Below are 144,179 nucleotides of genomic sequence, written 5' to 3'. Positions count from 1 at the left end.
ATGCAGAAACAGAGATCACATTAGCTATTCCACAGATTCATACCACTGTGGCACTTCATGACCTGAAAAATAGAAGTCCTAGAAAACATAGAACATTTAAATTTGGAAAAGACCATTGAGTCTTACCATTAAATCCTATTTATTTGTGTCTCCAACGCTCAGCTTTGTCTGTATGAACAGGTGGTACAATTGCTGTTGTAATTTTTGGTATAATGCAAAGGTTATGGAGAAAGTTTTATAAGTAACCTAGCTGCAAGAAATTGTTCAATAAATGCTTTCAATTTAAATTTTTTTTTTTTTTTTTAGATTACTGTAGAAAATTTGTATGTTGTTTTGAGAATTACCCTAAATAGGCAGCTCCTCTTCTTTGTCACCATTCCCAGTCTAATTCATTACCTTTGGGTGGGGCTCATGATTAATTGTTGGGTCTCTGCAGTTTTTCTGTTCTACTGGAAAGATCTTTCCCTGCTGGACTTGTGCCTGAGATCACTGGTCTGAAAGAATAGATTAATTAATCAATTTTAATTGTATTTTTAAAGTAAAGACACATGTTTTCTTTTTTCCTTTTTGTCCTTGACTTCTATTATAGAATAAATGACTTGGAAGGAAAAGGTTAATAGAAAGCCTGTTGTACATTGGTTAGTTGTCTTTATCAAGGCACTTTATCTGGAAAATCCCTTTCTTTGTGTTACACAGTATGAAAACTCAAGCTTAATGAAAGTGGAAAGCCTCTGTCAAGGAATGTTGTCGTTTAGCCAGGAAGATCTTTTTCTTCTTGACCAAGCTGCAACTCCTCATTAGGCTAGTCAAGATATCAATGTCCAGACTGTGCAAGATGGGTCAGTTCTGAACAGAAAGGTTGAGTAGTTGTCCCTTTTTCCTGTTAAGGATAAGTATAAACCCCAGCCCTGGTTTATAGTTAAAAACCTGTGTGTGCAAAACACCTTGAAAAACATTTTCTATCAATCTGCTCGTTAGTTCAGAACTTCTCTCCTTTGTCACCACCAAACTCTGGGCACTTACCCAGTGAAATTTGGCTCTTGTCAGAGTGTTTATAAGGTCAGAACCTCTCTACCTCAGTGGGCATGGAGCAAGATGCTGGAGAGCAGGACACACAGCCCAGGGCACTTCCAGAAGCAGCACCAGGAGTTGTCTGGATCACGAGGGAGGAACACTCTCCTGCTGTGCTGTGGGAACCTGGGCAACAGCTCCCAGTCTTACTCTCTGAAGTGGAATGGAGCTACTGAAACCAGGTCAAAATAGGATTTGGCACAGCTTAGGCAGCCTAGAGGGAATTTGACCTTCACTCAAATGAGGGGAGGTGGGAAATTTCTTGAGTCAGTCATGTGAGCAGGTGGGGCTGAAAGGCACCCCAGCCCTGTAATGCTGGGGGTATGTTTGGTGCTCATTACCTCATTCTCACCTGGCCTTTATGAAGATGTTTACAGATCCTCTGCAGCAGGAGATTAGGAACATAGAACAGTTTTAGGGGTTTTCCTGGGTTTTAGGAACATAGAACAGTTAGCTCAACTACCATTGTTACCTAGTACTCTGCAAATTACTGCTATTGGAAACATCTCTGTGACACTGTAAATCTTTGGTATCTGTTTAAGAGGACAGCAAAACATGGTAAAGAAAAATGTTTGAATGACTTCTTGTTCAAACATTTCTTTACAACTCATAGATGTCTTAAATACTTCAAATTGTTTCTGAGTCTTGAAATGAACTAATATTATTCATTCAGCAGTTTTGAAAACAGATAATTAGAGCTTTTGCTGTGGCCAAATATTGCTAGGTCCAGCTTCAGGGAGGTGGGGGAAAAGGGAATTAGGCACACATCAGGTATGTTGGTTTGCTGACCCTCAGAAATGGCAGTGTTTAAAAGGGAAGGCATAACTTTGAACTCTATGGTTTTAAGAAGTAATCAGGAATTGTATAGCATGGCTTCATCTACAACAAAACTATTCTGCACTTTCAGTCTTTCCAATTGTGGCCTGTGGTTCTGCTGCCCAGGCAGAACAAGGTGTCACCTGAAGTCATTTAGGGGCAACAAAACATTTTACATTCAGTATTTAACTAGGAATGATGAATACTTCTAAGTGGCTGAGTAAATCCTGTAACTTTAGTGCTGATCCATTCCATCACCCTGGCTCTCGTTTGCATTTCTTCTGGGTGTGAAAACCATCTCTAGCAGAGGCTGCCTCTCTATGGGGTGCATGGATAAGTCATTGTTTTTCTGGATGTTGTTCAGGCCTCTTCCCTTCACTGTCTGCACTCTGCAGCGCCTCAGAAGAGTCACCAGGATTGCCTTCATCATGACCATGGCAATGAACTTCCCCACGCAGCTCCGGGGGCCGAAGCCAAACGGTTGGAAATAGCGGGAAGGGACCTGCGGAGAGCAGCGCCAGGAGTCAACTCAGAGGCAGATTCTGCTCCATAAGAGCAGTGAAAATAATGATGGACATTGGGAGGAGGTGTTATTGCCTGCTGGGGGCAAATCACTGTGGCAATCCCATCCTGTTTGTGATTTGCTGTGTGCAAATCACAAACAGGATGGGACTGCTGGGAACGTGCCTTGAGCTGTTTTGTTTTCCAGCATCACTCTCTTACATGATTATGACAATGGGAAGATGCCAGCAGCTCACATCCCAGGCAGCAGACCAAGAACTTAATGTTACAACTTACTTGAAAAGTTTTTTGACCAATCACACAAAACAAAAGCATATTGTCGGTAGTTCTTTCCAACCACTATGAGCACACGTACCTTCAGTTAAAACAATGCTTGCTTATTTCAAATACAATACCTCCTTGTAAGCCTTAAAACACAATGCACAAAGCTCCATTATTAAGCTTAGAACTTCCTAATATCTCACTAGATATACTTTTCTGCAGCTTATGGAGTTATTCAGTGTTAATACACACACCATTGTTCTATTTATCCTTACTTTTCTACTTCTTACATAATTTTTTACTGACCAATCTTATGGCAACTGCTTAGCTCTAATCACAGTTCTGCTGTCTCTGAGGCCTGCCTTTTGCAGCTTTCCCAAAACCCTCTGATTTTAAGGATTCCCACAGATACATTCTGAAAAACTTGTGGAATTAAACTTTTCAGAGCAATTCCTCATTTCACCCTGGAAATCCCACCCGAGTCAGGCTCAGCTACAGGCAGGGATTGTACAGTTAAACAATTGAATTCTGTTCATGTGTTTGTCTGTTTGTCCTGGGAACTACAGGGATTTCACTGCAAGCTGTGAAATGGAGAGAGACCTCTGCTCTTCAAATCCATTAAAGTTCATTAAAAAGTTCTTCAGAAAATGTTCATTATAAAGCTTATAAATATCTGAAATACAGGCTGATGCCTTGTCTAAAGATAATCACTGAGCCATACGCCTGCTCCATTTGTAATTATAAAGCAAATGTTTCTGAGAACTAATTTGTCAGAAAATTAAATGTTAAAATTTTTGATATTTAATAGAGAGATAACACATAATTTTTTTCTGTCCTGTCAGCTAAAATTTGAATTTCAGGATTCCCAGGACTCCTGAAGAATCAACAGCTAGTTTTTGCTACTTTTATTGCCATGAGTAGATCAGTTAAAAAGAAAGTCTGGTTATAAAGAAATTATTTTTCTTCATCTGTGTAAATTCTTTTTTAAAAAGTCAGGTATTAACCATGTTCTGATTTCCTATTTAACAGGAATAGAGTAGAAACCGTTTATTTATATCAAATCACCTGGAAAAAAGTGTACTGTTTTTTCTTATTTTCAGACTGACAGAAGTGTTCTCTTTTTTTTTTTTTTTTAAATAAACTGAGCTGTGCTTTTGGAAAAATTATAGATAAATGCAAGTGTTTATAACACAGAGCAAGTACAGCAGCTGGCAGTACAGCACAATGGCAAATGCACAGCCTGTGAAAATGGGAAAATGTTTAGATCCTAACAATGGCATCTTATCATAAATAATGCTGTGGATTGCTGTTCACTTAGAGAACTGGAGGGAAATTGTGCCTGCCAGAATAATTATGTGGCAAGCAGAATGCCTCAAGTCAGATAGAAAATGTGTGGTTAAATATTTGGTCAAGGGGAAATATTTTTAGTAGCAAAATGTCCTTGTAAATTAAGCAAGATATCAATTTTTGATAGAAATACTTGGAATGTGAATAATGGGTGGGAAAATGGAGTCTGTTCACAGGGAATTGTAATTTTGATAAACTTCATCACTGACTCTCTTCTTGAATTTTCTACAAGGACTTTTTTTGAGCTGTTGTTTTTAATGCTGTGTGCAGGATTTGCTCAGGGTAATCCAACAGCAGCTGAGAACTATTAACAAGGTGGATTAATGCTCATTTTTGGTGTGTGGCATATTTGATACTCAGCGTTTTTGATAAGAAACAGGTAATCCTTAAAGTTTTTTCTGGCTTGAACACTCATATCTCTCTTTTGTTTTTCCTTAGCTGTTGCTTCAGGTATTTCTACTGGTGAGTCCATTTTTGGTGCATCCAAGTAGTCTGGTTCTCTCTTTAAAGCTGAAGTTGCTGCTGTCAGTGTTCATGTGTGCAGCTGCTAACATGTCAGTGCAGTTTTAATCTCTCCAGGTTTATTTGCTGAGCAAATAGAGTTTCACAAAACTGATTGTTTCACCAGTAATCAGCGGAGCAGACGTATGAGTAAATAATCTGGAGGATGATTTGAATAGTGGGGGATTACAAGAAGAAAAAATATTCCCATATTGCTTTTGATTATAGTTCTCCTGGTAGGTAGAACATAACTTCATTTGGAATTCAGTGCTGAGCAGGAACCTAATTACTCAACATCTGCAGTATTAAGTTAGTTAAAACTTAACATTTTCATTATGGTCTGTGAAATATTGTTAATTTAAAAAGAAAAAAAGAATAACATGGGGCACTGGATCCCAGTCTCTGAGAAGTTCCTACACTGCTTCACCTCTCCAGAGAATCCCCAGCCCTGTGTGAGCTGCTGGCATGGCTCTAGACCCCTAAAGCCTCTTTGTCTTGTCCACTGTCAGGGGATATAATGGCAGCCATGTGTGTCTGACAAATTTAATCAGATTTTTTAATCAAAACTATTATGTCTGGGAAAACTGTTTTCTATCTTATAATTATCTTTTATTTAAAAGGCAGCTTGACAGGAAAATTTCTGCCCAGCTCTAATAATAATAACAGTGATCAGCAGGTTGTATGGCCAACGAGGCACTTAGACAAAGGGAGAACAGTCTGATGGTCACCAAGCTCTTGAGCAAAGTAAGAGGAAGAGACACTAGCAATAAATAATATCCAAATTTCTGCAAGAAACAAGATGGAAAACTTACATTTTTCTCAAAATTTTCGAGCGAGAACTCGTTTGGCTTGGGGAAGAACTCGAGTTTGTGCATGCGGCCGATGTTGAGGATGATGTTTGTGCCCTTCTTCACGGGGTAGCCGTCAATGACATCGTCCTGGAGAGCTCTCCTCATGATCAGGTCCACCACGGGCTGGTATCTCATGCTCTCATAAATAAAATTCTCCACTGTCTTTAAGTTTGGCATGTCATCACTTTGGATGTCTCTGTCTCCTTGTGGAATCAAGCAGATGGTGAAGAGGTTATTTGCTTAGGAATTTACATTGCAGAAATATCAGAACATTTTGGGAAGGTTCTCGGGTTCTGAGGTTGTAGGAAGGATCCAACAGCTCCTGAGGAGTTTTGTGTGGCCTTACTTAATGAGGAAATCTGGTATATTGATCATTAGCATGAATCCTAGTTTATTAGTTAACAATCTTCTCATCTTCTTATCACTCTTTGTTCTTGTCAGCAACGAAACTCTGGGGTCTTTCCCCGGCTTTTGCACAAGAGAGCAACAAGGCACAACAAATAAATCTTCCAGGAGCTGACAGCAAACAGAAGCTGGGGTTAGTCTGGAGCTGATTCTGTGGGGACCCTGAATTTTCACCGTGTGGTTGGTGTGGCTGAGTGTCCATCCCTGCCCTGACAATTCCAGGTGGGATGGGCAGGGCTGGGATGTGCTGCCCTTGGGAGCTTCACTGCTGCTTTCCAGCCCCCAGGGGCTGCAGGCTGGCTGCTGCTGGGGCAGGCTTGCAGCCAAAAAATACTTCAGGGCTGGACACTTCCACAAGGAAAAGCCAACAATTTTGCCTTAGAGGGGGAGGCTTCAGAAAGAAGCAGGGAAAATGAGAGAGTGAGTGAGCACTCTCATGAGGACAGAGCAATAAGGATTATTAAAATACCTTAGAAAAAGAGTAAAGGACTTGTGATACATTTTCTGGTGCTTAACAGACCAGAAGTAAGATTTAAATAAGAATGGATGAAATTAGTTTCTATATTGGTTCAGTGTCAGGCTATGAATGAAGGCTAGAGAAGGGGAAGAATACAAATTTGGAATATCTTGATTGTGTTTTGAATAGTTAGTAATTAGTACTTAGAGGAGGCCAATTTGAGATCAAAATGGATGACAGCAGAATATAATTTTAATTTTGTCTAGTCTTTTCCTTCTAGAGTTATAATGAAACTTAGAGAAGTTCTGTATTTTAGCACAGAAAAATGCTGGTGATTAGAATGATTTGAAACAAGTGCCTCCTTTTGCTATTTCAGGTAACAGGAAAATAATTTCAATGAAACTTGAGGTGAATGCTGATTTCCCACTGTGGTTGCTGAGGTGAGAATTTACCACATTATTTCTAATAGATTATTAATTCTGTTGATTCCTATTTTATTTTATTTCACAAGTTTCTCACATTTTTTCATTTGCTCTTTAATATGATCTTTTTCCATACAACAGTAGTTCATATGTTTTACAGCAAACACTTCTGTTAGAGGAAAATGCTTAAAATTTTCGGGTTTAGATAAATGAAATTAGATCACTGCTGAAGCAAAATTATATTCCCACATGAGTGACTTTGCAGCTCCTGCTTACCCACAACAGTTTCAATTTCTCTCATCATCTCCTCTTCCACTGTGGGGTGCTCTGCAATCAGGATTAGCATAAAGAAGAGAGTCACAGACAGAGTGTCAGGAGCAGCAATCATCATCTCCAGCACACACTGGTTCACATTCTCAGCAGTCAGATCCCCTCTGTTCTGAAAAAAACCCCAAAAAAATAGGAAATTTTTGAGAAAATATCGATTGCTGACCTCTGATGCCGGCAAAGGTCTTACAGACTGCACAATTTCTGGACAGTCTCTTATGCTAAATAGCTAAATAGCATTTCTTTTTTGTCTTTCAGAGAATGACAGAAAGCTCATGCTCTGATGGATGTGTGGTGTCTTGCAGAACAGCAGAAATGTGTGTTCTTAGCTCAGGTTCTGCTTAGTTCATTGCATTTCTCAGAGTTTGTGAGCTGTCAGAGATTATACAAGGCAGGAGTTACACAGCATTGGAAACCTTTGCAAACAAAAGGCAATACATTAAATAATACCCAGGGCTTAGGGAAACACTGGAGAACACTCAGGGATAGATGCAAAAGTTTTAGGGATGCTGTTTAAGCCATGAAATAAATATGACAAGCACCTGATCCTGAAATCCAGGTATTGCTGTTTGAGTCACTCAGGGACTCCCCAGCACCCCTTTATGATGATGTGAGAGGCATGAGAAGATGAAATTGCAAATTGTGTTCAGGAGAATGTCAGAAAAACCAAAACTAGCCACCTTTAGAGTAAATTCCCAATACCTGTGCAAAAATCAACTGGGATGCAAAATCCATGTGGTCATCCAACTTTTCCACAGTGGAAAGCTTTTGTCGTTTCTGTTCTATCAAAGTTTCCATTGCTCCTTTAAGATCCTGGCTGAAAACAGATGAAATCCAACATATTGATAAATTTCTGCACTAGGGTGTGACTAGAAATACAGAACTATATCAAGAAAAGCATCTAAGGATGGCAGAAATTAAGTATTCCAAAGAATAGTTACATGGTTCTCTGCAAAAGTAATAATACTTAGGCAAGGTGTATTTTCTTATGATTCTTAAATAATTGCTTGTCAGACTGGAATGAAATCTTAATCTCTTTTTATAGAATAGACTGAAAAGGAGGAAGAGGTGTCTATATACACTATTAAAGAATAAAGATGTATTGCTGAAGATTTTATTTATTTCCTTGTAATTATACTGTATTTTACCAATAAGTAAAATGAGTTTAGAGAACATAAGGGATGATTTTCAGAAAAACGTAGACAAGTGTTAGAAAACTTGTATCCTGGAGTAGAGTTTATTTAAACTTTTCATATTTAAATAGTAACACTCTGTCAACAGTTTGTGTTCCAGTGGTGGAAAAAGTAAAGTTCAAAAGCTGTCATAAATTTTGGGGGAATTTTCAATTAATTATAGATATGAAGGCAATTGTTTAAAAAAAGTATTCTGGAAAGGTTTTGAATGGAATCTACAGCCTTTTCAAATGTGAGTTTGTTACTGTTGAGATAGATAATTGTGTTTCCAGGGTAAATGTATTTAGAACTTCAATCCCCATAAAGATCTCACTGTTTATAAATATTTTATGTATTAGGAATAGGTAGTGGTCCTTTTTGCAAAGTTTATCAGAGGAATGTTAGAGGTCTTCATATCCTCTGGTGGTTCTTTGCATTGTCTTAAATCCAGACAACTTTATATTTTTTTTCTTTGCAATAAGAATTTGTTCACAGTTCTTTTTTTATGGGACTGCTTTTGAAATATCAATATTTGCTTGCAGGGGCTTTCTGGTAATAACTGAGCCATAATAATTTATTACCAGCATCACAGGATAAAGCAGTGATCAGTGCCATAATAAAACTAGCCAGCAAATATTAGAGAAGGTGAATCTTGTGTCCAGTGCTCAAGAGCTGTCAATTACCTTGGGTGAACCTGATCTTCTCCTTAAAGCCCTGCTGCTATGTAGCACTATCAAAGCCATTTCTCACATGTCCTTCCTAAGGAGCAATTCCTCTCACTGGATGTAAAACAAATCCACAATGAAAAAAGTGACTGCTAGTTCTTTTTAAAGCCAGATCTCTTTTGGCAGGAGACAGAAAACAAGATCACAGAACTGGAAGAGGCATTTTGTGTTTTTGCAAAGAGGAAAATGGCAGAATGTATTTGTTCCTTATTTAGGGTAAAAATCCCTCAACCTTCAAATGGATTATCACACTAAGCACCAGGTTTTAACTCATAGATGAGTGGTTGACTCAAGAATGTATGTTGAGAAATCTAATAACCAGGTGCTGCTCAAGGGTTAACCCCTTGGGGGCTGTGCCCTGAATGCAGATGGGTTTCCTTGTTTGGATGAGCTGCAACTGCTCTGATTGTCCTCAACCAAACAGCAAATCATCACTTCACCCATGCAATGGCTTTTCCTTGTCTGAAATGAAGTTCAGTTTTACTTCTGAGCCTTCATGAGCTGATATTTTGGTGAATAAATTGGGACTGGATAGACAAAGCTTTCAACTGCTCCCAGAATTCAGCTGCTTGTACCACCAAGTGACAAACCTGCTTCTGTCTTAGCTCTGGGGACAGGGGACCTCTGCAGCCACCTCTGCAAGGGTCACAATTCAGTTTCTTAAAGGCAGAGGAAAACATCATGGGAAACGCTCCTTCATAAAAAGAAAGAATGGTTGATACTCACACTGCATCTTTGTACTTCTTGCACAGCCAAGAAATCTTAAAAAATATGTCAGGCTTTAATAAAAGTGCTTGCCAGGCATCAAAGTAGTTTTGAATCTTGAGCACAATGGCATTTTCTGAAAAGAAATGTTAAAAAAAGGTCAGTAGTTGTAAATGGTTAATAATGTAAATGCAGTACAACAATTAGTCAAGTAAGATAAATCCTTCAGAAAATTAATAATTAGGTTGGGTTCCCTACTCCCCTAAGTTCATGGGAATTTGATAAGCAACTGGTGGGTGAAATTTGTAGCACACTGTAAAAAAGGTCTGGATCTTTGCAGAAACTCTTGGTAACTTGCTGCAAGGACACAGAGGTGTGTCAGCCAGACCAAGGAGTCTCCCACAGGAGAGCAGAAGCAGAGGTATTGCAGAACACTGAAATGGGCAATTTAGACAGCCTGATAATATTATTTCTGTTATAGGCTGAAGAAACTGTGAAAACATAATTTTTTTAAATGGTCCAATTCATTAAGTTGGGTGATTAGCTAATGTATACTTTTGGTCGCATAGAACTCTTTTGTAACTAACATGATACTAAATCAATTAATTAATTATATGGTGATACAAGGGTCTGTTCTTGCTCTGTTATATTCAGACAAAACTGCTGGGTGGTATCCATGACCTTTCCTTGGATATGCATTTCAGACCCCTCCCAAGGCCCAAAGCTGAGGCTGCCAGTACCATCCAGAGGGACCCCGAGGAAGAGCTTGTTGGAGGTGTCGAGCATGATCCTCCTCATGAGGTTGAGCACGTTGATGTTGCCCAGCTCCCTGGATTCCCCCTGCAGCTGCTCCAGGTGCTCGACGGTTGACTCCACGCAGATGGCGATCATCCGCACCAGCCCGGGGCCAGACAGAGCTGGGACAGTTGTGAGAACCACAAAAGGTTGGTTAGGTTTGGTGCCTTCTTCCTAATGCCTCAAGTGCTGATAGCAGCGTTGGTGAAATGGCAAATTGTGTCAGTGGCTGGTGTGAAACCATCCTGGAACTTCAGTGGTTTATGGTTCTTTGAAAGGAAAATCCAGGGATGGATTGTAGCAGCCTGAAAGCTGCTAGTCAGTCCAGGGTGAGAAAGCAAAATGGATCTTTGCTAGTCTAGTCCAGGGTGAGGAAGCAAAAAGGATCTTTGCATCATATCCCCAGGTGTTTTATTCAGCCATGTGGTGAGATGTTCAGGTCCCCACCCCTGCACACAGAGGGTCTCCCTTACTCTCCCCAGGAGTCTGGGGGCTGACCCTGGTCTCAGGGCAGCACAAAGGTGAGGGACAATCAGGGAATAGGGATGGAGTGGCTCAGGGAATAGGAGCAGACATAGGAGCAGGAGCCAATGGGGTCTAACAGATTTTTGAGGGAAGCTTCTTGTGTCTCCCTAGAGCAGGGAATGCCTGCCCAGGGTCTCCACGGTGGATTTCAGACAGACACAGCAGCATTTCAGGGAGGGTTGGCAGTGTGTGTCACAGTGGTGCAGGGTGTCAGTGCACCCTGGGGTACCTTTGGTGAAGAAGGGCCGAATTTCTTTCCAGTGTGCTGGGTTGTTGTTGAAGATGATCCCGTTCTCGTACATGCCAATGCACTGCAGTCCGAGCTTGCTCCCAAACCGAGACACATAATGCCAGTGCTTCATTACATGAAACACACTGGAGGATCTGGGGAAGGGAGGAGGAAGAAGCCCCCAATAAAAGAACTGTTTCACAGACTAAATACAGCATTTGTGTTCTGACATTTTACAGTTGCTCCCAAGTGCTGACTCGCATTCTTAATTTAGCAGCAAGTACAATGCTTAGCACGAAATGTTGTTCCTTTTACATAATTAAAAATCTTTTACATAATTAAAAATCTGATCAATGCTTTCAGAATTTATATGAAAGCAATAATTTCTTCTGTTCAGGTTTAAACTGTTTTTCAATTAAAATGCAAATGGTTAATGAAGGATTCTAAACTGAATAGTGTGTATGCATAGAAATGTGTAGATATATATGATACACTTAGGCAGTGCCCAGTGTCAGATATGTCAGAGGATAAGGTAAAATATTTGATGTGTAGTAAATTACAGCTTTACTTTTGTATAGTCAATGCTATGTATTTTTTGGTAGCTCTTTGGTCATTCTCAGACACACATTGAAAGCATAAAAACACATGCATCGCTTGAATATGCATCATCATAATACAATGGTATGTGTGGGATAAATAACAAATACTCTTAAAGAGACACCTAAGAGAAATCCATGATCTACATAATTATATTTTCAGTCAGCAAGATGAATTTGGTGGTGCTGGCAGACAGCATTCTTGCTTTAAGATATGATTTCCTTTAGAGGGAGCCAGCATTTCAGAAATGTGGATGTGATGAAACATTGATCAAAGAGAATCCAGCCAAAAGAAGAAAATCAGAACAAAGATTTGAAATGAAACAATATGCTTCTTTCTTTGCAGTGTAGTATAGTCTGTGGGCCAAACCCAGACTACTAACATGGGTTTAGTTTATTTTTTCAGTCAGGTAATGTAAATGTGGCTTTTGCTATTGACTGCAAATATCCTTGCTTTCATAGTTTTGCATGGCCTGGAAGTAAAGTTAACATTAAAGTTTTTTCCCATGTCAGGGTATACCATCTGTATTTCCCTGAACATGAAAAGGTGGTATTGAATTCTGACAGCTGTGCCCACAAAGGAGAAGGTGCAGCAGGCTCATTTTCCTCCCTCCCATCCCGCGTGTGTCTATGCAGGAGACACATCATGATGTTTCCAGGAAGGGTTTTGTCAAGTTACCTGGCCTAAGCAGGTTTTCCTTATGAAGCTATTTAGTGAAGTGCTCCAAAAAACATCAGCTCTTGTAGGACTGCAAGTCCTTCTCTCTGTGCATCAGCACCTCAGTATTAGATTTGATGCTAAAAGTTCAGGTGACATTGGTGAAAAAAGATGACAGTGATTTTCTTTTGTGGAAGCCAGGTTATGTTTAGTTTTGCAGTGAATTTAGGATCCACTGAAAATTTTTTTTCCATGTTCTTGCTTTAAAAAAGGTAAATACTCATTTTCTAGGTATAGCCAATGATTTAAAGCAAGAAATGTCTGAAAAGAAACAATATATTGACAGTAAGTCTGGCATTGTTTAGCAGCACTACTGGTTTGTTTCTGATGAATTGGTAGCACAGAGAGGGAAAGACAGCTATAAGACTTGGTGGTATTTTTAAAGCATTCAGTGCATCATCAGAATATTTAACTGCTGTAGTTGATATTTGTAACACCTTTGTGGGATAGGAATGCAAGCAGTTTTCTTGTCGTGATTACCTCTTTCTACTGAGGTTTAAATAGAGATGAAGCTGACTTGCACCACGTGGCAAATTCTGTGATTATTCTCTATGCTGCGCTGTCTTCCAAAGGCTTTTACTTAATGAAAGTATGAATTGATTGACACTGTTACTTAAAAGGTTCTGATTCTTTATCAATTACATGTGGTAAACCTTTTACTACTTTTTTTTTCTTTTCTTTTTCATGGCATGACTTATAATCCAATTTAAGAAGAAAGTAATGGAGCTAATAAAATGATAGGCTGAAGTTTAGCATTATGTTTAATACTGTGCATAATTGAAACATATGAATAATCCCATTAATTGGAGTGGAATTACCCCTAATACTATAATGCTGTATTTGCTTAGTTAAATCACTGAATTGGAGCCATAACCTTCAACCTTTACTTCCACTTTAAGGAGAAATTTAAAACCACATAAAAATGAAAATTTCATTTAATCCCACATTGCAGTAAGCCAGATCCCTAAACTGAATGTTATCTTAATAATAAATGGATAGTAAAATAGATGGTAAATTATTTCTAGGGTTGAGCCACAGTACTTTCCTTTTTGTGGATACTTTTCCTATCCACAAAAACATATTAGGAGAATTCACCAAAACTTCAATAGCAGAGTCTTTAAACAGACACAAGAGTAGAAAAAGGTCTGTAAACAGCAGAAAGAAATAGCCTTTTGTTAGGACAATTTTTGAAAATAACAATTTCAATTCTGCTTTAGAATAAAGTAGCAAAGAGGTTGTAAAGATATTCAGCATTTCAAGTTATTAAATATAGAAAATAAGGATTTACTTGCTAATGATAAATGTTTCTTCACCGCCGATCCAAACTCTCACAAATTCTCCGTATGTCTTATTGTAGTAGTTGCAGGCATTGCCCACTCCCATCCAGAGAAATCTGCCATGGGAGATGAGGGGACCAATTCCCATGCAGTATCCTGGCCCTAGGAAACAGGGGACAGAGGGTTGGTCTCAGCAGTGCTCACGGACTGGAAAACACCTCTGAGCAGCTCCCTTTGGGAAGGAGGTTTCAACAGGACAGCCCCAGCCTGTGCTGGGCAGCTCACACAGGGCAAACAGTCCTGCTCTGAAAGTGCCTCAGAAACTGCAGCTGTGCTGGTGAAGCATCAGGGTCTGAGGAAGCCTGTAGTGCTTCCAGTGGTACCTACAACAGAGGGCATTCAGGCCTGCTTCGTACAACTGCTGCTTGCTCTTGGAGGAGCAGTGGCTCCATCCTGAGAAGAAGAAATTCTCTTTTAGGGGAGGGTCTTTTCCCAGAATTTCTTCCAGGAGTCACTGTACTGGTCTAGGGTTACTCCTGTCCAACACCTGTGAGAGGCCATGCACTGTCTCCTCCATGCAGCAGGGTTCTGCATCTGGTGGAAAATAAGCTGAGCCATTAATGTCTAATCAATGTCTAAATTCCCTCCCCAAAATGTTCCAGGAGGGAAGGGGATTTGATGCTGTTCTGGTCTGGAGGGTTTTCAGTGCTAAAGGTAGAGAAAGACTGATAACCTACTAAAATCTGAACAGCTTCTTAGATAACTGCTTAGAGGTAATTTAGAGAGACTTATGCTTTAAAACATGCAAAAAGTAGTTTGTGATGCACGTGAAAATGAGAACATCCTGAATTGTAAATTAGTACTATGGCTTTCTAGCATACACAAAATAAAGCTGAAGAATAAATGTCAGATGGCCAAGCCACGATTGTTATGGAAGTTCTGAGCTTAGAATAAGCCTGATTTCCTTTATCAGGTATCTTTAACACTCTGTATTACTTAAACTGATTCATAATATATTTTGTTGTCATACCACGGTTATTCAGAATTACTTTGTCACTTAAATTTGAGAAACAAACAAAAGTTACTCTGAAAACTTTACTGTGGCACAACAGCTAAAGCTAATTTACCTGGTATTGAGGAAGTCTCTTCATGATTCCATATGAGAAAGAGAAAGCACACGAGGATGAGGATGGGCACGGTGGCCACGGGCATGGTGTCGGGTACCAGGCTGGTGATGTTGTACTGCAGCGGGTTCAGGGTCTCCAGGACCATCTTGTCAAAGATTCTGCTTTGCTTCAGAAAGAGAGAGAGAAGGGGGAGAGAGGCAGAGGCTGTCAAAGCTCAGATGTGTTCAGCTTTGCTTGGTCCCTCTCACCCCCTTTGTAGTCCCCACCAATGAGCAGATCAGCTCTGGACCTGCCTTTATAACAGGGGACTGCCTGCAGTGCTGGCTGGGACCAGCCTCTTCACAAGTCAAGAGAGACATGAAGCAGACACATTTTTTTGCTTGGGAATAACAAAGGTTTTCTGACCTTGATGTTGAGGCATAGTTTTGGATATTTTGGCTGACAGACCTTTTATCTCTGATATCGACTTTGCTGGCCAACACTGAGGTTTACTCCTTGCAAATCTCTAACCAAAACACAAGAAATTAAACTTTCAGCACTTGTGGAAGCATTGGATGAGTTCACTTGCCAGTTTTTGTCTCTCTTATTGAGCTGTTCCCTTCCTGCATGCCAGTAGTGCCAGAGTTCCTGAATTTCCAGAATAACTATGGCAGTTTTCAGTGATACAGATAAAATACCCCAGGACCACAGCTTTTTGTCTGAGACATGTATTTTAGCTTTTTTTTACTGCCAACTTTTGAGTTTAGCATAATGTAAATAATGTAATGCATTTCTTGATGGTTTTTCTGTCAAATACCTTGAGAAATATAATATATGGCATAACAAACAGAGCCATAGGTTCTGCTGCCGTATTTTTACCAGCATTCAGCATAGGAAAGAAAAACCCAAGGACAGCCAACAGGTCTTTTATGCATAAAGAAATAAAAGGATTAATTAGAAGGTTTTTTGCATGTTTTTGAATTGAAAAGTATTATATAAGAAGTTGTACGTGGGAAGGAATATGTGTGAGAAGAATGTGAATGAGAACTCATTTAACCACAGGAAGGTGGTGCTTGAACCTGCACAATATTTTATTAATAAAACATCTTAATTCTGCTCTGGCAATAACTAAGAAGAGATTGGTTTTTGTTTCTTCCTGCAACAATATTTCAAAGTTGAAGGATATATTACTTAGCAGGAAGCTTTTATTTACAGTTTGCATTCAGCAAAGTGCTTTCTTTTGTTTGTCTGTGCTTTGGCTGAACAAAGGAGAGCTGGCTTTGTAGTGACCATCAGTGCTGGAATTAAGTTAAACTAAGCCAAGATGGGACAGATGCTTTCTGGACAGTGAGAATCCTGGTGTGCAGGGTCCAAGGAGGAAATGTATGGAGTGTAGGAAGGGAATATGGGGGAAGGGAGGAAGCAGTGGTTTAAAACCTTGCAGGTGCATGCAATGCTCCTTTGGGGTGTTTTTTGTCCAGGCTTCTGGGGTTTTTATGATCCAAAATGATCCATGTGCCAGGTGACCTTTCAGAAACACCCCTGCTGTTGCAATGGAGAGCAGCCCAGCCCTTCTGAGAGTGTCCAGGGACAGGTCCCGACCTGGACACCTCCAGCTGTTCCATTGTCTTGTGTGTAGTGAGAAACAGCTTTGTATTCACAAGCATATTTATCATCTCATGCTATTTATTAGTTGGAATTTCCTTGAGTGCTATTCCTCTAAACATGCCTGTGTACATTTAAATATTTTATCAGCTTCTATCCCTTTCACTAATACGAGTTTATAGCATTATAGAGGGGAAAAAAACGCACTTGGGGTGTATAGTTCCATTTTTTGTTGCTTTCTCTCTGGATCTGCATAACCTTCATGTTTGTACTCCATTGCCACAGATAGGCTCTGATGTTCATTGTGTTTTTCTGGGTTTTTTTCATTTCTAAGACGTGCTGGTGTGTGCACAGTAATTTCAGTGCCTCACATCCCCTGTGAAAACAAGTATGGAGCTGGTTGTGCATTTGGGTGCTGTGAAATAAACCAATTTCATGCCTCCCAAAGTGGATGGATGAATATTATATCTGCAGGGTGAGCCCTGGTGGAGTTGAAGGCCCTGATATGTTTGCACAGTGTACTTTGCAAGTATGAGTCTCCCCCTTCTATCTTCTAAAAATGAAGCCTGAGTTTTGATCTTGTTCAGCTCTTAAATACTCACAGCTAAAGCTTATCATTGTTTTGACAGTGGAATGCAGGCAGGTTTCTGTTTTTTCAAAATATACAGATAGCAATGGACTGGGCTGTAGATTCTTGATTGCCCCAGCTTCACAATTTTAGAGTTTTTAGTAAAAGAATTTTTTTCTTTTTCTATGTCCAACACCTTGCTGTTGCATTTATAATTTCAACATCCTGGATTGTGCTGTCATGTAGGTAAAAGTACAAAAGGGAAAGTATTTGGTTTGAATATTTTATACACTCTTGACCTGATCTAAACCAGTCTTTAGCCAAAGTGGCTTCTCAAGACCTTAAACAGTGGATATTTCCTGTACTGAGGAGTTCTTTCTTCATTTCAATGAGTATTAATGAAGCAGACCTTCAGGGCTTGAATTTTTAACCTCTTTGCTTTTCATTGCAAAAGCCAGCTGGGCCATGAAAAATTCACCTTAAAAATACTTCCACTTATCCCACTTTTTATGCATTGCATCTTGTAAGAACTGCCCATGAGTGAAGTCTCTCCTCATAGCAACTCAAACCCATTTGGACAGTAAGAAGTCCCTGAGCAGACTGGAAAAGTCAGAAATGGAACTGAGTTAGAGGGCCCACTGTGCATGGTGGAAGGTTTCTCTAGTCTTGCCCATCTTCCTGCTGGAAGTAATTTTTCCTTTCCTTGCAGCTGGTTGAGGTGTCTCAGAGCAGAGGGGTTTGTGGGTTCAGATTGTTATTTATGGGGCAAAACTTTTAAAATCCCACTGTCCAGTGGGGGGAAAGAGACTCATTCCAGGAAAGGGCTTTTGGGACAGAATGAGTGGATGTGCTCAGGCTGTCTGTCCTGGCAGCAATTACAGATCTCAACACCTGGGAGAGCAGCTGCCAGCAGAGGGCCTTTGAGATTACTGATTTCTGAGTCTGGGCTGCAAAGCACTAGGAGAAGGTTCTAGCTTCTGTCAAACATTTTCTTGCTAAAGGTGATGTGAGGAATGATGAGTAAAGAGAAAAGCTCATCCATCTGTATGACAGCTGTATTGACACCTCTTATTCTGGTCAGAGCTTTGTGCTTAATGACTCTGTCAGTCAAAGAGCAAATTCATAAAATCGTATCAGAGAATTGGAGCTGGAAATCTCTCTTATTTTTGAGAAGGAGCTCATAAAAATGCCTGAGAACTCTTGAAGAGCCGTTCTTGTGTCCTGGAGTTGCTTCCTTTGGAGTGGTTTCTCTGTCAGGAGAGAAAAAAATCTGCTTCTTGTTATAAATTCCCAGGTATTAGTAACCTGTATTAACAGCATCTGAAGGAACTTATCTAGGTTTAAACAGTTTGGAAAAATATACAGACTTATATCACACAAACCCCATTTTGTTTTACAGCTCTGCTCCCATTGTACCACAATTTTTGCCAATGTTGATGTAGACTGAAGGAGCACAGTACCTCTGAAAAATAAAAGAGTAGGTTTTAATTGAAGTGGATATTTATCACCAGGAGTGCAGCACATGTCACATCCTTGATAGAGGGGTTGTCTTGTTTCCTTGAAAGGCTGTGGGGTTTGAAGCTGAGAACACATCAGGAGACTTTCCTAAACTTCAGAGTGCTCACCATTCCTTGTGAGAAGTAAATTACCCTGTAAGCATCAGGCTGCACATTTATTTAGTGTCACCCTGCATTCTGTGGTCTCTCCTAGTTCTTTAATTCTCTCAGAATGCAATGTGGATGGCACTGAGAGTTTTCCATCACAACTTATTGGTTATCTTATACTGCACTCCTCTTGTGACATTTTTGTCTTTGATCTGCTGTACTTTTTTCTTAATTACTTTTCATTGGTTTTATTACATAATTATTTTTATCCCTAAATAGATGCTCCCTGTGTTTTAGTCACCTGATGCTTTGCCTCTGTCAGACATCCCTCACTGCAGTGGGTTTGCAGTCCCAGTGTGCAGAGCTGACACTTTAAAGTTAGGTGTTTTCATTTCCCTGCTTCTGCAGGACTCTGCCTCCTTTAGCACTTCTTTCTACTTTTAACTCAATCCTCTGCATCTCAAAAGAAAGATTAATACAGTAAAATGTGAAAAGGAGAGAATAAACCCCTTTTTCAGTCATTTCTAGGGTTTGAGTCAGTGGGCTGGAATTTGTGTAGCTGTAGAGGTCTATCCCATCTAATTACCATGGAAATGTATTCTAGCAGTGCTGAATGAATATTACAGCCTGGTAGATTAATCCTGTGCCCCTTGATTACTATGAAATCCAATCTGAATAGCACTTACAACTTCATCTGTTGTTTAGGTTAGAGGAGGAGGAAGAAGAGAGAAGGAAGAGATGACAGCTCTCAGCAAAGCTTGCAGGTGGGAATTTAGTAATGATCATCCTGGCAGTCTAAAGGGGCTCTTGACAAGTAAATGAGGAGGTGGGAGCCTAAAGTTGTGTCAGAGGGCAAGGGAAAGAGAAATGCAGAACACAGCCATGATTTTGTGGTGTTGAGAAACCATCTGTGCTATGAGATAAGATTGTTACATTTGATGCCTCTGCTATTATTTTGAGTTTTATCTTTTTAATTTTGGTGCATGTTCTAGTGACAGGGTTACCTTGTTTCACAGCTGAATAGGATCTATCCCTAGAGCCTGCTTCTCTGAGATTTTAATTTCTGTCATCTGCCTTTGATAGCACTGGTAAAATGCTGCTGCATTGTTACAGTGCTGTTACACAACTTTATCTGCTCCAGTGCCCACAAAACTCAATTTCTTGTCACCCTTTCTACTCCAAGTCTACAGTGAGTTCCAATGTGCAGGGAAGTTTGGGATTGCAGACTCAAAATTACTGCTGTAAATGTTGACATTCCAACTGCCTGCAGTCAGTTGGGTCAATCAGTTTTCTTAGCTCCACCAGTCACTGGCATGTGACTGGAAATTAACTGGTCACCAAACCCTTTGCCAGGGAAACAAATACATTACAAATATCTCCTATAAATGTAGGGCTCCATTTGAGTAGTGCTTTTAGTTTGGATTACTGTTGTAAGAGCAGTGCCTCTTTTTTGTGCCTTTTTATGGTGGCTGAGGTGTGATTTATTATGAGCCACCACAATGTCCATGAGAAGTGTCACCCACATGAGGAGGTACCAGGGCTTCATCTGAAGGAAACCATCTCCTGAGCAGGGCTTGCAGGGCACCAGAACCAGCTGGGGGTGTGCAGAGCTCTGCAGGAGTGGCAGGGCTGTCATTGACTCCTGCCAGCCTCAGAGCTTCATTGCAGCACCACAAGCTCCAATTAGCTCAAACTAATCAGAAAATGAGTTGTGGGTGGCAACTGAAATCTCCCTGAAGTGCTTTTGATCAGACTCCTCGTGGTGGCTGTGCAGAGCAGACCTGTTTGAGGAGGGTTTTCTGCAGATAGCTGCTCTTGGTCTCTCTTAGCACAGAGTCTGTGTTTAGTTTCTAATTTCTCAAATGAAAACCAGCTCTCTCTACCACAGTCATGTTTCTGCTGCTGTACTTTCACTGCTGGCAAGTACCTTGATCAATTTAAGCAAAAAGTTAGTTGGCACAGAAGGGACTCTCTAAGAAATATTAATGAAATTTTTGACTTTTTCCTCTGGCTATAAGTATCAGGTATTCTATCAAAGTATGTAAATTAATCTTGAAGGAAAGTTTATCTGTGTGTTTGGAAAAAAAAAAGTCTGAGAAAGAATGCATGACAATTCTCAAACCAAAAGAATGCATGACGATTCTCAAACCATTCTTTTTACAATTGACTTTATTAATCAGATATCATTATGAACTGAGAGAGAGCAGCTAGCACAGACAGCACTTTTCCACAGCAAGCACCAATTGAGATATACCAAGCTTTGGTTGAATAAAAAAATTCTCAGGGTCAGTTCAAGACTTGTTCTAGCTGATTTTTGTCCTCACTGGTTTTTATCTCACTTTTTTAACCTCACTTACAATCCATTTTCCTGTGCTGTGACAGTGATGCTTAGAAATGTCAGTTTGTTCAAAATTCACAACTTCCCAACTGATTCTACATTGCTGAGCAGCAGCAGCTGGCAGTGTCTGTCCCATGCTGTGTGTGCAACCATAACTTTGTCATGGTACACACGAAAAAATTCCACTTGAGAGTCCAAAGTGTTAAATCAGACACCACAGAAATGCTGAAAAGGTTTGGTTTTTTTAATCTATGGGGTCCACATCCATAAAAAAACTGAAATAATTTAATATTTTTTGATGTAATGTAAACAGCTTGAAAGGTTGCATGAAGTGAATACACTTTCTTAGGATAACTATTCTGTAAGAACAAGGACACCGTGCTGTTTTTTAAAAAAGAAACTTCACAGAACACTTGACAAATATATAGCATATTGCTGTTGTTTTACTACCAAGAATTTGGCCAAAGACCTGCATATTTTCTACTAAAAAACCCCTCTGTTTAGATAGTGACAGCATATAATTTACACAAAGATAATTACAGTAGCAGATCAAAGCAGCTCCAGAAGGCATACTTCCCACTCAAAACAAAAATAAATCCCATTTCTTTAATGTCCTATCCATACAGCTTGAAGAAAAATGCTAGAAAAGGAATTGAAAATGTACCTGTGTCTTCTTGTCACTTGTGGATTTTTGCTGGTGGAGAGTGCTATCCTGGCTCCTGGTGTGCTCCTCTTACAGGTCTGGATAGGTTGTCTGGTGATCACTCCCTGTAGCATCTTTTATGCAGGTGCTTCTTGTTGCTAAGAGATCAGTTGCTTGGAGATGGAAGTTTGTTTATTGTAATAGATTAGGGGCTTTTGCTTTGAAAAGAAAATTTGGTAATTTTACCTCTACAGCTCGGTGTATCTGCTGCAAAACAGCCAGGGACAGAGGTACACGTGCCCAGGGCTGATTAGAATTGTGACTGGAGAGTAAAACAGACAATTAAACAAAGTTTGTAGTTTATGTTTCATGGCTCTGAACAAGGAAACAGATTTGTCATGTAACTGGGGACTGGAGATACAACCAGCAGAAATAATGTGAACTCTTTGCCACGTGTATCTGAAGGTATTTTCAATTGCCAACAGCAAAGAAGTCCAAATGTTTTATTCTGAAATAAGAATGTATGGAGTTGTCAATGGCATTCTGTAGGACACAATCTTTCCCTGCCATTGCAGAGGACTGACTGCTGCCCTGCATGCTTTGGTAGGTGCTGTTTGCCCTCTGTTCCAGCTGGTTTGATAGCTCCCAGAAGGATTCTGCAAACTAAGGCTGCTTTCTCTGCTTTGTGGTTCTTCTCATTTTTGCTGCAGTTTAGGGCAGCTCAAACTGCCAGTGGTTTTGAAGAACTGCATTATGTGATTACAGAAAACATTAAAGGAATGCCCAAAGATCTACAGGAATGGGTAGATGCTAATAGAGGAGACTGACACAGAGGTGTGAATAAGGTGCTTGATCTACAGGAATGGGTGCTGCTGATGCTAATAGAGGAGACTGACACAGAGGTGAGAATAAGGTGCTTGTGCCTGTTACTGCTTCGAAGCAAGAGAAGTCCAAATTGTCTCCATGGGAAATCCTTAGCTGCCTCTTCTGGGATAAGTTTACTCCATGACTCCAAACAGACTGTTTTGGGAAATAGGTCAAAATCATCTTTTTTTTCTTAGTACTCTCCAGTTGGGAAAATTCAATGACTCAGTTCTGTTTCCAGCAGGGCTGTGTGCAGCAAGACACTGGGCATCCCTGTCTTCCACTGTCAGGCCACCAATGTAAAAGATTCTCATAAAATGTTTTCATTCTTCTTCTTTTGAAGAAAGAAAATTACTTTTGAATTCACTCAAAGCTTTAGCATTAGCATTTCTTTAATAAGAAAACTCATCTAATGGGGAAAGGAATCTTACACTTAAAGAACTGTGATCTCACTTGGAGCAGGAAGTGTTTAAGGGTTTTGGGCAATAGTTCAGTGATGGAATTTTTTTAACTCAGGGAAGGATGAAAAAGAGACCTAGAATTTTTTGAATGCAGAATCTCTTTTGAGAAGCCTTTCTTAAAGTGAATAAATAAATAATGCAGAGAGTTTGGGGAGAATAAGGGCTGAATTAATGTACAAATTATTGTGGCATTACTGCAACCCTGTGGAAGAGACTCAGATTAGACAACCAGAAGCAAACATCATTTCAATTGGACAGCTGAACTCTTCTTTCTCCATGTGCACACACCCCTCCATGTCTATTTATGATGCAGAGACTTGTTTAGAGTGCAAGCAAAAGTGGGCAGAACTTCACTTCTCCTGTGCTCAGTGTTCAGAGCTGGACACAGCAATGGTCACAACCTGTGGCATACTGTCTGATGTTCTGAAAGTCTTAAAATGACTTTGTTTTATTTCAAAAAGACACAATAGCTGGTTGTAACTTTTGGGCCTTCCTGAAACTTTAGAGGAGAGTCATGCATTAGCTGTTTTTTTTTCTCTTTTCTTTTACAAGCCAGCTTGTATGTTCTTTCTGCTTGTAGACTAGGGATATTGACATTTTGGAGGGGCTGAGTTTTGGGGCTGGCTCTGGCCCAAGGTGTGATGCATTTCTTAGAGATGGTTACTGTGGGCAAGCTAATGTAAGTGATCACTTCTGAGGCAGGTGGATAATTGTTTCAGAGACACCAAAGTAAGAAAGCCCTGTACAAGAAAGCTGCCACAGAAAGTTTCCAGCTCTTCCCCATGACTTGGAACTGGCATTTAGTGTGGTTGTGGTTTCAGCTGCTGGGAAGAACAGCAGCTTGTGCTGAACTTCCTCTGCTGGTGTTCTGGTTGTGTTTGCCCTTTGTGTTCCCCATGTGTGTTTTCAGAAGCCAGACTTGGTCCCTGTTGTCCCTGCAAACACATCATTGGTTTTGAGCTCTGGAGGAAGGAGGCCAAGGGAAGTTCTGACACCCCCAATGCTGTGGGAGCAGCCAGCCCTCACTGGTGGTTTGTTTTATTGGTGATGGGTCAGGTCTCAGCATTAGAGAGTGACTTGGCTGTTGGGGAAAGAGCTCTCAGAGGCATTGCTTTCACTAGGGAAAAGCTGAAATTAAAACAAATATTAGCTTTATTTGGAAGCACCTAAATCCTTAGATAATCTTTATTATACATGTACAAAATAAACTACTTAAGTAGTTATTTTTAAAAGCTTGTCAGAATGATGAGATTAGTGAAATAAGAAGTTAATATAAGGAATGTGAAACAAATTAATTTTTTTTCTTGGTCAGCAAGTGTTGCTTGAAGTTTAAGGGAGACCAAGAATGGCCGGTTTCTCACAAAAGCACATTTTCATTCTTTGCTCCATGATAATTTATTTAACCAAAAGTGCATGTCTAAAATATGAAAAAAACCTCAAAGTTTTTGTTGGAGCTCCTTCTTCTGAGAGCACCATGTATCTACTTACTGATACAAGGAATTTGTGTATGAATTCAGGGGTAGGAAGGTGATTAGGATGGTCATGAAGTAGTCTCAAAATGGGTAAAATAGTATGGAAGTGATTGCTTATATTTAAACTAGGTTTTGTCAAGACTGACTTCTGTGGGATACAACTTTAAATCAAATAATATTTCCATATACCAGACAAAATGTATCTTTCTCTCCTGCCAAAGAATTCCTGGAACTTTGCATAATGCCACCAGAATGATTGGACTTGTTGTTCACTACAAAGGTCTGTGTTGAATACTACAAATTCTTCAGAGCCTGAGTAGGCCTTCACTGAATTAACAAAGTTGGGTTTTATACCATTAAACAAAAATAAAGCAGAATTTTTTTTTGTTCTAAATATTTCATAATAGGCTGTTGAGGGAAAATGATGCAAAAATTCTCTTCATAGCATAGCAGAAGGGTGTGTAGCCTTCTAGGGACCCTGTGTCTCCTAGGATAAGATGATAAGAGTTGGGTTTTAGTCACAAGGCCTGATTCTCCCCTAGGAACTAGGTGGAAAGAAAATTACTCACATTAAATTAGTGGCAATGAAGTCACTGGTGTAAGAACCAGTATTATGAAACTGGTGAGATGGCCTCAGATCTGAATTCTTTTTCTGTCCTGGTGGTTTCAATGCAGTCTCAAAGGTGTGGGGGAAATGCTTGCTTTGCCCCAAGGATGGCCAGCCCCTGGGGACTCTGTCCCTGATGCACCCCATGCTGTGTGAGCAGACAAAGAGAGAGGAGGCAGAGGCATCTGTGTGAGCAGAGCTGTCAGCACAAGGCCCTGCTGGAGCTCCATGGAGATTGTTGCTCCATCCTGGACATTGGGCAGAAGCAGATGCCAGGAGGGGAGTTGAACCATGGGACAGTGTGTATGCTTTCCTCTCTCAATGTGCCTTTCCTTCCCCAGATAAAAGTCAAGGAATCTAAAGTGGCACTCTCAGACATCCCCAGGTTTGAAATAATGGCTGCCTGTCTTCCCTGGGCACTCAAAGAAAGACCTTGCTGTAATTTAACCAGCCATTTTATTCTTTCTTTTTCTTTTAACTTCCCATGTGTGCTATTTTCCTGTTACCCTTAACAAGTCAATTATCAAGTGCTGAGAGAGCTGAGACTACTGCAAGTGCCTTTCCTCAAGTGCCACTTTCTAATTTAGGTGTGCATCAGCCAGGGGAACAGGGGATGTTCAGCCTGTCAGGTTCTCTCACTGGGGAGCAAAATTGTCCAACAAACATATCCTGTGTGTAGGAAAACTTCTCAATTCCTTGAAACTGTGTCAGTGAGCTGCTTGCAGATTTTGAGCCTGTTTCAGTCCACTGTTGTTAAAGAACAAGCAAAGCCAAAGTGCTGCAGAATGTTTGCAGGCAATCAGATTTTAGCCACTGCCTTCATTTCCAGCCACACTTCCAGTGCTGCCTTGGGGGGTGCCTGTGTGCTGCTCCTTCATCCTTGGGCAGCATCCCCTGCCCCCTGCAAGCTGTCACATCCCCTCTATGGCTGTTCCTGCTCATTGTCATAAATGCCCCCTTTCAGAGAGCAGTGTGCACTCAGGCAGGTGTGTTTTGAGTACATAGGCAGGTGCATTTTGAGGGATTTAGTGACACAACATTGGAAATCACTCATTTCACATTTGGTATGGGAATTTTTCTTGTGCAGTGTCTTGTAAGGACCTGTCTTGTTTGGCCTTTCTAACATTATGTTCAAGGCAGAGATGGACTGGTTTTGGCCTCACAGCAGAATTTTCTTCATGCAAACTGGAGATGGTGCAAATTTAAAAAGATCACTGGTGTACTCTCATATCAATGCAATTGGTTGAACCCATTTGTACTGCCCACACTTTTTCTTTCATGGCCAGCTTCAGAGGGTCTGTGCTGCTTGCAGTTCTAACACCAGGCAGATTTAGCAATTCTATTTCACAAATCTTCACAATTCTCTTTCTGGCTTATTGCCCAAACCCCCAAACTTTAGGATGTGCTGGGAAGTGTGGGTGCTCAACATCTAGAGTGTCATGGTCATCAAATTTCAGAAAAGAACTCTCGTTCTGGAAGGAAAGAAAAGCTTTAGGAGAAGTTCATGATATTGTCAGATACAAAACAATCCATAGGAGCCTCTTGAAATCTTTCTGCCTAGACTGTCTGGAGACAGGTACAAGGCTTCAGACTCCACCTTTGAGTACTTGGGGTTGGCTGTTTATGTTTTTGGTGGGTTTCTTTTTGATTGTAAATGTTGTTGATGTAAGGAGCTTTATAAAAGATGTTCCATGTGGTCTTGAACACTCAAAAAGATCTCTTCAGTGATTTCTTTGGTCTGGAACAAATGCAGGAAAATGGTCAGTTTTCAGTGTGACTGAATGCAGCTCCTTAATTTCTGTATGTCAGATTTAATTTCCTTAAAACCAGGTTTCATGGGATGTTTGTGGGCTCTGGGCTTTATCACAGCCACCCTTCCCCTGAACAATCCACAAGTGAGGAGGTGCACAGGAGCCAGGGTGTGAGTTCAGCTGGTTTTTGAGGGTCATTTTCACACCCAATCCATAAGGAAGGATCTCCTAGTCTGAGGTAAGGAACCTCAGACCTTGAGAGGTGTCCCTGCTCAAGGGGAGAGTCACCTGGAGTGCAGTCCAGGGGCACTTCAGAGGGAGCTTGAGTTGGACTCATCCAAAGCTCTGTCTCTAGCAGGAGGTTTCTCTGTCCTGAGGAGCCACCTGGGAAGCTGGAGGGGAGGTCTGTGCCTGCAGCCCAGCTGGGAGGGCCCAGAGGCAGCTCACTCAGGCTCCCAGGGTTATGGAGTGAGGTGCTTGGCTCTCAGTCAGTTCCAGAAGGGACAGTGCACTGCTGCTCTCTGGGTCCCCCTCCTCCCCTGGGGGTGTCCTGGAGGGGTTTCTGGCCCAGCTGGGGGTCAGGCCTTTGCCTCCTTTGGGGCCAAACACCTCATTTTCTCTCAATTCCCCCCCCAAACAACTCTGCTCATTTTGTCCATATCAGATTGATGGGACAGCAGTAAAAACTCCTAATGAAAGCCAAAGTGGAAAGAGTTAACAGTATGGATATTTTTCTCCTATTAGTCTGCCTACAGAAGTTCAAATCTTGAGACTACTGTAGACCACACTTGTTAATTCAAGAAGCACTACCTGTTTGGAAGAAGGGGACAGTGTGTTCTTGTCACAGGCAGAGGCAGCTGTAATGGTGAGTTACAGGAACAGGTCATGCATGCACTGTCTAAAACTAACTTGCTATTTATTAAGTGCCTGAGCATCTACACTTTCAGCTTGTTAGCTGGTCAACTTGTTTTCACTTTATTCCCATTCCTGAACTGGCATTTCAGCTGGTGAGAAAAAGAAAGAGGTGTGTGATGATTTTTGTCCTTGATGTGCAAGAACTAGTGAGGACTGTCTTAGATTTTCTGTCTTTGTCCGTGGGCATCAGAATAATTTGAGAGCAACACTTTGGAGAGTGGAGAAAGGTGCTTTGAGAGACAATCTGTTCTCTTGTCATGGAAAAATGTGCAAGATGTTCAGAGCAGTTCAGGATGAGTCTTCAGATTGTTACAGGATTCTTTGTCAGTTAAATACTCTTTCTTTTCTTTTTTTTCTCCTTGTTTTTTTTTAAGCTCTGCTGTCAGGGATGTCTTTGCAAATCTCATGCAGTGTTCTTTTATGTGATGTCTGCAATAGAGGTGACATAAACTTGTAAACTTGCAAATGTTTTCCCCCCATTTGCCATCTACTGGTGCCACATTTAGAAAATGCTCCAGTGTCCATTTACTGTTTCTAAGCAAATTTCTGTTATTTGCCAGTTACAGTGGGAACCTGAATCCACTGCTCTGTCATTGTATCACATCAAATTCTTTTCAATGCTCACTTGGGTATATTGTGGGATGATTCAGGCAACCTTTATTTAACAAGTGGGAATATTTTCCATGGACAGTTCAGAACAAACATGCTGAACTTTTGCTGAAATGGAAGTTTAGCCAGAGCAGCCCTGCTAAGAGCATCTGCAGTGCTGAAGCTGCTGCAGGCATTTCCTCAGGAGAATTAAAGCACTGAATGCATGACTCAAGTTTAGCTTGGAAAGAAGGGATGTGGCCATCAGGTTAAAATTCTGTTCACTACTTCTAGCTGTTCTGAATCCCCTAATCTGCTTGTCAAGTGCTGTTAGTGATATCAGTTTCTCTGTTAAGACAGCTCTGGCTGCAGTCTCTGAAGTGAAGAGGCTCCAGAGAAGCCTCTGTGCACCTGCCTTGCTCAATGCAGAGTGGACTGCTTGGAGGCACAGCAGGTTTGCAAAAACATTTTCTGTGCACTGGGCTGGTACTTTATGCAAAAGGATTTTCAGTGTTTTAGGACTATATAATCTTGTATATCAGACCAAGTTATGAAGTATTTTGGGCTCATCAGATTCTCATAAAGTGTTTTGTTTTTTTAATTTATGCTGTTTTGTTAAATACAAGTAACAAATATTTTGAAATGGTCTATGGAGGAAAAACTTTCCATGACCAATAATGAATCCAACTTTAAGCTGTGTAGAATTGCAGGTTGAAAATGCTCCTTTAAGATATTTCCCTCTGTGCTGAAAAAAATTCTTTTGAGCTCCTGTATTATTATGGCTCCACCTTGTAAAAGCTGCAAGTCAGTGTTGTAGAAACATGTGTTTTATGTTTAGGCTCTCTCATGTAAGAGTTTGATGGAATATTATATTTTCATGCTCCATAACACAGTGTGACAATTGTAACCATCTGCAGAGGAAGCTGTGGGCAAAACCAAAAGAGTTACCTGGGGCTGTGTAAAACAGCCAAAATTGCTCTGTGGTTGTGAGCCCAGAATGTATGGCAAAGGCTGAGATCTGTAGAAAGGTTATCTTTAAAGCTGTAGGTAAGTGTGCTTAGTCCAGGTCATTTCTGATAAGTACTGAAATGCAAACAAAGCTGGATGTATCATAACCTGCACAGGTAAGAATTCTCTGGAACTGTGTTTATCAGCCAGCCACACAATGAAATGTTTACTTGTGCATTGCAGAATTGCTCACGGTTACTGGGCTGTGCACACAAGTAAAGCACAATGTACTTCTTAAAAACCTACTTGGAACAAGATAAACTCAATCTGAAGAAGCAGTTCTGAAATTTATTCACCTGCAGACACCTATTTGCTGAAGATTATGTCCAAGACAGCAGCATAAGAGAAATGGTGCAAAATCTCCTCAGTGTTTGGTGGAATCCAGTCAATTTTAATACCTGAAATGTTCAGAGTTATTAGGGGTTCTGAATTGAGCCTTTGTAAATAGTCTCAAAGCAGCACTGCACAGGGCAGCACTCCACAGTGTTAGCTAAGCCAGCTCTGAAGGAAACACCTTGGCAGCAGAATGGCTGTGTTACCTCAGTTTCTGCCTGTGATAATTCCCTCTGCTTCTTAGGAAATGTTCTCAGATGGAAGTTTCTCTGCTGTGCTTGGGTGACTGAAACCTCTGGCTGGTGAGTGTAATCAAGAGGAAATCTCCTGGTCTGTGTTTCCTTAATGGCTTAGATTGTATTTCCAGGCTCAGGAGAGGCCAGGTCCAGTAGATCTTCCATAAAACTAAATAAATAATTGATCCAAGGCTTGAGTGATAAGCAGTAAAAATCAGTTTAGAGTATTCTAGATTACAATCATTCTTTTTTTAATGAACAACCAATCCCATCACTGTGGCTTTGCTTCACATAAATATTTATGTATTAAATAATCCTCACCTCTGCTTGCCAGACTCTGGCATTTATTACAGGTATGTACAATCTAAGTCTGTAACACATAAATGACAATCCCCCATGCATATGAGCATGAATTCTAAAGTCAGTATCTAAATAGACAAATTAGGTGGCTTTGTGTAGTCACTTAAGTATGCAAGGACACTTATCAGCATCCAAATTACATCAAAAGTAGAATATTAAAAAAATTTTTGAGGATTAGCCCACAATCAGTCTGCATCTCATCTTACTGAAGAGTAATATAATGTGGTGAATCACCCCAGAAGGATCAGTGGTTTGGTTTGGTATTTTTCCTCAGTAGCTGCTCTGGCTGGAGAAATGTTGCAGTTCTTCCTCCCTGCTGCACTTCCCCTACCCAGCAGCTTGAGCCCAGATTTCCAGCTTTCCCACCTGAAGAAATGTATGATCATGTTTGACTGCACTGATATTAAACCCACCCTAACATCAGTTACAGACTGTACACACAGATCACAGTCAATACATTGCATACACTAAGTGTTGTGCCCATCTGTGCCATTATTCCCTCCAACCTGCTCCTTGCAGAGACCCCTGCTCTCACAGAAAGTGGGCTGGGGTTGCAGTGCTGTGAATGCAGCCATTCATGTTCAAAAACCTGATTAAAAATGACTCTTTTCTCAAAAGTCTTTCTGGCTTGAGCTGCTTGTTTAGAATTTTTTTTTTTTTGAGTTATGAGTTATGGTATTTCTAGTCCTTTTGTGGTATCTTCAGATCTTCCACTGTGGAGACAAGAAGCACAGATTCAAACAGTCTGAGAGGCTTCTTCCCAGACAGGGAATGTGCCAAACTGCTGCCTGACGTGGGCTGCAGCTCCAGTGCCTGCAAAGGAACTGAGTATTCTGCCAGAGTGCCCCCTCCATCCTGTGCTCCCAGAACAATCTGAATGTTGTGTCACAGCCATGTGCCATTCCCAGATCTGCACAGACTTGCACTTTTTCTGCTCTGCAAACCAAGGCATACACAGCTCTGAAACAGGGATGCTTGGGGGAGGGAAATGCACCCCTTCCTTCACCTGGAAAAACCCAAGTGCCTTCCACACTTTCTCCCTGAACAGGGACAATACTCAAAATACAGTTTTATGTCTGTACCTTCTATTATTTTTTGTGCAGCTTTCCTGAAAATTGTGCTTCTAGATAATTTATATTTAGAAAGCCATATTTCAAGTCTAATCTGATCATGAAAATGTATATTTTATCTCCTGTTTCTTGCCTTGGTTCCCTTTTCTGTTCTGTCTTGAGATTATGGAGTCCCTGGAACAGAGAGAGTCTTTTGGGAAATGTGTCTGAATAAGGTTTGTTTCAGTATCAGACTTTCCCTGGGTGATAATACTTCAGTGAATATGATTAATTTTCCTTAATTCTAGACATTTAGGTCTAACCCAGTCTTTTGGCCCTGCTTTGTCAGAGGTAGAGGAAAAGCAGTCATTTCTAGGAGTGACTCTCAGGGCTGTGTCTGCTCTCCAAGATCCCAAATCTGTCTGCAAGAGGCACTGAGGTGTCAGGGATGGGATCATTGAAGGTTGCTCTTTAGTTAATCCAGTGTATATGATTTTAATCCTGGTTTTGGGTGAATAGATAGTTGGCAATTATTTGGTTGCTGATGGAAACTTTAACTCTTCTAAGTGAAGAAGATCCAATTCTAGATTATTGCTAGATTTTAAAGGTGAAAATGGCAGATTGATTTAAATTGCTTTATTATAGCTGGTTTTTATGTCACTATAATGCATGGTTTTACTGTTTGTCTTTGTTACCTCTCTCTGTCTTTAAAATTGCAATGAGTTTTCCTATCAGGGCCTCAAAAAATATGTCCTGTGGTTTTGATATGAGTTGACATGTAGTGCCTATAAAACCTACCTAATACAGAGCAGTTTTCTTGGGAGTGTTCTGAGATCACACTGCTGTTCTCCATTTATAAATGATCCCAGTGCAGTTGGTCCATTTATTTTTCAGCTGTGTTTGTGGCTATGACTGGGTTCTGTTTTCTGATAGTCAAAGATACCAGTAGTAAATTCATTATTTGACATTTCTTCTGTATGACATACTAAACAGTGCTGTTATACAGTGCTCCTTCTTTCTCTTGGGTTTATAAATAATCTTAAAATGTATATTTATGATGTGTATAGTTATATGCCAAATTAATGTGTTAAAAGTACTCAAATAGGCAAAATTATATTTAATCCTCTGTGAATGACAGTGATAAATATGAATGAGAAAAAGTTGAAGGGAATAAAGCTGGAATACTGCTTGTATTCAGTGCTTCCTGGCTGAAAATTGCCAAGAGCTCCAGAGAGTGGATTGTGACAGAGCTGGTTAAAGCTCTGGGCAGGAGGAGCTGGAAGTGGTGGGTGCCATGCACAGTGGAATGATGTGAGAGAGGTTTTTGAAGCAGAAGGAATCTTAATTCTGCTCTATTCTATATCCAGCTGTTTTATTTCTCCCAGTCTGTTATACCTGGGCCACATCCACTCTTGCTCCTTGGACCTCTTAAGGGTGGATGGTGTAAGAGAGTTTCCATGCAAGCTCCAATTTTTTAAGGTGTTGTTGGAATACCTTTACCAAGAAATATTCTTTGTTGTTTTGTATCTCAGCATGGACATAACATAATTTTGATGATTTTTTTTGATACTGAACATTTATTGTTTAATTCCTGACTGTGTTTCAGGGTAGTTGTTTCCTTTGCTTCCTTACTGAACTGCAGGATTCTCTGCAGAAAACAGGGACTATTTTCAAGGATAGCTGTCTGGATTTCTACAGTTCTTCTCCTTGTTTTCAGATTTCAGTGGTGGCACAAAGATGTGATAGATCTTTTAAGTCACTTCCTATTTGTCATGTGTTTGGCTCGGTTGCTTTTACTCCCATAATTTAGATCATGAATGGGTTGTTGTAGCCATGGTGTCTGAATTGTTCTCTTTCTTTGCTCTTTAAGTCATCTTTTTCTATGGTGCAGCTTTGATATTTTTCTAATGTGTGTTGGAGGAATTCTGAGCAGTTTTCTGGGAAAACAGTCTTTAGCTGCCAGTGCTCTGATGAGACATCTCGAAGGCATCTTCCTCCAATTTATTGAGTGTGCATTCAAAGACAATGAGACATTCTGCTGATGCCACTGAATAGTACCCTTTGTGCTGCAGCCCTTGCAGATATTTATGGGCTTTATTTTGAACTTCAAACACCAACTTGACCTACCTACCAAAAACACTTTTCACTGAGTCCTAATTTATGATTTATAATAAGGCCAGGTATTCCAAAGTAACAGCTGGCATATTCTTTCCTCTGCATAGATTTGCTTATTCTTGCTGCTCTGTACTAAGTAGGAATTTCCTGAAACCAGAAGTGATTTTTAAGGTATTTGTGGCTGATTCCTCAAGGAGCTTTATATATCTGTGCCACTGAAAAGCACAATACAAGATTTAAGGGGTTGGGGTATTACTCCATCTTTTCCACACCTCGTCTGATACAAAATTATGAGAATTTATAGTATTTTCTTTGTATTTTTATCTTCTTCCAGTAATTTTTTTCCTTGAAAGGCAAGCCTGTATCCAATATGCCATAATCTGGGTGGAATGTATGTGCAGAAATGGAGTAGGAGGCATTCTGGTGTGTGTGCCTGATGGAAGCCTGAATTAATTCTGTGGGGTGAGGTTGATCTCACAGCTTAGTGTGGTCTGAATCACTAGATCTGCTATTGTGCCTGACCTACAACTCCTGCAAAGACATTTCAAACCTACGTGCTCCAGTTTTTCTGAACATGAATATGCCAGGACCTGATGTGAATTTCAGAATCAAGCTTCTTTTTGCATGTAGTCAGAAGCCTTTGAATATTTTAAAGCTAATTCTTTGCTGTAGAAACAACGTTGGTTTCAGTGCCAGTATTAAAGTGTAACTGTGGTTTGGATGGAGCACCTCTGCTCAGCTGCTGGTGCATGCCATGGTTTGAGCAATGGGAGAAGGGGTGAGGAGAAAAAGGCATTTCCAGCCCTGCCTGGGGCTTCCTGCCTGAGCACATCCCTGCTGAACATTGGCTGCAGCACTTCCCAGTGTCAGCTGTGGCAATGGAAAGCACAAGAAATTTACTGAAAAGCCTTAACTGTTCATCAGCTTGACAGTCCAGAGAATGATCTTCCCCTTCTACTTTGTAGGTTTGGAATGTATAGTAGCTTTGGAATGGAAAAATGAATATATCAAAACTCTGGTGTATTTCTCAAGAAGAAGGGAGATCCAATAAAATCTGTCACTTCTCATGGCAGGTTATGAAAGCTTTAAAAGATCATTTTTTCTCTTTAACTAGTTCAGGAAAAGAGATTATCTTCTTTCTGATAGCATTCATAAAGACTATAATCTGTCTGATCTTGTCATGGCATGGTCAGAGGCAGTTTAGTTGACTGTCTCATGAGAGCACTGTCCTCAGCAGCTTGGTCCTTCCAGCATTATCTACCCAAGTGCAAACAATGTTCCAATCTCCAATGTGCTTTATCACTGGGGCAGCTGCCAAAATAGATGAGATTTTAGTAATAACAACTTCTTCAAAGTAAAACATCAGTGGGAGCATTAGTTAAGTGTGACACCATCTGAATACATTGTCAGCTCGAGGATAATCAAGGAATATTTTTTATTATACACATAGTGAGTAATTTGGATCCCAAAATACCTCTTGTGGGAATGCTATATTTTATTTCCTGGGAGTTTTTTTCAGCTCTGCAAAGCTGGAATTCTAAAAAGAAAAAACATGGTCTTCTCTTTGCAATTTGCATATTGACAACTCTTTTTTGGTTCCAGTGCTACTTGGACAGATTTATGTGACCTCTGTATGCTCTGTCAGTTATGGTGCACAGTTGTGTCAGAATGTGCTTTAGACACAGGCTCTGAAATGCCAGGAAATAAGTGAAGTGCTGCTTGCTGGCATTCTACCTGAGAAAATGATGGATCTGGGGGATAACACTTTTCTCACATGGGTTTAAATTGCTACTGAGCAGTTTTTTTCTGTTTTTTTGGTAAGAAAATAGCAGTAAGGTTTCTAGAATTTAGCAAAGCATTCCCAAGCCTCCCTCCTGCTTTGCTGTTCACCACTGGGACCATTGGTTTTTGTCACTGTGAAGGAGCAGAGGCATTAAGCATGGAGTGCATTGCAGCTGGTACAAGTGCTGGATGGATGGACCAAAACCTCAGCTGTGTTACACAGGGACAGGAGATGCAGAAGGAGACACAGGATTGCCAGCAGTAGCAGAAGATAACAAGGAGACACTTGAATGAGCTGCTGTTCATATGGGCTGGGGTAACACTCAGTAGGAAGCAGGGACAGGGATGTCCACAGCCCAGCCAGCCAGCTGCTCCTGCCACTGGAGTAGCTAAAAGGGCCTTCAGTGCAGTCTTGGGAACCTCTTTGCCACAAAATTGTGCTGTCAACTGATTCCTGACTTTCAAAAACTGGGCAGTTTCTCACCAGAGGTGTGACTGTGTGTCCCAGCAAGCCAAGGGCAGGCCTGCACACACTGCCATAAACCTCTGGTATACACAGGGGCCTGGGGAAGATCTCTGCCACTCTGCCATCCCAGCAGGTTCCACAATGCAGCCTTGAATAGGGTTTCTGTGGTGATCCAATGGCCCATTTTTTAAATGAACAATGTTCAGTTGCTTTTTGATTGTAATGGGGAGAAAACCTTGCAAAATTAGGCAGATGGGAAAGCAAGAGTGCTGTGTGCTTTTGTTATTCTCCAAATTGTAGCTCATAATTTTTTTTACTCAGTCATTGCACTTTGAAATGGACAATAAAAAAGAAGAATTGCTGTTTGTTGTGCTGTATGGTCTCTGGGGTGCAGTTCTATTTGCTCTTGGACTGAAAGTTTTAGTTTGCTGGTGTGATAGATTTGTACTCATTTTGTTATGCCTATGAATTACAAACTGAGCCTGCTTAAGATAAGTCTTCTGGGAAATTCTATGCAAGGTCTTATTTCTCTCTCTTCTTTACAAGAGTAATACTGTAAGCAAAACTCAAATATGCACTTCTGTGCTAAGCTGGTTTTGGCTGGGATAAAATGATTTGTTTTCTAGCAGCTGGTGCAGTGCTGCATTTTGGAGTTCTGGGAATAATGCTGACAGCACAGTGACACCTTGGCTGGTGCTGAGCAGTGCTCACCTGCAGTCAGGGGCTGGTCAGAGTCTCATGCTCTGGCAGTGAGCAGGTGCACAAGGAGCTGAGAGGGAGCACAGCCAGGACAGCTGACCCCAGCTGGCCAGGGGACTGTCCACACCCAGGAATGTCCTGCTTGGTGTAGATATACTGGGGGAAGCAATTATTCTTGTGACCCTCACTGACATCAGAAAGGCAATTCACATCTATGGAGGACTTTGGGATACCTTCAGAATAGTTTGCCAAGGCCCAAAGCCTCAAATGATTTTTCAGCAAGTGTTTGCACATTTGGTTTTGTAATTATTCCTTAGACTATCTTAGAGTAGGTTTAGACTAGGTATAAGGAAGAAATATTTTGCTGTAAGTGTGGTGAAACACTGACATGGGTTGTCCAGTGAGGAGGTGATAGGTGCTCCATCCCTGGAAACATTCAAGGCCAGGTTGGATGGGGCTCTCAGGAATCAGGTGAGTTTGAAAGTGTGCCTGCTCACTGCAGAGAACTTGGGTTAGGTGACTTTTTCAACTCAAACTATTCTTTGTTTCTGTGCTGATAAGCCTTATGCCTTTGGGTGTATGGTGATTTTCTTTTCTCATCTGCCATCTGACTGTTCTCTCTTCTTTCATTTTGTTTGACCTATACCTGTGGCAGCTTCATAAGGAAACTCTTGAATGCAATGCCTGAGGACACCAGCAGTTTTTGCAGTAATTTTTTATTTCAGAGAGATGAGAAATTTAATATGATGGAATTGTTTTCCTTTCTCTGCTTCTCTACTGTGCTTAGGCAGCTGTAGCAGAACTGAGTGTATTAAGTTCAGATTTGGTTTGACCCAATAGTTCATCTGTCAATGTACCATGGGATTAGCATGAATTAGAGGTCAATGGCATAGTTAGAATGGAGACAAAATATATGTGAGAAGTTGCAGCAGAGATTTGTCACTGTGAGAAAGGATCAAAGCCTTCTTTTCTAGGAAACTTGGCATTCAAAAGCTGGGGGTTTCTTGAGGTCGATTTGAAGTGGTATCAATGTAAGAAAGTGCATGGCTTTGATTTGAAAAGTCAGTTTTAAAAATAACTTTTTTGAAAAGTGTTTTGAGCTCAAGAGCTTCCACTTCATTCTTCATGAAGTCTTAGTATTTGGACAGATTCTGTTATATGCTGTAATTAATTTTCTTATCTTGGCTATGAATTGACTGATAACAAAATTTGCTATATTAAAGGTATCCCGTGTCACAGAAGGTTTAGCAGTAGTGATTTGGGAAAGGTCTGTGCTTGAACATTGACAACGGGTCAATTTTTGTAAGTGAATGATTCATGGCATTCTTTAAGAGAGCGCAGCGATGGTGTGAACTGCAGGACCCGTGTCAGGGATCTGAGTGATGACAGGATCCGTCGGACGGGGGGATTTTTATTACGCAGTCTCACTGCCTGACCCCTGAAAAAACCCATGTACAACGTCAGTCGTTTGAAACCACGCGTGGGTCGCATGCCGTCCCAGGCGCATCCCCCTCTGGAAGTGACCGAGGGACGCTCCCCCGTCCTGCCCGGCTTAGCGGGGACGGTGCCCAGCCCGCCGTGCCGTGCCCTGCCCCTGCCCCCGGCACTCCCCCGGCACTGGGCGGCGATAAATGCGCGGCGGTGCGGGCGCGGCGGGGCGATGGAGGCGGCGGCCGGGCGGGCGCTGCTGGCCGCCGTGGGGCTGCTGTCGGCGCTGAGCGCCGCGGGCACGCTGTTCCTGCTGGCGCAGTGGCGGGAGCTCGGCGCGGCGCTGCGGGAGCTGGAGGCGGCGGGGAACGGCTCCGTGCGGGGGCTGCAGCCCGCGCCCCCGCCCGCCGCTCGCACCAAGCGCAGCCGCCGCGGGGAGCGCGCCCGCGGCCACGTGCGCGCCGAGAGCGACGAGATGCTGATGATGCTCACCTACTCCATGGTGCCGGTACGGCCCCGCCGCGGGCTGCCCTCGGGCCGGGGGGCGGGAGAGCCGGGGCTTGGCTCGCCCGCGGCCCCGGGAGCGCAGCGGCCGCGCCGGGCGGACGCTCGCCTTGGCTCCTGCCTGCTCTGTGAATGCTGGGCTCAGAGCTCGCGGGGTACCGCCCAACTTTACAAACCGGACTTACACAAAGGGAGGGAGGTTGGGGTTTTAGTGAAACTCCTTAATTTCGTCGCAATAAGAAGCCTTTCAGTTTCCAGCGGTCCCGGTTTTTCAAACTAACACCACTAACAGAGCCCCCGTGTGTTTTGTGCTGTTCAGCATCTCGGCATGAGGCACTGCACACCACCTGACATCTCTTTGAAACTGATAATGCCCTTCCAGTAAGTGCTCAATTTGAGGTGGTATTTGATGGATCAGGAGAACTGTATGTCCTCTGGTAGAACAGCACATTTTTTTGCACATCAGTGAAAAAATGATCTTGCTCAGTAGGAACTAATGTCATGTAGTTGAAAAATTACACAGATTGTACAGTTGAAAAATTTTGTATAGATTGGAAAGCTTTTGAATTTTGAGAAGAAATGCAAGAAAAATATTACTGTTGTGAGAACTTTAGTGGAAACTGTCCCAGTAAGGGTTGTGTGCACAAAAGTGTAACTCAGGCTCTTACTCATGTATTAATATTGCTGGTTTAAAAAAACTGTTTACAGAAAATACCTCTTCAGTCGTGTTCTGAAGGCATTTTTGTTAATAAACTATTGCAATCCTCATTTTACAGTGATACCATCTCCATTAATATGAGGGCTAACGAAAGTGTCAAGCACAGGTGTTCAAAGCATGGAGACTTGATAACGACTTTGTTTGGGTTTCAGAATAATTTTTTTTTAAGCTAGGCCCTTTAAGTTGTTGTGCTTTGAGTTTAGAATTTGCAGTACAAGACTTCTGCAAAAAGTAAAAATCTGTAAAGTCACATGGTTTTGTACTCAAAACTGTCTTTTAAATAACTTCTTTTAGAAAGTCATCCCTGAATTTGGCAGCTGAAGTTTGTTTTGCTCTATCTGATATGAATTCCTTTTTTGAGTCCAAAGGATCCACAAATAAAATTATTGGGGAAAGGATTCTGATCCTGATAGGGCTTGAAGACAGTCAATGCCATTTACTGCTAGGTGCTCACACTGGGATCATGAGTTGCAGGTGAGTGTCTGGATAATTTTGACAGTGGCCATTAAATGTGCTACTCTGCTGTCAACAGGCACAATGATTACAGATTACATTAATTTTTTTGCCCTCCCCAATTAGCACAGAGCACATAGTGTATATTTGAACAACATGTGGCCAGACTGTGCTCTTGTGCCTCTAAATATCCACTGTGACTATGTTGTGTGTGATGTGCTTCATTTAAACCTGTGTATCCTGCAGGGAGCTGCCTGGGAGGGTTTGATGCCTTTTTATTCTTACTCCCATCAAACATTTTTTCATTCTGGCCACTGCTCAGGAGAGTGTGTAACTGTGTGCAGAATCACTTGCTCAAGGGGAAAAGAATCCTTAGAAAAATATTCAAGCACCCCCTCCTCCCACTCCTGCATTTCTGTATTTTGAATCTAACTCCCACTAATGTAATTTGAAGACTTGGCTACTTTTGTGGTGTGAGACAAAGTTCCTCAGAGTTGGTGGGATGACCCCTGTGATCCTGGGGGCCCCTGCTGAATGTGGGCCTGAACAGAGACTTGGTCTGAGCAGCTTCTCTCTGGCAGGGGAGGCACTTCTGCAGGGCCACTGCAGGTATCAGTGTCCCACTGCTCTGCACAGCCCCTGCTCAGGACACAGCTGTGCCCTCTGTTCATCAATCTTTGAAATAACCACAGGCAGCAAAAATCACGACAGCTCCAATAACATGAGCATATTTTTTGTTCAGGGCCTCTTATTTAAGTACACGTATATTTATTTTGCAAGTGAGTAAAAATAGAAAACTGGCAAATCTGCTGCTGCAGATGGCTGATGGGAGGGTAAGAGGCCAGTAAGATTCAAAGTGTGATTTAAGACAGTGCAAGAGATGGTGGCTACCAATTATCTGAGTAATATTTCATAGTTTGGGGGTTTACTTTATTTTATTTTTATTTTTCCACCATTTCTCCATCAGAAAACTTAGATTTTAGCATTTAAATAAGATATTTTTATCTGTAGCTTTTCTTAGTGATGATGCTGGTTGTGAATGGTATCTTTCATAGCTAAGCTGGAGGTTCTGTCACAGGCTATTTGCACTTCTGGAGTGCCATGTTTTGTCATTGTCATCTGAACTGCACTGACTGGTAAAAGTAGTGCTGCTGAGGTAATTGGAGGGCCCCAAAGCAAGTTGTAATCACTTCAACATCCTCAACAGAACTATTTAAATTAAAATGCAGTTAGAATTAGAGTGCACATGGACAAGATGTATTTTACGAATGACAGGGTAGGAGCCAAGTGTTTTTGAGCAGTGTGAGGGGAAAGAAAACAAGCATATTCTGATATTCAAAATCAGTTAGCACTTCTCAGCTAATTTAAACTGAGTCTGAAATTCTAAATGTACTGTTCCAGTACAGTCTGGAATCAGTACATTCTCAGCAGGTATCAGACAGAACAGGAACTCATTGTCAAATATGCTTTGGTTTTGCAGCAAAAGGATACTTTCCACTAAACTAATTGTCCTCTATTTGAGTCTGTTAGATTTGGTAGTTGAAAGTAATGATACATTAATTTAAAAAATAATGACTGGCAGTGGCAAATAACCTTGCTAGGATTAAACTTCAATCTGCCTTTCAGATTGCCTTGCACTTGTTCCTTCTGTCTTTTGGGACTAGTGCATTCCATTAATTTCTATTAATTGTAGTTAGTAACTGCACAAGGAGCAACAAATGTGCAGCTCTGGGTAAATGGTTGATAAATTATCACTCATTGCACAGCCCTGAAATAGTGACCCTTTGTTTTCTGGCTATAAACATAAGACTTTCCATAGAGAGCTGAGGGACTTCCAGAGATCATGATCATAATATTTCTGCTGTTTGTTTTGATGAGTCACAAAATGTTGTAGTGTTGACTCTCATTATGCAGGACATGCAATGTGAATATTTACTCAGCCAAGAACTGTGTATTTTGTAAAGATGACTCCTCTATTGATAAATTTCAGTCTATTCTAGATTAAAAGCATATTTATGAATGTGTCTTCCAGCTTGATTTAATAAAGACTTGTCTTTTTGCTTGAATTATTTTGAGTGGATGAAATTTCAAATTTGCACATCTCGGTTATTCAAAGATAAGAAATTGCTTACTTGGAACACAGGTCATCTTTCTCCCTGGGTTATGCTTCATTAGAAAAGCTTCCATCACTTAATACAAATATAAAATAAAATTGAATGTAGTTTTTATTGGCTGATAATTGGATTTTAATACCTTCTGCTGATAGTGTCCATGCATGGACAACCACATGACCACATGTGTTCCAGTAATGTGTGAAATTTAATGGCTAAGTGATGTATGGAGTTGTCTGCCCAATATTTTATTCATATTTTCAGTAAGGATTAAACTGAGGTCTATTGAACAGAGTCCTATGAGAGAAACACTGCCCAAAGAGATGGGGATGGTGTCACAGTGTTACAGTGTTGTGAGTAGCTTATTCTAATAAGCACAGAGGGCCAGTTGTAGCTGTTGGTTTGGAATTATCTCTGTAGGTAAAGTGAACCAGATACTTTTATGAAATCAAAAGTTTTCAATTTTATGTTTTCAACTTTAATTTCTTTGCAATATTAGGTCCGAGTGATGGTGGATTTGTGTAACAGCACAAAAGGGATATGTTTAACAGGTATGTTTGCTGCCTGAAGCATCACACCTATGTTACCTCCAGGAACCCAGAAACAGTGTTTTCAAAGAACCTGAAATACAGTCAATAACTGTGTCAAAAACCTGCTATTTATCAGAATTTTAAAAAAGGTTAATATGTACCACTTTGGGACTTATCTGTACCCTCTGAATATAAATGATGGACTTTAAAGAGCTCAATTGATGCTTCTTGGAGCCATTTCTCTTTGATGTAATTTTCATAAGCAAATCTTTTAGACTTGGATGTTTCAAATGCCAGTTGAGGCTTAGTCATAATATTTTTGCACATGTCACACTTCAGGCCTACCACGGGAGGAAGATGCAGGGGGTAGAAATGTGCTCCCATCGTTACAACTGCAGTGGAGCAGTGGCACTTAGTGAAGTCACATGTCACCAGTGAGGACCTGGAGCTGCAGATGGCTGAGTCCTGAGAGGGTGTGGAAAGTTTTGTGGGGTTTGGTGAAGAGTGTCTGGTAGCAGCCAATTTAAGAGCTATGGTCCAGCTTTGAGGTCTGTCACAGAACTGTCACAGTTCCTTTTGGAAATGAGAAGATTAGAAAGAAGCCAGATTTATGAGTTATAGAAAAGGCTTTACTTGCTGTCTGGTTTGAATTTTCAATAAGGTCCATTTGACTCAACTGATTAAACATAAATGACAACTACCATTGGACACACAGATGTAAAATAATATTTCTGGAGCTGTACATCAGTTCTGATTGCAACTGTCGCTGAACCACAGACAATCTAAGTTTTGGTTCTTTTGGGTTTCAGACTTGTAAATTCATGTTTCTTGGTGCCTTTTGCACCTTTTTCTCTCTTAACACCATTACATGAGTGGCTTTCTCTGCTGTAGGCCTCAAGGACATTTGTGGCTTTTCAAGCACCTTTCCTATGTATCTTACACTTGTACAAGGAGCCTCAGCTTTAGGGATGAGGAAGGAATTTATTGCACTAATGGATGAAACACAGTGTGAAAGAAATAGCCATTGACTGGAAAACTGGCAGAAAGATGTTAACTGATATTACTGCCTGTACTGATTAAAAGGGATGATTCCTATAATGGTGTTGAAAAATGGTTTTCACTTTACTCATAATGCTTCATAATTAATGCTGAAAATTGTCATCTTTAGGGAAATCTAGTAATTACTGTTATTTTCTGTTGTAAAAAGTTTGGTTGAAACAAGACAGTACTTTGGCTGGATAAAAATGTTCACAGAGTTGATTTGGTTCTTTAATTGCAACTGTCACCTTTGTATTCTCCAACTGGTTTTCCATTTAAAAAAATTTTTTGATGTATATTGGGGATCACAGACATTGTTCTGGTTAATATTTCTTTACTCTTGCCTGCTATGCCTGCTTCTCTTTAGGGCCCTACATCTCAGCTGTGTAAGAGAGTGAGATCTGTAATACAGATTTTTCTGTATTACAAGTTGCTGAATGACTGAAGCAGGTCCAATTTCTAAATGTACCAACCAGTTTCTGTGGGAAGCTTGATCCAGACTGGATAACTATCACATGTGAAAAGTCTGACTGTTGATATTAATGACAAGACTTTCTTTTCCTATTTAAATTGTCTGAGTCCTGAATTGCAATCTGTAAAACACAGAGAAGTGTGGGGTGTATTTTTAACGTGCATTTCCAACAGGATTTTTGTTTGTGACATTCATCAGTATTATAAAGCTAATATTCTTCCACTAGAAGAGGTTTTTGAAGAACACTCACATAAAGGAAATATGACTGTGAGGTGTCTTGCATCCATGGCTTTGTGAAGGCACCAAAGCCCCTGACAGTGAGGTTTCATTGCAGAGGTTGTTGCCAAACCTTTATCAATTGAAATTTGAAAAAAGCAAAACATGTTTATGTAAAGGTGTTACTCTTTTGGCAAGTCTGAGTTACTGCTAATGCTCAGATGGTTTTTTATAATACAAAGCAGTTAAACAGATAGATGCTCATTTTGAAATTGGAAAGATTTTCTTACCCTTTTACTCTTCTGATCCAGTGCTCATCAGATCAGTTTGGAATTGCTTTGTTTTCTTGCTAGGTTAAACTCAACATTTCTTCTTTCTTGTGTGTTTTTTTTTCTCTTGTTATAGGCCCCCCAGGACCCCCAGGTAAGACACTTGGACAACTGCAGTAACATTTGGGGGTAGTTGAAACAGTTGCTGGTACAAAACATTGAAATACAGAAATGTATCTTTCACAAAATTGTCTTCCTTTGCTAATTAAAGGGAGGGTTGAATGACTGCCTGCCTTTGTAATGCTTGTGTTTAAGTCTGTTCATACCTCTTCTGAGGGAGGGGAGGTCTCAGACATTTTAATTTTCTAGTGGAGGGAGTAGAACATTTGATCAAAACCAAATTAATATGTTTAAGTAGCATCTAGGTGAAGAGATGAATTCATATATTAACCTCCCAAGGAAATGGTATTTTAATTTAACATTGAAACCATCTTTTAAAAGAATACTGGTTACTGATTACACCCTCCCACCACCCCCATAACTTTTCCTCGTTTCTTACTGAATTCTGTCTCAGTTCTCACTCAGGTGGTTGCAAGGCTATGTTAAGAATGGTTACTTGTTTTCTTTCTGTGCTGCTTAACCTGCGAGAGTGCTTGGAATAATTCTCTGTATCAGAAAAGTAAGAGTTATGTTTTGCTGGGGTTTAAATATACATATAAACATGCTGCATGTAAATATAGTAGATTTCAGGGTAACTTGGATTCAACAGTGAAAATTCAGTTATGCTGTTTGTTTGATCAGGGCCTCCTGGGCTGCCTGGCTACAATGGATCAGATGGAATTCCAGGACCTCCAGGACAAAAGGGAGAACCAGGAGTAAATGGAAAAAGAGGAAAAATAGGTATAGCTTCCTTTCATATTAGGTTACAATGCTGCTTTGAAATCCAAAGAAATTACAGCTATCCAGCTAAATACAGGTGAAAAATATAACTAGAGTGAATATGGTTTGTAGTAAAAATATTTATTAATTGGTGCTTAATACTGGAGCAGGGCTATTGATACTGAAATGGTTTTTATTTCTAGGTTTGCCAGGACCAAAAGGTGATCAAGGACAGAAAGGAGAACCAGGAGAAATGGGTTTACCTGGCAAGGATGGTATACCAGGAGGAAAAGGTGCAAGAGGATCCAAGAGAAAAAAAGGGGATGCAAACAATGACGTGATATTAGAAGGTATGGAAAAGTTCTCTTGGGGGTTCTTTTGCAGCAGTGTACTTTCAGAAAAAGATATGCTCCACTTATGAGGCATGAATGTGATCTGCAAGGGCAGGACCAACCTGTTCAAATAGGGTTTATATACACAGGGAAGTCTGAGTATTGCTATGCACAAGAGATTGTTCTCTTTGCAAGACAAGTCTTCACAAAAACCTTTCTGCCTGGCCTTTGGGTTGAAATGTGAATTGCACCCTTTCCAGAATGCTTTCATACAATTGACTTCCTCCTGCTCCTTATTTCAGTGTAGTTTTATTTTTCTATTATAGAATGAGGGGCAGATTTCCCCTCAGGAATACATGAAGCAGCCAAATATAAACTGTGTAAAATTATAGCAGTGTAGCATCTGAAATGGTAACTCTCTAATGGGCCTGTAATCCAGACAGATAAAATGCATTGATGCCCTACTCCTTGTGAAGCTCTATCTGGTTCACTTTCTAACAAACAGCATTTCAGAGTTTATTGCACCATATTCTGTACTCAGGATCCTCTTAAGAAAGAGAGAGGCTGTTCTGTGGATGTCCTGTGGACACATACAGCTCTCTGCAGGTTTCTTGCTGCCTGGGGAAGGGCTGTGTCCTGACACTGCATTTTGTACCCAGGTGCAAAAGGTGAGCCTGGACCTCCTGGGCCCCCTGGACCTCCTGGACCCCCAGGGCCTCCAGGAAAACGTAAAGGTAAAGCCAATGTGGAGCTTCAGGACAACATCTACAGCAGCAAATGCACAGGTCAGTGCTTTCCAGAGCTCTTTTCCATTCAACCAAGATTCAACCATTGCTTTAAGGCTCAAAACTAAGCATGATCATAGTTTTGGTGGCACCACTAAAACTGCAAAAGCTTAAAGCTGAACATGTGCTCAGGTGCTTTGCTGAAATAGTTTGTGTAAGGCAGCAGGCTATCTTCACCTTAGTCTTTTAATTTTGGTGATGCTCAGGCAAAGTATTTATAAATGGTGTTTTCTATCAGGTGGGATAAATTTGGAAAGTAAGAGAAATGCAGCTGAAACAGCTGGCTTTTAGATAATGAATATTTAATTTTAGATGTAACTATAAACCCTGATTCTGGACACTGACGTGTCAGAACAGAGCCCAGAGAGTCTCCTGGGCTCCTCCTCCCTTACAATGGATGGGAGAGAGCTGGAGCAGAAATCTCATCCTATTTGAAATTCAGAAATGCATGAGCTGTTGTATGAGATAATTGGGCCATTTGCTCAGGTGGCCTCTTTTCAAGTGTTGAAATGAACTGAAATGCTTTGGAGGATAAGCTCTCTGATGGATTTCTGATGGATCTTAAATTGCAGCAGGAAAATGGGAGTTACACTCAAATAACTGCAAAGATGAGGTCTTCCTCAATGAGCTTTTACGTTTTATAACTCAACAAACCATGAGATCTTATTACCAAAATTCAATGAATAATTCAAATTTTGTAATTAAATATTCATTACTCTTTCAAGGAAAGAAAATACATATGCTGAATTACAATTGTAATTAACTTATTGCATAAGAATACAAGCCTGGCTTTTTCAAAATAAATTTTGAATCTGGTAAAACTTAGTTTCTTCAAGAGAAGGGAATAATTAGTTGGAAGTGCAGGTATATTTTTTCTCTCTGGTACTTTAGTGAATTCTGGAAGAAACAAGAACATCTCTGCTTCATCCTTCCCACCTTCCCCCAACAGACCAAATGAATAGTTTTAATGACTTCTAAACTCCATTAACTCTCAACCAGAATATTTTATGATAGGAAGCAGCAGGATATTTATCTTGGTTTTTGATGGGAGGAAAGTAGTGAAAATTTCCCATAAGAATCTCTGATTGAAAACTGTCTCTTTAATTTTAGTTGCTTTCTAATCCATGCAGCTGGAAGTATTACAAATATTCTCAAAGGCATATAGTGGCACTCAGCTCTGCTGCAAACACTGGGCTGGCCCTTGGCTATCCTATAGTTTTAGATAAACTGCTGTACAGGGAACTGCTCCTTCAGTCAACTGCATCTGTTAGAATCAGTCCAAGAAAAATCAACTTGTGCATTGCAATTTATAATTTCTGCTGAGTGATTTTGTTTTTTGAAATATTCTGGTAGCATTCTGGGATCAGAAGCTGGAAGGGGATCTCGAGGGATTGGTAAATTCTAGCTGTAGGCATTCAGCTTACCATGGCTGGGTGGACTGTTTGTGCCTCACTTGGAGATACACTGTGATCACTTGCAAACTTTCAATGTCATCTCACCAAATGGCCTAGATAATGGAAGGGAGAAATACATGTTGTTCTTGCTCCATCCTGGAGTAGTTTTCTTCTGCATGAACAAAAGGAGGATATGACCTAAAGGCGAAAACAACAATGCAGTATTATCTGTCCTTTCTTTCCTGAATGTCATGGTACCCTTTCAGCATTACTTCATATTTTTTCCTATTTTTAACTATCTTTGTCACTTAAACTTCATCACAGACCTGTAAATTCTAGTAATACATCAGAAGGCAACAATGAAAATGGAAGTCTAAAAAATGTGCGGCCTGTGTGTAAAGCAGTGTGGAATGCTGGAGATAAAAGTTAAGAATGGAATTAGAAAACAAGGCTACAATGAAACCAGCAAAAAGATGAGAACTGTTCTCTGTGGTTATTCATTCTAAGCAAACTGAAATATGTCACATTGTTTTAAGGGCAGAAGAGATACCTGGCTCTAAAGAAAATGGTCCATAAATAATTTAATTCATGCATTGTCCTAACAGTGAATGCTAAGAGCAAATCCAGCCAGCTAGACCTTAAATTGCTGTGGGATGGAGAAAAATATTTCCAGGTGTTTGATTCTAATGTGATTCTAACCATTTCTATGTGTGTCAATAATATAATGTGTCATTTCCCTTAGTATTTCATCCTGCTTCTTTAGTGGCTCAGATGTCAAGATCATGCATTATGTACTCAGTGCATGTGTTACTGTTTTATTGCTGTCTCAGGCATTATCAGTATGAACAAACTGTTCTGTGTTGCCTACAGGATCCACCCTCTCTTCTGGTCTTTGGGGATTTGTGCATCAAGGTTTTGAGTTTAACAACCACTCCTTCCCAAGAAAATGCTTTTTGTCCTACTACTAAATCAGCCATTTCCCAGCTACCTCAGCTGCCTGCAATTATCTCATTAAAAGGGCAACTCTTCCTTCCTAAGTGGCTACTCAGAAATTTACAGCTAAGGAACTAAATCTGTTGATTTAATTAGTTACTTCTCAAAGTTGACTGTCAGCCTCAACACTTCATTTCCTTGGCAGAAGTGAGAGCAAGTCTTTTCTTATCTCATTTTTGACCACACCAATCCCAGTTATCATTCCTTTATTTTAGTGAAGTCACTGGTGTGTCCATCTATCATGTCAAACAGGGTAAAACATGTCATTTTTCTCTTTCTCCCTCCACCCTAGATGAGATATGTGGTGCACCAAATGATGATACCCTTGCTGGAAAGGCTGAAGACAGAACCCCAGATCTCCCTTCAAATAAAGCTGGTAATCTGCTACAAAGTGTGACTGGAGTGCTCCTTTCTCTCTCAGTGTCACAGATCATGGACATGTGCTTTTTTCCCCACCAGAATGTGTCATAAGGTCTGTAGGAAGTCCTGACCAGTATGTCAGGGTACAGCAGACGTTTGGAACTTGGATGAGGGAACCTGCAAACATAAGTGATGAAAGGATTTGGCTCACCACACATTTTTCAGGTATTTTTAGTAGTAGTCACTGACCAAAAATCTGTTTTTATCCTGACATTTCTTCCTTAATCCTTTCAACCTAAACTTGTAAGAATGATGAGTTTTTACCCACATCTTTTTCAGAATATTTTCCATATTACCTGTTTAATATTTAACTATACATATGGCTGTAGGCATTTGTAGTATCTTTAGACATTTTCAGAGTCAACATCAGATTTTTAAAATAGCTTTATGTTTGGGGTGTTTTTTTTAATAAATCCAAGTTTAAATGTCTATTGTTTGTAGCTTTTTATCCTTTTCTTTCAAGAGTTTCTGTTTCCTATGGCTTTACTTCCTAAAATTGTAGCTTGGAGTTTTGCCTTTTCATTTAGCTAGGCATGAAAATGAGGCAACTGCTGCATAAGCTACATTTAGTGCAGGAAAATGCCCAGGACCTAAGTGCATACACATCAACTGTGTTCAGAATGAGGACCCATTAGGTTTGTGGGAAGCAGGCTCTTGATCATCTTTTCTACAGATTACTTTTGTGTGTCTCTGGATTCTTTTTTCACATTCCAGCAAGTTGAACCACTATTGAAAACACAAATACTGTTTGTCTGGTAGTTGATTGAGATGGACTTGCAATAGAGACTGAACTTCAGTATAGAGATCACAAAATTAGATGAATGAAATGACAGTCCTTTTTTTTTAACATGTTTTGCTCTTTGTTTAGGAAACTATATAAAAGAATATGAAAATGTTGATGCCTTGCTGAATGACAGCTATAGGATCATTAACATCACAGGACTTTACTATGGATGTGGTCATGCAGTACAAAACAATCATCTCTACTACCATCAGGGAGGAGCCAGTTACATTCGGAAGTAAGTCAAAGCTAGTTGGCCTAAGACAAGTGAAGTTGTGAAAGGAGGAGCAATGGGTTGGAGTGCCAGAGCTGAACCTCAGAAAAGCAGACAATTCTCCTTGTAGCATTTTGTATTTCTTTTTGGTCCTACCTAAACAGGAAGAACAGAGGAATGGTTCAGAGCTTTTTCCAGAACAGAACAATTAATCCTTTCCAGTCTGTAACAAAAATATGGGCCACCAGCCTTCCACTTTGTGTGTGCAGATGTTGTGGGAAAAGGAAAACTGGGAGAATAGCTCAGGACCACTACTCTGCCGTGACAATTCTTTAGGCATTGTTCAGCCCTGTGTCTCAGGGGTTCACCTCTGCAGTTACCATGTCATAGAGCAATAGGTCCCCAGGATGAACAAGATGCCATGTGCAGAGAGGACAACAAATTCTCCTCTAGGCTCTCCCGGGATCCAACCAGGTAGATTCAGGTTCTATTGAACATTACATTGCTGTGGGTGTTCTTCAGCTTGGATTCTTTGCTGTGTTCACAATCACAAGAAAGAAATGAGAACTGACTAAGGAATTTGGGTACCAGAAGAAAGGATTACATTTGGAAGAGTAAGCTGTGTACCTACCTGCATCTGAGTCAGAAGTGGTTCAGCTGCAGTGTGGGAGGTGTAGGTGGGTGGTTTTGGGACCATGGCCTACTCAGGAAATTTGGCTTTGCAGAGCCCTTGCTGCGCTCTGCTCTGGCTGGCAGCAGCAGGGAATGCTGCTGGCACAGAGGGGTGCACTGAGGCACCTGCTGAGGACAGGGCGACCTGGAGAATTGCACATTCCACTGGTGGGGAGTGGCTCCAGTGTTTAATTTCCTCATAATAGTAGTTTCTACTACTTTTCTGATATATCTCCCCAAACTAGAACTGAGAATTACATCTCTTATTTAACTTTCTACAGAGGACAGAGACAAACAATACAAATCAGCCCCAGAATCTCACCTTGTGGGAAGAGCCAAAGACAGTCCAAGGGCAAGTGAAAGATTGCTTGTGCTTTCAAGTTCTTACACGACTCTGATGTCTGAGCCAAGAACATTTACCATACTTTGATGTCTGTTCCCAAGCAGGTGTGAGTGCTGCCTTCCTATATTCATGTGCATGCCAAGGAATGTGAGCAAGCTGCAAGGATTCTATAATATTTATTCTGCCAAGCACAAGCTCACTTTTTGGCAGCCCCCTTTAAACATATTTTGGCTTTTTCTCTGGTAATCTGTAAAAGACCATCACTGTTGAAGCAACACACAGTGGTAGGGCAGAGATTCCTCACCTTTGCTTGAATACCGTTAATTGGGAAATGCCTTCATGTACAGATGAACACAAACTATTTCTGGAATTTTCAAATCCTCTCAAGGAGCTGCTGAGAAATGGCCTTTCTGTTCTGTTCTGTTCTTTTCTTCACTCTGAGATTATTTACCTTCAGCACAGACAGAATGAGGCACTAAGGATTCTATGACATTGAAGACCTTGAATTTGGGCTCCATAAAAGCTTCTGGGAGTTGTTGTATTGTTTTAATGGAAAGTAGAGGTGAGGATCTGGTTAGTCCATTTAAAAAATGTTGAAAAAACATTCAAAATGAGTTTCTTGTCATATTTAAAAGCAAGTAAAACTAGGTTTGTCTGAACCTTGGCAGGTTTTCTCATAATGGTCAGACCTCTAACATTGTGATAATTTCATTCTTTTTACTTTGTTTCATAACATGCTTTACTATCTCTGTTATTTTTGGTTGACTTTGTTGATATTAGTGATCAGAAAAACGTTTGTAGCTTGAGTTCTGGTTGTTGATGAAACTATTACACTGTATCTTGTCATTTACCCCAAGATGTCAGAAGATTAAAGACTTTCAGAACCATTTGGAATTCCAGGCTGAACTATCCCTGTTTGGAGGAGCCCAAGAGAACCTGGGAATTAAACCTCACTTTTTTGTTCTCTTCCAGTTTTTCATGTATAAATAACAGGAAAAGTATGGTGTTGTGTATTGCAGAACTTGTGTATTTCTAATGAATCTTGAGGTGCTTTCTATCTTGTTGGCTTTTTATAGAAAACAATCCTGAAAAAATCTGCATTTCTGACCAACTCGTCCCGTTAAGGTCTGTCCTTCTAGCCCTTGCATGAGGTTATTTATAGATGTGAAGCAATTAACAAAATTAACAGGGCTGACACATGTATTTCTCAAATATTTTCCAGCCTTTAACTTTTTTTTTTTTAATATTATACATACATGCTGCTGGAATATGAAGTTGCTGCAGATGTGAGTTTTACCAAAGCTGAGTGGAATGACCTAAGTTGGGTATTCCTGACTTTTCTTGCCATGATTTTTCCAATATATGCTGTCAATGCTGCTTAAACAGAAAAATTATTCTCCCAGTGTTGTATCTTCCTGGATCTGAACTGTTCCTGTGATTAAGCTTATCTTTTCAGAAAAAATACTTGCAAGTGTAGCACATTCCTTTATTGAATAGTAAGAGCTTCCTCTATTTGAAGCACGGAGCTATACAGTGAGAGAGAAGTCAGACACTGAAACGTGCTTCTTTGCAGAGGGCATTATTTAAAAAGGTAAAGCCATGCTCTCCCTGCCTTTGCTGCAGCCCAGTGTTCTTGGGTGATTAAATGCTGACAGCAGATGTGTCTCAGGAGGAGCTGTTAGACTCCTAAAACAGTGAAGGAACATGATTTAGCTGCTCCTGCCCTCAGATTATCAACCTCTTAAGGAATCTCAAGGAATAAAAACAATTTTAAACATCAGAGATGGAAGTATTCAGGCTGTCCCATTGAGGCCAGCATAAGATCACAATTTTGGCTCTGCAAAAGTAGGATTTTAATTCCTTTGATGTCTCCTTGAGTAAACCACTGCATTATCTGGAGTGTTTTCATCAGAAAAACTCCAAGACTAGGTGAAGCTGCCCAGCATTCCTGCTGCTTTGGTCAATCACATTTTCTTCCTTTAGCTCCCACCTAGTCCATAAGAAAAGTTTTGTATAGATTCCATTTCTCAGTTTTGGGCCTTCACCTGGTATTCAATTCTTTTTCATACCCATTCCTTTTAGTTGCTTCTTTCATCTTGGTGATAATAAAGCTCATAGACTAAATAAAGTGAAGCCTTCCAAAAGCAAATCCATGCCCTTGAGGTTGGTTATGACTTGGTAATTTTCTCCTGGTATTTTGGAAGGTTCTTTGAGAACCTAATCTTAAAAGACATCAGAATGCTCCTTGACCAGGTATTTTCAACACCACCTCTATCAGTGATTCACCACCCCGTGTGTGTGTGTGTGATGAGCTCTGATCACCCAGACTGAATCCTTGCTGTATCTCATTTCAGGTTTGGGCTCGATAAAGACTCGCTGGACACTCTGCACATCAAAAAGGCATTACACCAGGGCAGGAACTACCTCTTCTCTAACTCCAAGACGTATTTCAACATAGCAGTGGATGAGAAGGGTCTTTGGATTATATATGCCTCAAGCATTGACGAAAATATAATGGTAGCCAAGGTTGATGAAGAAAGCTTCTCAGTCAATTGGCGCGTCAATACCAGCTATCCTAAGTCCAAGGCTGGTAATGCATTCATAGCATATGGCATTCTGTATGTCACTGACACTAAGGACATGACAGTAAGTTTTGCTTTTGATTTACTGGAAGGGAAGCAGATTGATGCAAGGTTTAAGTTACGGTCTTCACAGTCTGTTCTTGCTATGCTTTCATACAATCTGCGAGACAAGAATTTGTACACGTGGGAGAATGGAAGCTTAATGGTATACCCAGTCCATTTTGGCTGATGAATATATTTTCACATTTTCACATATATTTTTCCATTTGACTAAAGGATCAGTTTAAAGCTCTATGACATACACATGGGGGTCTCCTCACTTGGTATAATTTTCTGTTTGCTGCTGGTGGTGTGTGAGTGTGTATGAAAGGGAGATCAGGTGCCCTTGTATAAACACACTTCAATTACATTGGCCATCCTCATCTTTTTAAAAAATTGTTGTTCACTACTGCAGATGGCACACAGCATAGACATATTTTTGTTTTTCCCGTTACTCAGCTGATAATTGTGTCTAATGTACATTGATTATTCCATGGTCATGTGCTCAGCAGAGACTAGTTGTAACTTTTATTTACAATCATCTTCTCTGCAATCATTTGTAATGATGGTCTAATATAAACACCTAAATAATGAACTTTTGTGTACAAATACCTTTGTCACCTTCATTTAATTTCCATGGATTCTGTGTGACCATTTTTTCTGGACAAAGTTTTAAAGCTGTTAAAATAATGGGAATGGAAATACTTGTTTAAATAGAAAAAAAAGCAGAGAGCTTAAAATTTGACTAGTCAAATCAAGTGTTAATAATCAAAAGCAAAATCCAGCTAAAGGAAAATGGGAATATTGACATTAAATACAACTGAATAGACATGAATTGTGTTTCTTTAAAATTAAAGACATAACCTGTATGATTAAAATTTCATTTTTAACAGTATTTGAGATTCTTGTGTTGCTGCAGACTCTCACTTGGCTCTCAGTGCCATGCAAACTATACCAATATAACTTGCTTATAGCTATTTAATAAGGCATATTACTAAAATAAAATGTCCCTACCTTCATCCACACAAATGAAATCATAAAATGAAGGGTATACTTTTTTGCTACTATTTTTAGAATCATCATACTGCTTGGTGACTTAATCTGTTGTTAACCATAAGTCTGAGACTGCCAATTCACATGCAAATTTTTGAGTTAAAGGTGAGAAATAATAGGAATTTTTTTATTTTAATTTTGTTCTGGTATTTCAGATTTCTCAATTTAATGTTGGAACAAAAATCTCTCTTGTTGTTTTATGTATCTAGATTCAAAATCATGCTCTTGGAAAACCCCTACCTGAATTTCTAAGCTGCCTGTGCATATTGCTGAAGTTCATGGAGTACACTCAAACACTTAGAAGCAAAGTGTTATTTAAATCCTGAACTGCACTGAGCTGTTTAATACCTGTGTGATCCAGGCCCTGTTGAAGGGATTAATGAATTTGGGATTGTCTGTGCCTGCAGAACCTTGTTTAGCAAATGTGCTGGAGGAATCCCTCTGCTGCAGCTAAGCTCCAGTGTGTGGCACAGGGATGGCTGGGCTCTTCTCAGCATACTTGATGTAATCACTAAGGCTTTGCATGCTAAAGAGAGAGATGCAGAAGGGAACAAAAAATCATGATTAATACTTTGAACTAGTTTATACATCAGAACTCCAGACTAAAAATTCTCTCTATACCTGTGTGACACTTCACACTCCAGAGCTACAGTTCTGTGCGCTGCTTGCGACTTTTACGGGGGTGTGAAAGTTTTGGTTGTTAGTTTTTTTTATGTTTGTTTGAATGTGGTGCTTTTTCAAAAACTGAATTGTGATACTAATACCACAATACAGCTAAAATACCCCTAAAGTCAGCAAAATACTCGGGCAAATACAGTTCAAGTCAGATGTGATATTTTCTAGATAATGTACCTTTCTCAAAGCTTGGTAAACTTCTGCATAACATTGTTGAAACACTTGGATCAATCTCTTGGAGAAGGAATATCAAGGAAATTCTACTCTTTTTCTCTTCTTCTTGCAGCTGTGGAACTTAATTCTATTAACCTTGCACTTGTCAAGAACAGCTGAAAATAAAATGTAAACAGCTAATCTTTTTTATTTCAGTACAGTCTGAGGTCAAGTTAAAGCTAACTCAGGAAGTATCCAGTCAATGTACTGGAGATTTAGATAAATCTGTTTAAATATAAGGAAGAGTTCTAGAATGGGCTGTTTCATGAAATAAAAGTAATTTATTTAACTTACAAAGGGAAAACTAAACAGTGACATTTACCCTTCCTTCTTTTCATACTTCTCCTGCTTCACAAGCTGCAATTTAAAATCACCTTTGGAGAAAGGTGCTTTTTATTCTAGAATATCTTACAATACAGCACAGACATCAAAATTTCATTGGAGGAATAAGACAGTTTGTTAACATTTAAATACATAGACATCCATTCCAGTCCTTGAAGAACATGTTTTTTGTTTACAACAGAAAAATACATCTGACAACAGTAGCTAGTTATATTACAAGCAAACAATATTGAACTCTGCATAGTTTATACAATATACTCTGGTAATAATTTAATTACCAGTTTTGTCCACTATTTACTAGCTGGCCACATAAAGCCTGACATTCATCTGAAATGTGGCATTATATGTTCCATTGGTATTCTCTTAACAGCTTCATTTAATGAAGTATTTTCTGGACAAATGATTTTCAAAACTCAAAGCTGACTAGAATGCTGGATGTCTTCACTACAAACATTTAGTGCTTACAATACATTCCTAAAGTAAAGGCAGGTGTCCAATATAAAACATAGCTCAGAAAGAAAGGAAAATACTGTGCAAATTAAACCCCATCGCATTTAAAAATGTATTGATGTGCAAGTTACAGTATCAACTGTGCAATAATACTAACTGGGAAAAGAATCTCAGCATAAAATGATACATCTCTCACAGTACATCCTTGATTGCACATGTTCCACGGCGTTTGCATCCATTACACTTCCTGCAGAAATCAAATACACTGAGTACCCTTAATTAAAACTAAACTATTTTACAATGAGAAGTTGTACACATGCTTCATTTAGCGGGAAAAACTGGAATAAAAGTAATCAGAATCACGTCAGAAATGCTTACTGACTTGTAGAGCCACAGTGCTTGTGAAGTGACTGACAACTGTCAGGATCTTTACAACACTCACAAAATGCAGCTTGTGGGGCACTGAGGAATAATCCCCCATGACCAACAGTACTGGGCTGAATTCCTTGCTTTTACAATCCAGTACACATGCATTTCCTCCCCAGTGATCCTTATGGGCATATTCAAAATATACCTGTTGTGAAAGTGTTGGTTTTCTCCCCATAATACTTAATGCTGCAGTAACTGATTTGAAAGGAAACACAATGTTTTCTTTCCACAGTGCACATCACTGTGTTTTTAGCTACTTATAGGGACATTATAGAATCCAGGATTAGCTCACAGAACGCTACAGAATGTCAAAAATGCCTGAAGGTACATTGAAAGCATTGGGAAGAACCCTCATTTTCAGTGTGCCATCTGCTCCACAGGAGAAGATACGATTGCCTTGCACAGTCTCAATCTGGGTGACACCAGCACCAATATTTCTGAAAAGGGATTGCTTAGCATGTTCATTTTTAAACGAGTGAATTAAATTGTAGCCGGTCAGTCTCCACACCTGTATCGAAAGAATGACAAAAGGAGATGAATATTAAAGGATTTCTATTTTCCCCCTAATGTTTCAGACTCCTGGCTGCTCTAAACTCTACTGAGAAAGATAAAGAATATTTTTTGTGGCCTCATTGCAACAATTACTACAAGTCCAAGAGTCTTGAGAGGCTGCTGATGCAGTGTAAGGCTGCCTTACTGTGGATCAGCTGGGTATTGGGCAGGGTGAAGCTTCCCTATGTTACCTGATCAGATCCTTCTCCCAGCTGCCCCCAGGAAAGCTGCAGAAATGGAAAGGTTGCATTTTCATTCAAGATGACTACTGTCAGCTTTTCAGCAGCTGGAAATGCTTTCCTGCTGAAGAATGCTGCAGAGAGTAAGCTGCACAATTAGTAAGTGTGCAGAGTGGTAGGAAGCACAGCTGCCTGTTGTGTCCTAAGCAGCAGGAGCCTCAGCAAGGCCAGGCCATGAAAGCCCCTGTAAAGCAGTCATCCAGAAAAGGAAAGAAACTCTTATTCACCTTTTCTTTACCATGTTGTATTTCCTTCCCTTAGGATTCAGGTAAAATGGCCCTTAAAACAATGACTGTGGTGGCTTTTTTTTTTTTTTTTTTGGTGTTTGTTTGTTTTGTTCACTTGTTTTCGTGCTGGTGTTTGTTTCTTGCTACTCTGACCTCTCAGTAGCTGTCTGGGGCTACAGCATCAGGAGAAAAAAATAGAACTTGGTGACACAGAAACTTTACACGATGTTGAAGTTGCTGAGCGCCCCCTGTGTTACAAAGAAATGTCCAACAGCAAACCCAGAATATTTTTAAGTGAGTGAGAAACAAAGGTAAGATTTCAGAACCCTGCACTTTGCTTTATCCACTTAAAATAAGTCTCACAACCTTATGACTATTCTTTAGAGAAGGAAAAAACTTACTTGCTTTAGAAGCCTACCAGTACATCTCAATTCACAGCATAAATGTAAAGCAAGCAGGCTATACACCAAGTGTAGGTTTGGGGTTTTGAGCATTGTTTTGGTTTTGTTACCGCATTTATCTTTCTATTTCCATAAGACAATACACTACTTCAGCCAAACACCCTCCTCCAGAAGCCAGCTCCTCCATGCCTTACCTTCATGTTGCCTTCCGCCGAGCCCGTAACAAAATAGTCCTCGGAAGGATCCAGGGCAAGGGCCTTAACAGCTGACTCGTGTGCTTGGAAGGTGAAAAGGATTTGCCTCTGTCTGATGTCAAAGATGCAGATATATCCCTTCCTACCTCCAGAAATCAGCAGTTGATGCTTGGGTGCATACTGAAGTACTGTGGCACCGTGGTCATGACAAGTGAAGGCTGAAGAAGAAGGATGTCAGAATTCAATAGATTTGAAACTGTAAGTAGCTCTCAATCTTAAAATGCCTTTCTTCTATAAATTGCTACCTGAATATTTTCTAACTTTGCAGACACATTCCTTCACATGGGTAATGTCTTATCAGCTAACAGCTTAGTGCTCTCATAAGAAATACCTAGATCTAACGCACAAGAAAGCAAGAAATGCAGTCTAAATTACTTTAGAATACAGGGTCATACCCGAATTTAAAATTTGAGAAAATATAAAATTCATTATATGAAGATCAGATAAATTCCTGATTTAGAAAAAAGTACAGCTGATCTTGAGCAACCTGATCTAGTGAAAGGTGTCCCATGGCACCAGGAGTGGAAAGAGTTGATTTTTAAGGTCCCTTCCAACCCAAACCATTCTATGATGTTCTTTCTTCATACTTTTCCATATAGAGCAGATTAACATCATGGTAGAGAACATGCAGAACCCGGTGCATGTATTAGTGTGCAACAACAGCTTAGATCTGTTCCCCAGTATAAGGTTTTCCCCTTGCCCCAAAGGCACACACATGCTGTATTTCTTTAGTCAGTAAGAAGCAGAGGTTTAATTTTCCCCACAGTACTTACCATGTATAAGACTGTTACTAGATGAAACCAAGGTGTCCCAGAGGCACACATTTCTGAGGGAGAAAAAACCAAAATCATTATGGCCTATTGCTAAGTGACTCATGGGGTGACATGACTTCAAAAGTGCTCACATTTTATGGCAGTCTAGAAGGCAGAATTGAACACTCTGCAGTCATTGGAGAGCATTTGCAAAGAACTAAGAGTTTTAATTATTTTCTTTGCTCTTTTATGCTTCTTAGTGGAACTATACCTTCTACCCTTAAAATGTGCACTGATCAAAGGTTGTGTTGAATAATTATAGAAGTTATTCTTTTCAGAGAAAAAGAATTATCTTGCTTTGCTGAACAGATTTCTACCTCCAGCTACAGCATCGTGTCAAAGTAGTTGCATTGGGAATACAACCTGAAAAAGCTGGTTAATTATTGACCACTCCTCACACAAACAGAACTTGGAAACAAGCAATTGAAGAAATGATATTCAAAGAAATTATCCGGCAAGTTCAAGCTGAAACAAAACTTAGAACAATGAGCCTTAAAATGTCAGCCCCACATTAATGCCCAAGAGCTTAGCAAGTTAAGGGAGATGAAAAAGTAGTTTTGACATTCTTCATTGTTTCTTTAAACACACCTGTTATCATTGGATTGTCCCGATGTAGCAACTAGACTTGAGGAGGTTATGAATGCAAAGTCACTTGTGGTTTTACTGTGGCACTGCCAACTCTATTAAAAACAGAACAGAGAAGTGCAATCTTACCAGTTGTTATTTGCATCAAAAGTAACTACTGTCAGTCTGATGTCAGTGATAGCAAAACACAAAGAGTCTTTGAAACAAAGCTTAAAAACTGACAGTTTGAAACTGAGAATGGATCAATGGATTAAAATCCAGTACAAAATGATATTACAATAAGTGATAAAGAACAAATCTGCAGTATTGTGTATGACAACAGCCTGAGTTTTAAATTAAGCATGGTCTTCATGTTAAGAAGCAGTAAAATGTATTGAAGAGTGTATTTTTACTAAGTTTTGGGGTTATGAAGTCATTAGTTGTGATGCTGATTATTAATTTAAACACAGGCAATGTTGAAGGAGTATTTGTAATTACACATTTGTAGCTTATGGTTATGGTGCAATTGGTTTTGCAAAGACATATCATTGAAACTCTGCAGTTTTGATGAAGTGTGCCAATTAAAAAGCAGCAAAATCAAATATGTCTCATTTAAGTCCTATGTTCTGGGCCTGCCTCAAGTTTCAAAGACTTAGCTTTTCTCTACAATAATAATAACAATAAAAAATTCTGTTTACTTACCAGGTAGGGCTTAGGATTTGAGGTGGTTTGGTTTACTTGCCAAATACTTAGAAAACCTTCACCATCAGCAACACCACACTGCAAGGAATAAACTGCTTTTATTAGCATGACATGGTGGTTACTGGATGCTTCAAGACAGCAAACTGCTGACTTCAGGGAAAAACCCCCCTGAACCATCAAACCTTCATCTGCAAACTGAATATCGATAACAATGATCATCAAGATAAAAAATAAAAACTAGTTCAGAAGCCAAGTGAGTTCAGTGCTGATTGTTTAATGATTATTTAATGATTGATGCTCTCCTGCATACCCAGTTCTTTTCTGGAAATGGGGAAAGAAAGGAAGCTTATCTTCCAAAGCCTAATGTTAGATGCTAGAGCTAACAAAGGCATCATTACTCCATGACTCTACTTGAAAATGCTTTTAAAAGTCAGATGCGTGATAGCATGCCATAAAAGCATGATAAGAACAATTGTGGAAAGATTGTAGCCATGAATGGTAAAATTAGTGAGCTATATTTATTAGCCAAAATGAATAACATTTAATGTTGTTTATTCTATGCAGCATGTTCTGTAAGTATTTTACAAAATAATTTTAGAAATACTTTTTATATTTTCTCTTTTTAGTTGGGTTTCACAAGTCCTGCCTGAATGACCATCATGTGAAGCACAGCAACATCAAGTACATCTTCATTTCTGACTTAAGATTGATTCCTACATAATGGTAAGATTGCAATATCTCAAAGCACAATCAAAACACATTTTTAGAATAAGTTTTAGAATAAATTTAAATAACATTCTATGCCACCTGAAAATAGATATGCTGTGAGATACTTTATATTTCCAGCTATTTCACCTTTGATGTTTTATAGCTATGTACAGTCATGCCCAAACACCTTTAATTCACTTTTTTATAGTTTTTAACTACAATGAAGTGAAATATTTTGTCAGTAAAAATGCAGACAAGACCTGTTAAAATAATAGAATGGTCAACACGAAAAACTGAAGAAGTGGGTACTCCTCCCAATTTCTTTCTCTACTCTTCTTTCTGCATTTCATATCCCTTGTAGAGTCACTTCTGGCCAAAACATGTCTTTTTGTACTCTTTCTGCTCTCCACTCTAGTGGAGTACACTCAGAGCTTTCAACTCATGGCCTGAATTATCCCTGTGTTCCAGGTTCTTCTAGGTATTGCATCCTGTGAAAACTTTATCTTGGCCAAAATGCAGAGTGGGAGGCACTTCTTGAAGACCTATACTGATTGACAGCTGGACTTGACAATCTTGGGGGTCTTTTCCAGCCTTAATAATTCTATTATTGATACAAGTGTGCATCTATAAAATAAGGAACTGCTGTAGTTTTAAAAAAAATATTTAATTTAAAAAGGTCATGACATGGGAACACAGATTTCTGAAGTGGGAGAACAATTAGTGTGAAAATGTGGCAAATAGGATATGGGATAGCAGAATGGAGCTGAGAGAAGAGAAAGCAGAATATGGGTCAGGGTTTATTACAAAGCTCCCACATGCAGCCAAAATGCACAACAGAATATCATTGTTCTAGGGCATCCTAAGAGTTCTGCATGGCAGCAGTAAAACTGCTTAAGAGGCCATAGCACAACCAAATGTTTCCTTATGAATAAAAGCTCCAACCCCCCCAAAACCCTACATGTTGTACTTACCTTATTTCCCTGGGCATTGAAATACATTCTTGTCACCCTGGCATTCCCAGCCTGCTGGAAGCACACCAGCTGCTGTGGCCTTGTCCACTCAAACATTCGCACACTTCCATCTTGTGCTCCTGTAAGATCTAAGATTAAAAGATGATAATAGTATAATAGTACAGTATTTTGTAGGATATTATAAATTCCATACTAATGATTCACTTACAATACTGATGGACTGGATGTGAAGCCATTCTCTTGACGTTATTCAGATTTCTTTTAATCAGCTTTATATAAAACAAAGAAAAATTAAAATAATTTTGAAAAAGACAAACACACTATTCAATTTTGTTTATACTATTAAATGGTGAATGTACCCTAGTTAAAAAAAAAAGCCTATTAAGCTAACATTATTTGAATGGTCCTATATCAAAATTCCCATAAGAAAGAAAACTGTTGGTGGTTTTTCATGAAAAGGATGGGACTGCTGGGATATGTTCCTTGAACTTTATTGCAGCACCAGTCTCATTACATGGCTGAGACAATTGGAAGATGGCAACAGCTCACATCTTGCCAGCAGCAGCCAAAGATTTCTACAGAGCATTTTAAAAACTTTCTAGCCACTAACACATTGCTAAAGCTTACAGACAATTGTTCTAGCCAGTCTCTAACAGCACATGTATGCCTGTTTCACACAATGCTTGCCTGTATGCTTTCTATCAACAATACACAATACTTCATTATTAAGCTTAAAACCTTCTACTGTCTTGCTAAGCATATTTTTTTGCAGTCTTAAGGTCTATCTTAGCCAAGCCTAATACTCAAATTATTGTTTCATGTCCTTCTTTGCTGTACTATTATAACTTTTCTGCTTTCAGACTTTGCAGCTGCAGCTAGCTCTAATTTCTCTTTCAGTTTCTAGTTTCTAAGACCCGTTTTCTCAGCTTTCCCATTATTTTCTATATCACAATAATTCTGTGCCACAGTATATGAGAAAATGCTTAGTTTGGCCTTCTTTTTGGCCAGGTCTTGGTTGCTGGCCTTTTATGTCAGTACTGGATTGACAGTATGATGTCTAATGCACATTAGGTCTCTCTAGTAAATAACAGCTGATAAACACTTGCTCTCCTGAGCTGCACACACAGAAGTACTCACCACACCAGCTCCAGTGCTGGTTTGGCCAGTGCCCAGCCAGGGCATGGATGGAGATGGCTGGATCTGACTCACTCCAAATGATGGTGCACTTGAAGGAGCCAGTGTTGTGGTTGAACCACGGAAGTCAACGTCATCAGAACTGTAAAAGAACAGTTCCGCTTTAAACAAAAACTTCTTTGCTCCTAATAAGCTTAAATTATTTGAGCCTAATGGCAGTGGGTAGATGAAGTGACAATAATGAGACTATAAATTGATAATTCCTGCACTTATGCAGTATAAATTCCTTCCGTGAGCCCCAAATCTATCCCTGTTTAATCTCAAGAGATGATCCCAGTATAAGAATATAAACTTCCCTGAGAAGAATATTGTTGGGCTGTCCCTGACCTGTGTGTGCAGTGTGCAGGGAGCTGGTACAGAGGAATGCTCACTGCAGCTGATGCATTCACAGCTCTCAGCACAGGAATGGAGGGGACAGAACAGCCAGCATCAGCTACCACAACTGCACTGATGCAAGGGAACTGCAGAGTGTCCAAGGTAGCACTTCCTTCATTATCTTATGCACCACATGGGATTTCACTTCACTGTGCAGTGCACGCATTCCTAAAGACAGTAATTATTCTCTTGCTTTCCCTCACTTGCAAAGCAATCTGAAACCTACTGAAGAAGAGTAATTAACGTTTTTCGTTTGCTCCCTTTGTGCTTACACAGGTAATATAGACACAGCCTCACAGAAAATCAATACTCTTATTAATATAACCACAAAGAAACAATCCTACCTTTTAGACTCTCTGTCATATTCTTCCCCAATCCATATAAATGACTGAGCAGCCAGTAGAGCTGAAATATCAAGTTCTTGAACATCATGTGTAGATGCCAAAACAATTTCATTGCTGTTTGCCTATGCAGCACAAATACAAAATTTATACTAACTATAGTTAAGATCTTTTATTACATTTCTTGTAGTATTTGAGGCTTACCTTGTTAACTGCAAATGCCATTATCATGTCTGATTCTTTGTGAATGATTTTTGCTTTTCCTCCAGGGTATCCAAGATCTGCTTCAACCTACAAAACATTCATGAAAAACTTCAATTAGTGTGAAAATCCATTTTGTAGTTATACATTCAGAGTGCAAAAAGTCTATACAAAATTCATGCAAGAAAAGTTCAGTGGCCTTAGCATTGTTTCAGTAGCTCAACTTTAGACTTCTCATACTCTTTGGTGTTCTAGTAGCCAAAAGTGATATTTGAGTGTAAGAAACACAAAGTTGTGTGTGCGACACTATTTACAAGGTGTTCACTCATCCCAATTATCAGGACATCCGAAGTTAGTTCATGGATTAAAAGCCTGTCACACAGACTACACAGAACACACAGCTTCTGTTAGTCACATTAGAAAAGAAAAGCCAGTTCCACAGAACTTTTAAGAATGTGCTAGAGGTTTGGGAGAAGGGATACTACCTTGTTTTTGTGATCTTCTGCTACGCAGTTTTGTTTGACCTGCTCCACACGATCTTCTACAGACTACATAACATCACACAGTCACAAACACAAAACACATGCACAAACAAATATAAAAAAAGAATGAAACATTCCAAACTAGATTTTAAAGGCCACTCTGTCAGTAAATGATGACAAATGTATTTTTAACTTTTTATAAAAGGCACAGAAACTAAGACAGGAATCTAAACAAACTCACTTAAAATGTAATGCCTCCTAAATGAACACAAAATGTATGATATAGTAAATAAATGGAGGAGTAGTACACACACAAACTCCATACTTACAGGAATTCTAAAAGATATTAAATCATATACTTATTTCCCATGATATTTGTGTTGCCTTACATTTTCAGTTAGAACATAGCAGTTGTAACTGGTTCAATTTGTAAAGCCCCATATTATATATTACTATATAATATTACCTTTATATGTATATATTACTCATGCATATATACATATACACAAATGAATAGCACATTTAAATTTCTTTTTAGGTATGACACATCAAAAAAAGAATTTTCAAAGTTCTTTGCTTATTACGGTTATTGCAAATGTTCTGTTTCTTAGGATAGTATTCAAATGCATAAAGGTGAGATATGTTTAGTTTAAAAATATTTGATATCCTAATCAACAACATGGCAGTCAGTTGATTTTGAAAAGAATCCAAACATTGTTAAATGAGAGAAACTGAAATATCAATGAAAGATGGAAACAAAAATTAAATAATGAGGAGACTGAGGAACGGTTATAATTGAGCTTTGTCTTTAAAAAAAAATTACATCCTTTGTTTACCTCACTCTGCTTTCTTTTCTTTGTGAATATATATCTTATGAAAGTCTCCTGAAGAAGTTCTTGCTTCACAAGAAAATGCCAGAGCCTTTTTGCTGGAAGAGCTGAGTAATCCTTTGACCTGGATAAAACAGAAGAAGAAAGAAACACAGAGTATCCTGAGTTGGAAGGAGGGAGCTTGTTCCAGAACCCAACCAGTGCTTCTCCTGGGTGAAGAAGCTTTTTCTAATTACACACCTAAGCCTCCACTGACACAGCTTCAGGCCATTCATTCCCTCGTATCCTGTCACAGTCACCAGGGATCAGAGATTGGTGCCTGCCCCTCCTCTTCCCCTCACAAGGAAGCTGTACCTGCAGTGAGCTCTGCCCTCAGTCTCCTCCAGGCTGAACAGACCCAGTGCCCTCAGCTGCTCTGCACAGGGCTTCACCTCCAGACCCCTCACCACCTTCACTGTCCTCCTCTGGATGCTCTCTAATAGTTTTATATCCTTATTGTATTCTGGCACCCAAAGCTGCCCCCAGCACTGTTTTGACTCAGCTGTAGTTTAATATATTGAGAAAAGCAAGCTATTTTGAGTTGAAAACACAGTTCATTATCTGCATTTCCAGACACCTCCAGGCATGACACTGTCTAAACAGTGGGATTAGCCTTAAAAGGACCTTAGTACAACTGTCTTTCTCCTCCCCCAGACATCTGCATGTATTATATAACTCTTCTGTTGCTGGGATAGAGTGAGAGACAACTGCTGCTGAAGGAATAGTAAAACAGGTGGAATGGGGTGTTCCCAGCAGCAGCCACTGCCCTTGATTCCTACAACCTCTGCTCTTTCCTCATTTTCCTTTCTTGCTGCAGCTGTGAGAAGTGCAGCAGAAGAAGTAAAGGCTGCTGCAGGAGACAGACAGCTGCATAAGAATGAACAAAGGGATGTGGGTAAATGGTTTCTGTAAAACATTGGCTACTAGACTTAAGAGCTAGACAATCTGTTTGGCTGTTTAACATGAGGAGGAAATGCTCTTTTGAATTTCTGTGATCAAAGAATGTGTTTTCCTAGGCAAGAAATACTTACTTGAATGGTGTGTTCTCAGGTTCAATCATTGCTTTATTGCGGAGAATTGCTGGTCCTGCCCCTACACCCAGGTCACTGGGGTAAGTATTGATGTAGTTTGGAGGTGGGCCTTCAAACTGGTCCATTCTGTCTTGAAGAATCTGTTCCCAGTGTTCTAAATTTTTTATTACAGCAATGCCCAATGGAGATGTTACAGGCAGATCTAAACAGAAATATTAATGAAGTAAGGCTCAGAGAAAAAAAAATTAAGCTATAGTGGATATAAAACCCCCATAACAAAATAACCATTCAAAAATAAAAAATTGGAAGGAAATGTACATGTTGGCAATTGTAATATTTAAGGTATTTAATCATTTAAATTTTAAAGTTAGAATTAAAACATGAAGTCTGACAGAAAGCTATATACACAGAAAAATAAAATTAAAAGCAGGATTTAGCATACCGGTGAATTCCAGACCAGCAATGGGAAAGAAGTTCTTAATATTGTGCAGAACTAATTTTACCATTGTCAGATGTAGAAGTGCCCAGCTGTATAAAAAGAATAGATTTAGTAATGTTAAAAAAGCATTAAGAGTTATCTACAGAGTATTTTTCTTCTTCAAGCAAATACACAGGTTAGAAAAACACTGTAGAAAGGTTCTATTTAACCTGCACCCTATTGAAAAACTACATGCTTGAATCAGCAGTCTAAATCATTATTCTAGAGCTGGCATTGTGTTACATGCCAGCTTTTAAGACTCTGTTGAGTCTTAAAAATGAAAATAGGTGTTTCTCAGTTATTGTCCCCTCCTCAAAAGAACTGCAAACTACACAACTTTAACTTCCTAATCCCCTTTTTCTGGCAAGTAAATGGGGAACTGCTATGGTGATGAGAATTTGTAATTTCTGTAATCCCATTGCCATAGACGAGTCTGCCCACAGTACTAAAATTGCTTCAATTACGTTGGATGGTGCAGAAGATTTGTATTTTTTTTTTTTAATTTGGAAGCAAAGGTAGGCATGTGACATAATTATTCTAAAATAGTGACAATTTCTGCTGACCTGTAAGAATTGGCATCTGTGTGTTCCTGGATCTGCACATCAGAGAGGAAAGCATCATCCTCTTCCTCATCACTGTGAATGCTTTCATCAGAATCATATATAACACCACTGTCTGACAAAGGGAGAAAGGGCTGGAATGCAAAGCAAAAGTCTGTATAAAAACAATATTCTCACCTCTTCTCTGACTTCACTTATGACTCCCACAGAGTTTAAATGACAGCAATTTAACCTGTAAGTCAATGTCCCTAGAAATACAAGTAATTAGTAAGGGGGGAAAGTGTTGATCACTATTACTGACAAGAGGCATGTTTTGAAAGTGAAGTAATAGACTTGCAGGCTCTTTATCCTTTATTATCAGGATAATATTCTGCATCTTATACTAAGAGTGCTCAAAATTTTCACTTTATTTTTGTCCTTTAAAACTCAATAGAATTTTCGATTACCTTTGCCATAAAATAGTCCCACATGCTGAGTTCTGGAGGAATAAACTTTTCTTTGTAAGAGGGTCTTTCTGCAGGTACAGGTGGTGGTACATTGCTGTCTTTCACTGGTCTGCCTGGCACCAGCATCCTCATGTTGAACCGACGGCGATGTTTATCCATTTCTTCTGACGGAAGAGGAGGTGCTAAATTCAGGTAATTAAAAAAGCTGATATTAGTACTGCATCTTTAAAATGTCTGTATTTTATAACTGAAGCAACTAACACCACTGTTATTGGTACTAATTTCTACTGATTTAGAATCAAAGCCAGCCTAAATAAAGTAAGTGCAATCATAAAAAAGGTTTTGTTACAATAAATAAATGTGACATTTAGACTTTGGATATATTTTGAAAAATACATTATACATTTATGTACTGGATTAAGGTCTTAGGAGATGTAGCTTTTAAAAAGTCTTTTAGCTGAAAAATTTCTCGAGAAAGAAATAAAGAAACTCAGAAACTTTGTTGAGAAATAAAATAATATCTAAAATATTGCTAAACAGTATGCTGCACAATTAGCAGTTACTCAAATATAAATCAAGGAATTCTTAGGTAGTGAAAAAAAAATTTGAATAGAAAGACAGGCTTTTTGACAATTAAAGTCTACTTACAAGGCTTATGATTTAAAATGCCTTAATAGTAACCAAAATATTAATGTGGAATTTATTTTTCAAAGTGTTATTGGCCTGGCAACATTGAATATTACACTTACTTTATTACAAGGGAGCTAGGTATTGAAAAACTATTCTGTTTGTCCAAAAAAGCCACTACTAACACTCATCTACACTGCAAGTCTTTACAAACCTTCGTTACCATCCTCTGAAACATCAGAAGCTGTAGCAGCTTGAAGGTTAAAGGAAAACAGAACACATCTCAAATGAACACAACTTAGAGAAGTTATTAATGCTATTACCTTCTGAAAATAATTGCCCTAAATGACTTGAACTTACTCCATGAATGACAAATACATGTTGTGCATACTTGTAATGGTGCAAAGCCTCATTACTGTTTGGTTTTATATTCTGGAGAGAGAAAGTTTATTTTTTGCATAAATTTCAAGCCTATTGGTGATTTAAAATTCTGTGAGATATGATTTTCAGTATTGCTGAAGATTATCACAAATGATTGTATCTGTTTTTGTCTTCAGAGTCTGAATTCAATCTCCACTTTTGCTTTTCCTCATGCAGCATATTAACACTTGCTCATCTTTGAAAAATCCTAGGTTTAGTTGGAGCTTACATATGCATGAGCTGTTTTTCTGCCAGATGAAGTTGGTGTTTCTTCTCTGTGGTCTTGTGCTAGGTGAAATCCTACCTTGCCATAGAAATTGATTTCAGAAATATTGTTTCCTACTTACTGCAGTCATTAAACAACAACACTCATCTCCCATAAAAAACTCAGGTTTTAACATTGATTTCTATCACCTGGGGTTTTTTTCCCTAAAAATAATGGCTGAAATTACTGAAAAATGTTTTAAATAAGCACCTAATATTACTATTATTACTATAATAACTCTACAGTTTTAATGCAAATTCAAAGTGAGCTGTATACCATTACTAAGGACAACTGTGAGGCTATTATTGGTTTCAGCTTTTTAGTTAATGTGTTTTCTTGCCAGAAGTTTTTTAAATTCTGTTCTTTAAAAGGAAGGAAAGTTCTCCTACCAGAAGAGGCACTCCCCTAAAATGCACCCCGTTAGTGTGACCCTTGGGGAGCAGTGTACCTGGGATGTTTTCAGACTGCCTGCGGGGTTTGACGAGCAGCTTCACTCCCCCCCCAAAGACAGCGGCCCACATGCGGCTGTTGAGGGGGTGCGCTGCCAGCCGGAACAGCTCGTTGCACGAGTTGGTGGCCAGGGCGTGGATCAGCAGACTCAGGTACACAGCTACAACAGCTTCACACAGCAGGATGTTCAGCTTTGGCTGGTCTTCATCCTGAGCTGAACTTAAGAGGTTGATAAGTGAACTCACACCTGCAAAGAGGAAAAATTCTGGGGTTAAACGAGTAGGAGGACAAATGGACAAAAAGAAAATGTTTTACTTCTTCACTTTATGGTAAACACTAGTAGCCACATGATGCTTTTATTCAGGTGAAGCATACAATTAACAGTTTTCTTAAAATCAGTAAGATCCAAATTATAAAATCCTTCTTGGGTATGGGACTTTTGCATGGCACTTCTCTGAAAATACTATGGGCAGTTCAGTGTGCCTATGAAATTCCTGCCCCATGTCCACAGTTTACGCTTGGACATCAGAATTAGCTGCTTTGACAGCTATACCAAGTACAGCATACATGTAGGACAGTACTGTGGAGACAACAGAGTACAGCATTGCTAAGGAGTTAGGCAGACTGGAGGAAAACATTTTGGGGTGACAAATTGTCATTAAGTTTGTCCTTAAGATCATCATCTTTTCTTCAGGCAAGATGTTTGCCACATACAAAGTTTATTTTATTTGTTTTGATACACGAAGAAGTGAAAGGCTATTTTGAGAATTAAGTTAGAAACATCTGTCATTGATTATCCACTATTTCATCCCTCATATAGAACAGGGAAATAATTCTGGCACATGGAGCTGGCCCAGTGGAGCTAAAAGTAACTTTATCTTAGTCTCACCAGGCCACTGAGCAGGAGATGAGTTTGGAGTTGCGTGCTCTTCGATGCTTTCTGTCCTCAGTCTGCGTCGATCACTCAGAAGCAGTCCTTGATAGACCATCCCAGTAAACTGATTTGCTTCTGTTTGACTGCTACACACAAAGAAATTTTTTTATGATGAGAAAGTGAGTATCCCAAGTGAGAGTGACATCATATTTTCTGTTTACTGAAAAACCCTGAATGGTTGGTGTTATTTTATCTGTGTAAAATTGATTTGGCATATCAAAGTTAGCAATGTTTCATGTGTAAAAGTGTCTTTACCCATAAACAAACAATTAATCCCTTTTTAAGTCACATGCAGGAAGAATCTCCATTTAGGATGCACAAAGTATACTGCAAACGTAGGACTGTATGAAAACTTCCCTCTTTACCTGTAGCTGTGGCTGTCACATAGTGCTTGATAAATGGATGCAGAAAGTGAAGCTGCTAAAGAATGAAGTGTGTACACCTAAAATAAAGAGAACCAATGAGCTATATGTTTTATATAAAAGGTGAGTAAAATACATTTCTTTCTAAAGGGTATTGGAAATGTGCTCTGCAGGACTAGTTTTAAAGCAAGTGCAAGAAATAGTAACTGAATGTTACTTTAAGCTTACAGTACAGTGCTTAGAAAATCACAACTATTTGTTCCAGATAATTTGATGGCAGTCAACACCTTCTAATACTATCTCAAGATAATTAACTTGATTCTAATACAGAACAGCCACAGTAAATGAGCATACTGAAGTAGTAATTAAGCATGTCCTGTTATGACAATTAATTTGATGGAATAGTTCCTGGAAGCTGCACTATACAACACTGCAGTTCAATGTAGTGACAGCTACTCAATATACATAAAATACAAAAAGTTTGTGTAGTCATGATACAATATTTTTGTCTAAAATCTCTTTTCTTACCTCAATCATGTGCTTTTAAATTCCGTTAGTCTCCAGGAATAAAAAAATAACTGGTTCTGCCTCACAATGCAACAGAAACAGTCCAGTTCTTAAAAAGAGGAAATGCAAGGATTTCTTGGAAAGTTCAATGAAATCTGCAGTGTGAAGAAAATGGTACTGTCCAACTGTTAAAAAAGCAAACTTTACTAAACTCACCCTGTGCTTATTCCTGTATTTTCCTGCTAGCCTTACATTTCATCAAACATTAGGCCTTAGATTAAAGCTATGAATTACCTTGACATCTTCAATATTAGGATGTGGTGGTGATTTCATCTGCACAATAGTGTAAAGTATATCATGGATGTGGTTGTTTAGGTACAGCACAGGATTAGCTATCACAGTTTTTGTGGATGCTATGCTTGCAGAAAGCAGTGGCAGTGTTGTGGGTAGTGGAAGCGGAGACTGAAGTTGCTTTACAGTAGTTTCCTGTTTTAAAAGAAAAGAATGTGGGAAACAAACAGAACTTTAAAACTTCTTTAATGTTCATTCTAATCCAAGTGCCACCAAAACAGCTGTCTGTTGCCCCTACTTGAAATAGGAGAAATCTAGGACTCTAGAGCATGTGAAAAGACTTGCCCACTATCAGATTATTTGCTGTAGCTCAGTGCAGTAGTTAACACTTGCTGTAAAATATCTTTTTGTATGAAATGTAGAAAATGCTATTACAGAGTAAAGAGAGTAGTACCCTGTCTGACTTTATATTATTTTTGAGCCTTGAAGCCAATGCACCATTCCTTGTAGCTACTTTCCATGATCTGCAGAGATCTAGGAATGAGATTTTTGTTTTATTTCAGTAACTGTGAATTTAATTTATTATATAGGTACCTAGAAATTGTGACCAAAATTATGTCATAGTAACACATACATTGCTACGGCTACAATATAAACCAGCAACATTTATATTCCATAATCATAAGTAGCCTGATCCTCAGAGTCACATAGCAGATTCTTCAGAACCAAATAATCCATATTGGGAAAAGCAGCACACTTAAAAAGCAAATGCTTTCTCCAGGAACATTAAAATTATAATGACCATTAGACTTACAGAACATTAGCAGCATCTATCTAGGCACAAACTCATGCATTTGACATAACTGACAGTCTAGGACTATTCACATTCATCAGCAGAAATGAATTTTGAATTTGCTTTACCTGCTGTGACTCCTGCAGCAAGAACTTCAGCTCCATCCTTACAGATGCTAAACCTCCACCTTGTGCCCCATGAAGACTACAGTAACTGAGGAAAACTCTGAGAAGAGCTTGGTTCTTCTGCAGCCACCACTTCCGTCTCTCAGCGTGTTCTCGCTTGGCCTGTAACCTGCGTCTTTCGATCTGGTGCCGCTCGTACGAGCCAATGTCTGGCTTATCCATGATATCTTCGGGGTCAAGCAGATCCCCATTTACTTTGGTATATGTTTTACAGTAGTCTTTGTCCCCTGTGTCATGGTTGCATATTTCATGCATAGCAGCAATCTCTTTTTCCAGCCAGTTGTACAGCTGAAATCTGAGCTTTCCTCCATCCACTTCATAACCTGTAGCCAAAGTCCTCAGTTCAGTCATAAGGATTTTCAAACAGGCTCTGAATTTCAGTTGCTCAGCAATAACATCAACCTCAGTGTCTCCTGCCTCAGAAACCTCCCCATGCGGTGTTTGAGCCATGCTGGTGTCTGAGGTCCTCTCATCTTCACTCTTAGAATCAGACTTTTTCATCATTATCCCAACATCCTTGTCTTCTTCATCTGATTCATTTTTGTCTTCACCCCAGTCAAGAGTAAGGGGCTCATCATCAAATTTTACTGCTGGTTGACTCCAGTCAAATTGTGCTGAAGATTCTACAGTGCTCTCCAAAGCAAAGGAAGATGAAATGGGTTTTGACCAGTCTATATCACCACTTCCAGCACCATCCTGTAGGGCTTTGGAATCTGAAACATCAGCCTGGATTGAAGGACTAGATGAATCTTTTTCTCCAGCTAGAGGTGACTTTTTTCTTATTTTTGGAATTTTGGAAAGGACTTCAAGGGCTAGTACAGGGCAGCCTACTTTAAAATGAGCATTTGCAGTAGTGAAGAATAATTTTCTTTCTATAAGATTAATTTTATCAACAAAGCTTTTCTCAGTTTTTAGACCTAAGGTGGCGAGAGTTCCTTCTGGTGAGCTGAAGTATCTTCGGATGAGCAAAGGGTGGGTCCGAAGGTAGTTGTAGAAACTGAACACCACAGGATTGCAGGATTTGACAATAACTGAGGAATTAAACAGATATGACATCCATTGAAAATGCCTTTTAGATGGTATTACTCTGTTTTGCAGTTATTTCCTGCATTAGAGATTTATCAAAACACGCAAAAACAATTTTGGGTCTAGTGACTAAAATAAAATTAAATAATTACTTATTCTCCACAAAAAGAATAAAGGAATGAGCTGGATGATTAGAAAGATACAAATTCTATCATTTGCCTTGCAATTACATTGCCCTCAGCTAAGCTAAAAGGCAGCTGAGATCATCATCCAGCTGTATTCAAATTCCTGTAGGGAATATGAAACCTATGTGGCCCCCTGTCACTTAACATGAATTTTGAATAGATGGGATAGGAAATCCTGCTACAATACTGCTAATTCCTAGAAGTAAGAATAAGAATTTAAGTCCACTGGAAAAAAGACCATCCAGCATTCTTTACTAGAAAAGGATTGCATGGAAGTGCCAAAGAAAGTCAGTTCTCCTGACCTTAGCTGAAAGCAGGAACTAAGTTTGGTGTTAGAGGGTTGAAGACCCTCTCTTCTTTTTCTTAATATGTTTGCCCTATCAGATTAATATCTTTTCCCTTACCTGGGTTATCATCATCATCTTTGGGTGTTTGTTCCAATAATGTATCCAGTGCTCGTGTGTAATCTTTCATTATCCAGTATGCAATGCTTCTCAGAAATGGATCAGAATGCAACTTAGTACAGCTGAATCCAGTTCCATCCTTCTGGCAACCCAAAATCTTTTCATAGAGAATGGAGGTGTATGTGACAGAGGTTTCAAACTCTGATTCATACAAACGAGCAATGACCATGGCCAACTGGATGTCTTCCATTTTCTCAAGGCACACCTATGATAAGGAGTGGGGAAAAGGTTGTTTCATAAGGGGTGTTCTATAAAACAAAGTGAATAGCAATATATGTTTACAGAACAGATAATTTATTTTCTCCTCTTATCTGTTCTTTGAAGTATAAATTAATCTTCAGGTCAAAAATGTGGTAAATGATAGATATCCAAGCAACATATTCTTCTGTTTGGAAAGAGGTGTACTTTTCTCTATTTTAGAGTTTTTAATATGCATAGCAGTACATAGCATTAAAAAATAATATGGCAGAAGATAAGGATGTCTATTTTTATTCCATCTAGTAGAATAATTGCAACCTCCAACGTTCATGTTATTATGTCACTGGTAAGATATTTTTTATACCATCTTGTGTAGAATTACATCTCTGAGGAAAATACATTCTCAAGTGAAGACAAACATACTGAAAATAAATAGGCAGATATTCTAAAGGTTCTCTAAATCCCATCCTCTCCTGAGAGATAGTGCTTAGCTTATGATCCTTCTCACAGCTCCCACCTCCCTTGTGGCAAGCAGTTATCATAGCTCCACTAAAAAGGGATCCCAGAACTGTTTCACAAGAGAACTCTTGACTTCATTTTTTTACCTAATGTTGTACCAAGAGGTCATGCAGAATAGCTCGAGGCTGAACAGAGTGCTACAACTTAACTGTGCAGTTCAAACAAAGTTTTGCCAGAAGGGTCACAGTTCCAAGTACTCCCAAGAGTACTTCCACTGAGGAATGGTATCTGAACAATTATTCTGGCCTTCAAATCAGCTTTCCAGTTGCTTTTCACAGTAGTGTGGAGGTAAATGGTATGTCTGCAGGGCAAAAAGGGGTCCTGTGTGGAAATCCCATCCCATTTCTGCTGCCACAAATTGTGAATTGTCCTTCATCAGAGGACAGCTTGTAAGGATGCAGTAACATAGGTCAAATTAGAAAGTGAAACTTAATTTCTCAAAAGCAGATACCTCTATAGCATCTTTTAGTGAACCTGCTAGCAAGAAAAATGCAGCTGACTGCTCAAAACGTTGTTTTCCCAACAAAGCAAAAGCATTTTTTAAAGCAGCTTTACGCCATCGGTCTTCATTGAAGTTGTGGCTGAAAAAGGCAGTCATCTTTTCATCATGCTGGGACCTGTATAAAGAAATGCAATGTACAGAGCTATTTATTATGTACCTATGCATACTTGAACAACATTACTTGAAATAAACTCTACTCTTGAATGAGTTCTGCTTTGCATTCCTGGTTCAATTAAGATTTGATCAAACTTCAAGACAGCAGAACTCACCTAAACAAACCCCAGACCACTGCCTTTTTCTTCATAGCAAGGTAAAAAAGTGCAGCATCTAAGGCATCATTATTCCTCTGGAATGAAGCTTTTGCAACCTGTAGTGAACAAAGCCTACTATTATTGATGAAAATATAAAAGCTGCTGTTAGTTAAATAACCTGTGTTCTTTGTCACAGAGGACAGCAAGGTAGACTGTGTTATCTCTACAAAGCAGGAAAGAAATTTGTGAGACTGTTTTATTCCTATGTAACAGAGCTCTACACTGCAAATGCTTTTGAGAGTCAGAAATACAGCACTTTGGCAGATAGCAACCCCTCTCAAGCACAGTGGGACATTAGCAATGTGCTAATAAAAATATTTTCTTTAAAGTTCTTACAGTAACTCATACTATTAGGTGAAATTCCTCTGGCAATCCATTACTTAAAAATACTTAAGCTAATAACAGTATTTCCTGAATGAATATTGTTTGGGTTTTATATAGGACTCTCATGTAATTGGATTTGGAGTACTAGATAATTGTTTTGCTCCTGGATTCTCTGAATAAACTGTAACATTTAAAAATGTATTTTTACATTAGATGGCTTGGAAATTTAGTATAGTAAGCAAACCAAACAGCATGGAGCTACAGTCTGTAACCAGTAAAAAGTACCTTCTCAATGCACCTTCGGAGAGTGTTGATATTCCTGACCCACCAACCAATGCCCATAGCTCTCAGCTCAGACCACTGTGGGTCTCCCTTCTGGATAGCAGGAATCATATTGATCAACTCCTCCTCAGCCTCAGAATGGAAAGCCCATGCAAAATGGCAAGTTGACAGGCCTAAACAATAACATAAACCAATACAATTCAGAAGACTAAGAGTTGCTAATAAGTAAATGGAATATTTCAGGGATGCAAAGTGGGGCCTCCAACCCAAGAGCTGGGTACATCTGAGAAACACTGATTCCCTCAAACAGAAGTAGAGCTCTTAAAGGAACAGCTGAAGTATCTTTTTGCTTGCTAGGGATGTCCTCTCCTCTGCACTTCTTTCATAATTTTCCAGTACCCCATTCATAGATTTATATGTTGAAGAACTGAAGGAAAAATATTCTGTTATCACAAAAGCAGACCCCTTTTCGGCCAGAAACCTTTCTCTCTGCTCTTTAGGTGGTAACTTCTTTGCTTTTATTGTGAAATAACTTCTGTTATTTCACAACAACACTTACTCTGATTGAGCAAAAAAATCCTGCTGTGATGAAAATAACAAAATATTCTTTAAGATAAATCCATGCTCAGGTAAGACAATGTCTTAATTCTTCCAGCAGAAACAATGAATTACGTATACAATCCGTGTTTTATCTGGTTGGGCAATTTATTCATGCCTCAAACTGGCTATGCCAGAATCTTCTACCCTAGAGCTATACTTCTTTTGCTGTTTACAGCGCATGTAGGGAAGCTTACACCAAGCCTTTGCAACATAATGGCCTTAATGAAACAGAAAATGAATATGCAGATAATAGAACTATGACATTATAAATGAAAGGTAAAGCAGATGCTGTGAGGGTTACCTTGGTGGAGCAGCTGGACACGGTACAGGGGAGGCAGGGATGTCAGCAGGCAGGTGTGCAGGCGCATGGCCAGCAGGTACCGGAGGCCACATTCATCCAAGGTATCTCTTCCTGTGCCATAGAAAACACACTTTTAAACATGCAGCTGACTACAGTAGGTGTAGAGACAAGTTATCGTAACAGTGTGTGAGGAATGTATGTTTCTAAGGCAGATGAAAACCTGAACTACTAGTTATTTATTATGTATGAACTACAAGTTCTTATTAACATCTGTTTTTCTTTCTTGCTGTATATAACCTGAATAAGCGATGCTAGCTTTCAGCTTTGTTATCCCAAAATACCCAAGGACTAAGTTTACCTTTGCTGAGAAGAATAAGAATGTCAATTCAATAATATGTCAGTTACGAACCTGAGTAATTCTTATCTCTGTTCTCATCTAGTTCAGTGCTCGTCGTGGCCACAGTGTCTGCCAAAGCTACAAGGAACATCTGCTCCAGTCGAGTGAGGCCTGGTAAACTGGAGTGCATCAGGTGGCTTGAAAGGACACTGGCGTGTTCTCGGCCAAAGTAAGTTGGCCCATACTGTGACAGATTAATAACTTTGGATTTACTCTCCCTCTTTTCAGGCTCAAAATCTATAAAGTCTTCGGTTGTAACAGGCTGAATCTGGAACAGATCCGAGTACTGATCCTCTGTTTTTCTCTTTGCATGGTCTTCAGAGCCCTGAGGTACTTTAGAAGTTTCTTCAGCAACAAACGTGGCATCCTGATCTGCAGCAAGCAGCGCATAAAGCGGCAGTGGGGGAATTGAGTCTATCTCTGTGTAGTCTCGGGTACCATCTTTCCCAGCAGTGATGGTATCCTTGGCAGTGCTGCCACTCACACTGATGGTGCGAGAAAGATGGCGTTTAGGACCAGTCCCTTCTCCAGCTTCTGTGTCTTTGACTATTGCAACTTCTCCTGCAATGCATTTAACTAAATGTGAGAGAATGGCTTTGGCTCGGCGAACTTTACCCAGGTCCATCAGTTCTAACAACTGGGTTGGATGATACTGGGGTAGAGTAGGTGAAAGAACATGAGCAGCTTCAAAGAGGCCCCCATCCTGAATTACAGCTGGAGTGCCAAAAACGTCATCCACAATACCTGCCCCATCAATTACACTGGTCTTCTTCACTACTGCACTTGTTTTGAATGGATCTTGTGTTGTTGAGTCTTCAGAAGGAAAAACGTCGCTTTCTCCATTACCAAACTTAACGGCGTGTTTCCACTGGGCATAAACGTGCATTTCACAGTCCATTCCCACCACCAGTATTCCATCTCTCACCCAGGACAGAGACACGGGCAGGGAAGGAGTGCCATCCACAGATGAAACCAAATCAATGGACCTCAGCAACACCCACTTTGACTTCACACCTTGTTTTATGCTCCCTCCTAGTGGCAGGGTGATGACAGCTACTCCCTCTTTGCTGCTGGTTTGATCTGTAACAATCCCTGAAAGCCTTCCATACATAAAGATGTTGGCACCCACTCCAACTGTCAGTATATGTGAACCATCTTCTTTTGAAACCCAGTCCAAATGCACCAAATGCTTGATACTGGGCACCAGGTATTTGTCTTTATTCAAAAAAGCATCTGACTTACTGTAAACAAATAAATTACTATCCACGCTGACCCTTGAGTCAAGTACACTTCCAACCTTAACTAAATCATCCAGATGAATTGTCTGTTCCAAAACCCACTCTGATCCTCCAGTAGACTCACATTCAAGTATACAAACGTGCATGGAAAATTCTTTGGAAACAAACCCATTATGCTGTATGGGTTGTTTGTACGCTACTGCAAGACGTCCTGTGTAAGAACAGCTAACAGCAACCGGCCTTCCTACTATGCTCACTGTACTGCTGTTGTCTTCCCCCTCATCATTCATTAAAGGCCATTTTCTCCAGTGGTAGGTCTCCTTCTCCTCAGTTCTGCTGTTCAGGTCAGTCTCTACAGTGCATCTCCAGAACCTCACTCTGTTGTCTGAACAGGACGTTACTATCAAATATGGTGCGAGGCACACAGGGTATATTGACGAGGAGCTCAAGTGACCTGAAGTCAGAACAAACATATTTACTTTTACTAATACACAGTAGAATGCCTATATGATTAAGGCAGACATAACACTGTCTACCTACTGCTAGAGAACTTTACAACCTGGTGTTATTTTTTAAATTTGGATTTGGATAAGGGCAAATAATATCAGAGCTGGTAACAGTCTTGCAGCTTAAACATCACCTATTGTCTGCATTTCTGGTCACTATTCAAAGAAGATTAATTGGGACTGAACTAATTCAGAGAAGGGCTTTTAGAACAATGAGAGGAATACAAAGTAAACAGAAGAAGGTGTAAGTACATCAGGTAAAAAACCCATTATATATCAAACACAGGAATGCTGGCAAATGAGCAAGTGGGTATAAACTGTTCACTAATAGATTAACACTAAAAATTACATTTCCAACTGTTAGAGCAGTAAGTTTCAGGAACAGTGTTACTGTGGGGACTTCATACATTTATAGAAGAGCAACATGACACGGGCATGATGATTTGAAAGCACCTTTTAAGTCTTTTGTGTTTTCTACATCAGTAAATCAGAATATTATAGGCTGGGAAGATACAATTCTACAAACTAGGAGATAAATCAGTGAACCAGCTGTACAGCAAACATTGTAAAAGTTACCTGCTGAAGGAGTTGCTCTCACTACTTCCACACCAACAGGAAGATCCAGGGGTTGGCTATACACAAGTCTGGAGCTGAGAATGAGTTTACTGGCAGTCTGAAGGTTAGCAATTGATGAAGATCGTGGTATGGGACTTATGCCAGGTGATACATCTGGAGAAGAATCCACAGTCTTCTGCTCAGGTACACTAAGCTTATTATCTGCTGAAGATGCTTCAGTTGGCTTTGCTATATAAAAAAAATGCCAGCAGCATTATAAAATTGTTTGTAAGGACAAAGCATGAAAATCTGATAATCAAATTTATTTGTTTTTACGAGAGCTCAAGTTATAATAATTATATGATGTGTGCATGCTGTGCCAGTTTTATTGCCTGCTGTGACTATTCATTTAAGACATCCATAACAATCTGAAATACTGATAGGTTGAAATAAAGAAGACACTGCTTAAGTACATTATTCATTCCATCAACACATTTTTATATTGTTAGTAGTATAAAATGCAATCAATATTTGTAAGGAAGTTTACTGCTTTTATTACATTGATATATTGTTCTGAAGATTCTTGATTTTTAGGCTTCTGCTGGGCAAAGATGATACAATTTGTTTTATATTAAACCACCAAAGTTTGTTTTATCTTAAGTAATAGGATAGAAATGTCTAAGAAAATTACAATCACTCACTCACCTAAACAGGCTTGCACAGATTTGAGATGAAGATGCCACATTTGAAGAACAGAACAGCCACTACTATCTTTTTCTATCACTACCAGGTAGAACTTCTCTGAGAAAGGTGGTGGACGATACCCTGTAATTTAAATATCATATATAAAATATATAAATATATATCTTGATATAGGCTAATGAAATTTTTATTTAACCTAAATAATTTTTCTGTAGCAAAAGATTCTCTAAAAACTACTGACAATAAAAACCCTGTTTTCATCTTTGAAAAAAATGGTTAGATTATAAAAAAAAATACTGAAACAGTATCATTAGTACCATGCTTTAATTGACATTTTGATTACTCATGACAACAGAAGAATTACAAAATAGATACTGACTTACAGACAATCTGAGTGTTAATGGAAAATCTAATTTATTAGATATTTGCCTTTCTATTCAGTTTGAATTATTTTGCCAGATTATAAAGACTCTTCTGTCTTCCTTTTTCTTTTGAAGCTTTAAGTCTACTACCAAACTTTCCAGTGACTTTCCATTGTGTTAATTTGAAAGCCAGACATATTGAGATCATTACCTGCAACTACTTATTGATGGAGCAAATGTGCTTCTATTCTGTTCACATTTTATATACATCATAAACATTTTGAAAAATGTACTTTGTCATATAAGCTGTTTCACTCTAAGCAATTAGAAAGTCTTTGTTTAACACCATTTAGCAACAATTCATATGAGCAATACAATAACAGCCATTTCACTATATTTTACAGATTATCATTTAAAAGTATATTACCACATGCCAAACAGATTTTAGTATTCCTGAATAACATTTTTGTACCAATTTAATTCATATTAGTTATAGTTTATGCTATACCTTGTGATGGCTGGAAAAATATTTCAGTTTCCTTCCCTTCTGCATCCTCCTTATGTGGTTTGTATCCCAAAATGAAGTCTTCTTGGAAGACATGAAGCAATTGTGTGTTTGAGCCACACTGAAACATTGAGCAATTGTTATGCTTCCAGAACAGTACAGCAAAATTCAGTATAAATGCAATAAATTATTTCCTCTATGCAATCAATCTGCCAATGTGGAAGACTTTCTTTTATAAAGTTTAAAATTATCCTCAGAAAACCCAAATATTTTCCTTTCATATTACAAACAGCATGTTCTAGAACTCATCATCTGTATATTGAAATAATTTCACTGAGGTCTGCTAGGACAGACAAATTCTGTAATAACACTTCTGCTGCAGTTATTGACAGATGAATTAGTATCTGATTCATTTTTATTTCTATGGTGTTGAATAAATAACAGTGGCAAAAAGTCTCAGACTTTGATCCCACTTCAGTGGGAGGACATGTCTGCAACGAATTGCTTGGGAAATCTGAAAAAATGAACAAATTGCAGATTTTCCTTCTCTCAGATATCTGTCTTTTCTGACAGCAACATATTTCTTTGCAGTAACTCTACCTCGCTACAGAGAAGGCTGCTTATGGTGAAATCCTTCCCTGCTGATAAGGAAAAATACATCCCCAAAATACAGTAATGGCAGAATTATGCTGCAAACCACCTTTTTTTTCCAGAGAAACAAGATGGTATTCCTTGTACTCACTTATAAAAATTATAGGAAAATGTTTTGTAAATCTGAACTTAAATTTGAAGGCTATATGTTATTGATACATAAAAGACACAGAAATTTATTGACAATAGAGAAATACTTATTTATAGCTGTCAAAACTCCACTGTTTCCCAATTAAAATTGGTAAAACTCACTGCTTTTACAAGCTGCTAACAGAAAACAGCACTGGAGCATATCTCACATATATCATCAAAATAACTGAGTAAGAAGAAGGTTCAATTATCCTACCAGCTCAGTGATTGGGAAGTATGGCTGTGTTAATTTATAAATTTATTTTACAATACAAACACAAAAAGCTTGAAGTCATACCTGGCTGTCATTCTTACATTTTGGATAGTTAGATCTAGTTTTTAGGTTTGAGCTTTTAGAAGCCATTGTAAAAGTTATTTTTGTTTGTTTGGGTTTGAGGGGATTGTAATTGTTTCCTTTAAATTACGATCCCATGGAAACCATTCTTTAGAAAAGTTTTGTTTTCTTCAATAATTTATGTTTAGAAAATATAGCTTTGCTCTAAAAATGAACTTTGAACTTTTAGCAGCTAACAAAAAGCTGGCTTAGTAAAATGCTCAAGGTACCTCAATATTCACAGAAATGCAAGGCAGTCATTGTCACCCTAGAAAAATGCCATCTCTTTTATGTCTTTTCAACAGATTAGTCTAATTAACAAACAAAGTTATTAAACACCCTTATGTGATGGCCCAAAGAGTCAACCATGTATTTACTTTGTTAGTTATTGCATCGAGCTCAATGATACATCCCGGTCGAGCAGTAGATTGTTGGCTCACAATATTAAACACCTCCCCAATAAGTTTCTGAAACAGAGAAAAATAAGTAGAATTAGTATATTTTTCCTTTGGACAGAAGAAAATTGCAGTTGCTTATGATAAACTGATGCTTCAATTTTTTCTTGTTGGCACAAACCATAACAGAGTTCTTGCAGTTGTCACTTTGACACTCATGAATAATGTATTTATCAAAGCATGTGCACTGTTCTGAGTCAGTAGCTCTTCATGGGGATGAAACACCAGTTTTTATGGAAGCTAAATATTGCTAATTTAAAGATTTATCCTTGCATAACACCACATAATGTGTCTGTGCAATGAGAAACAATATACCCTTTCACTTCTATTTCAAGCTTCAGGTTTTGTCACAACATGTAGAAAACAGCTTCAGTACAGCTTATATTTAAGCTGAAAGCTCTATTGATTTTTGCTGGAATGTTCATACTCACTGCTCCTAGAACAGATTCTTCAGACTGATCTGAATACTGACAGGCCCTGTCTTGCAAGATGACTTATAAAATAACAGAAGAATGGGAAAAATTAAAGATATGTTTCTTTATAGAATAACAGTACAAGGTCAGGCTTTACTTTTCCTAAAGTCATAGAAATTAAAGATAGAATGAAAAAATTAGTTATTGAAAAAAAGAAAGCTAATATATGACCCTTAGCTGATTTCCTTACATCCCACCATCTCTGCCCTTCCTCATATATAGATGTAACTTAGGTGGATACACCTCAGCCTTGCTCTTCTGTTCTCACCTTCCCTCTTGCTCTGAAAGGGCAAACTAAGAAATCCTATTTTTCCTTTTCTCACCTGCCACAGGTTGGGGAAACTTGTACAGGAAATTTTGGTTCAGTGCAGACACTTTTAGTAGTAATAGCTGCCTTTTTTCAGCTAATGATTAAAGAGAGCTGCAAAACATGCAACTATGCAAGATGTAGTGCATAAGATCTATACATGGAATTGCATAAAAATCACACAGAACTAAAGGAAGAAAAACTAAAGGAAGGGGGAAAAGGTGAGTTACATTAGTTGTATTTTAAGAGTTCCAAACCAAACTATTGCTACGTAGAACTTACAGATGATTCAGGGTCAGATAATTCATCCAGAAGCTTTCGTGCATCTACAACAGCTTGATAGAGCCTCAGGTTTTTGCCATCTGATGCAACAAAGCAAGCACTAGCAGAGTTGCAATAGGTACCTAATAGAAGACACAAAAAAATTCATGAAGAGTAAAATGGCAGTCAATGGCATCAGGCAGTCTATTACAATCCTCAGTATGTGAACATGCTTCAAACATAATTTTCATCAAGCATTGAAGCAAAAAACCTAAGCAAATGTGTGCATTAACATAACATCATTTGAACTTGGAAATAATTCCCTTTCTGTTCAGGAATGTACCCAGAACTCCTGAGAAAGGTTCAACAATCTAAGCTGAACTCATGTATGTTTACAAACACTATTCACACAAGCCCTAGTCTGTAGTACACCTGAGGGAACGTTGCCATTCTTTACTCTGACTCACTGTCACCTCCAGGGCATTGCTTGGAAGAGCCAACTCCAGACTCCAAAGGTTGTCACTGATAAGTCACGATAGGAGTCTAAGGGGAAACTATTCAGCCATAGTTTTCTTCCTTGTTTATTGACCCTAGGCTCTTTACATAAAATTAATCTCTATGAATATAATATTCCCTTCTGCCCTGCAGTTGAAAGTGCAGACATAAAAGTGGAGGGAGAAATAGATCTGTCTACAGTTCAGAATAAAATATGAAAAATTGTAAGAATGTCTTTTTTTGCTTCTCAACAGTATATACAGCAGGCTTGATGCTCTGATATGCATTTTCCTCCAAACTATGCAGCTCATTATTTGTGTTTAGAACACTTTGTGGGATACAGACAGCCCAGAATGTTACTATGTAAGCAGAGAAAATGAATTTGTTTTATTTTAAATCAAATATATTATGTATTTATAACTTTGCATTTAAATTAATTGAATGCTACACCCACAGCTTTTAGTACTCGATACAAAGATGACAACGACTACAACACATCTTTGTGGTAATTAGAAAAGAAGTATCTGTGTGGCTGGACAGAGTAACATTTGTAGAAGTAATTTTCTTAATTGCAATGGAAAGCCCTAAAATTAAAAACAAAACCTGAAGAATTGGCCAAGGGCATCACACACCAGATGTTGTACAGTCTGATCTCTGAAAAAGTGTTCTTTGCAGTTCTGTAAAGTTAATGTAGTCTATTTATTTATAAATATCCTGGGTTCCAATTGGGCTTTTGTAAGCTTCTGGTGGTCTGAAGAACTTCAGTACTGTTTCAGGACCTCCTAAGCAGTTTGTAGCCAGCATGTTAAAGGAATTTGATAATCCAAGTTTTGGCTGGAAATCTTCTCCCACAGCTCAGGTGGTCCAAATACAAGTTTTGTTCAAGCCAGTGCCCCTGCAGCTGCACGTGGCCAGCACCCTAAGCCATCAGCATACTTGCATTTGCAAACCACATCAATGCAGAGAGCACTCAAGGAAGTTGCCTGAAGCACTGGGGAAAGGCAGCATCTTGTTCTCTGTGGGAGCAGGGAGTGCTTACTCACACAAAGGAGATCCTGAGTGTCAGCTGATCCACAGGGACTGCAGACACACTCAGACCACTGCAAGTGATTTGCAGTAGCTTAGCCACAAACAAAGTAAAAATGCTTAATTTGCATAGTAAAAGGAAATTTTTGAAAAGTTAATGTAAATACACTCCAAATAAAGCAGTAATTTATTTTAACAAATTAATTCTACAACATGCAGCGTTAACTCTATATGGAAACATGGCAGGTATACTCACCAAGGCAATAGCTGGGAATGAGTGTTGGAAGCCAGGCTACGTTTGAGAAAGCAGAGGTGTGAAGAGAGTTAATTCGAGCCAGCTCAGACACTCCTCCAGTGTAGGATAAAGGTCCTATGGGGTCTACTCGCCACAGAATCAGCTCACTGTAGATTGCATTTGGGTCATGGAATGTACGAGTTGCTGCATTTTTAAGTTGCTGCTTAGAAGAACCTCTCTTATGTTTAATAGGATCCATCATCCTGTTTATCCTGTCGGAGTCCCAGGAGGTGTCTGACTCAGGAGTCAGCAGAGCATTGTGATGAGAAGATGTCAGCAGCAATGGTAAAACAGAATGGCAGGCCAGATCATTGAGGTGAAAGCGGTGTCCACAGTACCTGAACTTATGGGATACAGTTAGCACAGTAGTGAAAGCTGATTTATCAGCAAAAGTAACTGCCCACTGGTTTAGAGAGCCATCTATGTGTTTGGAAATCATCATTACCACAGGAGAAATTATATTCACATTTGCACTGTCCTGGGCAAAGCTTGGTCCTTTATTTACTAGAGTATTATCTGGAAAGTCCATTGTTTTCTGCTGTGCAGCACTGCTGCTGTCTTTTACAAAGACAGGGCAGGCATACATCATAATATTTTTGCTAAGGGAGCTAGCATCTCCAGATGGAAATGCAACAGGAATCCTAGAAGAAAATGAAACCTAAAAAAAAAAAAGAAAAAAAATTAGAATATATGAACTCAGTTTCAGCCTGAATAAATGCTAGCTATTTTATAGGAAGTACTTCAAATGGAATTCCTACTGATGTTCAGCTCTAAAGCAAAGGACAATGTTAACATCATAAAATAATAAAACCACTTCAAATATACCATACCTGAACTTGGCGAAAGATGCCTGGAGTGTATTCATCTAAATACTTCACATGCCACACTAGAAAGGTACCATCAACAGGATGGATAGTAAAAAGCATATCTGGATTCCTGTTCCATTCTGTTAGGAGCAAGTCGATTTTCCGGTCCAACAAGACTGTCGGCAGAGGCAGGCGTGGGCCCGCTAGCAGAGATGTTTTGGGGCTTCCCTCTCTTTCTCCGTCTTCATGTTCTGAAGAGCCTGTACCAGTCCCTGTCTCTGATTCTCTGTCTATAGACAAATCTGCAACAGAAATGTGTCATTTTATGCAAAGATTTCCCTACCTGTTTCCATTCAAAACACAGTATTTTTTAATTTGCTAGTAGTACTAGCTGATCAAAACTAACCAGATTACTAACCATGATCTAACTTCATATGCAAGCCTTTTTCTTTTTCTTCTGTTTCTTCTTCCTCTTCAGCTTCAATATCAAAATCTTGTTCTAGTTGTTGTTCTGAAATTTGTCTTAGATGCTGCATGAATACTTCAATAGAGGATGTAAAATGAAATTCTTTATTATTGAGCCAGTGGACAACAAAGCCTCCACTGCCTTCATCTGTATTAAAAGCAGTTCCAGCCAACACCGAAGGAATATCTGTGGACATTTTGAAACAAATAAAAAAACCTATGTATTAAACTATATAAGAGTATTTAAAGCTATTAATTAAGCTATATATTACCCACTCATCTTTTTATTCATATATGTATGTACACACAAACATTTCATTTATTTTACGTATAACATAATTTGTGCCTGCAAGATTAAAAAATGTAAAGATCAAGATTTTCCATCAAATTGTAATGAAAACAGTAAAGATACTTTAAGGTCAATACATTTACATGAAAATTTATTCTTATGTGAATGGTAAATGATATTTAATGGTTCTAACTGCTCAATTTCATATGTTGCAGCGTTGACTTTCATGTATGGATTTCAGGTAAAGCATGTCACTGCTCTTTAAAACTCTGATACAGCTCTTTTTCAATCACTACATTCTGCAGGATGCAATTACTCTATTTGTCATATACCACGGCCCCCCAAACCCAAGAATCAAACATCAACTAGACTGGAAATTTATGCTTCTTTTTCCTTCTCATCTGCAAAGATGAATTTCATTTGCTTATAAAGATGCTGAAGGTATTCAGAATAAATTCAGCTTCATTTGTCTTAAAAAGCTCACACCAAATAACAGACTTCTTACAAGTTCCCTCTATTTAATTAGGCAAAGCTCAGCTTCCTTTATTTTTTTCATGTTGTGCAAAAACATTATTGCAGTCTAAGAAATGGTTGTATTTCACCTGTATTAGGGTTGATGCTTGCTGCTATGTGGAAGTGACCAAGTGCATTTGCTTGATGGGAAATGTGACGCTGAACTTCATGAGTGCCCTGCTGATCTGGCAGTACATCCGGGTGGGTAACAAGAACTGAAGATCTCCTTTGTCCTTTCCTCATATTTTTCAAATGATGAATTGTCTATTGTAGTTATAAAAAATAAATTAATAATTACCAAAACCACTGTAAGATAAAATGTTACACTTACATAAAGCCTATAGCTTCTTTCTACTAAAGAAATGAAGACTAAGGATTATTTTAAATATATTCTAATCCTGATTCGTAACACTTATGTACATCTGATCTACCCAAAAGTAAAGCTCTTCTAACAGTCTTCTTAAAGTTCCTTTAATATCTACTGAACAACACCACAAAAATACACAAGAATTTGCACAACATTAATGAACAAGATTAAAGCAATCTAAAAGCAGTAACTTTCATGATATAATTTGATAATGAATTATTTTTGTCTGACTGAAAATTTCTGAGAGCATGTAAAGAGCGCAACTGATTTAACAGCCTGAAGTGTAATTGGTCCCAAGCTCCCTATTTATTATGGCCATGATATTTAAGAAGTAAAACCTTCATTTGATTGCAATAGTCTACAAATGAGGTGTGTTTTTGTTTTTTGATCTTTCCTTGGTTGTATATTGATAGTGTAGTGCTGAGGATAACAGCCCACCACTTTGTCATCTAGCAGGATCGTCTTTATTAAACACACTTGATTATTTATATGTTTCTTCTGTGTACAAGAAGGATCAACTACACAGCCAGTGATTAGGAGACTGACCAATCACACAACTCAATGTAAGAACAGATATTTCTTTCTCTTTTATCTTGGACACTCTCACACATCCCACATAGTTAATTGAAACATTCTCACACAGGTATTTATAGCTGCAGATGATCTTTGGTATGCACTTCCTTGTTGGAAAAAGGTGCTTGTTAAGTTTGACCAGGAGCAGCTGCTTCTACAGACAGGTTTTCTCTTACTGTAACCTTAACAGACTCACTAAGACTACAAGACTGTCACTGAAACAAAATTATCAAATGAAGTAACTAAAATTTAAAAGAGTTTATTTACTCTTTCATCTTTATAATTGCAGACTTTCAGACCCAATCAGAATGAAACCATCATTACTATTCCACACTGAACATTGTCTCTTCCATCTCTCTTAGTTAACTATGGAAAAAGCAAATTGAGTTTTAAAAACATGGTGCTTCAATGCAGAGTTGGAGTCTCTGACTTTTTCAGTGTTTAGTAATGGACTTCAAAACCTGATATAGAATAATTCAGGTTATTCTGTTATGCACATAGGTATTACATAATATACATTCTTAGAGCTCTCTCCTTACATATTTAAAGTTTTAAGAATTGTGAGATAAAATGTCCCAAATTAAGTATTTACATGTACCTCTAGTGCATGTTGTATAGTATCCTTTTGCTTTCCAGACTGAGAGATGGTGCTGCTGATGCTGGAAGTGGTGGTTTCACAGATCTGCTCCCCCAGGAGAGTATCTTCGGGTAGCAGCGTCTCTGCCCACAGCCGGCAGATGCCATCGAGGCATGATGTGAGTAACACATTACAGACCAACCCCCTGATGGCAGAGACAGCAAAATTACTGCCTGGGTAACTCAGTTAGCTACAAAGACACAGCAGAAATTGGGGAGTGTACAAGAATTTAGCAGTTACTGTTTTATCCAAATTTCTGCTTCTCCCCTAACTGAAGGTTAATGTGAATATTGTTATTAAACCTAGTGACACAGAAGTTAATGGGAAGGTGCTGGTATGCTTTGTTTCTTGAAAGTATAAGAAGAGAAGCCTCATGCTCTTGATGGCAAAACATTAAGCAGAACGTTAAAAAAACATCTGATCAAAGGCTTGCTTGCTTTTTGAAAAAAGGCAGCTTTCAAACCTGGGCATGTACTTGCTGATGTTCCGCCAGGAAAATCCTGTCACTGCTCGGGGATGCGCCAAATAAACAAAGGAAAACTGCACATCCTCTGAGCCTTTTTTCTTTTCTTCCTTCTCCTGGGGCAGGAGAGATGACTTCCAACCAGTCATAGGATACCAAACCTTCAAGAGGCAGTCATCCTAGGTAGAGCAATAAAATGCCAGGGGTTTAGGTAGCTATAATTAAAAATGTAACTAAAAGAAAATCACAAGCAATAAGCAACTGCTGTTCTGGTATTGTTCAGGAAAACTTGGCTCAGAATTAAAATTCATCCCTCTGTTCAGCTAACAGGAGATGCAAGCAAAAAGTGCTTACCTACTGAGACTTGTAAACCAAAAGGAACATTCAAATGAGAGGGTGACATTAAAGAGAATTATTAATTGGAAACTTAGCTTGAATAGTGATTTGACAAAAAGTATTGCAAACTGAAATAGAATTGATAACTGATTCTAAAGTAAAACTAAACTAAAAACCTTAAATAAAACTAAATAAAAACCTTCTCTAATTTATCCAGACATGTGCATATTTTACCAGTTTAAATGTGTATGCGTTCTATCATAATAATCTCATTACTTTCAACAGAAGTAGAAAAAAAATACAGCATTACACAGATCATAATTTACTTTTGCTAAGAATACAATAGAATATATGGTCCAGGACTATTCATATTACTTACTTTTATCAAACAAATGAAAAATACTTCAGAAACTTAATTATTCTTTTTTGTCCTTACCTTCCCAGCTGTTGCAAAATATTCACCATCAGGAGACCATGACATTAAATGTACTGATGTTGCAGTCCTACAGAACACAAGAGCAAGTTAAGTAAGGTCTATTTATTCTAAAATATTATTCCATAGGTATTCAGTTGATTCAGTGTTACTGTTCATTATTTAAATTTAATATTAAATTAAGTAAAAATTAGATTAAGTATTTTATAGTTGTTTTGTTAAGCATACTTTTTGAATAGCAGGAGCATAAAAGTATTTTCATACTTTATTAAAAAGACAGCTCAAAAAATTGGTGTAAGTACAGCAAGCCTAGGTTAGATTCAACAGGAGTGAAGATTTTTTTATTTGAAATAACCTATATTGTTTGAATTTTAGGGTGTTTAAAAGCACATTTTAAAATACAGGTGAGGTGGCATTGCAATTTGTCTTAACACAAAAATGATCTCACTTGCACTGCCAGACACATTTCCAGTCATTTAGAACCGGGAGAACTTTATCATCCTTGATCTGATTGCTTGCATCATCATCTTCATCTTCCTCTAGAATGTCATCAGATGGAGGGGCCCACAATTGCAAAAAGTCCGTAGCTGTCAATAACCTGTCACCTGAAAGGGAGTGGTACCAAAGCTATGGAACCAGGGTGATGAAGGTATGTTGAAAAAGATTAAGCCTCTCATCATATTTGTTGTGAATTATCCAGAACAGATTGAATGCTAAACTGTAGTCCATTTTAGATATGATAGGGTATTCCATCATCTCACCCAGCTGGTTTTATTAAAACATTTTGAATTTATAATAACTTTCAAGAAAGAATACCAACGCTATTTATTTATTCAGCTCCTCTTTTTGCATTGTTAAAAGGAGAACTTTGAATCATAGAATTGTATTTACAAATAATGTTGCAGATGCTTAATAGCTATTCATATCTCAAATAAATACACAGACATCTTATAAAGATTCATGTCTAGGTACATTGTTGACTTCAACTGTGCTAAGATTTTATTTAAATGATTATTAGTGACAATTTAAGTCAGTTAATCACTTAGCACTGTGATTCCCAAACTAAGATCTTACATAAGAGATGCAAACACTTGGCACAGCATCTTAACAAATGTTAACTGTAGCCTCACATTTTATGCAACACTGCCTGAGAAGAGGTAATTTAAAATCTGCATATTCAAGCTCTCATTTTATTACATTAAAAATATTTTGTGTTCAAGTCATTCTAACTACAATTGTTGACCAAATACCTCACAAATGATGTGTTACCTTGAGGATCCCAGGCCAGGTTGTAAGTCATAGAACTGAGGAAGAATTGCCCAGTTTTTAGCCACTGACACTTCAGCTGCTGTAGTGTAAAACAGTCAAGGATTAACTCTCACATTAACAGCAAAAAATAAAGACATTGGCATTTCTTTCTATATGAAATTGCTATTAAGCCTGCTGCAAAAGCATTAAGTAGTAGACTGGTAAATCTACTTTTAATATGTTTTTAAATAATTTTGTAAAATGTAACTGCATCCCAGGGTGCCCTTCAAACCAGATCTGGACTTGTCCCACATACATATATTTCTGTAGATTACTTTGAACTACTGTGACCATAGATTTACAGGAACAGAAGGGGAGGTGGTATAATACCACAGAAATTGTGAAACCTGCTTGAGAACATCCTCAGTGCTCGAGTGCTCAGCCATAGCTGTGCTGTTAAAACAAGTCTGGGTGCACTAAACAAGGCTGTGCTGTATTTCTGTACTGTGTCTCTGACAAACTCTTCAAATAAGAAATACCAGCTCGTCATTCTAGTATGAGACTCAAGAACAAAATGTTGGGAACTTAGGAGAAGTGCAGTCCACAGTTCATTCAGTGGAAAATGTCTACCCATCCAACTGTATTATGAATGGTGGAAACTGTTTATCCATTATTCTGTTGTGTATATAATAAAAATAACTGGCAGACAGACTTTTGCCTCTTCTAAGAGCTTAAACAGAATTAAAATGATGAAATACACACTTACACAATTTCTTTTATGAGAATTTATACCAAGTGGTTCAAAAATGCAAACAGCGTTTCCATATGATGCTGCAATCTGGGGAAAGGAAAGAAAAATAAAAGTTGAAGACTCAAAATGTAAGATTAGGAGGCAAGTGGAGTAAGTGCTCCTTAGCATTCCAAAATAGCTAAAGAATTTCCAGTACCTCTTCTATCTGCCAGGGTTCATGAAAAGTGAGATTAATACAAATGTAACTAACTGTGTTATGGGTATATTTTCTTAAGGCAATTGAGGAAAACACACTCTTGAAGAAGGCCACCTTTCACATTTTAACTGTAAACAGGGCAGACATCTCGTTCAGTGGCACAAGCACAGTCACAATCTTCTAGAGCAACTACTCTTAATGCATAAGAGAAAGTTGATGCCTTTGCTGCTTCTGCTCATGTTCTGTGTACTTCACAGCTAACTAATGCATTAATTATTAGTGTCTGTGTCCCTAGATTCCATTTTGTATCACTAAATAATAGTTACAAGAAGCAGAAAGAAATGCAATTCTACTTTTAACATTCAAATACATTTTGAGAGGAGATAAATGCTAAACAGAAAAATTGAAGTACATATGCCATCGAACCCCAGAGTTTCTTTCACCCACTTATTTCACAGAAATCTCTAAACACAAAGTGGTATTTCTTAGGTATTTATCTGGGCCTGTTCCTGTTACTCATATCCTTTAAGTACTTTTAACTAACTCTAAAATTCCTCTTTCTTCTTTAAAAGATTTTTAAAAGAAAAACTGTTAAAGTCCTTCCCATTCAGGATCTGGTTTCCTCAAAACGGAAACGATGCAAAAGTTCCATGACATTTATTATGAAATCTTATTTCTTACTTGGGGGAGAGAAGGTTGCAACAACAGAGTCAGTCCCAAAGTAAAGAACAGACTGTGAGCCCAGAGTCCAGAATGCAGAACCACCCAGGGGTTTGTGGTGGTCTTGTAGGGACCATCTCTGAAGCTGGAATCTCTCTCCCACTCTTACTGGGACTGTGCTGCTGAAGTTCAAGGGCTCTGCCAACTTAGTCTGCCCAAATCCTAAATAGGGCTTCCTCAGCACTGGTACCAATTTTTCCCCAGCTAATTCTAGTCTGCAGGGACAACTGACAAACAACATTTGTTCAGTGCTCTACCGGAACTCCTAGAAAATTTCTTTCCCTCCTCTTTCTAACCTGTCTCTCTAGCATTGTTTAGGAATTTAAAATGAAACCACTAAGCAAATCAAGGGGCTGTGCAGTTATAACAGCTCATAGTGTAGCACTTCTAAACACATTAAACATGCTGAAGCCTTTCTAAAATGTATTTCAAATTCCTGACTTTGCAGGACACACAGACACATACACACATGTGTATATATATGTATAGATAAGTGATTTATCCATTTCTTCTTCCATTAGATGGAAGCACACAAAATGGAGCCAGTAACCATCATTTCAGTACCATCCCAGTTCTGATACTGTCCTGTAACTAATGCATCTGTTCACATTTTGTAACACCTCTTATTGCAGGTCCTGGAAAGGGAATAAAACCTTTGTGCCAACATGTCTCCTGCTCCCTCTACCCTCCTCCCTCCTCCAAATTACTAATAAATGGAAACAATAAGACTAACACAAGAGATGTTACTCAGAAAGTCCCAGATCAATAAACCATGATCTTTGTTGGGAAATTAACGCTTTCATTCCCTTAATGTATTATGTTGCTGTTTAATTATTTAATTTAGAGTTCTCAATTTTAAAAGTTCTACACAAATTTATTGAAATCCTTACCCTGCCTTGTCGCTGGGAGCACTCCACACAACTGACCTGGATGTTTCCATGTTTAGCACCAGGAATAATCTGCACACATTCAAAGTCATTTGCCAGAATAACAATGTCACAACCAGAGCCATATGCCTGAAACAATTTCCAAAAGAAATAAAATTAAATGTTTATTTTAAAAGCTAACTGAACAGTTGCTACAGGACTGATGTTTTTGGAAGCTGTGAATATCCCAGTTAAACAGGAAGTTACAATGTAGCAGGTTTGTTCCTCACTAATTCAATTAGCAACAAGTAAAAACAAAGTAGCAATGGAGACCATAACTCTATAGAGGTTTAAATGAAAGCAAACAGAAAGAGCAAGAAAAAACCCCCAAACTCCCAAATTTAAATCAAGAACTTGAGCTCTCTGTTTACTTTTTCTTTTGTTTTAGGTTTTAGTTGATTTTTTTCTACCCTCCAATTCTTGTTGCCTCTTAGAGTAAGGCAGCCAAGCCAGGAGCATTTCTTAATCAATTTGCATGTACCTTTCTTCGATAGGTGCGTCCTGTACCCCCGTCTGCCTTTTTATTATTATTAACAATCAAGATTGTTAAGGGATTCAAGATAAGAATGTAATTTCTGGGCTTTTCTGAGTTTTAAGAAGTGCACATTACTATAGGACTGTAAAACAACAAATATTTCTTTTGGATACACTGTTGTGCAATACACTCTATATTCTAAAGAATTTGTTTACGTAGTAGCTACAGAACACTAATAGCCTGCAGCACTTTTTATTGGCAGGATAAATATATACCTGTCTGCCAACCTTCCACCTGTTCTAAAAAGTTAAATCACTCCAGATTATCTGTCCCACTGAGCTCCCACCTTCAGGCACAGAAATCTCTCCCTAGGATCAATCTCCACTAAGCCTTTTACAGTAACCTGTTAAAGCTGGAAGTCTCTTTCCTTAAAGCAAGTTTTCCACTGATTCCAATACAGTAGGCAGGAATTTTATAACAGCTGAGTTAAGCAGAGAATGCAATCCTCCCCAGTGAATTTCAGATGGTACAAAATTACTTATCACTTTAACTTGTCCACTGGATTTTTCACAATAATTTCCAAAATACTGAGTCAGCCCTTGCCCTCTACTTTGAGATCAATCAGTGTAAAGGCTACTTTATTGTAAATGTATGAAAGTTGTATTTGTGTTGATTTACCACCAGTGCCCCTCAGTGGCTGCACTAAGATATGGGTGCAAGACGACCACTGGAATTAGAATGGACAGTTTAGGTCTCGTGACTTTCTATGTCTACTTCTAATTCTCCTGGGAAGGAGCAACAAGTGAGAAAGGCTGAAAAAAAGAGTTTAATTTAGTGAAAGTACGTCACTGCAAGGAACAGAAAGGAACAGCAATGCAAGCAACAAAGCAGAAACTCAGTCCCCAGAAATTAATACACCATACAACTGCACACACAAAAATGAAAATTGCAGATAAGACAGATTGTCTAAAAGATTTCCAAGGTCATCTCACAAAAATAGAGTGACACAGTGTTGTGTGAGATATAAGAACCCACACTGCTGTTCTGGGAAGCTCTGAGGAACTGATACTGGAGTGATTCACAATGTAAGCAGGATTGCTAAAAGGTTGTTGGAGTGAGATTATCTGTGTAACAGAATACCCAAGCTCCTTGATGACTAGGCTATGTGATTATTAGACTCAGTCTGGGAGGGAGTGAGTTATTATTAAAATTGAATAGGATTATTTCCAGAATGTAAGAGAAAGAAAGATGAGATTCTGAAATAAGTTCTGGCATTGAACAGAAAGTCCTTTTGTTTAGTTTCTTTCCTATTTTTATAGTGGGATTCTTTACAAAACAAGCTTCACCAGCAGTGTTGAATACTGGATGAAACAGCACAGGCTCCTTAGTACAAAGGAAGAAGATTAAGACCAGGATGTGAATGCCCAGAAGTAGACAGGAAAATAAAAGCACATCCTCTTGTTCCAATAATTTATTTAGTATTTGAATATTCACAAGAAATTGATTCTCCTACTTAAACTTCAAAGGGTGAGCACTAAAACAGAAAGGAGTTGAGTCATCTTCTTTTCAACAGTCTTCTTCATAACTACCAATACAAACCTACTAAAAGATGTGACTTAAATTATCTAAATAAAAAGACGTGCTGATCCACTTAAAACAAGGACTTAAACCTAACAAATCCCCTATTCACTCTTGGTATTCATAACTTGAGTTGCAAATTTCAAGCTACGTTTACATAACTTATCATTAGTTGCAATTTCATTAGCAAGAGAAATGTATGTGTATCTCAAATTATAGAAGGAAAAGACTTTACAACTTCAATTTCCTTATGCTTAGTGTTCTTAAACATGCCCGTTTGTATGTGTTTGTACAGCTCATAATGAATGAAACAGAAAATATTTTATACTTGGCTATGTCTGTTTATTCTGTGAAGCAAAAGAATTTAGTGTCTTTCTCTTCAAACATTTTAGTTTTTCATCTCTCCTGTCACCTACCTGCACTTATTCCACCAAGAAAGCATTAATTTTTCAACTAATTATTAACTACTTAGCATATTTTTACACAGGTAAGTAAAAAGGTGGTTCTCATTCATCAAGATGGAGAGGTCTCTTTGGTTTGTGAAATCTTGTTACTGTCACTTGTAGCCATCCTACTCATTGCCTGTGTTTACTGCTGCACCAACAAGTGACTCAGCAACCTGAGTGTGGGGACCCCTTGGTTAGGCAGAACCCATTCCCAGCAGCAGGACACCAGCCTTCAGCTCTAGGCTGTTAGAGCAAGTGCTGCTATCTCTTGGTTCTAGGGTCATTTTCTGAGTGTAGATATTTGTTCTCAGAATGTGACTTATTTCTTGAAAGTATATGAAATCTTAAAATAATTTTATGAAGTAAAGTCATTAGAACACATATTTGAAAAAGGTCCCCATACTTTTATGTACTGAAAGACATTTTCATATTTCATGTTATATGCCTAAATACAAGTTCTTAATTTGATTGCTTTTATGCAGCTTTTCTGATGTCTTCATTATATTAACATGTTTATACTTGAAGAGAACACTTTTCTATTAAATCCTCTTTTCTTTTGTCTTTAAGCTGGTAATGCAGCAGAAACACCCCACAGTGACAAAGAACAGGGAAGTGTCATAATATTTAACATCAGCAGTTTCTTCTTAAGGATTCAGCTGACAACATCTTCATGAGGTCATTCGTGCCCCCACAGGTCTCTCCTGCCAGAGAAACAGAGGCCACAATATTGGTGGTAGCAGACTGACAATCTGCCTAGCCTGATAAAAGGAACGGAAAATTGGTAAGCCATCAGACTGGAAAGATGAAAAAGACAGCACTGAGATACAGTAATGCATGAGAGTAGCACAGAGCTCTTAAATAAACAGAATTATGAGCAGTGACTGAACAAAATAAGTGCAGTAAGAACCACCCACATGGAGTATCTGCCAACCTCCATTTCTAATGTCACTGATAACTTCAAGGAGAAAATTAAATGGAGTTGCAAAACCGCCAGAATGCAAGGATGACTTGCAGGATCCATAAGCAATTAATAAGCTGCAGTTTGCCAATGTTTGCTCTATTTGTCAAGATCTGGGACCACTGAAATGAACAATTACAAAACTTTAATTGAATGCAGGAGCACCACACAGAAGTAGGACATTGTGTCCTAGTCTAAGAGTTTATGCTATATCCTCAGTTTTCAGATAATATGAAAGCAGCACATGGTTCTGTCTTTTCCAGCTACTCATGTTTTCCAGTTTGATTCTGGAACTAAGAGACAGGGAAACAATTATTCCTTCATATTTTCATCTTGGTTTTTCCTCATACAAATACTTCTCTCTGTATAAAAAAAGACAAAATTCTCTTTCTATAACCTGCAACTCTTCACAAATTTGGCATAAGCGTAATAAAACACAAGTCCTCAAGCTCCTGCGGGTACTATCAGGGATACAGAGGCATTTTAAGATGGTAAATGATGTGGAAGAAAGAGAATCAGTGCTATTAAAACCAGAAATTCATAAACATCTAAAATTATATAAATTAAAACATCTATTGAAACCTGGAAGTCTGTACTGGGCTTAAAAGACTCCTCTAGTAAAACAACACTTATCTTTAAGATTCTGGCAGAAATTCCTCCACCTTCCACTTAGCAATGAAGACACCTGAATCCTGAACTGTTTCCAAGCTCTCATCAATGGACATCACGTACATTTCCTCCCCCTCCTGCTTCCAAGTACTTCTAGAATTACATACACTTAATGCAAACTAGCAAAACAACTGAGAAACAACTCCTAACTTACTACTAGCCCATGGCCTGTAAAACAGGCTTTCCTAAATTGACATTTCAGACAAATTCATGATTAAATACTTTACAACATGCTTAAACGTACAGAGATAAGAAATTTTAGTAAGGATTCAGATATTAAGCATCTCTAATTTAGTTTACATAAAAACAGTGCAGAACACATAGATATATGCAAATAGTAATAAATAATTGAGAGGGATTTGCAAACAAGTGTTTTAAGAAGGACGAAGTAGTGAAAATGTAGGAAAACCCAACACAGAAGAACAAACCTATTCTCAATTGCTGTATCTTGTGGACATCTGTGTGAACAAAGGTTTTGTTGGTTTCAACAAGGTAAAAAAAATTACAGGGGTCTGAGAAACTCATCTGCAACAGCTTCTGGAACTCATCCCACACAGCTTCAGGTCAAGAGTCAGTACTGGCATGAAATACATTAAGAAGCTTGTCCGTTTCAAAAATGAAAAATAATGATTTTTTTCTCACTTTTATCAGTAAGTTCTTAGTTATCCCTAAAATCTGACCCTCTGATTTTTCATTAAGAATGTTTATTGCTTTGTATTTTGTGCAATCAGTGCAGAAGTAAATATTATTTCCTGTTTGTGTGACACTTGAAATTTTTATACTAACAGAATCCAGCCTCTAGGTAAATGACATAGCTATTTTTATCTATTCATTTTTAAACCCAGTCTAACCTTAGAAACAGTTACATTCTGTTGTAGCTGCTTAACCAGCTCTTTCAGAACAAAAGCTAAATGAAATCAGCTGTGGTTTGAAAAATGCATTCTACTACCTTTAAAAGCTTCTTAGCTACCAGTTAGACTGTGAGGTACAAACACCTCTTCTGTCAAGGCAGGGTGCGTGCTGTAAGGCCCTCTGCTTAAAGCTCAGCCCTCAACCTTCTGTAAACTCACTTGTGGAACACAGTTAGCAATATTAGCTAAAATGAGAACATGAACTAACAGCAAGAAAAGTACACAGGATTATTCCCAGAACTTCTGCCATTCAATACTTCAACCCTTTCTTTAAGCAGTGTTTTTTCCAGAGCTCAGACGAAGGAGCTGAGGAGACTGTCTGGTACAAGATAGCATTATGGAGCTATTTTGCTTCTAATCACCCTTCCAACAGCTTTTCCTGTGTATCACTCGCTCTACCAGACCATCCAGCAGACACCACACATCTCTGGGCCTCAGCCCTTCCTTGGGAAAGGCTGGATACACACCAGGATTGCTGCAGGCAGATGAGGGAGCTGAGGGACGTAAGGACCCTGCACATTCCAGAATAAGCACTGACAAAATCTTTGTAGCCAACCTACAGACACCTGTCTCTATTTCTTTGGATCTGCTTTTATGGAGCTGCTAATACCTGTTTTAGCAGGCAGAGAGAAAAATAGTGGGAAAATTATTTCCCTGTCTTATTCTGAGAATGACTAGATGACTTTAGCCAAAGCTTTAAAAAGTTGAGGCAGATTGTGTTATCATCTTACCTCTAGCTACACCGACTTGGAAATTAAAAGCTTACCTTTATCCCGAGCAAGGAGTCATGTAAACAAGCCAAGGACAAACCACAGAAGAAGGGAAGATGAAGAACCTGAGAATGGCAATGTCCCTAATTGGGTTAGAAGAAAATGCATTTCTTCTCTCAGAATCCTAAGATTGCTGGACTTAGGCATCTAAAGTACACTCATCTTAAGAGGAAGTTTTTTCTCCTACTCCTCCTCAAGAAAAAAGGGAAATAGTTCCAAACCTATTAACTAGTGGGTACATATATATACATACCCAAGCCATTATTCTGCTGTTAAGCAGAGTATTTTTAACAGCAGTGATTCATTTCTGCACACAAAAAAGCTGTATTTTCAAGTGCCTGTGATGAATCAGTTGTAGCAATTTTGAACCATTCTCAACGCCCCAACACCAACCAAAACGCGAGTGGGCACATGTGCACACAAACAGCAGTTCCTGTGCCACAGCCCAGTGGATTCCCACAGACACCTATGGACTCCCACAGCATGCTGTGCACATCTCCCTTGCCCTCTCCTTGACCTGCTGGTGCTGTGAGCCAGGGCCTGACAGGTGCTGGGGCTTCAGAGCAGGTCTGCAGAGTCAGGCTCTGTCACCTGAACTGCAAAACCTGCCTCAGGATCTGAGCTGAAGTCCTGGCTCCAAACAGCTCAGTGGTTTGGGGGCTCTGTCCATACGGGTGATGCTGACTGACAGAATTTGAGGTTAGGCACTAATGAAACGCCTGCAATCAATGGTAGATTATGATTCTACCAAGTCACACAGGTAACCAATTTCCTAATCTGGACATAAGACCTCAAACTGTTTGCAGGCAGTTTTTAACCATACAGTTTACTCTAGGATCAAGGCCTAAACGAGCAGGAAATAATATCATGAATACAGAGAATGAAGAAAAAGCAAAGAAGCAAGTTACAGCTATGGAAGGCCAGAAGATGCATTTATTAAAACATGCTTATCTCTTTAGTTCCTTGCTTGGTGTATTACAAAAAAATTGGATACAGCAGCCAGAGAAACAGCATGGTCTGTTATTTGTAGTGCTATAATTTAAATCCTACCAAGCAATCCTGCATCGTTTTGGAAGATCTTGGAAAATTCTTGTGTAAACCACAATATACATTATGGTTCATTACTGATTTTATCAAAGCTATTACAAGAATTGGCATAAAGTTATGTTGCATAATACCATTTGATTGACTTTTCAAAGTGTCATAGAAAAAAAACCATATTGGAATGTGAATATGAGTAAATGACTTCTTATATAAATATCAAAAGTAACAGAGGTCCCTTTAATAGCAGTATGGCTGCATAGCAGCAGAACCAGGAAAATAAAGACAAACATGGCACCTTTTATTTCTTAAGATTCTCCAGCTTTCATTACTGAAATAAGATATCTGTGATAATTCACTGCAAGCTTTAGATGTTTCACGAGTCTGCTGACATTTATCTTACACCAGAAAGGATGTTCTGCATCATTTAGCTTGGAACTGGTTTGTGCCTGGGATAATCTTGTTAATATAAAATGCAGTAAGACAAGTGATACCTAAAGAATAAGATACTGATTAGATGGCAGCAAGAAAACACGGCAGAAGCTGATCACTCACTAAAATCAAACCATACCAAGCACACATAACCTAACTGAGTGAAATTGACATTAGAAATTGACAATAAACAAAAATAGCCTGTGAATGAGAAACAGAGTGTTTTATAAACTACGGGGCTCTTGAAATTCACTTAGTGTAGCTCTTTATCATCTTTTTCTGTTTCTTTTTCAGTTTGAGAGGACCCTTGGACAAATTTGTGTTTTATCAGCCTCAGTAATGGAAGGCAGACGCTCTTCAGTAGCGGGCAGGCTTCGTCAGAGCCCCAGTGCAACTGGCTGTGTGCGCTTTGCAGACGAGATATAAACACACACAGACACACAAATATATTTTTAAAAAATGACAAAATAAAGACAGACAGAAGCACCCAGAGAAATCCGAGGACACACACCCTGGGGCTTCCCCGGTTGATAGAGGAAGCAGCGCTGCCAGGGCTGCCAGGCGATCCCCGGCGGCCCCCAGACTCGCCGGTCCCGCTCCGCCCGCAGCGCCCCCCGCCCGCCAGCCTCCCCCTCCCTCCGCTGTCCCCAGGCCTACGGCCGCCGTGCCCAGGCCGGCCCCGGCCGCGGCGCCCGTTACCGTGAAGGGGGTGTCCTGTACGCTGCCCACGGAGTACCCGTTGTCGCCGGGGTTCACGGCGCCGGTCAGCACCTGGTGCAGATGCATCGCGGCCGCGGCCCCGGCCCCGGCCCCGGCCCCGGCCCCGGCCCCGCCGCGCCGCCGGGACCCGGATGGCTCCGCGGGCGCGCGCGCGCGAGGGCCGGCAGGGGGGCGGAGGGGGGCGCGCGCGGCGGCGCACGCGCCGGGCAGCGCCCGGATCAGGTGAGGCGCGCGCGCGCGCGGGCACCGCCCTCTGCGCGCGGGGGGGCGGGCTCGGCTGTGCGCGCGCCCGCGGGCTGGGCTGGGGGGGCGGTTTGTGAAGGGCGCGCGCGGGGCGGTGGGGGGGGACAGGAGTCGGTGCCGTGAGGAGGGAGGGCCGGCCCAGAGCGGGCATGGACGCGGCAGCGCCGGGAGGTGAGCGGGCCCCACTCGCCTCTCGGGAGACAGGGACCGGGAGCACGGCTGCGGCGTCCGGCTGCCGCGACAGCGGCGCTGCTCCGGCCCGGGGCGGCGGGGAGGCGTGTCCCGGGAGCGCGGTGGGCGGGGCGCCCAGGGAGAGCCGCGTCCTCAGCCCGGCAGGTGCCGGCGCGCTGCCGCTAGGTAGTTAGACGTACACACACACTTACGCGCATACATATATATGCCTGTATATATATATATATATGTATATATATAGTGCTTCTGAGGGTGGATTGGTTGGTTTCCTTAAAGGATCTTCTCGTTTGGCCATATCCTAGAGAGCCTAGGATGCTCTCGGGAATGCACCAGCGTGGTTCCATCAGTGCCCGCAGCGGGGGCAGGGAACTGCCCGCAGTGAGGGGACTTCGGTTAAGGTCTTAAATTTTTCTGCAGCTCACAGAAAATACGGCCAGGCTTTTGCTGCTTTATTTGTAATAACGGCCAAACACTCTTGGAAACTAAAGCCTTTAAGTATGTCCTTCCTTCTCTGTCTCAGAGGTGTGGAGAAGACTGGATCCTGGAAATCTCTTGGAAGGGATTTTAAACTCAGAGTGGGGCAATAAAAATACTCTGTGTGCTGTGTGCTATGAGATAAGGAAAATTCTCTGTTTTCCAGTCCTAGGTCAATAGAGTAGTCTCTCTGTTGCTAATAATTGAAGCTGCAAAGCTCCCTCTCCTTTAAAGTCTATGGCAGCATTGCCTGAGTCAAGACTACAAGTAAGATTCATCTTGTATTGTTTCTTGAAAGTGTACATCCCTTACATAAATGAAATGCTGCTCAAAGTGTAGAGGTAAATAAACACAAAATCAAGTTACATTGGAATGGAAAAAACATTGTCATGAAAACATTTCAGATTTTGTCGACTCCCGTGCTTGTTAGAGGCAATCCCTTTAAAGATGCCACAGTGTCTCTAGCTGGGGTGAAAGGGAAAAAGGAAAAAAAAAACCCATTTAGATCTTCAGTTGACCTGGTTAAACATGAAAGCGCCATCTAATGTTCGTGTGCTTCACCTCACTATTCCGTAGCTTTTCCGATTGAAGGCTCTTCCACATAAGATATGTAATTTACAACTGATTTTTGAGTGATTTTTTTGGTTTGTTTTTTAAATTCCTGCAATGGGACTTAAAGGCAAAAAAGTGCTTGGTGGGGCTTTTTTGTTTTGGTTGGGATGCTTGTTTGTTTGTTTAATGAGTGGAAGGAATTCCAGCTAATGCCTGAAAAGGGCAGCTAGCTTTTGGATTGGCAGCTGTAATGAGAATGAACAGCATGATGTAAAGGAAAGGGTGTTCCTGGTTGTGGTGGCACAAAGTCTTCAGAGAAAGCTGAGTACCTGCATGATTGGTTCAGTCTTGCTAGGTACAGACACGATGAGGGAGAGTTTGGATTTTCAGCTCAGTGTTCCTGATGAGAGTAAGACTAACTGTAGCTCTTCTGGCTGAGGAAACGTGGCTACCTCTGTGCACAGAACTTTGAGCAAGAGTCATTCTGCCAGTATCTGCAGATAAGACCTCCACATTCTTCCTGAAAGCAAATATTTTCACCTGAGTTTTGCTGACAGATTGTTTTACTCACTTGGAAACATTCTTCCTTATTAGTGACTTAAATGCCTTACATTAAAGTAATTTTTGGTTTGTGTGACTGTGATTTCTATACCTGAGACCATGAAACACTCTCTTCCATGTGTGTATATATATATATATATATATATATATATATATATACACACACATATATATATACACATACATACATATATAAGATGTAAAATAATAGTAAAAAATATGTAAGAGGCCTTCAGTCTTTTAATTTCCCCTTTAATTATTGACTATCTTGTTGCTTTATTCTACTACTTTATTTTCTTTTTAACTCTAAACAAAAGTTCCTGCAGTCCTTCTGCTGGAGTCTGTTTGCCCAGGAATCCTGTGTTTTGGCTTGACTTTGTGAGAAGAGAACTTCCAGCACCTCAGGACAGGGTCAGCTGCACACAATCAAAAGGTCTGTTTAATTCATGCTAATAAGCTGCAGCTGGAGCTGCTTTAGGTGGTGTTTTAAGCAGGTGTTAGGAATGCTGGGAGTCCTTTGTTCCTGGTTTGGTCTCGCAGCACGGGTTGGGTGACCTCTTGAAGCTGTCTGCATCAGGTATGTGGGTTACTGTATAACTTTGCCTTTTGCTTCTCCAGGTACAGATCTACAAGTATTCTATGGCTGAGACTTCAGTCATCTTTTCTGCTGCTTCCAGAGAGAGAGGGAGGCAGAGGAAAGGGATCCAAATCTGGAGAGCAAACTCTGAATTACATAGGTGCTATGGCGAAATAACTGCTTCTATTTGCTGTGGAAACTAGAATTTTCACTTAGCTAAGGAAAGTAATCAGAAATAAATATGTTTTTATATCGAAGCCATCATTATGTAAAAAAAAAAATCTAACAAGTTTTTCTAGTTTTGCTTAGGGGTAAGAGCTAGGAGAAATGTTTTGCTTTTGGCAAAAGGTAGAGTGTTTAATGGGAAGGCAGAAATTTCAAAAGGCTTCACATTGAGATCAGCTTAGAGAAAGAAACACTCATAAGAGGTATTATGCCAGATAAATATGTATGTGAGACTGCTTTTTATTTCAAAGTTGAAATGCTACCTTGTATCTTGAAATTTGAGGAACATCCCCTGTTTCAGCCACTTGGACTTTTGCTTCTGAAAGACTTTACCATTCCACAACAATGAGAGATTCTGAGCACTATATTTTTATGATTCTGTGAATATTTTCCTCATGATTCTCAATGGTTATCTAAAATCTTCACTGGGTACACTTGAACAAAGTGTATTTTTCACTCTGGAATAGCTGCTTGTCTGTTTTCTCTAGAACTCAAATTCAGGTATTAACCTGGAGAAAATCATGTTTTTAAATCATAAGTTGTGACATCTGTTCTCTGCTATTAATGTTTGAGCTGTATTGTGTTCTTTTTCTCTACCTTTGTTATTACTGTTTGAACAAGAGTGTGTCCAGAATGATCTTCATTTGTAAACTGTTGTTTATTTCTGTTGTTCATTCTCTGTGTGTTTCTCTAGAAGGCCTTAAAGGCCTTCATTGACCCAAGAGGGATGGTCACTTCTACTGTACTCCTAAAAAGAACTTGCTACAGCACAGCTTTTGCTTGTTGTTTTTTTTTAAAGTTCATGGTAACTGCTAGTCTTGCTTTCCTAGGGTTATCTAAATGCTGAACACTTTTGGCAGTGCATAGGTGTCTAAATATTTCCCTCTCTGAACCCTTCTTGTCTACAATTCCCACAAACACCCACAAATCCAATGTTAAAGAAGAAAAAAAATAGGATTGAGTTATTTGGCAATTGTTCAGTTGTGACTATTTAGATGTTAAGAAAACAGAGATGGAGTAAACATAAATTACTTCTAATAGTGATATGAGGCATGACTGGACTTTAATGACAGGATTAAGTGTTAACTAGTTTTGTTGGCTGAATTTATTCACGTGCTCTCTGTTAAATGTGTATCCTATAGAGATATTTAATGAACCTTTCACTGAACAAATGTAATCAGAATAATTTTCAGAGCATTGGGATCCTAATATATAGTAGGAGGCACTGTTATTTTAATGTAAATATTTTTCTTCAAGTGGAACAGTTAGTGCTCTGCTCCCTTCCTGTTCTGATCATTTTTGTATTCTGCCTTTCAATATGCCTTCCAAACAACTGGAAAACAGAATCCCCCCAAAGAAGTCACAAATGACCTGTAATTCATTCAAGTGCATTGGCTCATGCAGCATGTACTTTAGCCTGCACTCTAAAAGATGACTTAATAGAATGACAAATTTTATTGTCAATTACACGCTAATAACTTTGCTAATATATAAACAAGCATTCAAACTGAGTCTTCTGATGGCACTAGGTGTATATAAAAGATGTTTGGGGTATTTTTGGCCCTTTTATTGGGGAACAAAAACCACAAAACAAATCCCAGATGCATTCTGAGTCATATTATACTCAGGATTTCAATTCTTCATTTCAGAGGCAGATGTTTCTATCCTTAAGGAGGTAATGAAAGGTGTTGCATGAATTGACAGAGCAAATTCCTATCCAGGAACTGGAGGACCCCAAAAGAAGATTCCAGTTATAAATTTCTAATTACTGTTTTCAGGCACAGCCAGGTCTTCTAAACCAGCAGTTTTACAAGCATCACAGGAATAATGCTGCTGAGAGAGGCTTGGATTTACAACCCCTTCTGAGAAACTTTAGCCAAAATATTTTGGGCTGACATTTGAAAGGCTTCTTATGAGTTTAGTTTGTGTTGCTTTTTTGGTAGGTCTTGTACTGGGCATTTCAACTTCAAGGTGCCCTTTTGTGAATACACCCTTACTTTATAAGTGTTATTAGTAATCTGTAAGGGAGGAGTTTTTCTCTTATGCTATTTTATTTTAATTTTCCAAATGGTACCATTCTTGAGTCTTCCTGGCACCTCTATAGGCTGTTTTGGAAACAACATGCAGATCTGCATGTTTGCACGCTGTGGGCTTTCTGCCTAACATTTTCTGCAGGTACCTGAATGCATCCTAATCCAACATTTTCAATACTCACTTTTGGTAAGACCTTAACTACCTTAAGGCTGTTGTAATATTATCCATGCTTCTGAAGATTGTGGTATGGGGTTTTAAGTTGAAGTAAAACCAACCAAGCTTGTAACATTATAGCTGTCAGTATTATTTCCTTTGAACTGCTGATGCAAATAATATGTGCAATCGTGTGCATTTAGCTGCTGAAAGTCACTGTGAACCTCTTATTATAATCTTCTGTTTGCAATATTGAAACCCAGTAAAAGCTGTCTTTCAAGGTATGTTTGCATTTGGTGAAGAAGAAGAGTGGAAAAAGTATCTGCCTTGTTTATTTGTAAGTTTATTCTTTAGATGCTCATTGGAGGCTTTGGAAATCAACACCTCATGTAGAGTACTTAGCTAGGTCTTCCAAAGTGCCCCATGAAACATCGCACTATTTTCCTATCTGTACAGGGAATGTATTATGAAAAGAAATAAGACAAAATAAGACTGATTTTGCCCCCTGTGCAACATGTCACAGTTAGGTGTAACTGAAGCCAATTGCTGTGTACTGTGTGCCAGTTGGTTTTTGAGGCTCTAATCATTAACTCTTAAGTATTCCTGCCTCTTGCATAAACTCTCAAGCTGAACAATTGCTAATTAACTCAATGGCATTTTCTTGTGCTGAGCTCAGCAGTCCAATTTATCTCTATGGGCTGTGGCTTGGGTGATATGGATGTGTTTGCTGTGGGTAATTTGGAGACCACAAGTATTTTATTTGCTTTATACATTCCCAGGCAGTCTGTCAGGACAGATATGAATCACTTGAAGTGAAGTAGTTATCAATATTCCATCTCACTGTCATAACTCTGAGGCATGTCCTCAGCTTTGCTTAGTGTGGAAATTTATTTTGAGATGTTGAGGGAGTTTCTTATGGCTAATTGACTTTTTAAAAGCTGGGGATATAAAACAGACCACATATTTATTAATAACTGGGGCTATATGAAAGTCTGATATTCTCCTCTACATCCTCCACCCCCCAATCAGAGTAAAAAGTTGAAAATACAGAGTCTTCTGGAAAATGGAAAATTAAAAATATTTTAAAAATTCCATACACCCCCCCCATTTCAATTTGCTACTGGTCTTGATTTAACACCTGCTTATAATTTATGACCATAGAAAACCTTTGAAAGTTTCTTGCAATAGTACATAAGGAGCATTAATATTTAAGGTATATGCTGTATTCTAAAAATGGCATCTATGGCGGATATATTGAGAACAAAGTGCTATCTATGTATTCAGTTGCTAAAATAAATAATGCATCATGTAAGGTTTTTAAAAGGTAGCAGTAATTTTGACAGGTGGTATGCAAAGATCTATCAACTTCATAGTTTCAAACTGGTGGCTGAATTATTTGGGATTTATATTACTTGTAATAAATAATGAAAAGCAAGTAACTGTTGACAATAAATATTTTCTGAATAGGATTATATGTGCAACAACTAAGTTCTTTGCACCTTCTCTCCAGGGAATGTGAGAGGTCTTTAGAGTTTTCTAACTGGAGCTTCTCAGTGCAGAGACAGTTAAGGATTGCTGGTTCCTGTGTCAACACATTGGTGAGGAACATGTGGATTTTCTCTGGTCTCTAAACTGATCCGTAGGATGCTGTGGTACATGTAAAAGAGAAATTTGCTTCACTCTTCACATTATATAGTACTGAGAATCTCTAAGATTATTTTGGGATGTGAACTGTGTGTTCTGATCTTGCAGACAATGCTGAGATTGTAATAAAGATGTATGCTTGTGAAAGACATCCTCTTCATCCTACAGCTGCACACAGGATATGAGAACTGAATGCAATGCTGGCCATGGTTAATTATGTTCTGCAACAAATACACTGCAAGTGCACTCTGCTGTCCAGTTGTATGCCTTAGGGCAAAAGGGTGAAATCTGGGCCTAAATAAGCAAATAATCTTGCCAGTGAATTGATTGCTGGGGAGAGTACAGGTTTTCCTAATTTTATGTATATTTCCTTGAGATTTTATTGTGCTTTCCTGGTTCATGTCCCACCCTCCCACTGGTTTCCCTTTTCTCCTTTCTGTCTCCCTAAACTCTGGAATTCCCTAACTCAGTTTAAACAAATGCTGAAGTCTATTGTATATTGTGGAAATTCGGCACAGCATAGAGAAGAGACTTTGGTTAGGCCCCCACTGTTGGTAAAACTATGGTGAAAGTCTGTCCCAGGATGTAGTAGCTGCAGTTAGTGGAAGTGATGCTGTTAAAGAGGAGGTTGATGTCACAAGAGCTGTGGCAGGGCAGTAAGGAGGTGGCAGCCATGGACAGATTTTATTCACTGCACTCCTCTCGTCACACCTCATCTCACACAAGGGGCTCCTTTTGTTTCACCAGCCTAAAGCATAGACCAGCTGGTTTTTTTGACCTCAGGTTTGTTTTTTTTTTCCCCCTAAACTAGACTGGCTGAATTTGGGTTATCTGCTTTGCCTGAAAAGCAGAGGGCAGTGTTAATTTTGTAGTTGTTGAAGGAGCAATGAAAAAGCTGGCTGTTCATCGGGTACAATACAGGGTGAAGCCAGACCTGAGCACTAATTACTCTCAAATAGTAAATGCTGAGCACCTCTGACAGGTAGCAATGTGTCCATGTGTTGTGAGGGTGTGCACAGGAATAAATGAGTTAAATGGTGGTGATATTTGCCAGCAGCGTGATATGGAAATGCTGCCCACTGCATCACACAGATCTGCTACCATCTGTTCACAAAGATTTGCTACATTAAGAGAAGCAGAAAATGGTATCATTTTGCTTCTGTTAGAACTTGTGAGAAAACTTTCTTTTGTTTTTTCTCTGGGTGTCTATTATCTCTGAATTCAGGTTGTGTCTTTATTCACAGTACTTTGATATTCCATGGATATTAGGTGGAACTTAGGTGAAGGAGCCTCTGCTAAGTAAATAATACTTTTTTCTATATCTCATCAACATTTTTTTTCTCTCAATTCCAGCAAATGCATAATTGCAGTAATTATGGCATCAGGACAAGCAGTTTGTTTTGTGGGTCATAGAGTATTTTTTATATATTATTGATGAGGTAACCACAAGGGATCATTTCAGAATAACCTTGTAGTCATTGTTATCAGACAATGTTATATTTTCATCTTTACTGTTAAGCAGAGCAAATAGAATAATTACAATTGCTGCCATGTTTGTTACTGATGGGTGTTTGTCATTATTCTTGGCCAAATAACCTATTTAAAACATTTTTTTTTTTTATTTTGAGTACTGTCTGTACAACCCAAGTAAGTCTGTGGTGTGGTCTGTTTGTAGAGGGTCTCAGACTTTGCAATAGACACTCTATTGCAAAGAGCTGTTTGGGCACCAGCTGTGCTGGGCTACTGAACTATGCTAAAAGATCTCATGCACAGCATGTGATATCTGTAAGAATTATATTCTGATATTCAAATGCTCTCTGATTTTCTCTATCCTAACACATCTTTGTGCCTCATTAATTTGTTTTGAAGTCGTCAGTCTTCACTTAGCTAAAGAATCTGTCAGTATTTTGCTGGCAATGAGAATAGTTGCTATGTCTGACCTTCTGCCTGTTCTTCCTGGGGATCTATGGACAAGGAGACACCCAGGATGAACTTCTGTCTGTTCCAAAAGTTTTTTACTGGTAGTACCATGGGACAATTTGACTGTTCTTGAAAGCAGTGGATTAGGTAAACCTTGGATTTGGCCTGCTTTGTGTCAAAGTAATGCTTACAAGCTCAAAAGCAGGAAAGTGATTTTCATTTGGTTCTGGTACTGGGCCCGGTTCCAGCACAAAGATTAATTATTTTCATTATGTCTTGGTATAAAATAAATGCATATAATGTTGAAAAGCAGAGATGTTAAGGAGAGTAGGATCAGCACTACAAATTATTGGATTGTTTGCTCTTGCCATCCCCAAGAAAGACAGTAGATATAAATCATCTACTTTGCAGTCTATTTATTATGGTTTGTGCAGCTTAATTTGATGCTTGGGTGCTTAGACCTCTAGCACCAGTGTAAATTCTCCATCTGTGCAGTTGTACTAATGTAAAGAACCCAGATAAATTTATAGACCTGGCTGTTGAGTGGAATCTCTGTTCTGAAGAAAATGGAAACTTTTTATTGAGAAATAAACCAGAACAACTATTGAACAGGAATTCAAAACCTCAAAGAAATGTGAAATAATAATTATTTTTATTATTTTGAGTAGTAGATGCTGAACTGTTTTAAGTGTAGTTTTCTCCCACCCCCAAAAGTAGGTAACTTGGGAAACCTGGAAGCTGATGCTGGAAAAGCACCAGGAATACTTTCCACTTCCAACTGCAGAGATTCAAATGATCTCTAATATTTTTTAAATTCATGAAAGTTTTTTATGGGTTTATGTCTTTTGCCTTCTAGAGCCCAAAGGCCTAAGGGAACTGTGGTGTTATATGCATTGTTCTTCAGTCCTTTTACAGTCCCGTTCACCTGGCAATACAATTTGTAATTTTTTTGGTAGTAAAAGATAGATTTCCAATAGATGTATAATTTGTCAATGCACTTAAAAATCATATCTGCAATAAGAGTCCATTTTCAGACTCTAGTATCTTGACTGCTCCAACTCCCAAAGAACAGAGTGGCTGAATGTTGTTGGCTTTTTCTCTTGTTTCCAGCTGAGTGAAACTGAACAGATGGGAGTGGGAGAAAAAATGACGAGCCAGTGCAGACAGTGTGAATAATTTGTCAGGCTTGGTGTTTTGTATTTATTTTTTTATTTTTAATTTGCAAGGACAGTGCATTTACTACAAAAAAGGCAGCAAAAAAAAAAATGCAGGTGTGTTGTTTTTCCATGCCTCAGAAATTTCTTCAGTTGCTACCTGGATGTAGAGGGAAGGGAAACAGTCTTTGGTACCATATTTAGCAAGGGGTGTATCCACAGGGTAGTACAACCACCAGAGTTTCAGAGCTCTGCCAGATGGCATTAGCTATGAGTAAGTTCTGTGATTCATTTGGTAAAATATTTGTCATGGCAACAGAGGAGCCTCTGACTCATTGGTCCATCAGTGGTAGAAACCACCACTGGTCTCCCCCAGATGTGAGTCTGGACATAAGAAATGTCTCTTGAAACTTTACAGACTGGTTACTTTGCTCAGTGAGATGTAATTGAAAATTCTTTTCACTTGTATTTCCATCTCAGGGTTCAGCAGATCTTATGTGTTTGATTTCAAATACCTAACATGTCTCCTAAAAAAAAAAAATCAAAAAATCACTAAATTTTTCTTTATCTTGTTATTACAGTAACTGATCAAAGGAGAATTTAACTTTCATTAAATCTTCTCCTCCCATAGTTGAACAAGCAGTAGGAAGATTAGCCTAGGAATGGAATATCTACTAGAAGAACGAAGGGGTGGAGGCTGGAAAAATGCTGGATTCTTTTCCTCTGCTAACTCTTTAGGGAACAAGATGTGCAAGGTGGTATTCTGACAATCTGTGCTAGCCAAAAAACCCACAAACCAGCCTTTTTGTGTGCTTAGTTCTCAGTTATTCTGTTCTCAAACATTTATTCTTCAATTTCTAGGTTGGTGTCCCAAAATTCTTCTGTCCCTCCTTGCTAGTAGTTGGTAAGTAGTAATCTTGCAAAGTAGATCAGAATAATTTCCCAATGAATGCTTTGGTAGCTTCCTCAGAGGCAGCCTCACATAACATTATGTTTCAGGATGGACTTATATTGACAGAACAGATGTCTAGAGAGGCACAGCAGAAGGCTTTGAGACATTTTATAAGCTTTTTTAAGTTAAAGGAAATATCTAGGGACATAGATGGCTGCAAACCCTCTCCCCTCACCCTCTCCCCTCCCCTTTCAACATAAGCATGAAAAACATACTTATGTTTTTCATTAGCCATTAAAGTATGTTGGTTATAAAAACATAACCAATGTACTTTGATGGCTAATGAAAAACATAAGTATAGACTAAATTGCAGGATAACTTTGTTAACTTATCTGTGCTTTATTTTGACCAGACTGCTTCTGTTTGTGTCATCTTGCAAGATTTCTTGGAGTGAGGGACTTGTGCTGGATGTTCCAGTGGCATGGCACTGTGGCAGGGGGAGAAGCAAGATACAGAAATGGTTGGTGTACACATACTTTATATTTGTGTTGCTCTGACCCTATCATGTTGCACATCAGCCATCTGCTGTTAAAATGAAATCAGACTAGGAAAGGAAAGGGAAAGAAACATTTTGTCTTCCCTCAGTCAGCAAGTAGCTTCCATGTGGATGGGACTACTTTGGAATGATGTATGGAACCAATGGAGCTGCTGGTGATGACATAAAACTACACTGAGGTGTATTGTTGTGAACATAATGGTTTTTTATTTCTTAGGCTTAATTTATTCTAGAATGATTGTGAAGAAGTAGTAAAAAATTAATTCATTTAAAATAATAATCAATTTTCAAGAATCAAGGTAATGGGTGTGGCTTTACTTTTTTTCAGATTGAAAAGATCAAAGAGAATAAAAATCAAAATTACTAATGAGAAAAGGAATTGCTTAAACTGCAGTGATAAACCTGATCTCAGTAGTTTTATATTTGAAGTGGTGTTTTCACAGCTGATCCTTCCAGTGCAAAGTCAAAGGAATTATTTAGTTTTGCACTTGGAAAACTGACTGTTAAATACAGTTCTACTCTGGCAGAAATGATATCCTTTTTTTATAGTGGGAACAATTTTAAAAGGTTGTTTTTTTTTTTTTTGTCCTGAGTGATTTATCATTTGTCAAGTGATTAGAAAGCTGACAGCCTGACACTTGAAAAAGCCCTTTCCTAGACCTGATGAAAGGAAATACTTTTAATTAATTTGCTTTATTCAGACTAAAATAGAGCTTTGCTAGTGGAAAGTTAATTTACTGGCAGCAAAAAAAGAACTAGTTTATAGAACCTCACCTCTAAACCTCACTTACGGATCAACCCCACAGAAATACAAAGCACAATGAACAGTTCTTGTCAGTGCTGGATTTTAGTATCAGTTGATAAAAAATGATAACAAAAGATCTCTTGATTTTTACTCTAGGAGCACATTGGCTTTTTTGTTCTATTTGACACCAATTAATTAGGTTGTTCTGTTCTCAGAATGACTGCATAGAAACAGTTGCTTTCATGTATTGTTGTTCTGTGGCAGGATTTTGTTGCTTGCTAAATTGAATCCTATTCAGTCAGAGTTGAGGCAGAGATAGTATTGATTCTCAGGAAAACACAGACCTCCTGAGAGTCTGTATTCCCACTTAGTCATCTGCTTAAATTTAATGCTGGCCCTAAACATGTGGGTATTTTATGAAGGCTCGGGGATTGCCAAAGCATGTAGCAGTAATTCCACCAGAAAATACATGGGAAATTCAATAACACGCTGCGTTTTTTGTAGAGCGTTAGTGACACCCAGTGGTTATATTTGGTCATGGACTAATTGACATTAAAAAGTTTATTCTAAACTTATAAAAATATCTTATAGAAACTGGAGGTCAGAGGGAACATGAAAAAACTGTTTGAGTCTGTGGGTCTTTGTCTGGTATATATGCTGCCTGGACTTGAGGCTCCAAAGTTTAACTAAGCTTAAATAATGGGAATCAAAGGAGGAAGGTGCACTTCAAACTTGTTATGAAGTGATTCTCATATTATCAGGGACTTAATGACAATGGAGAAAGTAAAAACTTTGTGCTGTGAGAAATGCTTTTCCTTCTTTCTTTCTCTTTGCTACCTCCCCTGTTTTTCTGACATTATTTTAAAATAGTACACTGTATTAATGTATGATTTATTCTTCTCTTCTGCTGGGGCTTAGGTAACTATTTACAGAAAGTTTCTTTACTGTTTAAAGTCCATTTTCTTTCCTCTTTTTCATTCTCCCCCCTTGACTGATTTGCTAGGACTTGATCAGTTGTTTTGAAAATACATTTAGCAACTGATTAATGTTTGCAAGGTGTTTTGAAATTATAGGTCATAAATGGTTTGTCTTCATGTGTCAACTCTTGCCTTATTCACAAGCAAAACCTGTTCCTGAAGTCAGTCTTACTAAGTTCCTTAGGATTAATTTTTTTTATTCAACCTGTAGCAGGAGGTCTGAGCATTTGTACAAAACCTTAAAATTACTGTCCTAAATACGGCTGGTCACAAGGACAGTTATTCCAGCAGAGGATACAGAAAGACCAGACAGTAGGACTTTGTACCCCAGTGACACAAAGATGACATATTCTTACCAGGGCTCTTCTGGGCTTTGGAAAGTTGAAGAAAGAAAGGAAAGGATGATTTGGGGTGGGAGTGTGAGTTGGAAGGTAATCTAATTGATATTGAAATTTAGCTTCTGAGCCTATCTATGTCCGGCTAGGGCATGGTTTAAACTTTAGGCTTTATGAGGGAAATTCAGATTCAGTTTCTTACTTTTAAATACAACCTGTATAGTTCTAAATATATCTGCTCATGATGTGTAACATGGTGACATCAGTGTTTCCCAGCCTTTGAGAATAAATGCATTAAAGCTTAGAGACAGTATGGAGTCAGGCCAGTGCAGTGTGCACGTGCTTGTTTTGGTGGACCTAAGCTGTGCCTTCTTTTTCACTGAGAAAGGAAAATAAATCTTTTACTGATGGGGGATAAGGAGTGGCTTTATGGAAGAGAGAGAATGTTTTCATTGATTTTCATCAGGATAAAATGCTTCTATTGTTAGGGAAGACTTGCCTAGCAGTACGCTAGTCCATTTTTAGGAGATACTAAGGGCAATCTCACAGACCATGGCTGCATTTTTCAGCATCTGTTTCACAAGAGATGATGTTATGAAGGGGCTGGTTTTCAGTCTTGGCATGGGCAGCAGAATGCACTGACCACAAAGTAGAAGGCCAGCACATAGTATCTATAGCCCTTGCTGTCCATTTCTGTATAATACTAATCAATTTAGAACAAGTAATATTTCCATTCAGACAGGCTACTATCCTGCTTTATGATTGCAGAGGAGAATCCATGAAATTGAAATGAGACCAGTGGGGGATTGATTTTTCTTATATCTGTCTAGCTTTATCAAGGCTTGAGCTGAAATATTCAAATATCATGTTTTTTTCAGATTCATACCTTTAAGTACAGAATATATTTATCATGTCTCCCAGAGAAATGAATAATACCAAGCGCTATTTAATCATGAGCATGGAGATTGCTCTGCAGATTGCAGTGCTCTGACAGTGCCAGTCAACATGGAATAAGAAAAATTATGCTGGGAAACAAGGTGCCAGAGTTGCAGTTACTTACAAAGCAGTAAACATACCCCATACTTTCCAAACAACACAGAGATATGAATGGAAGGGAGCAACAACATCTGTTCTTATTAATTAAATTTAGAAATATAAAATTAAATTTTAACTTGCAGTTATTTGTGATATCTGATAGATCTCACATATTATCAATACTGGGATCCGGCCTTGTCTGGGAGACTGGAATTAGGAATATTCTGAAGGTGACTGAGTTATTTAATCCTCTTTCACTTTGAAAGAGCATATCTTCAGTTAGGCTATGCAAGCTGATGGACAGTCACAGTCTGTCAGCTCCAAACCTCTAAAACCTCTCAACCTTAAATCTATTCTGTGTTTTAGCAGTTCTTGGTATAGTTGCACAATGTGTTTTGTTTTGCTGTCATGTGAAATCAAGCTGCTATCAGCTGCACTTGTGAGGTGTGACAGGTGTCTGTGTGTTCCAGTGAGGCAGCATCCAACAGGTGTGATGGAGTCTTTGTTTCCCATAGACATGGCCTTAGGCTATCAGCCTGGAGCTTACAAATGTGAGGATTCCTATGCACAACAGGAATTTTAGTGAAAAAGATGGTGCTGTGAGGGGGATGGCTTAAATACACAAGAGATGAGGGAGTGGAAGATCAAGTGCTACAGCATGGCTGTGCACCTCAACTGGATAAAGCAATGATGCTGTATGACACTACATGACTCTGTCACTCAGTGTGACAATTCTTGGTGTTACAAAGGCAGTGCTCTGGTTGTGTATGAATCTCATCTGATTGCCAGATCTTTCAAGGAAGACCTTTCTAGGAAATGGAAATGAAGTATCTGCCTGCTGTTGATCATTTGACATCACCAGAAGAATGAATGGATGTGTGGAGGCCCACTGGTTTTGTGGGATTAAATTAAATTTGCCTTATCTGGTGGCTGAGTGCAGGTTTGTGCTGAGAGGGATCAGCTGCAAGGCAGAGCTTGGATGGGAGCACTGGTCTCAGTTCAGGCAGCACAGACTTCCTGCCATTAATGAAATAACATGTTTGCTCTGGCTGATTGTGTGTGGAATTTCTAAGTTTAAATTGGATTTTAATGCTTCTAAATAAGAGCATTTCTCTTCTCAAATCATGAATGATAAGAAAAATTTAAATAACCTGACAAAGGAATTTCTTATTTTGCATGGCAAATCTTCAGCTGAGAAGATGTATTTAAAATTCTTGGCTAGTTTCAGCTATTTGGAAGGATGGAATGTGGGTAAGAGACTTCTTGATTACTGAATCCACGCTCACAGAAGCCAATGGTAAAAAATACAGGCACATGAGTGTGAAGAGGAACAACTGTGAGGAGGAGCAGGCATCTTCAACAGCACCTCTGCAACAACTTTCTGTCTAAAATAGAAAGAGATCTGAGTGGTGTAGTCTGAATAACTTTTTATAAGGATCTTATGGGTTATTTCTAGAATTTTGTAGTCTCTACCAACATTTTAAATCTTAACTGATGAGTGCTCAGAACATAATTTTTAAGTGTTGTTACTTTTTTTGTAGTCCAATTCAGACATAGGCACCAGCCAGCAGAGATGATGAAGTTTGTACTTAGGATCCAATTTTCAAGCAGTGGTGTCTTTCTGTAGGGAAGTGTTTACATTTCTTGGCACTAGCAGAGAGATAAAGAAAATGGCTGAGGCAGTGAGGTGGGTGTTTTTATTGGCCAGATTTCATTTTTTGATATAGGGAATCTCTGAAAAATTTCAGCCCCATGCTTAAAAAAATTATACATATAAGAAATGTGGTATGTAAATCAAATGGGTGGAGTTGTTCTGCTGGGTTGGAACAAATGCAGCAGAGTCTTTTCAATTTGAATTCTAAATAGCTGCTTGGTCTTGCATAGGACATTTCTATTTGTTATTTCTGCCTTCAGATACACCAGATTCCAGTCCTTATTGTATGAAGAAGAAACACACACGTGCATGGAATGTGGATTGGTTACCTTTATTTGAAACTATTTTTCTTATTATTCTGCACTCAGAAGAATAAATCATACTGTCAAGGGGCAAGTTAGGTAACAATTACAGCATATTAGAGGGAGAAGAATGAAAATCTTTAGGCTCACATATTTGTTCAAATATTCATTCATTATTCACATTTAATAGTTGCTCAATAATATTCTGTAGGAACAATTCAGGAAAAAATGGTTTAAACTAAGCAAAGTGTTTTTTCATTATAAATAATAATATCCTTAATTTCTGATGTATTAGAAGCTGTTTCACAACATAGAGTCACTGATAGAGATTTCTTAAGTATTTATTTACATTTAGTACATATTTCTCAAAGTGAATCAGCATGCTGAGTTACAAAATTACAGCATAAGTTACAAAATTATTATTTTTAAAAGAAATATTAGCATTTATAAAACACAGCAGTCATTTCAAAATAAATACGCCGTAATGAAATTAAAAATAAAAATCAACCTCAAGATTTGGATGTGAAGTAGTCTTATAAAAAAAGAATTCCAAAGCTGTTCATGCATACACAATCTCCTACTGGAGCTAATCATTATGCAATAAGCCCTACTGCTTATTCTGAATTTCTTCTGTGCATGTTATGAGAAGAAAATATATGACAAGTGCATAGTCACAGATTTACCCAGCCTGGGAGTAGGAGCTGAGTGCACAGGTACTTTTATGGAGAAAAATATTTCCAGATTTGAAAATGTAACATAGAAACCAAAATGATGGGAATTACAATTAAGGTAATTTTGGTATTCTGCTATTAAGTAACAGAGATTCAGCAAATAATTTGTCTTATTTGTATTGTATTTTAAAGTATTTACTGAAACTCTTGAAAATTACATATTGTTAGAACAAAATCCAATAATGTGGCATAATTTTGTGGCATGTTCTATCACATCTTGCAATGATATTAGGAAAAAGCTCAGCAGCATTTTTTATATTGGACCTCAATCTGAAGACTATTTAAATAAAAAAGATTGATTAGTCATTTGATAGGACTCTTTTATACTTTAATTTTTGACATCACCCCAGAATTTTTTAAAAGCTCTAAAAATATTGTTTCACAAAAGCTGTAACTGAAATGTACATTTGAATTATTACTTTTTTGAATTGCAGGGCAGCCACTATAACATTCCCTTGAGAAGAATCATGCTTGCAATAGAGTGCTTATATAGGTTTGCTAAATGGATTAAACTTCTAACAACTGAGAGCTGTTTTACGTCCTCCAAAAAAGAATCCTTGGAAAAATGAGCCCAAGTTGAAGTGACCATCCCTTTTTAATTTGGAAGTCACATGGCCATGCTGTAATGTAAGCTCTGTAAAAAAGGGTTGTCTACAGGAAGTGTTCAGATTACATGAGTGGACTTCTATTTATGCAATCTGAAAAAGATTGGTTTAAAGGAAAATTGATTTTATTTTTAAAAATGACAAAACTTGGATGCAGTATAGGGGAACAAGCTGAGCAATAGAAAAGAAATGAAAATCATCAGTGTAGTTCATTTGAAGAAGTAGCTAATTGGGTTTGGTTTTTTCTTGTGAAAACTGTTAGGTCACTGTAGCTGACAGACCCTGTGTGGTGACTTAGAGGGAAATGTAGGCAATGCTTAGACCAGTCCTGTTTTCCCGGTACTGTTTCAAAGTACCCTTTTTGTTTTTGGGTTTGTTCACCTTTTGGTCAAAAACGTGGCAGTTTTGTCAAAGCACTAACATTGTTTAATGAGTTTTGATTCCTGTTCTAATGCCTTGCTTGAGCAAATCTGAAGTCATTTGGAAAAAAGGAGACTACCCTGAAGAACAGCTATGGAAACTCTTTTGGCATATTAAAGTGGCAGAAAATACTGTATTTTCTTATTTTCTTTAAATAAATATGTAAAATTCTAACCCCCAAACTGCTGCAATTCAGAGCTGGGACTTGCTCTTATACAGCTCTGCAGAAGTATCCTCTGCTCAGAGGTGTCTGTTTTTAGTATTGTGCAGCTGTGTGTGAAACTTGCAGGGTAATTTATTTCCTATTCCTCTCTGGTTTGGTTTACTTTGCATGTTTCTGTTGATGTTATCTCAGTTTTCAGATCTCCTTCATTAATTTTTAAGTTCCCCTACCTATTGTTTCTGAGTTGAATGAGTCTGTGAATACTTTTTCATTTGGTTTTGTTTCCTGTTTCCAGTCTATCATACATCCTGTATTCATCAGATTGAAACTCATGCTTAAGAGCCATTGCCTGGACTGAGAATGTACTAATTGCAAAGGTGCCAATATTCTTAGGTGTTCTCAGGGACTTCTCCAGTATTGCCTCTGTTTGTTCTGGTGGAGCTTGTTTGCCGGTCTTCAGAACTGCTTACTTTGTGTACCTTGTGAGGATCTTCCACTTGCAAAACAAAACTTGTGATTCAGGCATGTTTAAAATGTAATTTTGTAGTGTTTAATGGTTATTGCTAGAACAGGAGCTTTTTCCTTTGGAGGCTTCTGGAGCAGAGATGAGATGTTTTACCTGGCTTCAGCTGAACAGGATTGCTACACTAGATACTGGTTGTCATTCCTCGTGGGTCCTTGAAGTCTGCAATAGAAAGCTGTTAGAATGGGCTGGCACACCCAGTCAGCCCATCCTGTTGGGCCCTGGCAGCTGAAACCAGCCCTGGGCAGGGACAGGCAGGGCAGGGAGTGCCAGCCCTAGTGGGCAGCATTGACAAAGCCCTGCAGGATGGGCACAGGCTGAAGAGCGCAGCACCTCATACATGCTGGATGCTTCACAGGCTGAGCAACATGGGGGCACAAAGAGATTTGGGCTCCCTGAGTAGGACAGTTTTGTCTAATTAATGGTTTTCAGGTTTATCCCTTGACCAGAGACTTGGGATTTTCACAAGACTTGTGCTGATCCGAAAATGAGAATATTTGAAAATGTTTGTCTCTTGTCTGAAGTCCTTCTGCCCTTTTAACCTCTCAGCAAGAGATGTGGTAGAAGGTGGGCTTTATCTCATCTGGCTGCATACCAGTGACCCATGGCTGCTAACTGAAAGGGGTTAAAGGACTGAAGAGCGGGAATGATAATTTTTTTCCATTAGGGTTTTTTTATTTTGGTGAGGGGTTTCTTTGGTGGTTTTTTTTGGTGTGTTTTTTTCTTTTTGTCTTCCCAAAAGGGACTTAACACAGAAGGATATCTGAATTGGGCATTGCTAATTGAAAGCAATTCTCAGAATTTCATGGGGGACTACACTTCCATTTAATAAGATCTTTTTGACTTGCAAGTAGGTTACTCTTTTGTGAAGCTCATTGCAGTTTGTTCTTTTCAGAAAATAGGTTCAATCAGGATGCAATTTAGATAACTAAGTTGAAGACTGTCATCCTAAAGTGTGTTATGTAGCTATTAAACAAAATAAGTGCACATTTAAGGAATTGCTTTTGATGTGTTGTTCTTTCCTTCTCTGATTTCTCTTCTAATAAGTTGAGTGCAATTTTATTGTTTTTTGGAATCATTGAAATGGTTGGAAATCTGGATGTGTATCCAATTCAAATTCATCAATGTCTGGATTTTTGGCAGCAGACACTTCCAGCAGCATATATGTGTTGTAAATTAATGTATGCATATGCATTTCCTCCTTAAGAGGTTTGCTTACACATGCTTACCCAAGACCTCTGTACTTGAGTAAGTTAGGGAAGCCTTTTGCAGTGTTAAATAGTGGCATGAGTTATGCTAGGATTGAAATATTTCCACAGAGCAACTAATTCCACCCATCCTTCATCTTAGTAGACAGTTTTCTCCAAATTAGTTTCATTACTTACTGCACTTGTTACGTGCACCAAACATCAGCTGGCACCTAAGCATTAGTTTTAGCATCTATAGAAGCTAAAATTATGAGTTTTTTCTAGTATGTTTCTATGCGTGGAAGTTCTTAGAAAGTAATTGAATACCAACTCATTTTTTTCACCACTGTGATTAAAAAAGGGCTTACGGAATTTTGCTGAAATACAGCATTCCTTCTCTTCTTGCTGAAAAAAAAAAAAATCTGTCTGGAAGGAGACCATTTAACCATGAAAACTCAAGCATGATAATTTTTAAAGTTGTCATCGAGTAAGAGTTTGAGTAGTAACAGTTACAATGCCTTAACTTCAGATTGCCATTCATTCACAAAAATGAAACTCTTACCCAAATAAATAAATTATTGAGCCAATGAAGCATTCATTATAAAACCACTGAGCTGTGTTTATATTAAAGTCTTCACCTCTCCCAGCAGGAGTCAGAGAAGTAAGTTATAATAATGCTTCATCTTCACATGGCTTTGGATTGTGTAGTAGGATGGATTTTCCAGCAGAGGGAGAACCATACTGTATTATCAGGAACTGAGCTAGAATTTTGCAACCTCTAGTTTAATGAAAATTCCTAATACTTTGCTTAGAAGACATATTTATATGTTCTGACTGTTGTTATTTTGAAATGTCAATATATCTTTCTGCCAAATTTGTTATCAGTAATTTTAATATAGTCAAAGTTTCGATTTTTTAAAAACATAATTCAATTGCTATATGCCTGTCTTATAAGGGTTTTTTCCACATCTATAATAGTCTAGTCTAATGAGATGTACTTCTCACTGATTGCAGTGATAGATTTTTCTTAGTTCTTAATTAAAATATGTTAAAATATGCATTAAGGGACATATGTGCGATAACATTGTTTATCTAGTCATTACCAGAGTAATCTATGGATAACAGCTGTAAAAAACCCAAACTACCAAAACCCAGAGCTGTGTTAGAACAGTGTCTTATTGGAAGAGGAATGTGGGTGAAGAGTACAGCATGTTTCAGATGAAGAGCAAGGTCCTGGATGTGCCAGGCTTGGTGTATATATTTTGTCATCACTGCTTCCTTTAGTGGCCTCAGATCTGATCTTTTCTGTGCTGCTTGCTCTGTGGCGCACTTTAGGAATGTTCTGTTACTGGTGGTTGGTGATTTGTTAGCAGTGTGTGGTTTAAAGGATGTGTTTTAGTCTGTGGAGCAACTGTGTGAAGCATTTTAGGTACTATTTTATGAGAGAGAGTAGTGTCACCACCAAAGACTTTTCAGCAATAGAACGTTCTGTTGCAGAACATGATAAATTTTGATCACTGCTGTCTCAGCAGTTTCAGCTTTGTTTTAAGAGACTGGCAGAGAGAGAGGGGCTGATGGAGGCTATTTAAGCTTCAGTGAGGCCACTTTTACTCTCTGTAACAAAATTAACCAATATGGAAATAATTATTCTGCAATAACTACGTGTTCTGTCCTTCTTGTGAGAATGGCCATGTTCAGCAGTGAAACTAACGGCACTGGGAATATTACTGGATAACTCGTCCTCAGAGAGCAATTCATGTAACACCATCAAATTACACAATGTCAGTGCAAGGTATTGAAGAACACATTACAATGACAAATTAGAAGTGCAAGGTCCTTTGAATAATGTAGTTCCTGTGAAGGTGGAAACTCATTTCAGAGTAGCTCTTGGGATTCAAAGGCTATTTGGGATTTATGAATATGGCAGATATTTTGCTTTTCGAGTCTGGGGGGACTGTAGCTCTGTGGTAAGGCTCTTGTTTATGTAAGATGAACTTGCTTGTTCATACAGAATGGCAATATATCCCACTGCCTCCCTTCTGCAGGGAATTTGCATGTAACAACTGTTTAGGTAATTCCAGGCCTTTGCAGGGATATATCTTGCTTTGGCAGATACTGAGTAAAGTAGCACTGAGCAGGTATTGGATCTATGTTAGAGGGCACTGAAAACGTTCCTAAAATCATATTGGGGGCTGGGGTTGAGCAAAAGAAGATAAAAATCTGGATACATAGAAAGATTTAGGAGTCCAGTCATAAATTGTAGTCCTTAAGAAAAAAAATCTCATTTGCTTCTCAAGCTCAGTTTCAAATAGTCTGCTTGAAACCCAGACAAAAACCATTTTTGTGAGTCAAAACCAGGTTTCTCAGGCATCCTTGTCATGCTTTAGTTCAGTGTTCTTGATGAAACAAAACAGTCTGATGCCTACTTCTAGTGGCATGCCATCATTTGGGCCCTTTGAGGCTTATTTCAAGATATATTCTCAGACTAGACCTAACATGTCATGCTTCTCAGTGTTTCAGAAATATTTTCCTGAGTAGTAATTTCCCTAGTGAGTAAGCATTTGCTACACACACAAACCCCAAACCAGGAAGAAACTATAGTGCAACACTTCAACAATAATCTTGATTTTCTGAAGGTCCTACTGAGCACAGCTTGCTGTACTCAAGGTCTCTTTATATTGTCTTGTCATCCATGGATTACTGTTGTAACTATTTGTGCAGGAAAGTTGCTGTGACACCCTTTGGCAAATGGGAGCAATGCTTAAAGTGCAGGTATAAGTAGAGGCTTTTAATTCTTTCGGCTGCATTTATTTTCACTTGAAGTAATTAGGTGTACTGGGAAAATTCTCTTGGCTAGGCCATGATCTTAAAAAATTAAAGCAAAATATCCTTGTAGATGTTATTGAGGTGTAATTGTAGGAAATATTGCCTATCAATCTCAAAGAAATTCTATTTAGATAGAAATTATAGGAAACTCAAACTTGTAATAAGATGAGGGAGACATAGGGAGACATAAGAGTTTATTTTAATGTAGCACCAGACCAGCAATATCTGAAGTTCAACTGGAGAATATGTAGAGTACCAAATCCCTTTCTCTTTGAATTCTTAGTATTTGCAAACTTATTTCAGAAAAAAAATCCCTGTATTGTTTTCTGTAATGAAACAGCTCACTGAATTCTAATGACAGCATCACCCTCAGTATATGGGCACCTCATAAGATTGATAAAAGAAGTTGTACAGCTTTTTGGGTTCTGTGTACTATTCCAACAGTGACTTGCAATGTTCATTTGTGGGAAGTGGAGGGTTTTGTTAGTGGACAAGTATAAAACTGAAAGATTTAAAATGGCTTTAATCAGCAACAGTGTTTTGTTTTATTTAATTAAAGTTTGGAACCTTGTTTAAAATACCAGATCAATTTAAATATTTGACATAGTATTTTCATTCTTAGTCCATGCAGAATGTTTTTCTTTCTTTGCCCAAAAATATTTGTTCTATTCATGAGTAGTTTTGATTGACTTAAAGATGGCTTTACCAGTGATTCTCTTTCTTTATGCAATGAGGAGTTCTGATTTTATTCAGCCTTCTTATCAAGAAGATAGACTCATGCTGAGTCAAGCTTGGCCTGAATGCTCTTTGGTAAGGCAGAGCAGAACCAGTCTGCACTACTGTAAATTTAAAGAGAAAGTAAAACAAAAGGTGAAAATAGTGAAATAGCAATCATTTGAGGGAAGAAAGGAGCAAAGGAAGGAAGAAAAGGGGGAAATGTATTTTTTAGTATCCTTAGTGCTTCCTTAAATACTTGTAGGCTTTGCCAGGAAGCAGAAGTGGCCTGAATGCCTTGGTAGTACTTGAAGGAGATGGATAGCCCTGCCTCTCTGAACTCCTTCTCTTTCTTCCCTGACCTTCAGGCTTTTATTTAAGCCCAGGAACTCATGCCAGGGCTTGTTGAGCTCATCATTTGATCTCACAATCTCTCTCTTTCCTTACACACAGCTCCACTAAACCTAGAATAAAATCCTGGCTTCGCTGCAAACGTTGGCATGCATGGCAGGAAGTTGTGTGTAAAGGTGTGACTGCATTGTCATTCTCTTACCCTAGTGTGCTATGTGAAGGAAAAATACTGAGGTCAGGGTAAGGTTTTGTTCTTTGTAAGGCTTTGCCTGCTTTCCTCTGAATTTTCAGTACATTGTCATTATTGGTATTGAAATTCTTATAATTCAGTTAATTTCTTAACTGTTCCTAATAAATTACTGTATCCAGATTTGCAGTTATGGCTGGGAGTGTTTCTGCTCAGTCATTTTGTAAATATTTTACTTTTTTTGCTCCTTTCATTTCTTGCACAATATAGAACAATCTGCAGCTATTTCCGCCTAGTCACACTGACTGCCAACCGATTAAACTCTGGCAGTTTTGTTCTAGTTAGCATCTGCATGTGTTTTCATGTTTTGTGTGCTTCATCTGTACATAAATCTGCACTGTAGCCTGATCTAGAATATTTTTTCTGTATTTTGCCTGTTTAATTCATGGAGAGATACAATTTCCAGGTTGATCTGCTGTGAGATACAGTACCTGGCATTTGCATTCTGAAGTCTTGGCTAAAAAGGCATAATGAACATTTAGCTAATGTCCACCAGTCACATCAAATACTGCTCCAGAAAGGCTACATGTAGCCCTTGCTGTCTCTGTTATCAGGAGACACGAAGACCTCTGACATTGCCAGACTGTCTGACTGCCAGCTGGCAGTGCAAACCCATCACCTCAATTCGAGTGAACTTCAATGTGCTTTATTAATGCTGTGTGCCTTCCCTGCTCTGTGGGTTTCTGTTATGTAACTGATTTCTCATCCTGCACAAAGGAAATGCTCCCACAGGCACCTCCTTTTAAAAATGCACGTTATATAGTAATTCTGTAAATAACCCCAGGAACAGTTTTCCCCTCTATTAGCTTCCATTCCTGCTCTCCCAGAGGGGAAGTGAAGGGTAGGGCTGCAGAATGGTGAAATGTGAATGGCTCCTGTGGCCAGCGTGGCTGGACAGAAGGGGCTGCCATGCCCCCACCCAAGGCATTTGGGAGTGAGAAAAGGCATTTTGTGGATTGCACTTGGCTAGAACAGATGCTTCCCTGTCCCCTCTGGGATAATGCTGGGCTGGAAGACGTCATGAAGTCCATGTTATTTTATTTAGACCTCATCCTCTGCTCTCACATGCTGAGTGATTCTTGACAGGACCACATATGACCTGGAAAGAGTTCAAGCCGTGTGCTAGCCTATATTGACCTCTGAACAGTTAAGCAGCTGATTTGGTGCATTTGTGTGTACTTGGGATCAAAAGGATCCAACTTGTATATGTGTGGCTGTGGTGACTGGAGTGTGTAAGAATTTGTCTGAATTCTCAGTTACAGCTATGTGGCAGCACAGAGCTCCAGGCTGGCTAACACTGTAATACTGCCCTTGCACTGATGCTCTTGGCAGCTGCAGAAACTGCACTCCAGGTATTTCCCCAGCTACCCCATGTGCTGGCAGTAGAAGGAGTTCTGTGCCATCCAGGGATTTCCTCTGTGCTACAGGAATACTCAGGGTTGAGAAGGTTGAGCACATTTCAAGCTGCTTGTTGCCATTTTGTACTGGGTACAACTCTTGGCACCAATCGAGTCTTGTTCTCATGGGCTCTCCTTGTTACATTGTTGTGAGCAGAGCAATTTTTCTTAGCCTAAATTCAAACTAGACAAGATTTTTCAGTGAGAGCGATATAAGTTTTTCAGTAGAATTGCTTGATTGTATTTTTAATGGGATATTTCACTTTTGCATATGGCTGAATAGGTATTAAAAGCTGGGAGGTGGTAAAGTATGAATGAAGTAATTTTGACCGTAAGAACCATGTTAGGGACAGGCTAATTGTATTCCTGAGAAAAGGATTAACTTTGAGAAAATGTAGGCGTGGTCTCAGTGATAAAAATGTGTTTGCTGGTGCAAAACTTTGTCTGTTAGTCTTGCAACACATTTAATGTGCTGGATTATCTCTTCCTGAAGTTTCTTTGTACAAGCTGTAACTGTATAATATACATGGAATAGAAGGAAAGATATTTCAGATAAGTTTAAAGATATGAGAAGTATTTATTTTTGTCCCTCACTGACCTAACACTTGGTCAGTGACCAAATTAGTGCTAATCAGTTTTATAGCTCACTAGTTACCATTTGAAGTTGTCCACGCCTTGCATATGACAAAATAAAGGTAAACTAATCTATGTTTGAAATAGCAGCTATTGGGGTTTAGCTTGAATTGTCTCTGGAGTAATAACTTATTGCTTGGTACTTAGTGCAAAATGAGCTTGTATAGTTTCCTGTTCTTGAGTGCCCACTCCTTGTTTATCTGAGTGGGGAGTACCTCTGAATCAAGCTGGATTGCTCTTTCTTGTGTTCCTAAGTGAGCATCTAAAGAAGAGAAGAGAAACAAGTGATGAGTGAAGGAAATGTGTGATAGAGGTGAATACAGATGAAAAACAAAGTTTGCTTATGACAAATGGACTGCTTCAGTTCATTTCTCACTGGGATCTCAGAGCAGATCTCCCGGGACCTTGATTTTTCTCTTGGGCTTATATAGAGCTCCCAGACTGGATGCTTAAGTAGTGTAAGTCAGCTTAGTGCTACTGTAGATGAGAGATGTGGCTGAGGAACTTCTCTGGGAGGAATTATTCTTGTTCATATGTGGTGTATGTTAGACAAAAATGATGTGTGCCTTTATTTAGATCAGGTCCTTGAACTAAAGGATGGACAACAGATGAATAATGTTCTTAGTTATGCCTTCAGCATGATGCAAGTGATCAAAAGAGCAGAAAGATGGAAATAGAAGCAGGCAATGAGTGGGGTAGAATCATTAAGCAAGAAACAGTTTGGTGAAGGCAATCAATACCTTAAGGCAAATTACAGTTAATGTAAGGGAGCTGGAATTGCAGGAAATACCTGGCAGTGTTCTTAGTCTGATGGTGTTGTATCTCTGAAGCAGCTGGTCTTTTGCTCATCCCAGAGCCTGTAATGTGACCTGCCTCTGTTGGAAAAAGTTTCCCTGTACAATTATGTATCACAAACCAATTTTCATATAACAAGATCTGCATTTCAAGTGCATCTGAAGGGCTAAATGTGCTGTTTGAATGTATTTAAATGATCCTTCATCTATAATTTATGTACATTGCTTGTGTCAGGTATGTATTGATTACCATTCTATCGGGTGTCAGTTCACGCTCTCCAGAGATTCAGGGAGCAAAGCAGAGAGCTGGTCCTTCTGTTGGAGCTCTATTAAGCTGTAATGATTTGCAGTCATCCATACCACAGCAGCTGTGTAAGGTCAGAGAACTCAGGACTGGAGCAGGCTGACCTGTGCAGTCTGGAGTTCAGCATCTCTGTGGAAATGCTTTGCTGTTTCTTCACTCAGACATTGTGAGGTATTTTGCTCCAGAAGTTCAGTTGTTGTAAATACCTCTGTTACGTGAAGCTTTTAAATGTGGGCAGCTGCTCCTTGGAGTTATGGAGTCCAGTATATTCCCATATCTGTCTAGGCAGGTTTATGACCTGGCTCATGTTTTTTAAAGAATCATAGCATGCAGATCCTTTCCACTCCCTTTCCCTGGTTAGTCACAATGTATGAAATCAGCAGTCTTATAATTAGGGGTTTTTCCTTCATTTTTCTTCATAAGCAGGAAAGGTTAAATATCTTCAAGATATTTTTTTAAAAGCTTTTTTTCAAAGTTGCTCTGTCTTTAGTTGTTATTACTGGTCCTTATATGCAGTAGCACTGAGAGTTTAAATGAAGGGATCCAATGTGCAAACCTTTGTATAAATACAAAGCAAACCTCAGCTGATTAGCATTAAAGAGTTTATTATCAGGATAGAGTGAAGGGCTGACATAGTAGGGGCTCTCCCAGAAATGCCACAAACCAGCCTGTTGCCAGCTGCCTGTAATCAATGCTGTATAATCCATAGCTGTAGTGGGCAACTGCAGGTACAGTTTTCCCTGCATTGTTTTGAGCATCCATCACCTAAGGAACTGATCCTTCTGTGGTCATGTGTGCCAAAATTGAAAGGGCATTATGACCAAAATTCTGCAGGGTGGAGTAGTTTACCATTTTGGATGGCTTTTTTATACTTTTTAGCTAAACTAGATAAATACCTCTGGACTGTGTGAAGCAGGTTTCTCTTGCAGTGGGGAGCTGTGCAGGTGGTGCATTTTGCAAGCTTAGCAGGACCTGTTACCCTGAGTGCAGCACTGCACTGATGTTCTCATGCAGGCTGGGACTCTGCTGTAGTGTATAGAAGTGCTGCTTGGATCAGCTCCCATACAAATGTATCCCTAACTCCCTGTCCTCACTGCTATGAATCCATTAAGAGTTTTTTCAGACTCAGCTTGTCAAGTAAAAAAAGCAGGTCCTGTCAGGCATTTGGGAGTGCTTTGTGCTTTTCCACGGATGAATTTTTAGTATCTGAAGTGCTGAGTCATGCAACTTGCTAGATCAAGTACAATTAGAGTTAATTTTGTTTTGCCTCCAGTCTTGACTGCAATCCTGAAAAGAAAGCTTGGATTAAAAGAATTTTTTAAACCATATCCAGAGGGAACAAATACCACTGATTAACTTAATAGGTGAATAAGCATCATTGCACTACAGAAATATACCTCTAAAGTGGGTTCTCAGTGCTAGAAATCCAAGGGAAGGAGCTTCAAAATGACATATTTTTTCTGTGTGGTTTATTTGTAGACAATGAAGCAGTTGTAGGTTTTTGGGTCTTTTTTTTTTTGATGGTTGATTTTGGTGGTTCTTTTTATTGGGCTTTTTTGTTTTTATTAAGTATTTCCTAAAAATAAGGAAAGCCTGGATATTTCTATTTATTTCTTATGCATTTATTTATGGTTTATATATTGAAAGTCAGGAAGACTGTTATTTAAAAGGAAACAGAATCAGTGTAAGAAGCCAGATGTAGGAAATTGGAGAAAATGCCAATTTTTTTTGGTGCCATTTTTGTTTCTGAGACTCACATCCTTCCCTGCAGATGCCAGTGAGGGCTGGTTGTGTTAAAGTTCCTCTCCTGGATGGTGTCTCTGCGTTTTCCACTAGGCAGCAGAGCTCATGCTCTGACATCCCTGGGCCTATTTGGGAACCCAGCCAAGGATGCCACACTCAGGTTTGCCAGTGTCAGCCTGTGCTGTGTGTGGGGAACATGAACACTGAGATTACCCTTCTGGTGATCAATGTTATGAAACCTTCACAGGAAAAGAGCTCTAACTTCCTCAGTTTGCTCATTTGATGCCTAATTTTTGGGTTTCAGGAGCTTGCAGGCAGGCAGCAGGTGCATGTCCCATGTGCCCTGATAGTGGGGCTGAAAACATTAAGTAATACAAAGACCATTACAGGGTTATGTACCAAGTTAGAATGTGACTTCTGAGCTTAAGCTCTTTACTACATCTAACCCTCCATCTCCTGCAAAGAGTATGTTGTATGCACTGGGACATGTTACAATTTCTTAATTTTCAGTAACTTTTACCTTAACTTAGAGACTACTGAATTATTTCAGAGATAGGTTGTCTGTCCATTAAATATCTGTTGGTTGTGGGTTTTTTCCTCCCAGATATGACTGTAAATATCTGAATGATAAAGAAATTTTGGTTTATGGTGCTCTATAATGAAGTATCACTTCTTGTTACTGTGCTCAACAAACCCTTTATTTCATGCCTGAACAATGCCTGGGACAACTCACATGAGAAATGCTAACACAGTTCTAACTTGTTTGAGGTTTGCCCTTGACTTTTTGCTGTACATCTACAGGCATTTTTCTCTGCTTCAGGGAACTCAAGCAAGTGGCTTTTGGAGAAAAAAGGGGTTTTTTTTTTCTCCTTCACACTAAGCTTTTGGGATAATATACCTTGTACTTGTGGAAATCCAGTGAAGAATTTCCTTTTTTGCCACAAGTTTTATCTGCAGCCTACCTGAGCAAAGATGTAAGTTGATAATTTCTGGTATTTCTGCACCAGTAAACACCTTAGTTAATGTTGCAAACGGTCTTTTATTAAAGCCCTCTTTTTATCCCATCAACTACATTTTAAAAAATTCTGCTGTCTCAAAACTGCCATCATTAGTTTCAGCTCAAAAGTTTTAAAGGAGGTTTCAATAAAATGCAGTCAGCTATTATGCAAGTGGGAGGAGAATAGAAAATTTCTATTTTGTTTTGCACACAGTCACTTGGAAATAGTTACTTATGTACTTCAACTGTGGTGAAGTAGGATTTACCCATGCAGAGCTGTTCATCCTGTCAAAGCTTATAGTTGGATTTTCTTTCTTCCTATCAAAATAATTAAAAACTAAACTAACAGAAATCCTATCAAGTTATTTTCCTCCATTTTAGAACATTGTTATGGAATGGGAAATATGTTCTTTCTATTGTGTGGGTAGATTAGAAAGACATTCTGGTGTATATCAATTTATTTTTTCAAGATATGCTATGAAGTATTATTGGGACAGGAGATCATATACCTTATGTTTTCCATGATTTCCTGACATGTCAGCAGTATAGGTACAGGAGAGGATACACCTGGGATATTGCACTGGGATACATTGTCTGTTTGCTGCCATTTCCTGACAAAGAAAAAGACAAGCTATTGTGTTTTTAAATTTTAGTTATTTATTTTTTCTGATATCCACATCTTGGCATTCACTGTACAGCAAAATCCTGTAATTAAAATCAAGATCTCACATTTGTATTTGTAACTACAAAATCTGATATTTTGACATTTGATGATGAAATAGGAATTGGACTAGAAGCAAAGCTGTCTTCAAAACCTTTGTGTTAGCTCATGATATTTTAAGAATGTTTTTAAAAAATATAGGTTTTTTTTTTTTTTTTAGTTTTTCAGAGAAGACTTTGATTCATATTAAGCTTTGAGATTATTTTGAAAGTGGCAGATTTTTTCCAGACTTCAGTTTGGAAAATGATTCAGTTCTGTCTTTAGGTGGGGAAGCAAAATTGGCAAGTTTTGATGAACTCTTTTTGTAGTAATAATCTGTTGACAAAAGGTATTCTGTAGGTTGTTTTAATTACTTTGATCATAATGCACAACTACAGAATCCTTGAACTTTACAAAGGTCACACTAGTGTTTAAGCTCTTTCAGTGGTACATTAGGAAGACAACAAGTGAAAGGTAGATTAACTTTGATTTTTTTTTTACCACGCTTTCCCTTCATTTTTAATATGAGATCACTGTTGATAATAGTGGGGTATTCCACTTATCTGCTTTAAAATTAATGCTCTTTACATTGTTGTAGGTGTTCGGGGTTTTTAAGAAAGTGAGCTTGCTGTAAACTTTAAAAGTTTTAGATCACCTTGAACATTTTTTGATGCTTTTAATATACAATGTATACCTGAATAACAGGTATACATTGTATATTAAAATACAGCTGTTTTTAAATCTGGCAATGTTTTCTATGGTGCCCAAACGTTTTCCTGCAGAAATGGTCTGGTATTCAAGAGAGTGAAGGAGCCTATGTGAATTTCTGCAACATATGACATGTACCTTGCTCCAGATAGTGGTAAACTGAGATGTCTCCTTCAGTTGCTGAATGTTGGACCTGTTTGCAGAGCAGATCTTTCCCCTTTTCTGCACCTGTCTGTCTCTGTCTTTGTTTTATGTCCTGGTCAGTCAATATCTTCTATGATGGCAATTTTTCTTACTAATCTGAGCATGGTCCTGCATTTGATTTTCAGTGCCCTAAACTCTCAAACCCCTTAATTAGTTGCTGTCCTTGGGCTGGTAAAGGACAGCAAATATTCCCTGTGTGTCCTTCCCTCAGTGCCAGCAGTGTGTTTCCCCCAGACTGGCTGGGGGAACGTGCCCAGTGGCCCAAGCAGCCAGTGCTGGCCGTGCATAGCCTTGGCTGGGGCTCCTAAGGGAGCAGGACTTGTCCTCGCTCAGTGCTGCTGCAGCCCTGAGGCACACAAAGATGTGCCTTGCCAGTCACACAAAGGTGACTGGCAAGGCACATCTTCTCAGTGCCTCCATCACCCTGCCCAGTGGTACAGACCAGCACTGGGCCCTGCCCACATTGAACAAGCATGGCATTGGTCCCCTCTTACAAATAACAATTCCTTTGGTTCAGTTTGCATGTGTTCCTCCTTTTGCTTCAGAGCTATGAGATGCATTGCTATTGCAGTTTTATATGTGACTCTTGCCTTTCCTGTCTTTTAGTGTTTCCTCGTAAAATTTGACTCACAAAAGTAAAATTGTACTTTATTAATGTATGACCTTAAAAAAAAAAAATCCCAATTTCAAGTACACCTAAACAAGGAAGTGTTTTCCAGATGCAGTACATTTCTGCAGATCAGAGTCCACAGCACTACAGCTGAAACAGCTGCCCCTTGGTGGCATTGGAGCAGGTGTTTCTCTCATCACTCAAAGCCACCCACTTGACATCTGATTTCCAGCTGCTCTTAAATGGTACCTTGTAACAGGCTATTTTGTGCAGTTCTGCTTATGTTCTTATCTTTTATTCACTGTTTTCAGGACTTACTGGTTTCCTCTTACAAAAAAAATAAAAAAGTTGGGTTTGAAATGAGCTCATAAAGCTTTTTAGGAAGTTATAGGATGTTTATTATGATATTTACATCAGGCTGTAACTTCTGAAGTTTATTTCTCTGGCTACAAATAGTTATACTCATGGGGTGGGCACTCAGCAGTGCTTATCTGCAAGCCTTTAATTTCATCTGTCTGATTAGCACTGTTTATTTTTTTCACCTGGCACCCTGTTACTTTTCAAGCTTTCACCTGTGTTTGTCCTCTTAGATGTCCCTAATTTCTCTCAATTTTCTTGACATCTACAGCAGGTGTCTTTGGCCTGAATGCTCCTCAACACCTGCTACCTTCTTGCTGATTCCCTTTTAATAGGTATCTCAACTGCTACATATGGGGGAGGGGGGGTGGGGAAGAGTAAGCTAATTGTTCTTATGTTATGTGAAAATTTGTTGTGATTTTTTTAATAGACAAGCTAATCTTCCAATGGAAAAACAATGGATTCTTTCCCCACCTCATTTTTGCTGGGTGTTTTTTTCTTTCCTGTCTGTATGTGAAAAAAACCCCAACAGTTTTCAATTTTATCCTAGTAAATAAATGGGAAATGACCAATGAGAAATAAGATAAGATGCTGAGAAAAGACTCTTGTACTTTATTCTGCAGGAATGAAATGTCAGTATTACTTTGTTTTGCCTTTTCTTGTTTAGGAGATAAGATGTTAAATATACAGGTTTTTGAAATGCCTTTTTCCTTGCATTGCAGCAGGTGAAGTAACAAAACCTTGAGGCTTGGATTTTTCTATCTGCTTCACCAAAAATAAACAATACAGTTGTGTAACATTGGGAAGGTTATACTACCCTGAGATTCTGAATATACAGTTGTTCCTCTGTGCAACAGTAAGATATCAAAAGAAAGTTACTGCAGGTTCTAGACACAGCAGTAATGTGTCAGTGATGGCTTAGGATTTAAGAATTGCTATGTTTATGGGGACAGATAAAGCCTTTTATGAGATCAGCTAGAATATTCTCCTTTCCAGCCTCTCATGACTGATCTAATAAAAGATAGCTTGTCATTACAAGTCTCTAGGCTTAGGCCTTTTCCCATTTTTTTTTCCATTGGCCTCTGTCATTCAACATGTGTCATGACCCTTTTCTCTCAGAGCAGTGATGACTCCCATGAATTTCGGTGAAAGCTGTTTATGTCCAACACCTCTGAAAAGCAGTTCAGTCCCTTCTCTCCCAGGCCCTTCATATAGAAGCCAAGAGCTTTCTCCTCAGTTTGAGAAGAATTATGACATTCCTATTGGAAAGCTTCTGTCTCAGCAGAATTTCACATTCCACCCCACGTCCCCACCCCCTGTGAGACCCTTCAGCTATGAATCTGCTTTTCTCAGAAAGTGAATAATGGGGACAATAATTTCCCAGGTAAACCAGACCTGAAGTTAATTGTACTGATAGAGTTATGCAAATAATTGCATCTATTTTCAGTTTATTTACTTTCAGAGTTCTGATTTCTCAGTCCTTTGGCTTTGGGGGCTGTGTGGCTTGTTTGAAGCTGGAGTATGGAAAAATAGCTGCAATCCCAAAAAATTACTCTTTTTTACTAAAGTAATTATTTTTTACTTATTTTTCTTTTTTAGTATTATCATACTAAAAAAAAGCTTTTACAGTCTAATAATTTGACACTTTTTGTTATGTTCACTGAAGCCTGCAAAAATCATTTGAATAGTAAATCTATAATTTGTGCCTGTTCCCTTGTCTTTCAAAGTTAGCAGACATATGAGATAGTAGTTTCAACAATCAATGATGAGGGAGAATCATTAAAGGTCTGTTCCTAAAGAATAATTTCATGGTATGTAAACTTTTTATTAAAACAAAAGAAAAATCAAAACCGAGCAAAAACAAGAGAGAAAAGCAAAAGTTTTAGAGCAAGCCAAGCTTTCCTCCCCAGACCAAAGTTGGCAAAGAGGAGATGAACACCTTTTATTTTCATCTGACTTAACTCCGTAGCAAGGTCTGCACAGAGCTGGTTTTCTGAGCCCTCTGTTTTCTCACAGGGAATATTTTGATTCACAGCAATAAATGTTCTACTAGTATGGTAGTCAAGAGAAATAAATGGGGAAAAGTCTGGGAAATATCTGCTTCATAACAGTGTTGTAGTTTGAGCAACATGTCTGACTGGTATCCATGTGTTAAATAAACAATTTGTCTCCTGAATGTTTACAGAGAAGTAACGTGGCTGATTTATGTTGTGAAGCCACTGTAGTTGCTCTACCTTGTCATCAGAATCCTCATGGATATGCAATGCTAGGTCAGAAATGAAGAGTGTTTTTTGATGGATCTGGAAAGAAAACATAACAAACAAAAACCCCAAGTGTGTGATTTGCACTCTTGGAAGTTCTAAACTCAGATGTCATTTAAAAATATTTCCTGTTTTCTCTTACTCAGTCTCAATACGTCAGGCTCAGCTAAACGAAGAACTAAATTAAAACTGTCATTTCAGCTCATAAATAACAGATGTCTCACCCATTTAATTATTTATAGTCTTGAATCTTTTAAAAATGAAAATGGCTATACACATTTTTAATGTAGTTCTTGGTAATTTGCTGCATGAATGATAAGATTCCAGATAATCCCAGCACACAAACATGAAAAATAAAACTTTGACTGACTCACTTATCTTATGTGACTGCTTCTTCAATCCCCTGTGACTTTTTTTAAATTAAAATTTAAGTGAAATCTAATCACAACAAAATGATGTTCATACACTTGCATTAATAATTTATCGGCTAGAGATCACAGCGAAGGTAGTATGGACATTAGAGATTCATTTGCTGCCTGAAAATCAATGCTTTCTCTTTTTCATAAGATTTATCTTTTCATCTCTGTGAACTGTGTTTGGATGGTTCACAAGTCTGAAATAACAATGGTGAAAGAAATTAGGACCGTGCCAACATTAAAAAACCAATACCCTACCCCCAGGAAAACCACCAAACCCCATTCTCCCACATTCTGTGGCTGATGGTAAAATTATGTCACTTGCCTTAATGACTTCTCTTTTTATAAACACAGCTAATCTAGTGAAAGATGAACTCAGTGGGTTAACAAGGATCCCCTGGCAGAGCACAGTGTGCTGTGTGTGAGCTGAAAGAGCAAACAGATGGGTGTGGAGTGATTACAGAAAATGCAACCTGAGTGCTCTGGGGAAGGTGGGATTGCCAAGGACAGGAGAAAGATGTCAATGAGCTGAGGAGAGCTGTGGGCCTGGCTTGTGGATGTGAAAGGCAGCTTAGGTTTTGAGTGTGAGTGACTGGAATATCCACATAAACTGATTAAGACTTCCTTGGTGCTTAATCAGCTGAACCAATATTGGGGAATAAATGTATAAAAGCATTTTCTAGGCATGCCAGGTGACAGAGCCAGAAAAATCAATCTTTTGCAAACACCACCCATCCAAACTTGGCTTCCAGCTCAGTGTGTTTTGTAAATATTATGTCAACATGATACTGCATAACAAAGGAAAAATAATATACTGGCATCCATTTTCTCAGCTGTAGGGAAATCTAGCTGGCTATTGTAATTGAAGAATTACAAATCAGGATTACAGATTTCTGTTCTTAGAAATGTTTGTGTAAGGATTGAAAAAGGTAAGTATAATAATGATTAAAAAAATCTGATTCAATTTGTGGCAGTGTCCCTTTAATGATGTTTTGCACCAGTGCAGAATTGCATATTGCAGCTTCTTACTAGACACTGCCCTTTGCAGCTTTCTAGAAAATATTTTCCATCATTTTGACGTTTCATTTAAAATGAAATATAGAAGATATTAGAAATTCATGTTCATGACAGGTATTATTTGTTTGACTTTGAAATATACAGAGAACGCACTTTAATGCACAGTGACTGAAGTGTTACAGGGGTGTGTGTCTGCATATTCATGGGACTCTTCTTAACTCCACAAGCAAGTGTTGTGGAATCAGAAGAAGACTGACCTTTTATAGAACTAAAAATATGTGTGTGCAACAACGAATAATTTAAAAAAGGGCAAGCTGGAATGCCCTCCTTCCTTACATATGTGTGTATAACCAAGAAAGAATGTAATTTTTTCTTTCAAAGGTGCACAATTTCACCATGTTTTCTAAGTTGCTTCTGTTTACACATTCAGCACAGAAATTCTTATTTTGCCATTTTGCCATACAGTTATATCTGCTCTTTTTGGAGTTCCTCATGAGCAATGTGAAGGTATTATACATCTGGGCTGGAAAACAGCTCATTTTACATTTATACTAAAGTGTAAGCTGAGGGTTACTAAAGGGGGACTTTCTTTTGACTTTTGTACTTTTTAATTATTTGAGAAAGATTATTTGATTAGAAGTCCTTTTAAGATGGGTCAAATTCTATTCCCTCTGTACTAGGGAAGAAACAGGGACACTTTTTTCTTATTAAAATGCACTATGTACATATGTGATCAGAGCAGAGAGTAAGTTGGTTGAAACTGTTAGGAGTGTGAAGTTCTGATTGACAACCCCTGCTTGTTGACCAGAGGAAGAAAAAGCCTATTTGAATTTGAACTGACAGTTGTCTTTCTTTTTGGATTAACTGCTCTGTGAACAGCTACTCTACACAGTTTTTGATGACCTGATCCACACTTTCACATATCCAACACATTGCAGGGTGGCGAGGGAGACATTTTCATCTTTCCCTTTGTTCTTATCAAGCATTTTACAAAGAATATATTGTTACTGAGGAAAGTTATTTTGATTTATAATTTTTTCTCAATTTACATGCACAATTGTAGAGTTTGGTAGTACCCTGATTTTAGTAATGTAGGTAACATTTCTTGGTGATGTGCATCATAGGAGAGACTGCATGAACTAATGCTGAATAATTGACTAGATCATTACAAGAATGTAAAATCAAACAAGCTTAATAAATACATATATTTAAAACTGGGATATACTTCTTAAAATGTTTGATGGAGAAGGAACAGGACTGTTACCCAGCCTGACTGTTACCATCTGGAACTGATGTCTGTCTTTAGCTCTGACATATTTGTAGAGTCCCCAAGAACTGCTGAATAAAACAAAGAACTGGTTGGGAAGGGACTGCATCTGTCTGGTATGCTGGGAAAAGTCAAAGATGATAAATCTATTCTGCAAATTTCTGACAAATACCCATAGACCAAAGCGCTGGATTAACTCAATAATCTCTTCTCAGTCTGAAGATTATAAACCTTGTAGGAATGTATTATTTTGTTAAAATTCAAATAGCATATTTTCCAACTTTTCTTTGCCGTTTTCCCCATAACTTCAGTTTGTAGTTGCAATTTTCACAGACCTCACACTCTTGAAAGCCAGTGCTGGATTTTTTTCTCAGGCAAAATGGTCTGTGATCAAGCAACTGATTATGTACTCTCCCTGCATGCATCAGCATGTTGATTATGTGGAATCTCATGAAGAATTACAGTCAATGCCAATCATTGTCTAGCTGAAGGTCAAATTTTACATTCCTCTGCTGATGCCATCTTTTTTTTTTCTATAGTGATCTATAAACCATGTAAGGAAACCCTGGAATAGATGTTCTTAACAAAATGTATTCATGCTTTTGACTACTGTTTTGGCATGCAAAACCAGAGTTCTTTTCTTGTTCAGCATGCTATTTTTCTAATGTTTATTGATACCCAAGAAATGAAACACTAAGGAGAGCCCCAGGGCAAGGAGTGTTTAAAGCTGAAGAGTGATGCTCAGCTATTAGGCCTGCTTTGTGCAAAGCCTGCATTGGGTATTGCAGAGGGATGTATCTATCCCTGCTCAGTGCAATTCCCATGGCATTATTCACAATCATGTTAAATCTGCTTCTGCTTGAGCATCTGGATTGTGTCACCACTACAGGTGATGCTTTGAGGGATTAGTGCCATGTTTGTGCCCTAAAAGTCCCAGGAGCATAGCTCCCTGGCTTAAAAGAGATTGGCCAAAAAAAAGAGTATTATTCAAATATCTTTACTCAGTGCTGTGTGTTTTCTGATTTGTTTAGTTTTATATTTAGCATGTCTTATTAATTGCTACTTAGCAATTGCTTTGTATTTGGCTTCCACATGAAGCAGTCATGGATCTGGCAGATTGAGGCAGTCAACAAAAGCTTTAATACATTTGATCAATAGAAGGGTGTCTTTGTGGAAATAGCCACACAGTGTAGTGAAACACAGTTAACTCATGAAATGTTTGTCTAACTAACCTTGCAGGAGACTTGAAAAGCCAAATAATTGCAGAATAATACCCCCTACACTCCCAAAAGGAAAAGATCTTGGAGTATACATTTCATGTCAGTTCTCTGTACACGAAGTGTCAAGGCTAGAAATTTTGAGAAGGCAGTAGAGCTGTGTCATATATGTGATGTCTTCATGTTAATTGCAGATGAGTTATCTTATACTAATATTGTTTAATGTAGGGACTATAACTGTAGCATAGGAAGCTTTCCCTCTGATACTGTATTTCTGTTAATTTTAAATTCAAGGCTGTTCTGTCCCCCACCCCCATTCCCAGTTATCACCTGCTTAAGGACTAAACTGTCCAGTTTCCAATATAATAATATATACCGGTGTTCAGAATACAAAGTAAGTAGTAAATCAATTTTGCGTTCTTTTTCATAATGTTATAGTAACCCCACTGTGTCTACACGGCAGAAATGTAGCATTTTCCCTGGCAAAATGGATATGCTTTTATTTTGCTTCCTGCCCTCAAGTACAGCTGTGTTCAATGGGGAGCTCTCTTAAAGGGCTGGCTGGAAACATTGTCCTAATGAGGTTAGGTAGGGCTTTGTGCTCTGAATCATGGCTCTGCATGTACAGGGATGTGCACATTAGAGGAACTGCATTCAAAGCTGATAATCAATTTTTGCAGTGGGATATGGCTAATTCAGGAACTCAGAAGTGAATAAAGATTGCTATGCAATGTGTCTCAGTCAGGAATGGAATTTTATTGCAGCTTTTGTCTTCCCTTAGATGAGATATGGATGAAGAGACTCTAATGACTTGACCAGTATTTCCCTAGTAGATCATGGACATATATTTTTGTGGTAGATGCTTTAATGTTGCTACAAAGGAAGAAGCTTGGATATTTGAAATATCCACTTTGAAATTACTCGTAATGGAAGAATGAAGTTTTATTATTTTTAACTTTTAGATAATTTTCAGCGTGTGCTTAAAATAAATTTTCAAAAAACCCAAACTCCCACCAAACCTGAAATCAGTTTGAATTCCAACTGCTGCTCTGATATATTGAAGCTGTAAATTGGATATGTTTTTCCATCCATGGTAGGTTTTATTCTCATGTTTCAGTGTGAGCTCAGTTGAATAGAGCATGGTGCTAATAGCATCAAGGTGTGATGGATTCAATCCCTATAAGGGCCATTCTCTTAAGTGTTGGACTCCATGATCCTTGTGGAACCCCTCCCACTCAGAATATTCTGTGATTCTGGGATCAGATTTGCAGTCACCAATTCCCTTTATTAGAGGGGAAAGTGGTGTATTGTGGGAGGTAAAATCCATCTGGAGGCAGCATTTCAAATTTGCTTACACATCCTCACAGTATCTGTAGTACACCAGCAGTCATGCTCTAATAAATATTTTTCCTGTGCTCAGTAGTGGAAAGGAATGGATATTTTACTAAGCAGTCAAGGTTTCATGAAGAAGAGATATTTTCTTACAAATTTTCTTAATACCAGATCTTATGGTGTTATTTCGAGGAGAATGTGGTGAGGGAAATACTCATGTATTTCTTATGAGAGCAAACCCCACAGAAATGTAGGTTTTGTTATGTGTCAGCAGCTGTGGCCAGATTAAACCCAACACTGTTTTCCTGCAGTTTTATAACAGGATTTTACCTGCACAAAACCTTTATGTACTAATAGAGATTTCTCCTGATGTGATTTATGCCAATGTGCTTCTTAGCATTGAACTGATTTTCAGTGGAGAATCTTTTTTCTTGTTAATATTTAATGCTGATAGGAAAGGAAGGCAGACATAGTATTTCTCACCCATTAAATTGTATGGTCATATTGATGCCTTTCTAAGAGAGATGGCATTTCTCATTTAATTTCTTGATTTGCATAATTTAGATATAAAAAGTCAATGTGGTAAAGTGTGTGGTACCTTATTGTGGACCCTTTTGGGACAATTTTTTCCAGGATTAAGCACAATAAAAGACTGTTTGAAAAAAAAATCAAAATATAGAAGTCTAGGGAACAGTCTATGCATAGAACTCCTTTAAGCAACTCAATAAGAGTTGAATTGTTTAGTAAGTTATTTCATCAAAAATTATTACTTTGTTGGAATTTAAAATTACTGCTTCTGTAGTGTAATTGAGCATGCATATACCTTGTAGCTTTAGAAGTATTCTTGTCAATTCAACTTCAAAGCAAGTGATTATGGCAGATGGCAAATCAAAGGCTCTCAATGCTATTCCACATATCCTCACAGAAGATGGGTAAAATGAGAAAAATATCACTAGGTCATACCAAAATTCTATCTAATCCAGCAGCAGATTCTCACAGAAAATTATTGGAGGACCCTTTTGAGAAAAGGGTCATTTTATATTCTTACAGCAATCACTAGTTTAAGGATTTCTAAGTCAAAAGTTATATCCAAACTGTCAAATCAAATATCCAGTGACAGACCTATCCTTCAGGAGTTTGCCTAAACATTTTTAAGACATTTATAGTTTAGCCCTTGCAACACCTGTGGCACAGATGCAATTTTTCACAGTTCAGTTATATGTTGTGTGAAGAAAT

The 144,179-nt window shown here is 38.8% G+C and overlaps 3 protein-coding genes across 3 annotated transcripts; 1 reads left to right on the top strand and 2 right to left on the bottom strand.

Moving 5' to 3' along the window:
• Window positions 1-2,122: 2,122 nt before the first annotated feature.
• Window positions 2,123-15,041, bottom strand: LOC103816009 (aromatase). Its single transcript, XM_009089921.4, has 9 exons — window positions 14,850-15,041; window positions 13,734-13,884; window positions 11,132-11,286; window positions 10,323-10,499; window positions 9,604-9,718; window positions 7,683-7,797; window positions 6,930-7,092; window positions 5,331-5,572; window positions 2,123-2,389 (listed from the first exon to the last, which is right to left on the bottom strand). Exons 1-9 carry the CDS (start codon window positions 14,992-14,994, stop codon window positions 2,123-2,125), a joined length of 1,530 nt encoding a protein of 509 aa, XP_009088169.1. The 5' UTR covers window positions 14,995-15,041.
• A 23,073-nt stretch (window positions 15,042-38,114) lies between these two features.
• GLDN (gliomedin) lies at window positions 38,115-55,562 on the top strand. Its single transcript, XM_009089922.4, has 10 exons — window positions 38,115-38,228; window positions 42,006-42,057; window positions 44,168-44,185; window positions 44,833-44,931; window positions 45,114-45,260; window positions 45,902-46,027; window positions 48,707-48,790; window positions 48,874-48,999; window positions 49,703-49,853; window positions 53,199-55,562. Exons 1-10 carry the CDS (start codon window positions 38,196-38,198, stop codon window positions 53,653-53,655), a joined length of 1,293 nt encoding a protein of 430 aa, XP_009088170.2. The 5' UTR covers window positions 38,115-38,195; the 3' UTR covers window positions 53,656-55,562.
• Window positions 55,563-55,665: 103 nt separating this feature from the next.
• Window positions 55,666-103,115, bottom strand: DMXL2 (Dmx like 2). The gene is made up of 44 exons (XM_050978368.1): window positions 102,974-103,115; window positions 94,959-95,084; window positions 93,168-93,239; window positions 92,423-92,501; window positions 91,602-91,758; window positions 91,157-91,223; window positions 90,385-90,563; window positions 89,883-90,066; window positions 88,434-88,608; window positions 87,496-87,729; window positions 87,102-87,379; window positions 86,233-86,929; window positions 84,477-84,598; window positions 83,337-83,426; window positions 81,849-81,966; window positions 80,982-81,101; window positions 80,298-80,525; window positions 77,990-79,669; window positions 77,581-77,691; window positions 76,683-76,852; window positions 76,032-76,129; window positions 75,712-75,877; window positions 74,484-74,748; window positions 72,812-73,899; window positions 71,894-72,085; window positions 71,096-71,172; window positions 70,686-70,816; window positions 69,795-70,043; window positions 68,035-68,216; window positions 67,592-67,722; window positions 66,993-67,078; window positions 66,551-66,752; window positions 65,487-65,604; window positions 64,654-64,716; window positions 64,172-64,258; window positions 63,971-64,092; window positions 63,195-63,333; window positions 62,266-62,326; window positions 62,058-62,185; window positions 60,379-60,456; window positions 59,701-59,792; window positions 59,074-59,126; window positions 58,241-58,458; window positions 55,666-57,135 (listed from the first exon to the last, which is right to left on the bottom strand). The coding sequence occupies exons 1-44, from the start codon at window positions 103,058-103,060 to the stop codon at window positions 56,926-56,928; spliced, it is 9,210 nt and encodes a 3,069-aa protein (XP_050834325.1). The 5' UTR covers window positions 103,061-103,115; the 3' UTR covers window positions 55,666-56,925.
• Window positions 103,116-144,179: the final 41,064 nt, after the last annotated feature.

Source organism: Serinus canaria, chromosome 10, assembly GCF_022539315.1.
Source record: "Serinus canaria isolate serCan28SL12 chromosome 10, serCan2020, whole genome shotgun sequence".
Lineage (NCBI taxonomy): Eukaryota > Metazoa > Chordata > Aves > Passeriformes > Fringillidae > Serinus > Serinus canaria.
Note: the sequence above shows the minus strand (reverse complement) of the source record. Positions and strands in the feature narration are given on the sequence as shown.

Coding starts and splice junctions, on each gene's coding strand:
- LOC103816009 (XM_009089921.4), bottom strand. CDS start 14,994: ATGGTCCTGGAGACCCTGAACCCGCTGCAGTACAACATCACCAGCCTG. Junction 10,500..11,131: donor TCGGCCCTTCTTCACCAAAG/GTACCCCAGGGT, acceptor CAACTGTCCCAG/CTCTGTCTGGCCCCGGGCTG. Junction 2,390..5,330: donor TCGAAAATTTTGAGAAAAAT/GTAAGTTTTCCA, acceptor TGCTCTCCGCAG/GTCCCTTCCCGCTATTTCCA.
- GLDN (XM_009089922.4), top strand. CDS start 38,196: ATGCTGATGATGCTCACCTACTCCATGGTGCCG. Junction 38,229..42,005: donor TCACCTACTCCATGGTGCCG/GTACGGCCCCGC, acceptor TTGCAATATTAG/GTCCGAGTGATGGTGGATTT. Junction 48,791..48,873: donor TCTCCCTTCAAATAAAGCTG/GTAATCTGCTAC, acceptor TTTCCCCACCAG/AATGTGTCATAAGGTCTGTA.
- DMXL2 (XM_050978368.1), bottom strand. CDS start 103,060: ATGCATCTGCACCAGGTGCTGACCGGCGCCGTGAACCCCGGCGACAAC. Junction 64,093..64,171: donor TGGCATTTGCAGTTAACAAG/GTAAGCCTCAAA, acceptor TGTGCTGCATAG/GCAAACAGCAATGAAATTGT. Junction 62,186..62,265: donor ACATCCAGTCCATCAGTATT/GTAAGTGAATCA, acceptor TTTTAATCTTAG/ATCTTACAGGAGCACAAGAT.